The sequence below is a fragment of the Tenrec ecaudatus genome, chromosome 9, assembly GCF_050624435.1.
Source record: "Tenrec ecaudatus isolate mTenEca1 chromosome 9, mTenEca1.hap1, whole genome shotgun sequence".
Classification (NCBI taxonomy): Eukaryota; Metazoa; Chordata; class Mammalia; order Afrosoricida; family Tenrecidae; genus Tenrec; species Tenrec ecaudatus.
The window spans coordinates 100364857-100509035 of NC_134538.1; the positions used below are offsets into that span (position 1 = coordinate 100364857).

The 144179-nt window shown below is 39.0% G+C and overlaps 1 protein-coding gene, 1 non-coding gene and 1 pseudogene across 3 annotated transcripts; all 3 read right to left on the minus strand.

Moving 5' to 3' along the window:
- Positions 1-1068: 1068 nt before the first annotated feature.
- Positions 1069-108869, minus strand: GLCCI1 (glucocorticoid induced 1). Of its 2 annotated transcripts, none has more exons than XM_075558362.1 (8): positions 108289-108869; positions 75349-75500; positions 55205-55291; positions 29112-29228; positions 23251-23403; positions 16882-17092; positions 5068-5188; positions 1069-3912 (listed from the first exon to the last, which is right to left on the minus strand). In XM_075558362.1, the coding sequence occupies exons 1-8, from the start codon at positions 108752-108754 to the stop codon at positions 3567-3569; spliced, it is 1653 nt and encodes a 550-aa protein (XP_075414477.1). In that variant the 5' UTR covers positions 108755-108869; the 3' UTR covers positions 1069-3566. The 2 variants fall into 2 exon arrangements, with proteins under 2 accessions (XP_075414477.1, XP_075414478.1); XM_075558363.1 differs by having other exon boundaries at positions 29112-29225; positions 108289-108867.
- Positions 37757-37922, minus strand: LOC142457674 (U1 spliceosomal RNA). The gene has a single exon (XR_012786371.1). It is a non-coding gene; the product is annotated as a U1 spliceosomal RNA (small nuclear RNA).
- Positions 81836-82444, minus strand: LOC142457000 (histone RNA hairpin-binding protein pseudogene; annotated as a pseudogene).
- Positions 108870-144179: the final 35310 nt, after the last annotated feature.

Sequence of the window (144179 nt, forward strand, 5' to 3'; positions counted from 1 at the left end):
AGTTTCTTAAGGTTGCTTACATTGAATGACTCCAGCAGGGATTGGTGTGAGAATTCTACTTTTCCTTCACATTCACTTGCAGTGGGGTTTTTTAATTGTTTAGTGTACAGAAATTCCTATCTACACTTTTTATTACACTCAAGTAGATAGTGGGTAAATTTCACCTTTAAAGTTACATATGGCTTTTGAAAGACAAAACTACTAAACAGACACTTTCAAGTTCAATTTAAGGGTTAAGTCTCAGCAATCTCTTTGGCTGTGCTTTGGGCCTGAAGATCAATCTGCTAAGCAAACTATTTTTCAAAGTGGCTCTTGGTCCACCATTCAGTCTTCCATGGCCCGACTTAGCTTCTAAAGCTTTGCCACTGAGTCTACATCTGACTGTCAACATTCGAGTGGCAGGCTGGCCCTGTGCTCAGTGGGTAAGGGTAGTCGCTGGAGTTTGGTAGCTACTCTGAGGGGCTAAGAGGTGGTAGTCGGCTCCCACAAAGATTTACAACCTTGGAAATCCTTTGGGGGCAGTTCTGCTGTGTCCTATAAGGTCACTGAGTCTGAACTGACTTAAGAGCAGTGAGTATTTTTTTAGTTTGAACCTAAACATGAATGAAAGGGGTAAAGCAAGTTGTTACTTGTTTTCTTTACAAGAAAAATGAGGGGGTTTTCAAAACATTCGTGGAAATATTCCATTACCTCTAAATTTCATTTTTCCCAGTGAATTTAAACCCAAAACTGACTTATGTAAGCAATTCTTAGGTATATATATATTTTTAAATGGAGACGATGTGCTCTTAGGTACTCATAGCTGCGAGCACTACAAGGAGGTGAGCCTTTAGAAGTCCAGCTTCTTCACTGGTGAGGGAAAGTGTGTCAATTAAATGTCAAGAGGAAACCAGGTTGTAGCAATCTGATCCAGTTAGATGCCCTACAAACCCACAGATGTTGTCCAGGACCCCGATGAGCACTGAACAGCTGAATTCACCACTATCTGCCGCCGTGCTAAGCACCCCGTCTTCCCAAACATGTGAACTATTCCAGTTTTACTAATAACTTTATTTAAATAAGACACAGAAACTGCTACACTGAAAAAAATTACAAAACAAAAGCCACATATTTCCTTGTGTAAAGCCATATCGTATGGTAACTCCAATACTGTTCAGCAAAGTGGCTAGAATTAAACCGTACAACTATATACAAAATTTAAACAATTCTTTGACAAATTTCTACAGCTGCACGTAGGATACATTTGAGCTCAACAACTTCTGGGTAATTTACATGGCAAAGCATAAGCTTTAACACATTTGGTTCAAAACTTTAATATATGCTAAGAACAAATGTACAACACAATTAATATTTAGTTTCTCATGAGAAAATAAAAGTACATGTCACTATAAATATCGTACATCAGATTTCATCACCATAAAAGCATATTAAGTCATCTTTCTGAAACTGATAGTGATACTATTGCATCTTATTTGGACAAAAGCAGAGCATAAGATCAACACATTATATAATGCTAAACCAGAGATCAGAAGTTAAATGGAGCTCATATTTATCTTACAGAACTAGTATTTCTCTCCCTTTAACCATAATCTACAAAATATAGTATTTTCATCAAGGCCTGAGATTATTAGGGTTAAAGGTGTCTGCTGCTGTTAAGATTGTTTTCAAAGGTTCCCCTGTGAAAATGGCAAAAGTAAACTGAGTCCCTTTTTCCACGACAGTCTCCTACAATATAACACTGACTAACGTAAAGGAGCCAGGATGCACCTTCAGGAGAGAAGATTACTGCAAACTTTGGTGGAAAGAAGAGCGTTGGGATCATGGAAAAAAAATAATGGACAACAACACACGGACACAGTCACACACATACATCCATTTCTTCTTTTTTTTTTAAGCACTGTGTTGCTTTCTTATGACCTCAACCTCCAACCACTTTATAAAACCAAAAGCAAAGGGAGAGAGTGAAAAGAAAGAAGGAAGACTTAAGGAACGATTAAAGGGAACTGAAGCACTCCTGTTACTGTAGGCACCTTGTTCTCCCAATTCTTAAGAAAATCGTGCCATACACTTTAGATGCCGATGAAACAACTCTAGGAGTTATCGGACTGAAAGCAATGGAATAAAAATACAAAGGCATCTGTTTGGATACCCTCTTTGAGCTGCAGAAAACACTCACTGGAAATTGGGTTCTCCTAATGACTAAACAGGAATATCTAAGGCTCTTTTCATGCTTTGTTGAGAACTTATGTCAAGTCTGCAAGTTCAAAGCTATTTACTTGGGATTATGGTCTATTCACACATCAGAATCTTACCAAAAGTACTCATGATGGTATTATGAGAGGCTTATATGAGAGCTTCTAACAACTGCTTTTTCAAATCACCTGCTCAACTTATGGTGCATTAATTCTGAGACCCACGTGTCCTCTCAGCAAGTTAAATGCAGCTCCTACACACAAACTGCTTGAGGAAAACAAAAGCCCAGTGAAAGCAAACACTAATATGCCTTGATGAAACAGTAGCATTTCATGACTCCAGAGGCCAACATAAATCTTGATCCTCCCCCGGGAAGCTTCAATTATTTTAAAGGGAAACCTGGACATTCACAAATTTCATCAGCGCCACGTGGAATGTTATGTACAGCCTAGTACAGAACACTGTATTTGCAACATTGTAACAGTCATTTGCAAAGCAACATTGAACTTAAAAAAAAAAGCCACTTTTACAGATTACACGTGCTGAAACAGTGAATGCAACAGTAGTTTGACTTGTAACCACATGACAAAAGTGATCTCAAATAGACGGATTTGCTGGTTCTCCTCATGTTCACCCAGGTCCAGGATTATCGCTCTCCTAGGGTTGAATGTACTTCTTATTCCAAGAATGTGGAATGTAATGAGGACAGGGAAATGCATAAAATAAGGAAAGGCAAAAGAGTGATGTTCCCTCTTTAGCTTTTTAGCTGTGAAATATTTAATATCCCAATATAATATACATTCCAAGTTACCTGAGTTTAGACTTCAACTGAAGTACCTGAAGCTAGGCCATAGGGTGGGCACTGTGCAACTGTTGTGGCCATATATATATATATTCTTTTTTTTGCATTGCATGTATTACAGAAGTTAGAAACAAACACCTGGATCAATTGTAAACATAATCCTGAAGTACAGTATTTTCCATAGGACAAAACACAGCAAGACATTGTTTTGTTGACATTCTATTTAGACAAGCAACTTTTTGATATAGAGCTTATTTATACTGAAGATTCTGAAACAAAACACAAGACACAATACTAATCTGTCAGACATACTATGAAATGCATAGTCTCCACTGAAAATGCTGAACGACACACATATTTTGCAAGCATTACTGCTTTCCACAATAACTGCTAATAGGAGTTCCGTCCCTGCCAAGATCAATGTTACGAGATACTTTGTGATGCTGATAAGTATTTTGGTGGTGGTGGTGGTGGTCGGTAAGGTTTGTCACTCCGTGCGGATAGATGTATGAGAGATCGAGTAAGAGTTCCTAGTCCATGAACATAGGGCAGAGGCCGGCTCCCCCTTGCACTAGATGATCACATAGCTGTGAGTGGACACGAGCTCCTCACCCTGCAGTTCCTGCAGAAGCTGCTGCTGCGGAGATGGCTGCTGGGCTAAGACCTCTGTGGAGCCCATTGTGCTGGTGTCTTCAGAAAGAGACGCAAGGGACACTCGGGAGGAGAGCTGCTCAACGGTCAGAGTAGTCAGAGCTGGGCTCTGGCCAGAGTTAGGAGCGTTCTTGAGCATCAAGTCGGAGGCAGGTAAGAGAGGGCCTAGAAGTTTTACAGGACAGAAAGCTGATCCCGTTGGGATGAAATTAACCTTGTTTTTGTCAGGGCATGAAAAGAGAGGGGCTGAGAGAGGCTGACGAGACCTAAAACCATAAAACAAAATTAAGTTTAAAATTACCAAAAATTACTTTCTGAATTAATTAGAATTCTCAAAAACAGCTAGCATGTGAATGGCAGGGAATGGGGTTAAGTGTACACAGTGGAATAAACATCTTCCATAGCACAAGTCAGTTGGCTGACTAGTCACCTACACAGCACAGAAGTGATCATTGAAACAAAAGGATTTTCTAAAGGACCAGGCAGGTGATACACTTTTTAGAGGTCAGCTGTTTGCTTTCAATCACGCAGAAACATGGAAAAATAACCTATATTAGAGTTGCAGATTAGGCAAGGTCAGAATGACCTTCTCTGTTAAGATAAAGTATACTGTGGGGTAATTCACCCTCCTCTGGTTATAAGCATTTCCCCCCCTTTTCTGTAACTCTGTACATGCTTCTGTTAACACAGATGTAGAACGCTTTCCTTCCAGTCTTCTCTCGCACAGTATGTGTGCCCTACAGAGTTTGGCCCACAAGCCCTTCCTCACTTCCGATTCCTGGGACTGAGGCCATCAACTCCTGGACTCCCTGTCCCCAGATAGGCTGCCAGAGTGCAGAGGCCTCTACTAGGCACTAGGACAAAGGGACAAGTGAGTCAACAGCCAGAGGGTCCTTTTCTGAGCCATTCTGCCAATTATTTATAGCTTGGACCTCTTTTGACTTAATTTCTAATTTATACATACTCAAGTGCCCAAATAAAATCAAATCTGTGAACACAAAGTCTGATTGCCATGGAGAATACACAAGGCAGATGTGTTTGTACAGGAAGGAGCCCGACTTTGCTCTGGCTGTGGAATTACCATGATTAGGTGAACACCAACATGGATCCCATGTGTCTTTTTGTTAGCCATCTCCAATTTCAGAGTGTGAGGGGGAATTTTAATAATTCAAAGTAGATCCTTTAGGCCATGAAGGGTGAATTTCCAAGTTTCTTTGTATTGACATACACTTCCAGCACACCGACGCCAGCCAGCTTTCCTTCAGTAAGATCTCTTTTGCCTACTCGGTTCTTTTTTCAATAATACGCTTCTTAAAGACACCATCAGCTGGATGGAGTAGTTGATTATCTGTAATCAACCCATCTCAGTAGAAAGCTTTACAGCTTTGCAGATCCCAGCTGATAGAAAAGACATTACTTACGCCATTTCCTCAAAGACCTTCACCCGCTCACATCCCTCTGGGGGCTCCCGTTTGAACATGTAGCTGTTGTTTGGTTTGGGAGATGAAGCATACTTGGGTAACGGTGAGCTACTCCCACTGTCTGTAAATTTAAAGCAGTTACATTAACTAGTGATTGAAAGTTCCTTTAAATGAAATTTGATTTCCAAACAAGCAGCCTTTGCACAGTTTATCCACTCCTGCCCCTTTGCTCCCACACAGAGCTCCTTTATTGCAAAGCTATTTCTAACACCATGTGTAGAACTTTTCTTCTTCTTCTTTTTTGGTGGTGGTGGGGGGGAATTTCAATGTGTGAGTAATCTACCATACCAAATAACATAATAGGGTGATATTTTGGCCCCCAAATGACATTTTGAATAATGCAGTGCTGTAATGCTGAACACCAACACATTATTTATTATGCATTTCAAAAGTGTAAATGAGGTAATATGTATAACTCATGAAAAAAATGACAAGAGATTATAATAATACAAGGTCCTCCTGTTTTCTCATTGTCCAAATGAAGTAAAAATTTAAATAAGTGAAATAAGCATTACAAAAGTTCTTAGCAGAAATACTGATTTTGCTAAACAGCATGAATACAAGTAGAGGGGACAAAGGGCTTATAACACGTGTTTCTCTAAACATAATTTTCTCACAACTTGTCTTTAAAATAAGTGCTAAAGAGTGCGACTTTCCAGTTTGTATTTTTGCTAGAGTTATGAAAAAATCCCAAAGCGCCTTGCCCTAGTATGTTTTCCTCATCTCGCCCTAGCATGCTAGTATGTTTTTCTCCTATTTTTAATGAAAAAAAGTAAAGTCTTCCTAGGAAAGGTCATAAAAATCTATATGCAATGGCTTCCTGGTATACCTGGACAAATAGCCTGGTAATGCATTGGTTCTATGTTGCGCTGCTAAACACAAGGTCAGGAGTTCAAAACCAGCTGCTCCTTGAGAGAAAGATGGGGCTTTCTGCTCCTGCAATGAGTTACTGCCTCAGCAAACAAGGGCAGTTCTATGAGCTGGTGAGGTTTCTTTTTTATCTCCTACTTAGCACAGGATTTTAAAAATTCAACTCCACCAAAATATGTCATTATGTTTGTAAGATGCCAAGTAATAAAATCAGTAATGTATTTGAATAAATATAATAATCCTACCCATCCCACACCTCCTCAAATTTTCTTTCCCACTAGGCAAGCATTGAGCACCTGCCTCTGAGTTAGTGCGCCCAGTGGTGTCGCAGGGGAAGGTTCTCTCTGTTCCTAGTGAAACTTTTTGTAAAAGCAGTTTCACTCCAACCTTGTTTTTTTGTGATGACTGATTTACGAGAACAGTGTGCTGTTGGGAGCCATCCCAACCATGCTGTCCAGCAAAGTTCCAGCCTGGTGGAAGGAGCAGCTGCAGAGGAGACCACCAGAGCTTCTCTCGTGACTGTCTCTGGTTCGCCGACTCCACATTTGGAGTTGGCTCCACCACGTCAGACTGTTAATCAAGCTTTCTATTTAGATCAGTGGTTCTCAACCTTCCTAATGCTGTGACCCTTTAATACAGTTCCTCATGTTGTGATCACCCCCAACCATAAAATTATTTTTGTTACTACTTCATAACTGTAATTTTGCTAGTTATGAATCGTAATGTACACATCTGATATGCAGAATATATTTTCAGTGTTACAAATTGAACATAACTAAAGCATAGTGTTTAATCACAAAAATAATATGTAATTATAATTCATGAAATGTCATTTTACCTCCAATACGGCTACTTTCAACACAGTAGCTGCTCTCTACACGTGTGACTGGCCCACATAAGTATGTTATGCCACCAACCCCGTCACATACACCTGTATTTGTACAGGGTATATGTGACGGGGTCGGCATGATGATATAATCACACCAGGTATCTGCATGTGGGCGGACCCAGAAATGGATAGAAGAGTGGTGTTTCAGTTCCTAAGATCATCGGAAATATGTGTGTTCAGATGGTCTTAGGCGACCCCTGTGAAAGGATCATTTGCCATACCCCCTCAAAGGGGTCGTGACCCACAGGTTGAGAACCACTGATTTAAAGGTTCTGAAAAGATAGTTAACAATGTGCCCCCCCAAAAGGCCTGATTTGCGGCAGATGGGGAACTGGTTTTACCACCATGACAACGCACCTGCTCACTCAGCCACCTCAGTGCAAAAAGAGCATGCCTCACTTGCCCCATGCACCTGCCTCAACTGACCTCGCTCTATGTGACTTCTTTTTGGTTGAGTGCAGTAGGACATGAAAGGAAAGTGATTTGACGACATAGAAGAGGTGAAGGAAAAACCAGCGAGGTGCTGTCAGCCATCCAAATAGATCAGTGTGAAAAATGATTCCCAGATAGGTTCATAGATTTGACGAATGTATCAAGTGTAATGGAGAGTACTTTGAAGGTGATAAAGGTGGTTTTATTTTTTTTAATTAAATATATAGCTTTGCGGGAAAAAAAATTCTTGTTTTTCCGGGGTACCCCCTCACATTTAATCACAACCTGACTTGATGTAAACCAGGCTCCAGTGCTAAAATACGAAGCATGGGATCTACTGAGATTCACTGTTTTCATCTAGTTTGAAAGATGGCATTAGGACCATAATTAAAGCATGCTTGTTACAGTGTTGAGAGGCTACTTTAGGGCACAGCACTTAAAAAAATGGAACATGTTTATCATTGTCTAATGCATGCTTAGGAGAATGAATCCTCAATGCACCCTAAGAGTGCATGTTTGTGATTCACAGCACATTTTTGAGTCTCATGAATGGAGATCTGTACTTTTATGAGAATGAATATGATGTTATTTCTGGCTGGGAAATCGCAAATTAACAAGATCATGCTATTGGAAAAAGTTCAAAAACATGATTTTTCCATCACTATTGTTATACAGGTAGTGCCTACAGATTATGCATAGAATAGTCTATTGGAAGGAATATCATCTTGGAATTTTTTTCCTTCTAACATTCAGATTTAAGGATTTTCTTCCTAGATTCAACAGCTGATGTGAAACACCAGCTTAATTCAGGGTCTGAGAGCTTGCTGCTCCTCTTCACTTTAGCTAGGGTAAACTACAAAACTGTAGTCCACACTCAAAGACTGATGAGAATAAGGGTGATAGAACACCACCCCCAGACCTTTTTATCCCCCTTTATAAAATAGGTTTTAAACAGAACCCTTAGGATTGTAGCAATGCAACCCACTCTAGATTTCATGGATATATAAAAATTCACTTGTTCAATTAGAAATCTGTGTTGAATGCAACACACCACATTTCAGTAAGCGAACAGTATAAACATGACCTGCTCAGGAAAGTTAATTCCTCTTATTCACAAGCATGCTAAAGTTTCTCATGCTATCCTATTGGGGGGGTAGTAATATGACAATACATACAAACACAGTTGTTACTTTGTGTCCTTCTAACAACAAAAAATTCAAACCCATTGCCCTGGAGTAGATTGGCTCAAGGTGTCCTACAGGACAGAGTAGAGCTGCCTTTGTGGATTTCCAAGGCCAAATCTTTATAGAAGTAGATTTCCACATTGTTCTCCTGCAGAGCGGCTGGTGAGGACAAACCATCTAGCCTCTGATTAGCCTCTGACTACTGTGCCATCAGGTTTCCTTCATAACATTTTTCCAATGCCAATTATTAAAACCAAATGGAATATGAGTATTTACAATTCTTTGTTGTTGTTATGTGCCATATAGTTAAGAGTACAAACCATACCTCACCTACTGCCATCGAGTCAATCCTGACTCCTAGGGACAACCCTTGGGTTTCCAAGACTTACAATTTTTATGGGAGTAGAAAGCGCCATCTTTGTCCTGTGGAATGACTGATGGGGTTGAATTACTGACCCTGAGCTCAATACCTAATCCACTATGCTACCAGAGATCTTCTCCGATTTGGAATAGTTCTGTCTATATTTATAAAAAGAATTTGGATTCTTAAAAGCTTGAAGATAAACTATCTATCTGAGAATCAACAGAGCCCACAGGACGAAGCACACCAGCCTGTGTGATCATGAGGTGTCAATGGGATCAGGTATCAGGCATCAGAGACCCAGAACAAAAAATCATATTGATGCAAACAAGGGGGAGGGTGGAGTGGAGACCCAAAGCCCATCTGTAAACAACTGGACATCCCCTTACAGAAGGGGCATAAGGAAGAGACGAGCCAGTCAGGGTACAGTAGAGCATCAACAAAACATACAACTTTCCTCTAGTTCTCTAATGCTTCCTCCCCCCACTATCATGACCCCAATCCTACCTTACAAATCCGGCTAGACCAGAGCATGTACACAGGTACAGGGAATACAGGACAGATAAACCCCTCAGGACCAATAATGAGTAGCAATACCAGGAAGAATAGGGGAAGGTGAGTGGAGAAAGGGGGAACCAATCATAATGATCGACATATAACGCCCACCCCACCAGGGGGGATGAACAATGGGAAAGTGGGTGAAGGGACACAGCAGTTGATGGAAGACATGAAAACAATAATTTATAAATTATCAAGGGTTTATGAGGGAAGCAGGTGGGGGAGGGTGGAAAAAATGAGGAGCTGCTACCAAGGGCTCAAGTAGAAAGCAAATGTTTTGATGATGATGGCAACAAACGTACAAATGTGCTCAACAAATGTACAAATGTGCTTGACACAACGGATGGATGTATGGATGGTGCTAAGAGTTATATGAGCCCCCAGCAAAATTATTAAAAAAGAATATGATGATGCAACATATGTACAAATGTGCTTGACATAATGGATGTATGTATGGACCGTTATAAGGGCCCCCAGTAAACATTAAAAAAAAAAAGAATTATCCAACTCTGAAAATCAAGAGTAGGGAACTGTTATATTGGCTATGTAATTTTAATAGACCATGCTTAGAGGTGCATACCATATTTAGCATGAAATCAAATGTTGGTTGTTAAAACACTTTGAAATACGATAATGAATTACAAGAGAAAAAAATAGAAAAGCTATTAGAGATTTGGATCTTCATTTAGAGACAGAAGTCATTAACCATAAAGCTATGTATATGTTTCTAACTTGAGTTTCCTCAATTTCTCTTTTCACATAGTTGATATTATTTTTGGACATAAAGCTTTGTGGTCAATAATTCCAACTTAAGAAAATCTATATATTCTTATTCATTTATTGTAGGTATGTGAATTCTCTGCTATGGTTCTATTCTAGTCTAAGTCTCTGGGTGCATTTTGTCATACTATCAGATTAACAAACACTATTAAATCTAAAGTGAGCAATATAGCAGTGGACTTCACATTAGACTCATCAGATGATGTTTTTAAAAATGCCAATGTCTAGACTATTACTAGAATTCAGGTTCTTGTCTTACCATGACAAAGATTTACTTTTGGAAGATGTAGATCTCTCACGACGGTGTTATTTACAGACACCTAGGAGGAAGAAAACCTTTCTAGCCACCATGGCCACATGCATACCAAGCACTTTTTAAGGGCTCCTGCACATACAGGAGATAGGAATATCCATCAGGGTAGCAAGGGGTTCTGGGAAATGTAGTCCCAAGATGTTGCCATGGATATGCTCCCTCCAAATCACCTTTGCTCCCTTGTCCTTTCTAAAGGCCATCCCCGAGAGATTATGATTTATTAAGTCTGGAGAGAAGCACAGTCATTGCTTTCTATTTCTTTAAAACAAAACCAAAATACGCTCCAAGTATTTCTTTAGTGCAGCCAAATCTGAGAATCAATTATGCATAAATTAAGAACACTGGTACGAGCTAAAGCCACATTGGCCTAGCAGACTGACCTAAGGCAAGTACAACCACTTTGTTTTTTTCCCCGTAAAATGGAAGTTACTACTAACATGGCAGCTGTGGAAAATGTGCTTATAGATCAGAATAATACCTGTTGCACAGTAAGTTCATAACAGTCAGACCACTCACTGTGAATCCACTGTGACAGATAAAATGAAAGCAAGGCACTTTAGTAAAGACAGTCTCCAAATGTATCTACAGACTAACATCACACCTCTTACAAATTACAACAGCAAAGCTAAACAGCCAATTTCAAAGAATACTTTATATCCTGAAAAGAGTCTCAGGAAAATCAATGCCATGAAATCTTACGTTTTGAAATTTTCAAATGAATCTATCTATTTCTAATGGTATTAGCTTCCAAGGAATAAACATACTGTTTATGTTACATCACTTTTTCCCCGTTAGAGAAAAACATTTTAAGCACCAGTTTTATTTTCGGTGAGACTAAGAACATTCAGGGTTACAGCCACAGACAAGTTTTAGTGTAATTTTAAACACTAACTCAGAAAAATATTTACTGATCATTTGTGTGCCAGTAAGCTGATTTTGACTCATAGCAACCCTATAGAACAGACACCTGCTCCACAGGGGTTCCTAGGCTGTAATCTTTCTAGGAGTTCACCTTTTCTCCCTTGGTGAGTTCAAGGTGACCTGCCAGTTAGCAACACAAAACAACCTGCAGACATTTAGGAAAAAAATATTAGACTATCCATACTTTTTAAAAAAAAAACTTTTTATCTTTAAAAATAAAGTGAGCTTTACTAGTAAAATGTTCAGTTTGTGAACTAAACTATTCTACATATGCAAATTAGAAATACATAAATTTGTATTAGTAGTACATATTCAAAAGTGCTGGCAAGAGTGTGCAGAAGGTAAAGCTTGGGGATCATGGGTCTAGACTCTTACAACAGCATCTTATCCTGTCCTCCTGCTGTCTCCCTCTATAGACCCACAGAGACACCTAAGTAGGTTCCTTAAAAGAAAACTGGTTCACACCCTTTAACTGGTAGGGAATTTTTGCTTGGTTCTTCATTTCACTCTTGGTACAACGTGGCCCTTTATGAAATTCTGGTCTTTTACCCGAAGCCCACCCACCCACCCAAATCCTCACTGCTTTCTACTTCCTACCATTCACCCATAATCTCCAGCCACACAATTATGCACTGTTCTCCACATACCAGGCCCCTTCACGGGTGCATATTCCTCCTGCAAAGGTAGCAAGATGCAGTTTCTACAGAAGATCTTTGTTGCCATCTGAACTACAGAATTTAAGAAAATTACTCTTAGTCTGTCTCCCCATCCTTAAAATCATTCCAATATCACCTGCCTATGGGGGTGCAGCACTGTGGTACGATGACAGGAAGTGACACAGGTAACGCTGCTGCAGCACCTTCATTCCTCGTAACAGTCGTACGAGGCAGAGGGGCCATCACTACATTAGCGTCAGCTCACATCCTGTCGCCCTGTCCGTTCCAGGGAAGGCAAGGCAGGCAGGGGAAAGAGCCCGATTCTTCCTGAACATCCAAAATGTAACATAGAGTTTAACAACCTGACTGATGACACTGCTGTTGATATAACTGCAGAAAAATAGTCTTTCAGGACACACCAGTAAGGAAGGTCAAAGAAATCCTGTAAGGAATCTCCACTGAATAAAGCAATGATCGGCAGTTATCTGCCCTTGCTGAAGCTTACACTCTGAGTAAATTAACAGAAGAGCAAGTGAAATACATATGCAGGCATGCTAGCATTCTGGATTGTTGACATTCTAGGCCCTGGTCTGTAACTTCTGGAACGGAGTTGCTTATTTATCATTTTGAATTATGAACAAGAACTCATCTACAGAGAGCTAGCTGTCTGATCACCAGTGACGCAACGGTGGGCACTTTCTGGTAGAGGGGCAGAGTGTTTATTAAGTACTAGGAGAGACTGGGAACATATGTAACTTTAGATAATATCATCATAAAGAAAGTTATTAAGGAAGATGACTTTAGGATAATTCTAGAATGAGTCTATTTTAACTCGTGGAATAAAACCCTTGAGTGGAGCAACACTCTTACAAGTTTACTTTCAAGAGGTCTTAGGATTACAAACATCTTAGAATCAAATTAAGAGTCTTGATAAAACAATTTAAAAAAACAGAGCCAGGCTCTAGAACAGTGATTTTCAAGCTCTAGCAGCTAAAAAAGCATTTCCAGTCTATTAAAAACAAGAAGTGCCACAAAATCTTGGCTGATTAGGCTAGCTAAGCGATACAGGGCTTTTAAAAATACAATGAGGACAAAAGGTGGGTTTTTTTAATTTAGAAACAAAGCCTAGGGATAAATACAGACTGGATTAAGATGCATGCCAAAAGGAATAGGAAGATGCCAAAAAGAGTCTATGCCCAACGTCTGCCAATGGTCAGCCCCAGACTATGAAAAGATGAAAACCTTTCTTTTTTTCCCCTGGTCCCCAGGGCTGCTCAGTGTTAACATGCATAACTTAGAAATACTGATATTTACAGGTTAACCTGACTTACATACAGGGAGTTGGCCACTCCATTCACATGGCATATATATTTTCCTATAGCACTAAGTTCCAAGACACCAATTTATGGACTCTTGGAGCACCACCCTTGGCAGTTAACTGAGTACAGTGGTTCGCTGTACGTCATGATTACAACAATGTTTCCACAATATTCTGTAAAGTTAAAGAATTTTATAACAAGTACCTAAGCGAACTTGTGTCAAAGAGCAATGACAAGTGACCAAATTAGTCTAAATCTTGTGGCTTGCCGAGACCAGTTTAGCCACCGTTATGAAACACTGGCAAAGTCAGAAAAGAGCTACTACTCTGAGAAGGCCACCTTCAGTGGATAAGTGAATTCTTTTTCTTCTTGGATTCCGGACGTGATACTATGGAAGAACATTCAGGCTAGCTGTTCAGGGTGTGTTTGGGAGATGACAAGCGGAGAGCACTTGCCCTGGATCTGAGGCTTCACACAGATGGCAGCATGGGAACTAAGGATGTTCTTAGGTTAGTTAGCTGGGCAACTTTACCCTAGGCTGCCTTCTGTCTTTCTGCTTCCTCCTCACTGCCACTGAGTAGACTGCACTTCAGAATAACCCTGAGTGTGGGAACACACTGAAAAAAGATCTCTCAACTGTCATATGTTTTTCAACAGAGCATTTTACATTCTGGCATGCCAAAGTGGGGGAGGAGGTACCCAACATGTTAATCAATTAAAATGATTTTACAGGTGTCATGATTCATGAACAATTGTTAGAAAAAAGAAGAAATAATGTTAGTAAATCTAGGGAAAAGTACGTAATAGATGAATACCAGAAAAATAATCCATTCACCAGGACATCCTTCATTCATGCATACATGCTTGTCCCTTTCCCTTCCTGCACTTGCTCATCTCGGATGCAACAATGTTAACTAGGGACTCTGCCACAGACTGACTTTCTCTAGAGCACGTGCAGAACATCCTAAGTACTCGAAGTCTCTCTTAATTGACTAAAATTACACTACTCATTTCTTTTTTTCATAGTAAACTAAGTAAACCTATTAGAAACTTTTAGATATCACCCCCATACCCTTATTGGAAGTTATTATAAAGAAACAAAATGTTAATTTATGCTTCACTGTGGAAAAATGCACATTCCAAGAGGGAATTAGTATCTTAAAAAGGTATTTGGTCTTCACATAGAGAAGTAATGAGTCAGACTTTGAAAGTTTGGTTGGCATGACATATGAGTTATACTCAATTAATATAGCCCTTCCAGCCATAATCCTTTATATTATATATTATACTTCTGGATTTTCATCTGCCTGTGGCAATAGTCCCATTTGAGAGGGCATCATCTGCTGACAAAATGAGATTAAGTTCTGACTTTAGCAGAGGACCACACTCTTTGATTACTGTTTATCTTGATACTGTTACTTGCAATGAATATAAGGAATCATATGCTAAGCTGAGAGGAGAAAGAATACTGTTTGTGGAATAGCTTAGGAAAAACACCCTGGTTGATTAAGGTTAAGAGGAGGCTAATGTCCCCTGCAGCTCTCTTGCCAGAGGTCCTTGTCATATATGAATAAGTAAGAGAGGGTCCAGGAAGAAGGTGAAATCTGATTGCACTATGAAACCCAACAAGATTATCCTGCATAGGTCTCATAAGGTGGGGGAAGATACTGATAAGATTTGCCTATAAACAGTTGTGAACAGTATCCCCTATAATGCCATCCTGCTGTGCATAACTAAACCCACTGAGAAGCCTGGGGCTTGTCCTCTGAACCCAGTATCTGGCTTGCTCCTGACTGACCTGCAGACTTTGGACTGAATGGCAGCCCCACCACAGGAGACCTTTCCCTGAACTTTTCTGAGTTCTGCGGGACACTGCAGAAATTCCAGAACCCAGAGACATGAGGGAATATACTCAGGGCTGGGTAGGATTAGACCAGAGAGGAGGTTTCAGCAAAGTTATAAAGTAAATATATATTTTTCTTGAAGGCTCTGGAGAGCCAGCAGATGATAGTGATGAACACTTTTACCATTTATTGAATCATTGAGAGTTAATGTAGTTCTTAATACCCAAACCTCAAGGACTCGAGTTCATTCCTGTGTGGCCTCAAAGGTGGTGCTACTCTTAACTTCTGTGTTATAGCATCTCCTACAAACAAACTTGGCAGGATAGTGACATGAGAATACGCTCACATAATAAAATTCTTAGGAAAAAGAAATATTAAAGACTATAGGAAAAAGAAATATTAAAGACTATAAACTGTTTTAAGTTCATCACTTAAATGAGGACCTCTATTGAGCAGCAGTACCCACTACTGATCTACCTGATCCGCGTGCTCACTTGGAAGCCCTGCAGGTGATTTCACAATCAGCCAGCCAAAAGGAAACATCTTCCAAATACATTCCCTTTGTGTTTCTGCATTTCTTAATTATTGTTAGTTTTAAGCTTAAAAAAAAGAAGAAACTTAAAATCCAGAATCAATGGCATAGCCTCACTACTTTTTACTGTTCTTTGACTCGAGGTATGACTGCTAACATGCAGCCAAAATGGCCAACTTGCACGGTAGTTACTTTCTCCTGGCCTAACAAAGGTTGGAATAAATCAGACAGCTCTGTCTGACCACTGTTGTCTGGCCTAAGGCAAATTCACAAGGGTGCCGATCAGGACAAGAACCTTAAAAATCCTGCAAGATTTTATAAACTTTTATGTTTTGAAATTTTTGTCACCTATCATCTATCAATATGATTAAAATTGGGAAACTTGTTAAAATTAAGTACATGCTTCTTTTAACACAGTGAAAAAAGTGGAAGCTGGACAGGCTGTTGTTACCCTCTGCAGCTAAGTCTGAAGGATCCCAAACTCAAAGCCCAGTGAATGGAGTTAGTAAGCCTCACATCCAGGACAGGAAACTTGAAGGGCACAGTTGGGTCTGACAAGCAATAAGAAATCCTGGAAGGTGATGTCTCATATCGGTATCACTTAATAATTCACAACAAACTATAAGATAAACCTTGATTGCTTATAAAGATTAATTAAACTTTATCCATTTGGTTAAAAATGCACTCACTCTTTTAACAGAAGTTTTAGAAATTATTTCCTCCAAAATCAATCTGATTATAAAATCGTAGCTTTAGGTATGAAATTAAAAACTCCACTATAGCTCTGGACAGTATCAAGGAAAAGACAGGGGTTGAGATATATGAAGTTGTACACACTCCATTTTGCAGCTTCCGCTGACTGCTAGAATTATGCGCTGTGTTTCTCTGACACATTTATGGAAGATGTTTGTGAGAGTCACAAAGAAGAGGGTATGTGAAATCAATTAAGAAACAAACCTACATTAACCAATCATTTACAATTCCACCATTCAACAAAAGGATAAAAAAAATGATGTAATGGTCTGAGACAAAATAGGTAGAATGAGCAAGACCTGACAAGGCACCCTCTAAATAGGTGGATCATTTTGTTCTCACCTTTATCACGGTCATAGAGTAAATCTTCTGTTGAACAAGGGCTGCCATCCTGGGATTCCGGGGGACAGAACGGGGAGACACAGGGCGAGTGGCTGCTGCAGCTACTGCTGCGCTCCTGGACGGAGGGCGTCTGAGTGTCAATGCTGCGGGTGCTACTGCTCCGATAGTGAGCAGGGAGTGGAGCTCTCCGACCATCTGGAATGTCCAAAGGCTGCAAAAGAACACCATTAAACATGCAAATGATAGAGAAGCACAAGGCATTTCCCCGTTTCATAATCCACCATCATTGCTTCATAGGAGAACAGATAAAGACACCAAACTTCTTTTGGAACTTCATTTTTACACCTTACCTTTACTGAATCCTTTTGAATCCCAAAAGGAAGGTAGTATTTTAAAATCTGCAAGCTAAATTGTTTGCCTCAAAATTTTCACAGCATTTGTACATTAACACATCTCCTAATTCTCATTGAGGACAGGGGCTTCTTGTGTTTAACACTTATCCTTGGTAGCATAGTGGTTACACGTTGGACTGCAAAAACCTCAAGGTTGGCAGTTGGAAACCACCAGCCTCTCTGTGGCGAAAGACAGGACTTTCTACTCTCATGAACAATTACAATCTCAGAAACTCACAGGGAAATCCTGCCCTATCCTGTAGTGTTGCTCTGAGTCAGAACTGATTCAACAAGAGTGGTTTGAGTTCGGTTTGGTAACCCCAATGCCTAGTACTGTGCTTGGCATGTGGCAGATTTTCAATACACACTTGATGAATTAATAACCAAATTTCTCAGGAAATCATTCTGACCTGCTAGTAAGGAAAATGCCAAATCAAACTCACAAGAAGAGACTGTTCTATTGGATAAGCCTTCCCATTTTAATTCTTATGTGTTAAGAATCTGTTTTATTTCCAATGCAAACTATGTAAAATTTCTATTAAAGAGTTTTACTGTGTCAGTATTCAATGGAGAGTATTAAAACATAACTCAGAGCAATTCTATTCATCTGGTATCCAATTTAGGAATACTACTTTTTTTTCTTAGTCCTAAAGGCATTTTTCTGAGTGGTAAAGAGAATAAAAGGAAACTATAACCAGAGATGCATATATTTTAACTTTGCAGGGACCTTAGCAAACATGAGTCCAGTGTGTCACGGAAGGACCTGTCCTTAAGAGCGCCTGGTGACAATGGCGACTGAAGCAGCAGAGCGCTCCTGTTGCAGTGGGTTTTTCCTCATGTACTTACTGTTCCATACTGGTATAACAAAGTGCAGGCAGAAAATAAACTCCATATATTACATTCTTTCTTAAAGGACTTGAAATAATGTTGCTGCTTTACAGTCACTATTCTAATGATAGAGAAAGGAACTATCTATCATCTTAGACTATACGCAAGTTACTCTCCCTATTAGGTATAGCCTTTGCTCTTACTCTTAAGTTTTGTCATCCAAAATTCTCAGAAATATTGTGAAACATAAAATGAAGGAAGATAAAATTAAAGCACAATTCAAAATGTGCCAGTTGCTCCATATGGAACCAAACAAGTTAAGGCTGAAACTGTAACCACAGAGTCAGAGTTTTCATTTACATATGCAGTATTACTAACCTAAATAAAACCAATGTCACAACCGGACAAACACTACTCTGATACAAAGAAAATATTTGGTTATATAAATATCAACTCATTTTGTAGACAAATTTTAAGAAGAGAAATTTTTCCAACTTAGGAAAAAATATGAATTTACTTGGTCAAACTCAGAAAATATTATTTTTATAGTCAACCTTACTAATTAATAAGGAATAGTCTATCAATTTGTAGCTAAATAAGAATTTGAGTCATTCATATCCTATCTGATAAAATTAATATTGACATATTTTTATTTCTTAAGTAAAGCAGTATAGATATCAGGGTTCCATTTCATATATGCACACTTTTTTTTAACCAAAGAAAATGTTTAAACATGTTTATGCTATCAGTGGATGGCTACAGAAAAGTTCTCTCAGGAATACACTGTCTTAGTCTCATTAGTGTACCTTCAACAAAAAAAAAGACCAATCAAAACAGTAACTTCCAAGGGAATCTGCAAGGTCGATTCAATTTAAGGCAGAGAGGACAGCTAAGGTTCTGGCGACTTTTTATCCTCCATCACGACAATGTCAAGGGTAGCAAGGCTGTCCTATGAGAATTATACTGGGAAATCCTACTCTCTTCTCTATAGGCCTGATCATGCCCCTTTCAGATTTACATTTGTTCCTAAAACCCAACACATATTTAAAAGAAGTCTGATTTGCATCCCTCAAGGAGGCCAAAAGTGCCATTTTTACATGGTGCACACTGATGAGCACAGAAGGGTAAAGAGAAATGGAAATACCACTCTCAGGACTATATATAAACCTATATGGAGACGATGTCAAGGAAAAACCAGCCTGTGTTATCACAAGGTGTCCACGGGATCATCATGTATCAGAACACCCAAAACAAACCAAATCTATTGATACAAGCGATGGGGGGGAGGGGTCAGGATACAGACCCAGAGCCCATCTGTAGACAAATGGACATTCTCTCACAGAAGGATCACAAAGAAAGAACGAGTGAGCCAGGGTGGAGCACATGCACAAACGGAGCACACAACATTCCACTAGTTCTTTAATGCTTCCTCCCCGCTCCCCGCTTCCCTCTATCATGACCCCAGTTCTACCTTACAAATCCAGCTAAACCAGAACATGTACACCGCTAGAGATAAGCGCTCTCAACACATGAAATCCAGGACAAACAGACCCCTTGGGAACAGTAATGGGAACAGTGATACCCTGAGGGTAGAGGGAACATTGGGGGAAGAAGGGGAGAAATGGGGAACCAACTACAATGACCAAAGTCTAACATGCGCACCCCGCCTCCCAGGGGGATGAAGAACAAAAATGTGAGTGAAGGAAGATAGCGGACGGTGTAAAATATGAAAACAATAATAATTTATAATTTATCAAGGGTCCACGAGGGTGTGAGGGTGGGGGAGAGAGGGGAAAAGAGGAGCTGATACCAAGGGCTCAAGCAGAAAGAAAATGTTTTGAAAATGGTAGCAATATTATGTACAAATGTGTTTGTTACAATTGATGTATGGATTGTTATAAAAGCTGTAAGCAATAAAATGATTTATTTTTTTAATAAAGGGTTTCACATTTTGATATTTCTGTTTAATAAAAGTTTCCATGATTTTTCTAGCAATGTTTCTTGAAGCATCCTGCAATATAATCAAATTCCTTTCACCAGCTTTAGTTTTCATTGATGAGCAGCAAATTAGAAAAGCAAAACAGCCTTTAAAAATCTATATATTTACATAAAATACAAATGGGAAATATAAAGCCTTAGAAAGATGTTATCTACTATTACCAACATGGACATGCTAACAGGACAATTTTCCTCTTTTCAGCTACTGGAGGATTCACTAATGGTGATATAATGAGTATATCTCATTATAAATATCATGTTGCCATTAAATAACACTAAAACTAGAATATGCCTTATTTAAAAAGTAAAGCTGTTATCTGCACCTGTAAGAACTGTCTCAGAACCCCTATGTAAAATTGCTGACTTGGAATCAACTTGATGACAGTACTCTTTGTTTCTAAGAGTAAAACTATTAGCAATCTTTATATTTTAGTACAGTTTTTTTCTAGAAATCAGAGCATATGTGATTATCTCATGCTTCAAAAACTAGACCAATTTCACTTTCTCATAACGTCCTTAAATTCTACTCAATGTATAAAAGAAACAATTTAAGAGTAAATAGCTAAGAGAAGATGCACTTTCCCAAGCGTTCTCCTGTAGTACAATCTAGATAAAAATTAAAGTTTTATCACAAAATGTCCAGGTAGAGTAAAATGGCATAACTCTTTGGGAGGATACTTTTGGCCATCTACAATTATATTTAAAATGTACAAAGACTCTGACTCAGCAATTTCACCGCCAAAAATCTATTTTCAAGAGCACACGGTTTTTCTCAAGCACTGTTTACGATGGCAAAATAAATCTGAATATCCATCAAGCATAGAGGACTTGTTATTTTGGTATTTAATGCATTGATACAGTTGACTCAACTCTATCGGAATACATACTAGTATACATTGTAAAGCAAGGATGGTGAGGCTTGATCTTACATACTCTTGGACATGCTGTTAGGGGAGACCCGTCCTGGGAGAAGGACAACACACATAGTGAAGCAAAGGGGCAGCAAAAAGAGAGGAAGGATTGACACAATGGCCACACCAATGAGCTCAAGAACAGAAGCGATTGTGAGGATGGTGCAGACTGGGCATTGTACTGTTCTGTTGGGAAAAGAGTTGCTATGGGTCAGAACTGACTTGAAGGCACCTATTGAAAACAACAGTATACACAGTAAGTATTTGGAAAGATACCTTAGAAATTATGAATAATGTTTAGAAATCTTGAGTAATACCAAGCACTGAAAGGAAGTTATATGATTTTATTTTATAAATATAAAATAGATATGATTGGATTTTGAAACTAACTTCAAACCAGCTTTAAATGGTATGCAATGTTTAAATGAAGCAACAAGACATTTGCTGTAAGTTAAATCATATTTTCATTCTAAACAAGTATCAGAGGAACCACCGAGCCAAAGACTATCAATAGTGGTTTCTTTTGTTAAGTGCATCTTTTAAAATATGGCCAAATATATGGAATGGGGTCCAGATTTTTTCTCTTGAAACCTAAGTAATTTACAAATTACTTTTAATTCATTCAAAAATGGATCAAATATTTAAATGCAAAAGAATAAACTATAAAAACTTTTGGAAGAAACCATCCAAGTAAATCTGTGATTAAAGATTAGGCAATAATTTCTTAGATATAACACCAAAACATAAGTAGCTTTAAGAAAACAAATAGGATTTCATCAAAATTACAAATGTTGTACTTCAAAGGACACTTCCAAGATCAAAAAATAATTGACAGAATGGGAGAGAGATTTATTATCATATAAATAATCCATATCAAGAAAATAAAACTTTTACAAGTTAATTAAAAAACAAATAACCTAATTTTTAATGTGAGCAAAGGATCAGAATAGCTATTTCTGCAAGGAAAAGTCATATATACAAGTGACCAACAAGCCACTCATCAGGAATCACCATGGAAACATAAATTAACAGCATGAGACATGACTTGACATACATTAGATGGCTGGAATAAAAGCAAATATTTATAAATGTTGAAGAAGATGTCTCACTGAGAACGCACTGCCATCTAGTTGATTCCTACTCACAGCAACCTGCATGACAGGGTAGAACTGTCCCTGAGGGTTTCTGAGGAAGTAAATCTTTACAGGGGCAGAAAGCCTCATATTTTACCTACAATGGGTTTGAACTGCTGACCTTGCAGTTAGTTAGCAGCCCGACAGGTAACCCATATTCCACTGCAAACCCTCATACACTAGTGGTGAGAACATAACATGAGACAGCCACTTGGGTAGACAGTCTAGTAGTCCCTCAAACAATTACCAGAAGACTAAGCAATCCCACACCTAGACAAGCACTCAAGAGAAAGGTAAATGTGTCCACATACAATTTTACACCTATATGTTCACAACAGCATTACGCACAACAGCCAGAGTGGCAACAACCCAAATTCCAGCAATGGATAAATGGACAAATAAAATGTTGCATACTCATACAATGAGTATTGTTCAGCAATAGAAATGAATTAAATACTGATATATGAGACAGCTTCAAAACATACATGGGACATTTCCATGATCTTTTAATCTTATTCTCCACAAACTTTTTGAAGTTCCCTCAGATTAGTCTTAAAAACATTATGCGAAGTGAAAGAAGTCAGTCACAAAAGGCCAAATAATATGTGATTTCATTTATACAAAATATCCAGATCAGGAAATCAGTAGACAGAGTAGATGTGGATGTGTAGGAATAGGGGTTGGTGAGACTACTAATAGGTATTTGAATTTTCTTTTTGGAATGATGAAAGTGTCCTGTAATTTCCTGTGATGATGGTTGCACGATTCTAAGAAGATACTAAAAACTATTGAGTTGTACACTTTAGAGGGGTGAATTGTAAGCATTTTAATTATATTTTAATTAACCAACAAAACTCACTGTCATCAGGTTTACTCCAACATATAGCAACCCTGTGAGGCAGAGGAGAGCTTCACAGCTTTCATGGCTGACCTTTAGGGAAACAGACTGCTGCCTCTTCTCCCTCAGAGCAGCCAGTGTAGTCAAACTGCTGAGTGCTTACCTACTGTGCCTAATACTTCAATAAGGCTATTACCAAAAAAGTATTTTTCAGATAGCTCACAATATTAAAGGGAAAATAATGTTTTCAAACGTCCTTGTAACCTTACCTTAGATACTTCCTCCTTCCCATTACTTTCTTTAATGAATACCTTTTCTAATTCAGGGCTTATTCCTTCTACATTGCAGGGCACACGTGAAACAGATGATTTTGGCACTGATATATGTGACAGTGGCATAGGGACTGATCTTGACCCAGTAGCCTAGAAGACAGAAGATAAGATGATGTCTATCTGCAGTCAGAGAAATCAAGAACTAAAGAGCATGGTAAATCTTCAAACATAAACTTAGCCAACAGTTGTTTTTGATATTTCAAATACAATATAAATTCAGACACATAAAGATAGGTTCTAATGTAGGAAGGTAAAAATTCCAAACCAAGCAACAAAACAAAACCCAATGTCATGAACTTGGTTTTGAAAATATGAGATTATACCATGGATTAAATGATTGAAGCTACTGATTCATAATCATCTAGTTAATATGAGTCATATTTCCCATCCTATGCTCCTGTTATATGTAAAGTTCATGTCTTTGTCTCTTACTAATGCGTACCAGTTTTCATGTTACAGTTTGAGCATTATGTGTTTGCTGTTTCTTGCAGTGGTTCTCAGCTGGTGGGTGGCAACCCTTTTGGGAGTCAAACGGCCCTTTCACAAGGGTCACCTGACTCAACAGTAGCAACATGACAGTGATGAAGTAGGAACGAAAATAATTTTATGGATGGGGTTCACCACAACATGAGGAACTGTATTACAGGGTCGCGGCATGAGGAAGGTTGAGAACCACTGTAGTACTTTCATGCTTTTAAGTGCTTACCTTGGAATGACTTGGGAATGGGGCGGGGGCTATAATGAGGAAGGGCACACAGCAATACAACTGCCCCACCAATACTTCTTTATCATAAATTCTATCATTGATGTCCTTGAGCTGTTTCCCTGACAACCTCTAGGCCGGTTTTACACTGTAACTGCTATCATTAATGCTGGCCCTCTGCTTCACTAAAGATGATACCCTCCTCCTTAGGATTCATCCAAAGCAAACGCATTCAACAATGTGTTGTTGCAGTCCACACAAATAGCTACTGTTTGTTAATTTACCAAAGTTAGATCATCTGGCCCTTTTTTCCTGTCCTTGGTCCAGAAGCTCCTTGAAACCTACCCACTGTGGTGATCCCACTGGTCATTAAATTCCAGTGGCACAGCTTCCAGAGTCACAGTGCCACGCAACCCACCACAGTACAAACTGAGAGCTGTACATGCTTACCACCCACCTAACCGATGATTAATTTTGAGTACAATTACAATACCGAACATAATCTAAATTAAAAATAAGTATGTAATTTTTTAAATGTTGAGTCAACATAACATGGATCTATAAAAGTATACTGAACTCCTAAAGGAAACAAATGTTCTGGCAATAGATAAGAATATACTAACTCTATCAATTAAGATGAAAAGGAAAGACCATGAGTTTTTACTTGAAAGGTCTAATTTTTTTTGCCAGTTCCAGCTTCATTGAAGCCTCATTTGCATAGGATAAACTCTTCCTTTTAAAAGGCAGTTCATTGAGCTTTGTTAAACATACACACTCATGCAAGTATCAGTATGATCCTGTTTTAGAACCTTCTATTATCTCAAACTGCTTCCTGGGAGAAAAATAAGGGTGTCAGTCTCCTAAAGATTTACAGCATCAGAAACCTTAAGGGACAGTTCTGCTCTGTCCCATAGAGTCACAATGACTCCACACCAATTCAATAGCAGTGGCTAATTACCCCCCTCAAAATTTCCTAGGGCCCCTTTCCAGTTATATTGCTTCCACAAAATGCCATGTCTCTAAAATTTTGCCATTTAAAAAATTTAGTATTAACAACTCATGATCCATAAACTTTTTGCTCCTGGCTTTGTTCACTTAGTTTAGCATGATGCCATTGACATTCTGCTAAGTTATTGTATGTATTAGCAGTGTGTTCCCAGTTCAGATGCAATTTGGGGGTATTGTTATATATTAAACAGTAAGTACTTGTCAGTCATACACAGTATCACCACCCACCTGTCATTTTGCTGTTCTGTGGTGGCTTTTATGATGCTGTGATTTTGGATTCTGTGCCACCACTTTTTAAATACTGTCAGGGTCACCCATGATAAACAGGGAAATAGTATTCCATTATATAAATATATAAAATTATGTTTGGCATTCACTAATTGATAGCTATCTAATTGTGTCCATGATGATTCATGTACAAGTCTTTGTTTGAACATATGCTTTCCTTTTTCTTGGATAGTTAACGTAGACTGGAGACTTGAGTTGTGTGGTTAAGTGTTGGAGGCACTGAGTGGCACAAATGGGCAACACAATCAGCTACAAACAGAAAGGTTGGTGGAATGAACCCACCCAGAGATGCCTTGGAAGAAAGGCACAGCAATGTGTTTATAAAAGATTACTGTCACCAGTGGCCGGGACTTGGGCCTTGGGTCTCCACTCTGCACTTCCCCCTTCATTCAATATGGTATATATATATATACATACATACATACACACACACACATATATATACATATACATATATATATATCTGGTTTTTTTGCATGATGCCTTATACCTGGTCCCTTTGGCACCTCGTGATCGCACTGGCTGGTGTGCTTCTTCCATGTGGGCTTTTTTGCTTCTGAGCTAGATGACCGCTTGTTCACCTTCAAGCCTTTAAGACCCCAGACACTATCTCCCTTGATAGCCGGGCACCATCAGCTTTCTTCACCACATTTTCTTATGCACCCATTTGTCTTCAGCAATCCTATCATGGAGGTGTGCAGCCAATGATATGATTTTTTGTTCTTTGATGCCTGATAACTGATCCCTTCGGGACCACTTGATCACACAGGCTAGTGTGTTCTTCCATGTGGACTTTGTTGCTTCTGAGCTAGATGGCCGCTTGTTTATCTTCAAGCGTTTAAGACCCCAGACACTATCTCTTTTGATAGCCGGGTACCATCAGCTTTCTTCACCACATTTACTTCTTCACCCACTTTGGCTTCAGCAGTTGTGTCGGGAGAGTGAGCATCATAGAGTTTCAATTTAATAAAAGAAAGCATTCATGCATTGAGGGAGTGTCTGAGTAGAGGCCCAAGGTCCCTCCGCCACCTTAATACTTAACCTATAAATATAGACACATCGATCTATTTCCCCATCCTCCTATATATATTTGCATGTACATGTCTTTGTCTAGACCTCCATAAATGCCCTTTGACTCCTAGCTCTTTCCTCCATCTCCCTTGACTTTCCTCCTGCCCTACCACCATGCTTCGTCACCACCTGGGCTACAGCTATACCTCTTCTCTACGCAACCTTACCCTTGATCATTCCCCACCAGGCCTGCCACTCCCCGCTCTCTACCATTTTGGGTCCCATGTTGTTCCCTTGTCCCTGTGTTTGTTAACACCACTTCCTTATGCACCTACCCCCTCCCCCAACCTAAGTCCCCCCCCCCCCCCCCCGGAACTGTCGGTCCCTTTGTTTTTCCTCCAGATAGTTCGCCCAGCCTGTCCTATTCAGACAGACCTGTGGAGACACTAACATGCACGAAAACAAGACAGAGGAAAACAAAGCAACAGTATATAACCAGACAACAAAACAACAAAAACAAACCACTGACAAAGAACAGAACAAAACACTTCACAAAAGAAAAGCTTGTAATTAGTTCAGGGATCGTTTGCTGGCCCTTGGGAGCGTTTTCCTGTCCAGTCTGTTGGGGCACCACGCCCTGGCCCCAAAGTCCACTTTCAGCATTCCCTGGGGACCTTGCCACTCCTTAGGAGAGGAGATTGGGTCAGTCAGGGTGCGAGGTAGTACCGATGAAGAACACAGCTTTCTCCCAGATCCTGGATGCTTCCTCCCCCCAACTACCATGATCTGAATTCTACCTTGCAGGGCTGGATAGGGCAGAGGTTGTACACGGGTACATATGGGGGCTGGAGGCACAGGGAATCCAGGGTGGATGATACCTTCAGGACCAAGGGTATGAGGGGCGATGCTGGGAGAGTGGAGGGTGAGTGGGTTGGAAGGGGGGAACTGATTACAAGGATCCACATGTGACCTCCTCCCTGGGAGATGGACGGCAGAGAAGGGGGGGGAAGGGAGACTCGGGATAGGGAAGATACAACAAAATAACAATGTATAAATTACCAAGGGCACATGAGGGAGCGGGGAGCAGGGAGGGAGGGGAAAAAAAAAGAGGACCTGATGCAAAGGGCTTGAGTGGAGAGCAAATGCTTTGAGAATGATTGGGGCAGGGAATGTGCAGATGTGCTTTATACAATTGATGTACGTATATGTATGGATTGTGATAAGAGGTGTATGAGCCCCTAATAAAATGTAAAAAAAAAGAAAAGAGGAGAAATAAATAAAGAAAATGATTAGGGCAAAAAAAAAAGATTACTGTCATTGAAAATCCCAAGGAGTAATCTGACTCTTACATGCACATGACAGTTATTATTCAGAATAGGTTTGGTTTGTTTTATGACATTTTTAGTGGTTAAATGTAGGTCTCCCGTTTTAAGAAAATGCCACTGTTTTTCAAAGTGGCTGTATATTTTTGTGTTCCTATCAGCAATGTGTAGCTATTCCAGTTGTTCTAGATCATCAACATTTGGTATTGTTAGTATTTTTAATAATTTAGCTCATTCAGTTTGATTAATTCACTGGTATGTTTTCTAAGCAACAATATTGTCATTCAATCACTCATTTTGTTTTCTAAATATACAACATTGTATGTATATAGTGCTACCAATCACTTTATTTTACACTATCTAGTAATTCCAGCCATCTGTGACTTATTCTGTAACAGTAAAGCCTTTAATTTTCATAGGTAGGGTTTTAGTGCGTGATATTGAAAGTATCCTACTTTTAGTTTAATAAGCACATTTTTGTCTTATCTACAATATAAAATCGACAATAGAAGCTATTCTTATCTAATATGTTATTCCACATCTAGAAAAATCCAGTATTTTCCCTTTGAGTTTCAAAAGCAATGAACTAAATTAATATACTTGCTAACTAGATTATGAAAAAGGAAGACAGAAAAACTGAAGAATACTGAATATACTGTGAAATGCCAACAGAATGAACAAATTAGAGTAATTCAATCAGAATACCCCTTTCAACTGAGGATGATGAAACTTGGTTTGCTCTCTTTGGACACATAATCAGGAAAGACCAACTGATTGATAAGGGCAGAGGAAGAGGATCAACAAAACACAGGAAAACCCTCATGAAGGTGGCTGATAACGTCCACAATGAATTCATACACACCACATTATGAGGATGGCTACAAGACTAGGAGCTGTCCCTTTTGTTGTTGAAGAGCTGCCATTAGCCATAGCTGGCTCACTGCAACTAACAACATCCTGATCTGGTTTCACACATCGCTTGGATTTCTTTTGCTATACCACATTTTATTTGTTGAGATTTACATCAGCATGCATACAAAAATGAATTTGGTTTAGGAAGCATTTCTTAACTCTTATTTTACTGGTTAGTTAGTAAATGTTCCTGGGGGGAAATTTTCTCGAATCCTTACATTTATTCTTATGTAAAGTTTATAGATACGTAGAATATTTAGAGTGGTACAGAGATATGGCTTAAGGAACTAACTATTAAATGAGATAATATCTGTAGTTTGTTCACTAAGTGAATGAGCTAGAATTTCAGTCCAGGTCAGAGTCATCCTTGAGATCAATATACTCTTATCTATGTTATTAAATGAGATGGTTAAACATGTAGTTCAAAACAAAACAACAAAATCTCTTAGAACAATTTAAGAAATGGTCATCAGTTAGTGAAGTGTAGCATTTATATTATTACATTATCTGGACACATAAGCAGTTCTTCAAATCTGGACACAAAGTTAGCCTACCTGAGGGTGACTGATTGCTATGTGATTGCCGTGGAGAGGTGAGTGATGATCTTTCTCCTTACCGTGACGGCTACTCTGTTTACTGCGCTGTAGTTGCTGCCTCAGTTTGGCAATCTGCTTGGCAAGGTGAAAGGAAAACAAGAAAGAATGAAAGTAAACACACATTTTTACGTTTTGGGTATTAATAATGAATTAATGCTCTTCTCAAGGCTTTAAGAAGAGATAATATTTTACCACAATGATTAATTCTTCCAAGTTTTTAGATTAATATTATGAAAATGATAGATATTTCCAAATACATTGCTTATATAATTTGAAAATATTGGTAAACTATTATTTCTTCAAATTATTTCCTACTTTATTTTTGTAACATCAGAAATATCTTCCTATTTTAGAAAGTTGGCAGTTCAAACCTACCAGCTGTTCTGGGGAAGAAAGAGAAGGTTGCCTGCTATGGTGAAGATTTACGGTCTCAAAAAACGCTAAGGAGCAATTCGACACTGCCCTAAAAGGTTGCTACACGTCTGAATCAACTTGATGTCAGTAGATGCTGTTTGCTTATTTAGAAATTGATAAAAGTCAAACTAAGTTCTTTGTGTTACAAAATGAAATCAATTAATAAGCCCTTTAATATTCCATTAAGAGTGCTGGTGGCATGGTGATTACTTATTGGGCTGCTAACCGCAAGGTCAGCAGTACAAATCCTCCAGCTGCTCCGCAGGAGGAAGATACAGCTTTCTACTACAGACCTACAGTCTCAGACACTCACAGGGCAGTTCTACCCTGTTCTGTAGGTTAGCTACAAGTCAGCATCGACTTGATGACAGAGTTGGGTTCCCCCCCCCCAAAATACTTAGCAGTAGCACTGTACAAGCATTTAGTATCATAGTTAATTTCTAATCAGTCATGTAAAACTATATTTCTAATTAGTCATGTAACGTTTAAAATAAAAGGAAAGAGTTTGTGAGAAAATTCTATTATTTTTTACTTCAATTGTTCCACAAAACGTTTGGAAGCTTCTTTGTAAATTGCAGGTGATTTGTACAATACTTGAATCTACTTAATCTACTTTAATCTAACTAAAGTGTACTGAGGCTAGGAGTAATATATTCCTGAATCTTTTAGAATAATATTAGCAATTTGGGGGAAGTAATTTAATATTGGTATTATTTTTCTTTGTAAAAACATGGCATCAATCAGTAACCCATTGTTCCTTCAACAGCTATGGTGAACCCAGTTATATATTATCTAATTAGTAAAATGTAGATACAAAATAAATTAATATATTAATACATACATTAGTACAATGACAAAAATCTATAATATATTAAGCATACATATTAATTACAAAATATACATAGAATTGTTAAAATATGTGTTATTAAAATACAATGAAGTATGATAGCTAAATATTTACTTTGAATACTCAAGGGGAAAACGCATATTAAGTATTTACTACTAAAGCCTATAAATACTCAAGGGGAAAAACACCTAAGGCTGTTAAAAAACTTGCTTTATCCATAGCTAATAGCAAAAAAAAAATCATGTTAGAATATAAAATATTCAGAAATGACATAGTATTTTCTTTCTTTTATACTGACTTTTACATTCCTTTATTTTAACAAAGTTCTTTGTAATTTATGGTCCTTTGAAAACAATGTCATAGTCAAAAATATACATGTGTAATTACCTATGTTATTTGGGCTCCCTGCTCTCTGTTGAAATGACACCACTTTTTTTTTTCAGAAAACATTCATTTTTATGAGAAAAGGAATCAGAATTAGTAGATAATGATTACATTATTCCTATACTAAAAAAAATCAGTAAGATTTCAAATTGCTTAAGTAACTAAGCAAGTAATTAAGCAAGTAAATTAGTCAAGGCAAATTATAAAGATTTGCTTTAAAAATCTTAAACAAAACTAAAATGACCTATAAATTTTCTAATCTTAATCTGTTGTAAAGGCCTCTGAGACAATAAAGTATGCCAGAAAGCATTTTGTTCCAACCTGGTTTAAAAACAAGATTAAGTGTACACATGCTCCACATGCTATACTTTGTTTGGGATGTAATCAGATAGCTTTTACCAACTGCTCATCTTCAGAATACAGAATATAATACAGCAATGCTCATTTTACAATTCAGTAGTAAGGAAGGTATAAGGCAAATCTAGCTCCCTAACACTTTTAACCTTACCAATTTAAATAAGTATGTGAGATGGAAGCAAAATTATTACCCTATCAGTTCTCCTTTGCTTCAAAAGAGGTGGTTTCTGAATTAATTATATTTCACTAAGAAGAAAGGCAAGTCTACAAAACAACATGGCAACTTCAAGTAATTTTGCCTTCCCTCAGTTATAGCTTGGGATTTCTTTCTCTTTCTCCTTTGAAGCCAGAGAGTCCAGGCTATCGTAAAGTTACCTTTTTTCCTAACTTCAGTACCAGTTGAGAGTAAACACAAAGCTCTCTCTTAGGAGCAAAAGGAAGGGGGAGTTAAAATCTTTCTTTACACACACTCCTTGCACCCCATCTATAACTCTGAACCTCTCTCATTGTATCACATCATGCAGTTGGTCAACACTTCATTGGGCCTACACACCCTAATTACAAAGACGAAAGACCCAGCACACCCTTCCTTTACATAGAGACCAATGCTTATGGAACAGTGAGCTCTGGTGTTAGCAATAATTTAGGAACAGGTAAGGGCAATGGTTGAATAAAAAGATGAACATAAGTACACATGTGAGGACTGATGAAATGTCAAATGTCTTATTACATTTATCATATACCGTATACACTCGAATATAAGCTGACCCGAGTATAAGCCGAGGTACCTAATTATTACCTGGGACACCAGAAAAACGGATTGACTCGAGTATAAGCCTAGGGTGGAAAATGCAGAAGCTATTGGTGAGTTTCAATAATCAAAACAAATTAAAATAAAATGACTAAAAATGGAGACATCAGTGGGGTTATGTATTTAAATATTTATTTTAAATAAAAGACATAAATAAAAGGACAAGTCATTTAACATTAGTAAACCAGCACAGTAAGTGGAAAATAGGTTCAACAGAAACAAGAAGTTATCAACAATGATACCTTAAGAGTACTATTCCCTGAACTCAATCAGCAACCAAGCTAAAATGTAGAGTTAAAATCCTTCAAAACTGGATTCCTCATCATCATCTGTATCCCAATGCAGAGCTTCAGCTGGTGTGAGGTCATCATAGACGCTGTCCTCACTGAGATCGCTGTCATGACCATCACTGCTGTCATTTTCATACAAAGCGCAGTCTTCACTGCCATCCATAGCATTACTAATACTACGTTTCTGGAAGGCACGTCGCACCATGTCTTCTGGAATGTCTTCCCATGCATCCTGAACCCACTTTACTATTAACTCTATGTCAGCCTTCATGAGATTTCCTCCTTTTGTTAGTCGGGCTTGACCAGATGACATCCATTCATGCCACATCCTTCACACACGTCTTTAAAAGGCTTATTCAAAGACACGCGTCATAGGACGGCTCTGATTGGTTAGATGTGAGTAAACAAACATTCAAAGCCCTGCAGTCAGATGGGCTTTGAATGAACAGCAGAGAAATGGCAATCACCCGCGAGATAACGGGCGCTGAAAAACTCGGCTTATACACAAGTATATATGGTATACATTTTTTAAAAGCTAAAAAGAGGAGGGGGGACATTAAGTGATATTATAGATAGATTTTTAACAATGTTATTGTTAGGTGCCAGTGAATCAGTTCCAACTCATAGTGATCCTGTGTGCAACAGAACAAAGCACTGCCTAACCCTGTACCATTGTCAGAGTTGTTCTTCTGTTTCCACGATAGGTGATGCCTAACCTGATTTTCCCAACGTTCGCCAGATACTCTGTGGCATTATGGAAAAATAACAGCCTTCCTTAAACATGAAAGGAGGCCCAGCCCCATTAATTCCAATAGTTAACTTATTCTGTGTCATATAGGAGAAAAAATAATTATATAGAGAGAATTAGAAAAATATTTATGAAGTATAAAAAGTTTGTAGAATTAGGTTAAGAAAACCAAGGACTAGTTCCACTTAAAATCCAAAAACTAGAACAATTTTATTATCATTCTTTGGAAACTTGGTAGCATCCTCTTGTTTACTTGCTATTTTTGTAGAATTTCTTCCACGATTGTTGGCATTTCAAAACAAAATAATACTCTTATCCTCAAAAGATTGATTCCAGTTCTTGCTTCAGGGACGGAAGGGGACATATTTCTCAGAGTGCATTTCCCCAGTAGTGTACAGAAATGAGAGCTTTTAATTTAGAAGGACTAAGTGGTAGTCCTGGGGTGGGAGGCAAGATCCTAGGGTTTCAGGAAGAAAAGGAAAAAGAAGGAGAGCAAAAGGGGAGCTTAAAACCAGGAAAAATATTACAGGTAATATTAGCAGGAGATCTGGTTTCCTTAGTTAATCCTTCTTACCCACAGACTCCTTTGCACCAAGAGGCACGTAAAGACACCAGTTTTAGCTAGGAATTCCAGTAATTCTTACTTCATGTGTTGGGACAAGAGGGACGAGAAGCTCCTCAGGAAAGAAGCCTGGATAGTATTTCCCAGACAGACAGCTAGCTATATGCAGTGCTTTGAGTCTCTCTATTATAAGAAACTCAAATTACAACAACATTTCAGTGGAAAAATATATCCTGGCTTTTAGACATTTAATTCATAACCAAACTTTTAGGACACAACTTATTCAAAAGTTTGAGATTTGTTTTATGATCTTCTCTAACAGAAATATCTGTTTGAAAGACAAGTGCATAATGTGTAAGTGAAGTGTAAATAATTTTCTCTCAATAGTTAAAATGTTAAACATTTTAAAATAACCTACCATAAGCTTGGGGAAAGGAGATTTTCCACTCCTATTTTACACCCTTGGAAACCAACGAGGGCGGTACTGTAAGGTCACAATGAGTTGGAATCAACTTGATGGCAGAGTGAGTTGAGTGAGTATCCATAGACTGTCATTTTTGGTTGCACAGTTTTTACAGTATTATGCAAACATTAAGACACCAGGCTAAGGCGATAAATAAGGACTGACATCCAGGCTAGACCAAGCTCCACCCAGCAAGCAAGCGTCAAGTCTTGGCACAGCACTGAGGGTGTCTGGGAGTAGTTTTTCTCACTCAAAGGCACTATCCCTTTGTAAAAATCTTGTGAGTTCAGCTTTCCCCCAGATCCTGGATGCTTCCTCTCCCCAACTACCATGATCCGAATTCTACCTTGCAGGACTGGATAGGGCAGAGGCTGTACACTGGTACATATGAGGGCTGGAGGTACAGGGAATCCAGGGTGGATGATACCTTCAGGACCAAGGGTGTGAGGGACGATGCTGGGAGAGTGGAGGGTGAGTGGGTTGGAAGGGGGGAACTGATTACAAGGATCCACATGTGACCTCTTCCCTGGGAGAGGGACAGCAGAGAAGGGGGGAAGGGAGACTCCGGATAGGGCAAGATATGACAAAATAACGAGGTATAAATTTCCAAGGGCACATGAGGGAGGGGGGAAAGAGGAGGGAGGGGAAAAAAAAGAGGACCTGATGCAAGGGGCTTAAGTGGAGAGCAAATGCTTTGAGAATGACTGGGGCAGGGAATGTATGGATGTGCTTTATACAATTGATGTATGTATATGTATGGATGGTGATAAGAGTTGTATGGGTCCCTAATAAAATGTAAAAAAAAAAAGAAAAGAGGAGAAAAAAATGATTAGGGCAGGGACTGTACAGATGTGCTTTATACAATTGATGTATGTATATGTATGAACTGTGATAAGAATTGTATGAGCCCCTAATAAATTGTTAAAATTTAAAAAAAATTTTTTAAAAAAAGAAAAGAAAATGATTAGGGCAAAGAATGTACAGATGTGTTTTATACAATTGATGTATGTATATGTATGGATTGTGATAAGAGTTGTATGAGCCCCTAATAAAATGTTTTTTAATAAAAAAAAAAATCTTGTGAGTTTTTTTCCATTCAAAGATGCCTTATAGGTTACTATCCAACCACAATCTGGTAGATACAACAAAGAACCAAAATTAATAGCTTTTAAAAAACTAGTTTTACAAAATAAAGCCAAGATGTTATATGTAAGAGAAGAAAGGGTAGACCAAACTGTGGGGGAAAGATGAGCACAGCATGCATATCCAATAAAGAACCCATTCCAGGTAAGTTTTAAAAAGCAAAAATACCCCACCCCACAAATGAACCCTCATACAGTCCCGAGGGGAGCAAGGGAAGGACTCCACAATTTGCTTCCTAGCGTCTAAAGCCTCCCTGCCATGTGTTTTAGCTATGTGCAGAGGCAATTCGGACAGAGAGCAGCCCATAATAATAGGTCAGAGCACGACTGCTCCTGTAGGTTTCTGAGAGGATACATCTTTACTGGAGCAGAAAGCCCCATCGCTCTCTGGAAAAGCAGCTGACCTGGTGGGTAGAAGTCCAACTTACAACCCACTTTGCCACCAGGGCTCCTTTGTGGAGACGGTAGGTTTAAGGACACAGGGTGTGTGGTTGCTGTGGCCTGGCGAGGTTGGAAGCACAGCTCTGAGCCACTCTGAGCCAGGTCACTACTTTGTACTCCTTGCAAGATGCGATGAATGAGCTATTAGAAAATAGAACACTTTTACAAAGATGTAACATTTCGTAACACTTAGATTAAGTTAATGTAACTTAACAGTTAGATTAAGATCACAAAACAATTATTAACTATAGTATTCCAACTTATTTTTCTAAACACATCATTTGAGTAGTCATAAACCTCACATGACTCCTACCTTTTCTAGGAAAAAGGAAATATACAAAACTTGATAAACACAATTTTTATAAATATTAAGTGTTATACTATCAATTTGAAAGAAAATTTTACATTATTCTATTGCTTGATAGTATTCAAAAGAATTTTAAATGTTATAGTTACCTAATCTAACATTAAAAATAAAAATCTAGAAATTATCTTTGCCTTTCCATAAATATGAACAATCAGTATTGTTTTTCTGCCTTTTTCAAAAGTGCCAACAGGCAAAACCCAATGAACTAGTGTTTATTCAACGTTCTGTATTCCAACAAAAAAACACGGGCATATGCATACACAGATATATACAAACTAAGCACATATACACGTGGAGGAGGTATGCCCACGTGTGTAAGGGACACTTGTACACCGACAAACACACATGTCCGCCCACTTGCAGACTCAGGCAGATACTGACCCGGCAACTATTTGTTACCAGAGATGAAAACCCTGCGGCCCACAAATCCATCTCCATAGGTCTAGTGAGTTTTTTCATGGATAAACATGTTTAACACCTAAATGTACTTGAACTACCAACAAGACATAACTACCAATTTGCCAAAGGAGCCATTTTAACATTTTGAAATTTTAATATTTTTACAATACAAACATTTAAAACTCCATTTTCAAACCTGTTTGATCCTACACATTTATCACGTCATTTTTTAAATCAATATTTATTAGTTTAACAAGCTAGTGTGATGTTTGTTAAGTTCTTTTTTTAAATCACTTTATTGGGGGCTTATACAACTCTTACCACAATCCTTACATACATCAATTGTATAAAGCACATTTGTACATTCATTACCCTCATCATTCTCAAAACATTTGCTCTCCATGTAAGCTCCTGACATCAGCTCCTCATTTTTCTCCTTTCCTCTCCGCTCCCCCTTCCCTCATGAACCTTTGATAATTTATAAATAATTATTTTTGACATATCTTACTCTGTCCGACGTCTCCCTTCACCCACTTTTCTGTTGTCCGTCCCCCCAGGGAGGAGGTTATATGTAGATTCCTGTAATCGGTTTCCCCTTCCTACTCTACCTTCCTTCCACCCTCACCTCTAGTCCTGAAGGGATCATCTGTCCTGGTTTCCCTGTGTTTCCAGTGCCTATCTGTACCAGTGTACATCCTTTGGTCTAAACCAGATTTGTAAGGCAGAATTGGGATCGTGATCGTTTGGCAGGGGGTAGGGGAGGAAGCACTTAGGGACTAGAGGAAAGTTGTATCTTTCATCATTGCTACACTACACCATGACTGGCTCCTCTCCTCTCCACGACCCTTCGGTAAAGGGGTTGGTCCAGTTGCCTACAGAAGGGCATTGGGTCCCCACTCCGCACTCCCCTCATTCAGAATGATTTTTTTTGTTTTTTGATGCCTGATACCTCATCCCTTCGACACCTCATGATCACACAGCTAGTAGGCTTCTTCTATGTGTGCTTTGTTGCTTCTGAGCTAGATGGTCGCTTGTTTACTATCACATCATTTTATAGAAGAAAATTTCTCAAAAGTACTTTGCTCAATGTAAGACAGATGGCAGGTTGATTTTTAACTCAATCCTTTAGTCTTCAATTTGTAACCTCTTTTATTACTAATCAATGTCACTCAAAATAATATCATATTAATACTTAACTATAAATAACTACCAGTCACTAAGTATTGGCTCATAAGCTAAACCACTTTTACTAAATTAACTTCCTCACTTAATGTTGGAGATGTTGCAATTTGTGAAACCGAATAAAGATGGACAAAAATTTGATGAAGCAATTAACTGACTGAATAGCTAACCTGATAAATTTCCTTTTTTTTTCCCTAAGGGGAGAGCACGTGTGTAGTCCCCCCCACTACCACCAATTATGCGGTCGAGTTTCCCACATTTGGGGAAATCGCAGGGGTCAGCACATCCGGAGTGCAGTGGATAAGCCTGGCCCTGGGAAAACCACCTTCGTGATCATGGTATCTCCCCTGCCAGGTAAGTATAAATTTCCTCTTTTGATAAGTGGATTGCAGTACTTTGAAAACTGAAATTTGAAGGATTATAAAATATATTTATACCTCAAATGAATATAGATTGAGATACTTGATTAAAGAATGTATACAACTTAATGCTTTGCTTATCATATAACTCAATAAACAATTGATCACATTACTGATTACAAAAGGATAATCAACATTCTTCACATTATTCTGTCTTTAGTCCACAGGAAATATTATTGCAATTATTTTTCCTTACTACAATACAAGACTTAGGAAAGTATTTAAAATTAACAAATTATAAGGCTGAAAAAATATTCTTAGTACAATTGTGAAGAACGCTCTTCTTCAGCAAAGACTTATGAAAATAATTTAAATTAACAAACTATAAGGCTGAAAAATATTCTTGATACGATTGTGAAGAGCCTTCTTCTTCAACAAAGATGCCTTAGGAAAATATTTTAAATTAACAAACTATAAGGATGAAAAAATATTCTTGGTAAAATGGTCAAGAGCCTTATTCTTCTTTAACAAAGAATACCATATTAAAACCGCCAAACTCCTACACCATCAACTTGATTCTGATTCATAGTAACCCTATACGACAGAGTAGAGTTGACCCTTTGTACTACCAGCCTGTATGGGAGCAGACAGCTTTGGATCAATCAGCAGGTAGGTTCAAACTGCTGCCCTTGCATTTAGCAACCTAATGTGTAACTCAATATGGTACTACCAAAGCCCTTACCACACTCATCCTAGTTATTAATCACTCTTAGATTTTAAGTGACATACCGTATATACTCGTGTATAAGCCGTGTTTTTCAGCACAAAAACTGGGGTTCGGCTTATACATGGGTCACTGGTACCCCAGCAAGGTGCAACATCTCGCGGGTGATTGCCATTCCTCCGTTGTTCATTCAAAGTCCCGCTGACACTGCAAGGCTTTTAATGTTTATTTACTCACATCTAACCAATCAGAGCCGTCCTATGACGTGGATGGCTCCAATTCACAGAGGCACCCATAGTGATTCACTTACTGGCAGCTGAACTGGTAAGGATGTTTCTGTGGCTGCGCTCCGTCTCTCCCCTCTGCTCTCTGTGTCAATGTACATCCTGCATTTCCCACCCTAGGATTATACTTGAGTCAATCAGTTTTTCTGGTTTCCCAGGTAATAATTAGGTACCTCGGCTTATACGCGAGTCAGCTTATACTCGAGTATATATGGTATATCCCTAATCAATTTAATGACTATTTCAGATGGTTCCTGCAAGATATGTCTGTTTACTGGTAAGGTAACACAGCAACACATATTATTTTTCCTTCTTCCCAACTGAGGACTTTAGAATAGTGAATCCTTTTGTATTTACCTTTACCATCAACAGAAATAGTCAACATTAACAAATCAATACAATAAAGTAATACTTGCTTTCATGGTCACTAGGCTTATCATTTTGACACGTTTCAATTTCTACAATGAACATTATAGAAATCCTGTACATTTATCTCCTACCATTTATACAGATTTTTATCTAGTTAATGAGCCAAATATATATCCAAATTCATTTTCCTCTAAGCCTTCTCATCTTGAAATTTTCTGTGTGGTATGACCTACCTCTAAAGATAGGCATCAATTTGGTATTAACGTAAAATGTGTATTAATCACACTAAATCTGTTTCATTCACGAAGGTATTACTTCAGTAATAAATATAAACATAGTAAAAAGTTTCTTAGAAAGTAAACCTCAAATATAAAGACAAACAGTGCTGCGGAGCTTGTCATATTGACAGAACCAAGCGACCCTTACAATACGTTGAATCCAATATCCCAAATATTGTATAATGGTACTAAATTGTATATAAACATATAGTATCACAGTTTCATTTGTATGTTAATGTATACTTACATTGTTTTTAAATAAAGTAAGTTATCATTCACAGAAAATGTGCAGTTTCATTCATGTGTCATATGTGCCTGTAGCGACAGGTATATTGTTAAGAAATATCCATAAACCAAGTATTAAAAAGTACTCTAAAACCTCTGTACTTTAGTGTAATGTATCAGTTACTAATCACTGCTCACACTGTTACCTCAGATGTACTCATTTGCTCACTGGTCCAAATTAATCTCATCCTTTAATATGCAACTCAGTGCCACTTATTTTTTCATTGGGAATTGAGTGGAGTTTACATTTCAGATCAATTCTACATTCAAGTTCAAACCACTCTTCCCACCTCCTTAGTTTTTTCTTCTTCCTTCTTAGGGCTTTCCCTCTTTCCTCCCTTCCTTTAACTCAATTCAACACCTGTCAACTAGTCCATTGCTTCATCTTCTCACCCCTGCCTCCTACACTTGGTAACCTCCAAAATCTGTTTCTTCTGGTATGCAAGTCGTTGTCTTGGTTTTTATATTTATAGTAGTCTTCTCAAGCAGTATTTGTCCTTTTGTGACTAATAACTTCACTGAGCAAAGTGGTCTCCAGGTCCATCCATGCCAGGAAGTGCTCCCTGGGTCACCAATGCTACTCCTCTATTGATGGGCATTTGGATTGTTTCCAGCTTCTTGCTATTGTCAAGAGTGCAGCAATGAACATGGGAGTGTAAGTATGTATTAGTGCTATGTCTCTTACTTACGTAGTATATCCAACAGAGATATTGTTGGATTGAATGGAATTTCTATTCCCAGTTGTTTTCTGTTTTAATTGTCAGTGTGAGATCTCATCGCTGCCTTGATTTGCATCTCCCAGATAGCTACTGATCTTGAACATTTTTAATATTTGTTAGCCAATTGAAGGTAATTTTTAGTGAACTGCCAGTTCCTGTCCTTTGCTCATATTTTCAAGAGGGTTTTAGGTGGTGAGGTAGTTTATTGTTCCAACCTGGCCGATAAACACATGGGGGTTAATTGAAAGGCGGAGGGATAAATGGCTCAGTGAGCCTCGCCTTTCTAGTTCTCAGGTCTCTTGTTTTCTGATGATCAGACCAGGGTGCAGCTGCCTTAGCCAGTTCCCTGCTTTAGCTGGCAAGGCTCACTTCCTGCAAGACATCCCGGAGGAGAAGCCACATGGACCTACCCTGATGCATCCCTGGGTGCTGTAACAGCCGTGTGGAGACCCTTGCCAGCACTGAGATGCTTACACATTCACTGACTCAGCTTTCCTCCTGCAGTCGGCATCGTTGCGTCTGTTTTGTGAGCTGGAGGAGGACATTGTGGATTGGTGTTGGACATATGGGTTAATGTTGAACTTGTGGGCTTGGGCAGCACTGGGTTGGGATGTTTTCTTGATGCACACTTAACCTTTATATAAAACTCTCTCTTATCCATGAGTTTCAGTGAATTTGTTTCTCCAAAATACCCACATTAACACAGGTGATTTTTCCTTCTTATTGAGGTATTGCAGTTTTCTACAAATTTTAAAGATTAGTCCCTATATGTTGTGTCATTTCCCAAAACTTTTCCCAACTCAGTGGGTTCTCTTTTTACTCTTTTGATGCACATAAGTGTATGTTTTCCAGTAGGTCTCAGACATCACTGGTTCTCTATTCGGTTCACTGCTCTATGTACTATCATTGTACCAGTTTTAGGTTGTTTGGCTACTGTGGTTAAATACCACTTTTATACAGCACTTCCAGAGTCCCTGAAAAAAGGGACTTAATTCACGTGGGGATCCAGCAAATGAATTTTGGTTTCCATTTGCAGGGTCCCCACATGGATTAAGCCTCCAGGGAAATACTCTGACCATAGTTAAGAGATGTGAATAGCGTTGCTCTCAGACAACATTGTAAAGTTGATTATAGCAGATGCAGGCAGGTTAAAATTTTACAACTTATCATTTGTTGATCTCCCTTTTGACCTATTTTTAAAGTTGTTTCAGTTTTAATATTTTCTGCTTTCTTTTTGGTTGAGGTTTTCTTATGCTTTGTCTAGTCATTGTTGTTGTTTTTCTTCTTTGTTTGCTTCCTGTTTGTGTTTTGTATGATTTTCTGTGCATGAAAGCCAGGCTAGGTAGAGCTGTAAAGACAGTAACTGGATTGATAATTGCCTAGTGGCATGGCAGGGATAAATGGGGGATATGGGGAGCTAACAAGTACAAAAAGAAAATGTCCTGACATTGCTTGTGGTGACTGTTCAAATCTTAATATGACTGAGGCACTATTACTGTGAATTCTTATTACATGTTGTCTCTCATCCTATTTATTATACTCTCTCTGTTTTGTACATACAGGAATTGTCTTAACCATCCTCCTTAATACATTAGTTAAAGGCTTGTTTAATGCATTTATCTTGAATACTTATCTTCAAATTTCAGGTTCACTATAGATCCCTAACATATATTCTGAATGAATAAATACACAATTAAATAAAAACATAAATCTGGGAAAATAACAATACAAATGACAAATCTGGAACCATTAAAAATATGAATTCTGAAATGCTGTCTAATAACCTGTACAGAGGAGTGCTGGTAGCATAGTGGTTGCACACGGAATTGCTAATGACAAAGTTAGTAAACCCAGCAGACGCTCCTGGGAGAAAGATGAAGCAGTCTACTACAGGAAAAATATATAGCCTGCAAACTCTGGGATGCAGTTCTACTCTGTACTTATATGATTGCTAAGAGTCAGAATTGACTTGACAGTTGTAGGACCCTGTACTGGGTCATGGAATCTATATCCCGGTTCATAGCCAGGATTTTCTTTAAAATTGAATAGAAGAGAAAATATCCAAGTTCACCCTATGTATTAAACGTTAAGTACTGGTTTACAAACCTTCAGTTTTAGTATTACACATAAATGTGTTATGTAAAAATTTCATACACATAAGGTATATTAGGTTGCAGACCCTATGTAAAATATGCACACGTATACACACGCACATCCTTTCCTTACTAATCAACATAATTATTAATTAGGTTCCAAAGACCAAATCACTATGCAAAAATAGGTGATATAAAAAATGGAGGATGATCACACCAGATTACAAAACTGACTGCAAATTACACCATTACATAACTACCAAACCACTGAGAATCATGGTCTAGTGAAGTTGATAAAGCCTTAACCACTATGTTCAGTTACTTCATACCTCCTTACTGCCAGTCAATATGCAAAATACTATTTTACTATTGTCGCTAATGCAAAGTGTTCAATAATAAGGTAGTCAGTAAATTAGATGTATATATTTTTACTGTGGATTAAGGTACATTTAAATTATACTGTATTAGGAGCCCAGGTGGCATTGGGCTACACACTGGGCTGCTAACACAAAGTAAGCAGTTTGAAACCACCAGCCTCTCTATGGGAGAAAGACAAAGTTTTTCACTTCCTTAAAGAGTTACAGTCTTGGAAACCCACAGGGGCAGTTCTATCCTGTCCTACTGGGTTGTTGAGTTGGAATTGGCTTGAAGGCAGTGAGTGTGAGGGTTGTAGTTTGAGGTAGTTAATAAAGGAACTCTACTGCTACAGTGTGTAAGTGTTTGAGCAGTTTGAACCCACCATAAAAGAAAGATGTGACAGTCTGCTTTCATAGGATTTGTAGCACTGGGAACCCTACCAGGCAGTTCTACTCTGTCCCTTCACGTTGTTAGGAGTCTAACTGACTCAATGGCAGTAGGTTTTTTCAGTGGTTAATGTACCTTGGATTCTTGATACTTTTTCTTTCCCTCTTACTGTATCTTCTTTCCCTCCGATTTTCCCAATGAGTCCATGCACAGCACTATTTACACTGATTCCGTTTCCGTCCTCAATGCTACTCTTACTCCTATCTATGCTTCCAAGTGACTCTTCTAGCATCTCTCTCAACTTTCGACACTATTCCCTCTACTGCGGCCAATTCTGACATCCATAGTGTGAATCCCTTGCTTTTTCATCTTCTATAATGTAATCTGCATTTATATTGCCTTCCTTCCCTTAATGCATTCTACAACTATCTACTGAGTCCATTCTCTGTGCCAGGCACTGTGTTGGTGCCAGTAATGGCAAACAAAACAATCGAACTCTTTGCCTGGTAAGAGCTTTCTAGTGGGGAATGCAGACGTGGAAACAACCCCGTAAGTACTTTGAACTGTGGTAAACTCAACCAAACTCACTGCCATTGAGTTGACGTCAACTCATAAGAACCCTATAGTCAGGGTACAGAACTGCCCCGGTGAGTTACTGAGACTCGATTACTCTTTATGGGAATAGAACCCTGTCTTTCTCCTGCCGAGTAGCTAGCAGCCCCACTCATAACCAGTATGCTGTCAGGGCTCCTGTGAACTGTGATAAGTACACTAACATAGTACCACACACTACAACTTGGAGTAATGTAACCTAGTCTAAGATAATGCGTGTCAGAGGATCCTTAGCAATTAAATGTTGTGAGAAATAGGAAGAACATTTCAGGCAAAGAAGAAACTGCGTAAACAAAGCTAAGATTAAAAAGGGCTTCACATGAAAGGAAATTTGATAGAAAGCTAGCAGGGAAGACAAAGGAGAGGGGAAGCAGAGGTGATAACCTGGCAGGAGGTCATCAGAGACTGGCTTTATGGTAAGTGCAAGAAGAAACCAATATAATAGAAATTCTAAGCAAGGTAAATGGGAGAAAGGTGATCACATTTTAAGTGTCAACTAGCTTAGATATTTTCCACGAATTCCCTTCACTTAGTAAATACATCCCTGGTGGCACAGTGGTTGAGCTCTCTCGGCTGCTGGTTCAAACTAACACCCACTCTGCTGGAAAAAGATGTAACAGTCTGTTTCTGTAAAGATTTAAAAACTGAGAAGCTCTATGGGGCAGTTCCACTCTGTCCTCGAGGGTTCACTGAGAGTTGGAATTACCTCAATGGCAATGGATTGGTTTTAATACACTAGTTTAACAATACACTTCTGGGCTACCTGCCACCCCAAAATTATTGATTCTTATCCATCTGGCTTAAATTAAAGGGAGTTGCTTTGTACGTATTCCCACTTTATTGTTCCACATTTCCTCAAAAATTTTATACGTTAAAAATGATTATGGTATATTACAATTATTCATAAAATGGCTACTATTTTCGGTTTTCAGTTAACTTACATAGACAAATCCTCAGGTTTATGAACCTTTAACTTGTCATACAACCCTGAAGTACAGTGCATGAATGTGGTTCTTCTAGCCACAATCTCTTGAACTCCCACCAAATGACCTTTTCCTGATGGATCTGGGTAAGTGTATGTGGACGTAGACACTGATAGGATTCATTTGAGAATGCCTGTTACTAGCATGCTGCTGGGTAGCAAATGAACCATCAGAAACAGGAAGGGGGAATCCATTTCCAGTAGGAGAGAAGAGCCAGGCACGGGCCCTGTCCTCTGGGCCTGGAGACTTCTTCACAGTGAACCTCTGTGATGCAGGCGACAGCACTGACAAAGGAGCCAAAGAGAGGAGCAGCAGCAGAACAGGAGACAGAGCCATGGACTTCCCAGCCCACAGAGCAGGTGAAGCAGAGTGCCCTTGGGCAGGAAGCTAGCTTGTAGGGCATGGGGGTGCTTCTGGGCACTTAATTTGGGGAATTGGGCTCAGACCCAGCAGCTGAAGCTAATGGCCTTTTGGTTGAGCCTTATGATGGAGTAGCATGCCCTTTGGGCATTTATTAGCAACCCTAAAAGAACCTTATAACATGTCCTGACAGAACAACTGTATCCTGAGCATCTCCACCTGAATTGTAACCTATTAACGTCCATCAAGAATCCCATAATCATAAGCACTGTCTGTCAATTTTGAGCGGCCAATTAATTATAGAACCTAGCTGAAAAGTATAAAGTGCTGTGGGAGCAGAGCAAACCCAGAGTTACTAATCAATCCCCTGGTAAAAGGTATTATATTAAAAATCTGAGGTACATACAATGGTCCATAACAAATAGGTGCTACTTTGCAATGCCCATGAAAACTTATTGTTGTATTAAGAGTCTTTGATTTTTTTTTTATGCACAGAAAGGTAAACTACATGTTAAGATAAAGATTTGGCTGATACTAGATATCAATTATAACTGTTAGGCTTTGTGTACACAGTTGGCTTAGACTAGGAATGGAATTCATTTACTATCTGCATAATGTAATGTTAAATAGACCACTTGATAAGGCAAAAAGGTAACAGATGCTAAATTTAAAAATGTTAACATGGAACACTTTAAAAGTAAGTGGAAGATAATCATTACATGACTCTTAAACCCCTTTCATCTCCTGTATAAATAAAGATTGTGGGAGGACTAGGAACAGGCTATGGCTGGTGAGGGAAGAAGTAGAGTGTGTTGTGCGACATTGGCCTATGGATCTCTCCTGCTCCTTAACATCTTGCTGGGTGAGGCAAGAGTGCAAGGCGTTGGACATTCTCTTTAATTTGGCCATTTTTCAGGTGCAAGCAAACTTGAGGATAAGGTTATGTCTCCCTATGAGGCAAAGATCAGGCTTTCTTACCACTTACTGTAGAGCACTATATTTTCCAAGCTCAGTGTTTCTCTCCAGTCACTTGATCTACTATCAGTGCAGGTGTTCATCTGGGCTTTGCACATGACTCTTGGGAGTGTTGGGGTCAAAGAGAACTGATACAAATAGGAATCCCTTGAGACTTGCTGTGAATAATACAGACTTTTATCTCTCAACCAGGAGTCCCATGTCTGCTGTCAGTGTCCAAATAACATTAACAGTCTAACTTAGTATGTTTAAAATAGGATAAAATCAAATCTAAGACTTGAAAAGGTACACATCTTCCTTTATCTTAAATCAAGAAAGAGTTTTAAAGGAACAATCTGGAAAGATTGGTTATCTCTTCCTTGAAGTTAAGGAGCATGGAATACTGGCATCTGACTCCACGGTGAATAATGAGAAGGGTCAGCGAAGATGACAGTTTTGTTGTTACATTGGAGTCAGCCTAGTCTTCCAGTGATGAACCAAACTACAATATGTAAGATTTTCCTATCAATAATTTGGGAAACTTGAACATGAAAGCTATCACGGAGGACTGTCTTAAGAAGGCAGCCTAGAAAGATGAATAAAGCTCAACTGCTGGAATGCTAAAGGTTATTTCTAGAACCCTAGAAGTTAAGGAGAGAATATAGGATTCATAGACCCAGGCAGACATAATTTTGAGTAAGAGAAACATAGAACAATGAACTCTCAAACTCATAAAAATATTCTATAACCAAAGCATTAAAAATTTGTCAAGCCCAGAGAATATAAAGGTCTCTTTCTTATAAGACTACCTGTTATGTAGGAATTGCTGCTCTTTCATTTCTCCTACTCATCCAAGCTCCAACTACACAATTGTCAAAGAGCTCCCATGGAGGTATGCATAAAAATGAAAAGGAGCTTCCACCATCTCTAGAACTATGACAAGTCATCCTGCTGCAACAGGCCCCTGCTAAGAAAAGGGGTGTGGCTATAAACATGAAAAAAGATGAAAACTTTTACTGGAAAAGACCAGACAGAATTTGATGATTTATAAGGGCTTATAACCCCATATACCTAAAGTGATAAAAAATATATTGCAACTATTCTAATTTTCCATCATAGTTAAGAGAACTCTATATTTTGAAAAGACATTAGGTGTCAACATAAGGTCTTTTTGCAATTATCTCTTAAAAGCCTTAGCTATTTTTTCTAATATGCAATTACACTCTATTGTCTTTTTATTTTCAAATTCTAGAGTACTATATATAATACTGAGCATGCATACTTACTCATGTGTGGTGATTCCACAAATAAATGGCAGAAATGTAGTGACACGACAGGATTACATCCCCTTGGGCTGAGCCTGGAGTGGCTCTACTAGTTATAGCCTCGTAATTCTCACCACATGATTGAATGGGGCCATAACAAACAGGGTGTGTAAAACTCTAATAAGGGGGATTGGTCAGTTTTGCTAGTTCTCCAAGTACAACATGAGTCATTTCAGAAGCAGGAACAAGAAGCCTTCAACCAAGTAGAACCACAGGCAATGGCAGAGGCAGCAGAAGCTGCAATGCTGAGACCATGATACAGAACAGTGGGCTTCCAAATTCACAAAACAAGTAAAACGGAGTGTATCCAGCAAGAAGACTGGCTTGAAAAATGATATGCCCTTTGGATATTTATCAATGCTAAATTAACTCTGTAATATTTGCTGGAGTGCAGAACGCTTAGGTTGCAAGATCTCAGGGCTGAGAGGCTGAGGCCCAGAGAGACACATATGTATCCTCGCATGGCTGGGAAGAGGCACTGCTTCAGATAAAGCACTGTATCCTTAATGCTTTCTCCCCTGCTAATGTTAACTGATAAACCTCCATAATTGTGAGTACTGTCTGTAAGTTCTATATGGACATTGCAAGAGATCATCAAAGACAGTGTGTCATAAGACAAATGGCTGGTGACAGAAGAGAGTATACAAGGTTGGAGGGTAAAGACATGTCTTGACTTCTGCTTCAGAAGAATCTTTCTTGGCCAGAGAGGGGGTTGTGTAGCCAGAGAGAGGGGGTTGTGTAGCCAGAGAAGGTTAAACGTGGTCCCCATGCCATTTTCTTAAGCTCAGTATAGTCTAACATAAATAATGGCTCATAGGTGCTTGAAATGCATATGTATTCTGTGGCCACAACAGCTGCAACAATGAAATTAAATATAGTAATTGTGAGGATGGCACAGGACTATACAGTGCTTTCTTGTGTCATGTACAGGATCACTAAGTGGCAGAACAAGCTTGATGACATTAACAACAATGACAAAAGTCACTAAAGTGAGTTTCCTATATATGTTAGGCTAAGTGGAATAATAATGTTGCTAAAACCTATCTCCTTGCTTATTTGTGATCTAGTTAGTTTTGCTATGAGGTATTGAGGGTAGAATACTCAAATTTCCAACGACTGTTGAACTGGCAGTTTGTCCTTTTTTGTTGTTCCATGCATTTTGAGGCTCTTTTAAAATTCATAACCACTTCTAATTGTTTTATCTTCCTGATAAACTAAACTTAGTATCATTATGAAATTTCCCTGTTTGTCTTTAGTACAATCTACTTTGACTAATATTAATACAGCTACTACAGCTTTATTATAACTACTGTTTTTATTTTTTTTTATCTATATTACTTTCAACCTATATGTGTCATTTAAGGTGCATCTCTTATGGACAGCATACAAGGGGGTATCCAAATGGAAAAAAAGCTCAGCTAGGCAGATCTTTCTTAGTCTATATTTTTCCCACCAGGCTAGCTCTGAGTTATTGCACCCAGTGGCATCACCTTGGAAGGTTCTCTGCTCACGGTTAATTCTTTCCTAAAAGCAGTTTCACTCAAACTTTGACTTCTGTGATGGAAGATATAAAACAGTGGTGTGCGGCTGTGAAATTTTGTTTCCTGCTCAGGAAAAAGGCTGCAGAAACTGTTGTGATGTCAACACAGCTTACAAGGACAGAAGAATGGCAAAACTCAAGTGTATGAGTGGTTTTCTGATTTCAAAAAGGGTGAAATGTCGATTGATGACAAACCTCGTTCTGGACATCCATCAACTTCCTGAAAGGACAAAAATGTTGACTTGTTCTGCATTTCAAGTTTGTACTAGAAGGTCAGACTGTTAGTCAAGCTTTCTATTTAGAGGCTATGAAAACATAGTGTAACAGTGTGCAACCAAAAAAAGGCTGATTTGCAACAGACAGGGGACTAGTTTTGCCACCACAACAATGCACCTGCTCACAGAGCCATTTCAGTGAGCCAGTTTGGGGCAAAAGGCACCATGCCTCTCTTGCCCCATGCACCTTACTCACCTGACCTCGCTCCGTGTGACTTCTTTTTGCTTCCTCAAATGAAGAGGGGACTTGAAAGGACAGATTTGATGATGTAGAAGAGGTGAAGTAAAAAACGAGAGAGGTGCTGTCAGCCATCCAAACAGATAAACTTTGAAAAATGTTTCCACGAATGAAATTGCAGATTTGAAAAATGTATTAAGTATAATGGAGAGTACTTTGAAAAATAAAATTCCTTTTTTTGGGGGGGGTGCCCCCTCATATAATTGAGTGATACTTTTACATGCAGTCTGACAATCTCTGCCTTTCAGCTGAGTATATTTACTCCATTAATATTTAATGCGATCACTGATACAGTTGAATTTATATGTGATTTTGTCAATTGTTCTCAATTTGTGTTTTATCTGTTTTGTGGTTCCTGTTCCGCTGCTCCTTTAGTATCTTCTTTTCGGCCTGAAGATTGAAACTCTTATCTTTATCTGGGAATATCTTATTTCACATTCACTTTCAGAAAATCACGTTTTTAGATACAGTTCTGTTGGTTGACATTTTGTTTGAGAACTCTGTTGATGGCTACCACTGTTTCTGATGAAAGGTGAACCAGCAGTTAAAGACATTATTGCTACTGGTTCTCAATGTGCCTTAAGTCTTTTTCCTTTGTCTGCCTACGAGATTTTTCCCTTCACTTTTGGCCTATTTGCATAATCTTCTGACATTATTTCTTGAAATTAAACATTGCTTCTTCTGCTCATCTCTTAATTTTTCTCTCATTATATGTATGTGTAGGCAATTTATGTTCTCTAATCGGTCTTTTCATTTTGCATTAACGTTTTTTCTGATTCTCAGATTTTATGAGGCCTATTGGCCTAATTTCAAGTTCACTGATCCTTTTGCCACTTTAAATCGGCAATATAGTATATTTTTCATATAGTACTGTGCTTTTTAACTGTACAAGTTGTATTAGGTTATTTTTTGTAATTACTGTCTTTTGAGGAATTTATTTATTGAGTCTCTCTTGCTCTACTTGCCTTTAATTCTTTAAAATGGTTTCTTTTAGTTCGTTAGTTGTATATATAATCGCTGCTTTGAAGTCTTGGTCTGTTGAATCCAACATATGAAAATTACTAAATAGTTTCTATTGGTTGTCTTTTAACATATTTTAAGAATGGGTAATGCCTTATTTCTTTTCACACCTCAACTTTTGTTGTTGAATATTGGCATGTTAGAAAAATATTGCAACCATTTCAGATTCTTATTCCCCCTAGGTATTATTGCTGTCTTGATCATTTGTTTTCTTAATAACATAATATTAAAACCTATAAAGTCTTTTTATCACACACTGTTTTGGCTAACCGATACCTACTCTCAATTATTATTTTCATTTGTCTTTTTATGCTTGGTTTCCCCTAAGGGGTTGACTGTGTCTCCATAACTCAGCATTCAGCCAAATTTTTATCAGAGGTTTTATTCAACCATCCCTGGCCAGTAAAGAATCCACTCGCTGATGATGAATAGCTGGTTAGAATGAAGATCATCTTCAAAATCAAGGACTTTTACAAGTATATGCCAGATTTTCTTTCCCACAAGTCCTCTAAAATCTCCTTCTGCAATTATTCTTAGGCTTCAGTGGCCAGGGATGTGTCGCTGCTGTTGGTAGGCATCACAGGATTGGTACAGATTCATGGCGACCCCTGTGTAACACACAAAACAGCTCTGTGCCATCCTCACAGTTGTTCCTATTGTTGAGGCCCTCGTTGCACCCACCGTACCAATCCAAGGTACAAGGGTCTTCTGAAGGGTCACCCTCTTTTTTATTGCCCCTCTACTAACAGTCATGGTGTCTACCTCCAGGGACTGGTTTCTCATTATAGCATGTCCAAAGCACATGACAGCGTCTCACCAACCTCGCTTCTAAACAGCATTCTGGCTATACTTCATCCAAGACAAGTCTGCTTGTTCTTTTGGGCAATCTTTCAACAGCCTTTGCTAGAACCATAATTTAAACACATGAATTCTTCTCTAGTCTTCCTCATTCAGCGTCCAACTTTCACATACATATGAGGGAAATGAAAATACTATGACTTGGATCTTGTATAACAGAGCAAAACAGTGCTCAGTCCTGTGCAATCCTCACAATTATGCTATGTTTGAGGCCATTATTAAAGTCACTGTATCTATCTATCTCAGTGAGGTCCTTCCTCTTTTTCCCGAGAGCTGTTGGTACTCTGCCATTTTTCCACCGACCTTGTATCCACACAACTCTGTACCCACTTTCTGCTGATTTCCCTGCTTCCGCTTCACCTTTCTGTGGTCAGAGTGCCAGTTAGCATGGGACTCAGGGACTTTAGTTAGACTGGGCTGGAATGCCTTCTGCATATGAAACTATGTCTTGATATAAAGTTCCTTCTTGTACATAGATGGTCACTGCTTTGTTTGTCTACTCAAGGTCATATTTTGGCTCTTGTGAACTTGTTTTAATTTTATTCAACTTCAACCTGAACTTACACATGAGCCATTGATAGTCTGTTCCTGTTTGCCCCTGGCCTCATATTAGCTGTTGATATTCTCTTCCCACAGAAGTAGTCAATTTGATTTCTGTGTATTTCATCCGGAGAAGTCCATGTATATAATCACCTTCTGCGTTGTTGAAAAAGGCATTTACTATAAACAAATTGTTGGTCTTACAAAATTCTATCATCTGATCTCCAGCTTCATTTCGATCACAGCCAAGACTGTATTTTCCAAATACTGTTCCAACTTTTACAATCCAATGACCAATAATTATCAATGCATCTTGATTTCATGTTTTTTCAATTCCAGACTGAAGATATTGGTTGAATTTCTTCAGTTTCTGCATCACTAGCTTGTGTTTGGTGAATAAATTTGAATAATAGTTGTACTGCATTGGTTTCCTTATATTCAGAGAGACAATTGTCAAGTCACATACAACATTGTACTTCAAGAAAAATCTCTTGAAACGTTGCTTTTGAAAGTCAATATAATCTCCCATTCCGCTGGATCATGCCATTCCCAACACAGTAAATCATGAATAATTTCATGACTCAAAATGGCTAATATCAGTCTATTACTGCTCACTAATGCCTACACTGTCCATCTTTACACATTACATTTCATTTCAGATGGATTCGAATTTTCTTAAATTCACACGGTATACCTTCCAAGTTCTGACTATTAACTGAAGGTTGCAGTGGCTTCTTCTCAGTTTGAGTCATGCCCCATCAGCAAATGAAGGCCTCGAAGGCTTTTCACTGCAGGCCTTACTCCATCTGTGTCGCTTTGACAAGGCAGCTCTTCTCTCAGTCGTACTTGGAGCGTGTTCTGAACTTGGCTCATCTTCTGGCACAATCTCTGACTGATTTCTGCTCATGTTCATTAGGTTTTCAGTAACTGACAATATTTCCATGCCATCCAAAGAGTGGCTAATTCCTCTGAAGTGGACAGGCTAGTCCTTCTTTATAGCTCTGCTGAAATCTGTTTACTTCAGGTAACTGTGCTGTTATTTGAAATACCCGCGACATAGCTTCCAACATTGCAGCAACACACAAACCACTACAGTACAACACACTGGCAGACATGGGGTGGATGAGTATTTAGGTCCACTTTACCTTCTGCTGTGCAGGTGTACAACCTCTACTCAACACATGACATGTATCAAACTTATAATTAAGTCCATAGTTGTGTTTCCTCCTAGAACGTTGTTAAATCCCAACGGATCTACCAATCTATTCATTGCTACAAATAACACCAACACTTCAGACCAGAAAAGTTACTGACCCTTCTGTTCACCTGGTACCAAGCTTGTCACTTTAACCTACAATTCTCCAAATCAAATGAGCTCTCTCCTTAGCAAGGGCAGCAAAGTTGCTGGATTTGAAGACTGTCTCACTTTCCTGGATGAACTACAATGACAAAAAAGTTATATACAATGGAAGGGGGAAGAGCTGTAGTCCAGATTAGAGCACAGCGATATATGTTATTCTTAAATTCAGTAGTTTTTCTGAATGAAATTTCTCAATGTTAATTTTGTTGATTTTAATTTCTAGCACACTGAAATGGTTGATTTGACAGTTTTTTTATCTGCAATGTATGACTGCTTTCTGGCAAGGAGCAATAAAACCTTCTCACTCAGTCTTGTCAGTCATTCTTCATTAAATAATTCATATTATATGCTGCGGTCCAAAGTTCAACTCTACTAAATGCTGAAACTTCTGAGATTCTACCTACCTCAGATAACTGCAAGTGCACTCTTTCATTATTCATATTATATACACAGCTATAATATGTTAGCTATTTTTGACTAGATAGGTAGACTTAGTTTCCTTTCTATTTTGCTGCTGCCAGGGAGGAAATGACTATACATGTGCATTGTGTGCAGGGTAAAAGTAAGATCTGGAGGATTTCTCTTTATCATTAACAAAAAGCTTCTAAATATGCAAAATAATGCTAATAAATGATATCTGTTTAGTTCAGGCACCACAACATATGAGAATTAATAATCTATAGCATTTGAAATGATATTAAAATATCACAAACATATGGTAAAAGAAAACCATTTGAGAGAAATGTTAACAATTACCCTGGAGAAAAACCTACTTATTGATAGGCCTTCAAAAATTTAGAGCAAACTTACTCGATACTGATCCGTTAAACAATGGATCAAAACTGTGGAGCAGAGGTCCTCAAACTGCGGCCCGCCGAGGACATTTACCTGGTCCACTGGGTGTTTTTACCCCGTTTTATATTTTACTTCAAAATAAGATATGTGCAGTGTGCATAGGAATTTGTACATAGTTTTTTTTTAAACTATAGTCTGGCCCTCCAACAGGTTTGAGGGATAGTGAACTGGCCCCTTTAACAAGTTTGAGGACCTCTTGCCATGGAGTATAACATCGAGTTTAATATAAAGCAACTATTTTGACAATTTAGGCTCAAGCAATTTAACTGATTCTCTTGTAGAATGCAAAGTTCCTTATAACACTTGGAATTGTTATAGAAAATATCAACTAGGTGACCTTTCATAAAATTAAATGGAGAAGAATTAGAAGAATAAAAGATAAAAATGGCAGAAAATACAATCCAAATTAGTATCATGCTGTAGGGTATCCAAAATCAACAGTGAAATGGGTCATAAAACTGTTCCTAAAAGACACCTGTTTCAATGTTACTACTGGGTTCAAAGGGAAACAATATGCTGCTGAATATCATAAATAAGGCATAAAAGCACAACACACAACTGAATCACGATATAATTCTATGATGTGTAGTATTGTTCTTCTTTAAACACTAGAAAGCTGAAGTGGAACATAAGCTTTTACTGAAAAAAAGAGACGGGGTCATACACAAAAGCAAAGTTCATTATGGACAGACTGAAAAGGGGAGGGTTCAGAACACAAAGGGCAAAAAACTCAAGACTTCTTCACCAACTACGAAGAGATAAGATTAAACTGAACTTCTGAAAGAGTTATGGTTTCTCTACCATATGTTCTCTGATTTAGAAATTTTCTAGAACCAAACAGTTCTAGACTGAAAATCAAAGTAACTTACCTCTTTAAGTTGATCAGCACTTCCCCATGATGCAGACCGCTGATGTGACCTCTTTTCTGCTCCCTCTTCTGCCCAACAGCTAGGTGTCTTAAAAATATATAAAAATAAGAATAAATTTTCCCTATATTCATTAATCTCATAGCAACGAAAACATATCTCAAAATCTAAGCACATCCACTTCAGGAATTATAGCAAAACCTTCAGAATGCTAAGCGTTTTAGAAGCAAGTGAAATATTTTGAGAAATACTGTCATATTCTGAATGAGCAATGTTCAATCTGTCTACAAATCACTTTTCTCAAAACATTTGATATCTTTTTATCAACATTACTTATTGAATTGAGAGACTGACATATTGCTTTTTGCTTTTAAAGAGAATAACCACACTAAATGTAAAATATTTCTATTGAATGACATAGACAGCAGGTATCATTAATAGAACTAGCTCGGAAGCAGTAAGATTTATAGAATGATTAACATGTTCAATACATAAAGAGGCTGATTGTAATTAATATTTTTGCTGTATTTGGTGAACAATGTATTAACACATTATTTTCTTTAAAAATATAAGACATTTATATGAAAAATATAAACCCACTTAAAAATATAAATTTTTATAAAAGAGGTCAAAACCAATAAATAAGAGCTAAATAAACTGACTCATAATTATCTAGCTACTTAGAATTTTTTAATTTAAATTTCATTTTAGGTTATTTAGCCATTAACAGACATTATACACAAATGAACATAAAACAGCAAATACCAAATAAAGCCACAGATGGTATGATCATTTAGAAATTAGGTAAAATAAAAATACTCTTCTTAATTTTGAGAAAAATCTTTGCACAAAGCAAATTAAAAAACACACACTAAAGCCAAGTGAAAGGAAATTATTACTAAGATAGATATATGCAGCTTAATTTTTTTCATTACATACAGAAAGGGCTACCTTATACAGAAACTGCACTTGTGAATCTGTATAATATTACATGAACTTTTATGAAGAGGCTACTGGCTCTACTATATAAAAGATGGTATGCGCATTTTTAAACTGTTGCCACAGCTTACAAGTAATGTTACTTCAAGAAAACAATAATATAATCAGAAAGCTAGTTGAATAAAGATAGAAACAATCCTACCTAAACAGTTGATTACTAACGTGAAGCTGTGTAGTCATAATTAATAGCAAAAATAACATTTTATCAAACTGGTAAGTGCAAAGATAAGAGGTTACCAATGTACTTCATAAACTGATTTTAAGTAATTAAAATTTCCCAAGTTTAGTCCCAGATAAGACAAACGAGTCTGCAAAGAATTTAGGCCCTACATGTTAGGCTGTTCATCTGCAAGTTCAGCAGTTCAAAACCCCCAACCTCTCTGAAAGTGTTCAACACTCTTGGAAACCCACAGAGGCAGTTCTGCTATGCTGCACAGGGTCACCCTGAGTTGAAACTCACTCAATGGCAGGGGTGAGCTAGTGAGTGAACCTAACAGAATCGTGGTAACAAAATGAAATAGTCAATATTTAACTATTTCAACTAGCAGCATATGATCAAGAACCAATGACACTGAAGGAAGAAGTACCAGCTGCGCTGAAAGAATTAGCTAGAAAACACAGCCCAGGAATTCATGGAATACAAACTGAAAAGTTTCAAGAAGCTGTACAGCACTGGGAGCACTCACTCACCAATGCCAAGACATCTACCTGGTCAACTGACTGGAAGAGTTCTCCATTTGTACACGTTCCGAAGATAGATGACCCAACAGATTGTGCCAATTATAGAACAATCTTATCGATACCACATGCAAGTAATATTTTGGTAATGATCATTCAGCTACAGTTGTAGCAGTATGTTGACAGAGAGTTACCAGAAATACTGGCTAGATTCAAAGAGGACGAAGAACAAGGGCTATCCTGAGGCCAGCTGCTCCTTTGCTGAAAGCAGAGAACACTAGAAAGCTGCTTACTTGTGCTTTATTGACTATGCAAAGGTATTCGACTATGTAGATCATAACAAGCTATGGAGAACCTTAAGAAAAATTAGAATTCCAGAACACTTCCTTGTGCTCATACAGAACCTGTACATGGATCAAGAGGCAGTTTGAGCGAACAGAAGCAAGGAATAGGGGGTGGTTTAAAATTTACAAAGGTGTGTGTCAGGGCTGCATCCTCTCCTCGCACCATATTCACGCAATCTGTATGCAGGGAAAATAAAGGAGCTGGGTTATAGGAAGAAGAATGTGGCATCAGGACTGGAGGAAGGTTTATTAACAACCTGCAAATGAGAACTTGTAGCCCTTGCTGACACAAACCAAGGACTGCAGCCTTCAATATGGGTTAAAATTTAATGCAAATCATCACAACTGAATCAATAGATAATATCATGATAACTGGGGAAAAGATTGAAATTGTCAAGGATTTCTCTTGGATCCACAGTTAATGTTCAAGGAAGTAGCAGTGAGATGGAATGATGTACTGCACTAGGTAAATTTGCTGTACAAGACCTCTGAGTATCATGATGCAAAGCAAGGTTGTCACTTTGAGGGCTAAGGTGCGCCTGGACCAAGTCATAGTATTTTCAATTGCCTCATATGCATATGAAAGCTGGCAAAGAATCAATTAATAAAAGTACCATGGACTATCAAAAGAACAAACAAAATTGTCTTGGAAGAAGTACAGCTCGAAAGCTCCGACACAGTGGCTGAAACAACGGGCTCAAACAACAATTGCGAGTATGGGCAGGACCGGGCAATGTTTCATTCTGTTGTATTTAACGTCACTATTGAGTTGGGGCCAACGCAGTGGCACCTAGCACCTAACAACACCAACAACTACATCGTGGGTTGGAAGTGACTCAATGGAAATGGGTTTTTGGGGTATTTCATAGAATACATGAGTGGTAAATACTCAACTGCTAACTAGGTCCCCGGGTAATGCAGATGGTATGCATTCAGCTACTAATTGAAGAAAGATTGGTATTTGAATCTCCTCAGAGGTGCCCTAGTAAGAAAGATCCACTACCGATTTCCAAAATTATTACAGCCATTGAAAAATCTAGAATGCGTATTTCTACTATACAACACAAGGGGTTAACCATGAATTGAAATCTACTGAACAGCAACAGGTTTGTGTTCTTAAATATTGTATATGCTCATATATAAGCTGAGTTTTTCAGCACATTTTTAATGCAGTTTTTGTGGTAAAATTAGGTACCTTGGCTGATATTCAGGTCAGCTTATACTCAAGTATATATGGTACACATGCCTTTAATACCCAAATTAGTCTAAAATTATTCAATACTTCCAAGCTAATTTTATTCAAGTTTTTATGTTAAAAATGCATTCAACATCATATTTTCTTTCCACCAAAGGAAATTATTACTAATTACTACTCATCAAAAAACCAAGTGACTTATGAGTTGGCCATAAATCAAAATAGACTTGCTGGGAATTTGTAGTTTGCACCATTGCCATTTCTCTTTTGCAGTAGATCCCAATGGAAACTTGCTTTGCAAAAAAAAAAAAAAATCATGTGATTAAGGATCATGATCTCTAAACCTCAAAACTATGTCCACAGAAACTGCTCCATAATTGTTTAACAGTAACCCTATTATAAAGGTAATAATTTTCATTTTGTATGTCCAACTTTTTCAAATATTTATATATACTAAAACCCAAATCCATTTTTGTATGGCTCATCCATGGCCTATAGAGTATAATTTATTATGGAAATATGATTACTGACTATTAATTATCTTATAGGATTTAGAAGTTATTCTTAGCATTAAAGTTCTAATATCCCTGGCAAGCAATGAGATGAAATCTGTCGAAAATCAAATACTTTTAAGAATTAATGATAGTTATGGATTATATTAAGTTTATAAAAATGTTTTTAAGAAACATTTTTAAGATCAGTGTTCTTTACAAGTACATACTACATATATCTTATTTTCTTTTGATTAACAACACTCTAAAAACTTTTTCAATATAAAAGAGCATTTTTAAACCTCAAGATCATTTTGAAACGCTTATGTTCATGCAGCAATACAAAGGAGGATGGAAAGATTATGTTTCTTGTCAAATTATCACTCTGCCTTTCTGGGAACCATCTGCTTCAATTATAAGCACAGAATGTTAGAAAAGGCAATAAAAGGACATAGAAGTTGTTAGGACTTCATTTACAATCATGTAAAGTTGGGTTTTTTTTAAAAAAGCTTTAGAATTCAGTGATAACAGTTACGTGCACAAAGTTTTTATTAGGCCCCAATTACATGTGTTGCTCTACTCTCATCAGGTTAGGTCCATCTCAAGATGTGTTTTTCAGATAAACAGCAACACATTGGAGTTTGTGAGAAACATAAATTCTCGGGCTCAACCTCGATTTTCTAAATTCCATTATTGTAAGTAAGGCCTAGCAATATGTTTTAACAAGATAATTCTGATTCAAACTCATGTTTGAAAACCATAATTAGAAGATGGGAAAAATGATTAAAATAAAATTCTGTACAGGAGGTATAACCCTGATTATTATTTACTCATTTATCTTATGGGCTAATATCCATTAACAAGTCTAATATAAAGTTAATTGTATATAACTATACTTTTAAAAATTAATATATTATTCATCAATTTCAAAATTTCTATCTAACGTTATCAGAAATTCAACAATTTGCGTAGTACATAATTTTAATAAGGTAACATGTTCATTTGGTTTAAATACATATAAAAGGCATTTAGTGAAGGGCCTTCTCCTTATTTTCAAACCTTTCTAAAAAGCTTACTGAGTTTTTCCTCCTCTTACCAAAAATGTTCAGTAAGTATAAAAGTTAACCATGTTCAGTCATTTCTTCTGAGACCATTGCCACGATCTAGTTCTAGGTGGAATTATGTAATAAGTATCATCTATTTGGAATAATCTTCCTATCCTAGCACTCTGACCTTTGTTACCTGGTGTATTGATTCTCAGCCTATTATATTTCATGGCCTATTAATTACTGTTTCAAAAATTCTAAGATAATAATAATGGCAGTTACATAATCTGTCAGTTTGAGAACGGGGTGGAGTCTGGCCTGTCAATCAAGTCATAGTTTGATTACCTCATTTGGAGGCAGGCACAATGGAGATAAATAGCTCACTGGCGGCAGGGCACACTCACTCCCTATGTGACATTCCTGTTGATAAGACACTAGGAGCTATGCTAGAGCCCTGGAGCTGAAGGAGCCAAGTGGAGACCCCTGCCAGTGTGCCAATGCTCAGATACTTCCACCACCACTGGATCTACAAGACTTGCCACCCACTGGCCTGTGGTCTTCCTGTTCTCGGCATCATTGTATATGTTGCATGAATCTGAAGAGGCATTTATTGATTGGTATTGGGCATATGGGCTTATATCGGGCTTATGGACTTCAACTGGACTGGACTGTATTGGGATGTTTTCTTAATGTACAATTGCTCTTTGATATAAAGTTCTCTTACACACAGTGTCTATAAATTTTTTTCTCTAGTCAACCCAGATTAACGCAATAATAAACTTTATTTACTGAGAAAGACCTCTGTATATTTATTATGGGCATTAAACCTAAAAAAAATTAATTGTATTTTAGGACATATTATGAAAATGCAGAATGTCCCCTAAGGTATTATTAACTATTCTGTATAATTGAACGAACAGAATAGGAGTAACCATGCTAGTGGGAAGCATTAGTACAAACCATACAAAGACAGTTTTCTATGTTGTTGAAATTCTTACAGTTTTTACTACACTAGTACCTATTACAAGCCAAACCAAACGCATTGCTATTTATTGAAAAAGCCTTGTCATACTTCCAGAGTGGCTGATGGTTTTGAACTGGTGACCTTGAAGATATCAGCCCAACACATAACCACTATGCTGGAATTCTATAATCATCTGTCCACTAACTGGATGACAACTGAAAGAAATAGTAAAGGTGACCCAGTAAAGAAATTAATATGCATTTACCCTATAGTTGTACTAGAAACTGGATCCATAAAAATTATCATAGGTCTCTGAAGAGCTAGAGCCAGAGAAGGAAATCTAAGAGGCAACAGCCAAATCTTCAGTTTTGCTTCCATCTGATGAGAACCTTTTCTCACAATGCTCCAGTGACTGCTGTTTCTCAAACTAACCACATCTCCAAGCTCTTCAACACGGGGCACCGGAAGCCCAGAGATCTGTATCCAGTATAATTTTTAGACGAGAAATAAGTTTTAGAACACAAAGGGTAAAACTGTAATTTTCCTTCACATACTAGTATAACGACTATTTGAGATACCCGATTAAAGTGCTTCCAACTCTTTTCAAGAATGAAGGGAAAAAGTTAATTAATTTAATTATAATTTCAACATCAAGAAAAGTATATGTTTATTAATCCAGAGTTATTTGACATTATCCAACATTAGCTAAAGTCAAACGCTAAGTACCTATTTCAGATGTTTAAAATAAAAACTTAAAAAGTGTAAACACATAAAAACTTAAGATTCGAGGGAAAAAATGTTGGTTTGGCAAAGAGGTAGTAACTGAAAACTCCCTAGAATTAAACCTAGTATAACTGAAAATAAAGTATAATGCTATTTTATGTACTTTTGATATGTTTGAAATGTTGCCATACTTTAATTTTTTAAACTCATTTAAAATTATACAAAGAGAATGATCTGTATCAAAGGAGGCAGAAGAACACCAAGTTACACTTAAGATCTAACCCTTCCTTCTAAGACAACAAGAAGTCATATATGGAAGGTTCTGAAATCTTTCGGATACCAATGTAGAGATGAATAAGGAGACTGGACAGGCAAATGGAAAGGATTCTTAAGAGTGATAGCTACTCCCACACCTCAATTGTCCATCAGACATTTTAAGAACAGCCACAGCTGACTATACTGTTTTTCAATAGTATAGAATCTATCACAGAAGACCCAAGGACGATGGCACAAAAAATAATTAATTCCAACAAAGCAGGATTTACAGAACAAAACAAATAACAAGTATTAAATAAAATCCATGGGAGAAATGAACCTTGAAAAATTAAGTGAGCTAAGTCAAGACAAAAAGGACAATTATTATATAATCCCATTGAGATGAAATATTTAGAACAGGCAATTACAGAGAGACAAAGGGCTATTAGTGCTTACCAAGGAAAGAGAGGAATTACTGCTGAACGAGTATTGAAGTTTTGTACAGAGTGATGAAAAACTTTGACAAATAAATCGTGATGGTGATAGCACAATGTGGTGAATATAATTAATTGTTGGAATGACATCTTTGGACCCGCTTTGCCCTCCATGCCTACTGACTCCCCACCCCAACCCCTGCCTTGATCCAGGAGATTGCTGACATCAGGAGAGCTGCAGCAACAGAACCAAGGAGTCAGAGCAGGAGGCGTGGGCAGTGCACTCCCAGCCCACAGAGCAAGTAAAAGCTGAGAATCTGCAGGTAGGAGGCTGGCTCCTAGCACAAGTGGGGTGCCTCCAGGCATGTCCGTTGGAAAGCTAGGTTTGCTGAGCCACAGAACCGGAGCAGACCATCTTCAGGTGGACTGGTGTGCCCTTCAGGCATTTATTAGCAGCCCTAAAAGAGCTTTGCTACCTTACACATGCTAGGCAGAGGCCAGTGGGTCACAGGTGTGGTTGAGAGGCCAAAGGTCGGAGAAAGGTCTGCCTGCCAGCAGGGCCAAAGAGGCTATCCTGTCTGACTAATTTTATCTTAATAAATTCCATAATTATGAGTATTATCTGTGCCTCCAGTAGGGCTACTGCAATGATTTACTGAATCCAGATAATCACAGAATCACTCCTTTGGGAGAGATGGCTGGCGAGTGGATGCATGTCATTGGTATCAGCCCTCTGTGTAGCTAGTACTCATGTCATTTCTTTTTCCAAAACCCTGTAAAGAATCTCTATGGAACAGAATCAAGTCAATGGCAGTTTGTTGGGGCTGGTCAGCAAAGTCAAACTCACTCTGCCTCAGGGCAAAGTATTTTCATACTGTTGGCCAATGGTCAGAAAGAATTCAATGGTGGCTGTATCTATATGGAGACTCAAAATAGATTTAGAATTCTCACTACAAACCATACCCTTCTACAAACCTGGTACTCAGAATTTAAACTCCAAATACAAACATCAATATCATTACCAAGCTATATAAGGCAATGAAAGAAGGAAACAGATACCAACAAAATTTTAACACAAAACTACCAGTCCGTGCCAGAGTAAGCAAAAATAAATGACGCTCAGAGAAACTGTATAAAAGATGGATTGATGAATATCTAAAGGCAACGTTTCTACCTTATTTTCAAACAGCCAGGAAGTATTAACAAAGTATGTATTATATGTCATTGTTATAAGCGGATTCTGATTCACTGTAATCCCGTGTGCAAGGAGCAGACACATTCCATAGAGTTAATGGTTCTGTGGTCAGCAAACCTAGCTCTCCAGAGGACATGCCTAGAGGCACCCCATTTCACAAGCCAGCCTCCTACCCAAAGGCACTCAGCTTTTACTTGCTCCGTGGGATGGGGAGTCCACTGCTGTGACTGTTCTGAAAAAGATTGCCAGGCCTGTATTCCAAGATACTTCTGATTGGCTTAAAAGCAACAATATTTTACTAGTAGTCAAGTGTTTAACTATCTGATCTAACCCTGAATGGGTTATATATTAAGCCTCAAATAAAACTTGAAAAAAAATCTTCTAAGGACAACAATATACTTAAATACAAACATATGTCAATTTAATTTTAACCAAGAAAAGACATTTCAACCACTTTGAAATTATAAATCAAAATAATGAAGTTCCCACACACTAAAAATAATACCTAAGCTCAAATTTCATAGTATCTTAAATATAAATGATGGAATCCTTATTTATTGATTTTGACAAAAGTAGATTACCAAGAAATATTACAAACAAGAATATACATTTATACAAGGGGGCTTCAAAACACCTGTGGAAAAATGGAATCCAAAATATATGTTATAGGTTTGACAGAGGGTATTTGAACACAGATAGGTATTTTACCTTTGCTACAAAAATATGGTGAAGGAGGCAAAATTATTGAAATGTTTTAGACAAAATAAAACACCTCAATGGAATGAATCACAGGACCTGAAACTCAGAATCATAGACTTGGGGATAAGGTCAATTAAAAAAAAAACAGAGTCCACAAGAATATAGTCTACATTCTATTTTGGTGAGTAGCCAATGGGATCATAAAATTTTCTAAGTGGCCTTCTAAGGTGCATCTACTCGCTTCTCCCCGGCCAGAGAAGAAGAGTGCTGAAAATCAACAACACATGGAAACCATTAGTCCAAGTGATCCCATAAACATTAGTCTCCAAGGTCCTGAGACCAAAACAACCTGATAGTACCCTGCTATCAATATCAACTGTTCTGAAAAGGTTCTCATTAGAAGGGCCTGGACAAAATGGGAAAATGTGGAACAAAAATCAAAATCCTAAGAGACCAGGTTTACTCGTTAGATAGAAACCTGTGGAACCAAGTCTATTGAAATGAACCCAACCCCATAGCTCAATTTTCAGACAAACAATAAACTCCAAACCAAATTCACTACCATCGACTCACAGCAACCCTATAGGGCAGGGCAGAACTGACCCTGTGGTTTTCGAAAACTGTAACTCTCACAGGAGTAAAAAGCCTCCTCTTTACCCCACAGAGTGCTCACACCTTAGAACAATCAACTATTTGAGATCAAAAGGGCAGTATTATTATGTAAAGACAAAATTCAAAAGGAAAGAAAAAAAGGAGTCAAGAGATACAGGGAAGAAGTGGGTTAAGTGATGTTACACTGGGAGGACAGCAGCACATCACAATTGCTAATTTACAATGATTCCACATGTAAAGATGCACTCCCGATTAGAGCAGGAAGAACAGTGAGTGCAATAAGCATGTGTGTTTGATGTAAGCAAAAGACATGGGCATCATAGTGCAAGTCAGTATATAATGTCCAGTGAGGAAACTTAGGTATATTGGCCTTAGAATGTAGCCGGTGGGTTCGAACTGCCACCTTTTTCAGGTGGTAGCCAAGCAATTTTACTTCTATATCATCAGGGATTGCCCTGAAAGATAAATACTTTTAAGTGTAAATTTGATTTAAAAATGTCAATCCTAAATGAAGAAAAATTTAAAATATACCTGAAGAGCAAAATAAAAACTTTTTGTATAATTAACACTATATACCTTTCTTGGATCAGTCTCAATATGATAAAGTTCAGAACTGTACATGTTAGTATCTAATTACAATCTAAAACATTGCAAGAGGCATTTGACAAAATGCTTCTAAAATTATCAAATGTAAACATGTAAGATTATGTAGGAGCATTCTAAAACAAATGTAATGTGTAGAAGTAGACATACCCAGCAATAACAATTAAAAAAAATAGAATTTTCCCACAAACTTTGAAAAGCTCTCTTGTATTTAACATTTTCTATACTTGCTTTATCACTCTATTCACTCATTCATTGATCCATTTATTTCGGATACATTTCAAAGTTAAGTTGCATACAGCACTATACTTTACCCCTTGTTATTAAATGTCATTCAACATAACAGTTGAATAATTTATGTTCTGTATTTGTACAATGAAAGGCACGACTGAGATATGTACACTTAGATAAAAGTTCTGGAAAACACAATCACCTATGTAACTCAAGCTCTATCAAGACACACATTACCTTTATCCTAGAAAGTTTCCTCAATGGTGGGCTTTGGTTTGAACACAAGATCTGTTTCCAGAGTCCACAGGCCTTTTATAATACCATACACCTAGGTTTCAAAGGTTCAAAGTGTAACTATATTAACTACATACATGTAACTTGAATTTCATCTTGAATTCCTCCATAATAAAGGTGGCTGTAATGTGGAAAACATGAAAAGAAGACATGGGTGCGGTCTCAGCCAAACTAGACAGCCTAGGATTTTAGTATCTGTCGCAAGCTGAACCACCACCCAGTTTGTTGTACTTTTGTGGCTTGTGTGTTGTTGTGATACTGGAACTTACGTCACTGATATTTCAAATAGCAGTCGGGTCACCCAAAGTGAACAGATTTCAGCAGAGCTTTCAGACTAAAAACGGTCTACAAAGAAGGAATAAGCAGTCCACTTCAGAGGCATTAGTCACTGAAAACCCTATGAATAATACAGAAACACTGCCAGTTGCTGAAAACCTAATGAACAGAAGCAGAGCGCTGTCTGAGAGAGTGCTAGGAGATGAGTCCCTCGGGCTGGAAGCCAGAGTATGACTGAGGAGAGCTACCTTGTCAAAGTATAGTTGACCATAATGACGGGGATGGAGTAAGGCCTGCAGGTGAATAGTCTCAGGACCTTCACTTATTGATAGAACACAATTCAAATAGAGAAGAAACAGCTGCAAACATCAAGTAATAATTGAAATTTTGAATGTGTTAATCTAGGAAAATTAGAAGTTGTTATAAATAAAATAGAACTGATCAAGATTCTAAGCTTCAGTGAGGTGAAATGGACTGGCTTTGCCATTTTGAATCAGAAAATCATACAGTTTACCATGCTGGGAATGCAGAAGCAAGAGCAATAGTGTTGAATTCATTGTCAAAAAGAACACTTCAAGATTTTTCTTGAAGCACAATGCTGTCTGTGACAGGATTCAATCTTTTCATCTTCAAAGAAATCCAATCAGTACAACTATTATTCAAATTTTTGCAGGAGCCATTAAAGTTAATTATGAAGAAATTGAAGCATTGCACCAATGTCTTCAGTCTGAAACTAAGTGAACATGCAATCAAGATGCATTGATCATTATTGGGCACAGGAATTCAAAGGTTGGGGAAAAAAAGTAGAAGGAACCGTAATTGAAAAATATATACTTGGTGATAAAATATGATGCTGGAGATCACATAATAGAATTTTTCAAGACCAACGACTCATTGAAAGCAAATACCTATATTTTCAACAACACAAAAGGCGACTTCTTCACATGGAAGAGACAGAAATCAAGTAATAATAGTCTTACTCAACCCCTACTCTAGAGGGGACAGGTGTGCCTTACACAATAACACCCCCGGAACCAGCGATACAAGTATATCCTACATAAACCTACCCTCTGTTCCAGAGGAACACACGTCCCAATTACCAAATTTCACAATTTCAGAAATCCTCCTTGGTTGAGTATGCCTTCTATCAAGGAAAACATGTGCTTATCAACAAATAATTCTGAGTGAAAAATACCTGAGTCATGAAAGGGCTAAGATCGAATGCCCAGTGGCTGCTATAAAGCATCAGAAGAGCAGGAAAGTCCAAAGCTAAGGCACATTTCATCAACTGTAAAATTGAGACCAATATTTTGCCTTCTTTTCAACTCTAAATTTCTCAAATAATCCAAACCCAGACTAAACATGAGTGGCCCCTATCCTAGACCTCAAACTTTGGGAGGCACTGCTCTGGTCCTCTCTAGCCACACCCTTTTTAGCCTGTGTGGTAGTTACATAATCTGGTATCCATTTGAGGATTCAGAGGGAAGGGGTGAAGTCTAGCCTGCCACTCAGGGTGTAGCTTCATGACCTTCATTTGGAGGTACTAAGGAGATAAACAGCTCGCTGGAGGTGGGGCACACACTCTCTCTGGGAGACATTGCAGCTGACAAGCCACATGGAGCAACGTTAGTGCCCTGAGCTGGAGGAGCCACGTAAAGACTCCTGCCGGTGCCGAGATGCTTACAATGTCACTAGGTCCACAAGACTTCCTACCCACTGGCCTGTGATCTTCCTGCATTTGGCATCATTGCATGTGTTTCGTGAGTATGAAGAGGAATTTATAGATTGGTATTGGACACATGGGCTAACATCGAACTTATGGACTTGATCTGGACTGGGCTATTTTCTCAACATTCAATTGCTCTTGTATATGAAGCTTTTTCTTACACATGTTTATGAATTTATTTCTCTAGTCTACCCAGACTAACACAGGCTGGGTGTCAAAAAAGTCATGCATGAGTCCCCACTATAAACTATGGTCGGCATAAATTATCCATTGCTATCAAATTGATTCCAACTCACAGTGGCCCCAAACCTAAGAATTTCCTACCCAAATTGCACCAAGCTTGGATTACAAGCATCTATCTATCCTTGGGTCCCATTCCTGAAAAGATAAAGATAGAGCTTGAATGTGAAAATGTATGTGTAGAGTTGTCCTTCAAAGTAAAGGGTGAGGTGTAGATAGTAAAGGATGAGAGGCCTACGTGGACACTTTCTGGCATGAATCCGAGAATGCTTGCCTGGCTTTACAGTTCCATAGAAGGCCTATTTTCCAAAGTGGAAGGATAATATCTGCTTGTATGACTTACACATGTGTGAAATGTCAGTCTTCATGTATCCTTACCCTACACGCCCCCGCCCCACAAAAATCTGAACTCATTTCTGTCGAGTCAATGTCAACTCACAGTGATCCTACAGAACAGGGTAGAACTTCCTGCCCATATGGGAAATAATTCTTTCTGGGAGTAGAAAGTCATAATCTTTCTTGCACAGAACAGTGTTGTTTTCAAATTCTTGACTTTGTGGTTAGCTGCCCAACATTTAACCACTATGCCACCAGGGCCCCTGCAAATGTTAGAAGTGGGACTGTCTACATTTACTACTAATAATAAACGTGTACATTCCACTTGACACAGTTACCTCAAATATTTTTGTATTAAATTATACATCAAAACAGAGTTCAATATCATGAACCCCACTATATAGAGATGCAGACAGCCATGTTTAAGAAGCCTACCTAGTACCCTTTTCTTCTATGCCCACATCTCTCTCAGGTCTCAAGCATCAGGGTTTTACTGCCCACTGTAAGACAAGGAAAGGTTCCTAATATCTAAATTCAGTTCTTATTTTCCATGCCCTCTCTTCAGTATCTTAAACTGTGAACCATTGCCCCTTCTGATCAGAGCACATAGGAGCAGATGAAGGGGGAGGAGGAGAGAGTGGAGCATACCCTGGCCTACCAGGTCTTGAGAATGATGTTCCCACTTCAGAGCTAGTCCACAGAGAAGATCGCATGGCAGGCGCCACTATGAGACACAACATCCCTCGATGACCCATAGCCCTACAGGGGACAACACCGGAGACACAGTGTGGGAATTGCGCCCAATGTGATCCCGCCACGCCGAGGCAAAACACTAAGGGAACGGAGCAGCGTGGTCCCCAGGGAATGCTGAAGGTGGACTTTGGGGCCAGGGCTTGGTGCCTCAACAGACTGTACTGGAAAACACTCCTAGAAGTCAAGAAACAGTCCCTGAACTAACTACAAGCGTTTCTTTCTTATTGAGTTTTGTTTTGTAATTGGTTTATTGTTGTTGTTTTGTTGTATATGGTTGCTTGGTTTTGCTCCGTCTTGTTTTTGTGCATGCTATTATCTCCGCAGGTCTGTCTAAATAAGATAGGCTGGATGAATAATCTTGAGGAGAAAACAGCAGGACCGAAAGTTCCGGGGAGACATGGGAGATGGGGAGGTGGGGAGTAAAGGTAGTGGTGCTAACACACCCAGGGACAAGGAAACAACAAGTGATTCGAATCGGTGGTGAGGAAGGTTTAGGAGGCCTGGTAGGACGTGATCAAGGGTGATGCAACCAAGAGGAATTACTGAAGACTGAGCATGATAGTGGGACAAGAGGAAAGTCAAAGGAAATAGAAGAGCTAGGAGGCAAAGGACATTTATAAAGGTCTAAATAAAGACATGCACACATGTAAATATATTATATATGAGAATGGGGAAATAGATCTATATGCCTATATTTATAGGTTTAGTATTAAGGTAGCAGAAGAACATTGGGCCTCCACTCAAGTACTCCCTCAATGCAAGAATACTTTCTTCTGTTAAATTGGTATTCTATGATACTCTCCTTCCCGACACAACCACTGAAGACAAAGCAGGTGAATAAGCAAATGTGGTGAAGAAAGCTGATGGTGCCCGGCTATGAAAAGATATAGCATCTGGGGTATTAAAGGCTTGAAGGTAAACAAGCAGCCATCTAGCTCTGAATTAACAAAGCCCACATGGAAGAAGCACTCTAGCCTGTGCAATCACGAGGTATCAAAGGGATCAGGTGTCAGGCATCATCAGAACAAAACATCATATCACTGTGAATGGGGTGGGTGGGTGGAGTGCAGAGTGGAGACCCAAAGCCCATTTGTAGGCCACTAGACATCCCCTTACAGAAGGGTCTGAGAGAGCAGGCGAGCCAGTCAGGGTGTGATGTAGCAACGATGAAACATACAATGTTCCTCTACTTCCTAAATGCTTCCTTTCCCCCCACTATAATGATCCCAATTCTACCTTACAAATATGGCTAGACCAGATGATGCACACTGGTACAGACAGGAACTGGAAACACAGGGAATCCAGGGCGGATGATCCCTTCAGGACCAGTGGTGTGAGTGGCGATACTGAGAGGGTGGAGTGATGGAAAGGGGAACGGATTACAAGGATCTACATATAATCTCCTCCCTGGAAGACGGACAACAGAAAAGTGGGCGAAGGGAGACGTCGGACAGTGCAAGATATGAAAAAATAATAATTTGTAATTTATCAAGGGTTCATGAGGGAGGGGGGAGTGAGGGGAAAAATGAGCTGATGCCAAGGGCTTGGGTTGAGAGTGGATGTTTTGAGAATGATGAGGGCAATGAATGTATAAATGTGCTTGACACAACTGATGAATGGATTGTGGAAAGAGTTGTTTGCGCCCAAAAATAAAACGATTAAAAAAAAAGAAAAGAAAAGATACCACTTTCAGAACTAAGGTATGCCCAACACAAACCACGGTATTTTCAATCTTCCATATGCTTGTGAAAGGTGGACAGTGAATAAGGGTGATCTAAGAATTAATGTGTTTTAATTATGGTGTTGGTGAAGAATACTGATAATGATGTATCTAAGATGAACCAGAGACGGAGATAAAACATATGAATGGATTTGGGGCTCACACTTCATTCTAACCCTAATCTAAGAACAATTAGACCTTTGCCCTACTGGATACTTGCCCTCATGAAGAGATCACTGAAGACAAAGTGTGTTGTTAAAACTAGATGGTACCTGGCTATACCAAAAAAAAAAAAATAGCATCTGAACTTTTTTTTTTCAAAACCATTTTATCGGGAGCTAATACAGATATCATAGCATTGCATAGTTCAATCACATCAAGCAGTACTATTCAGTTGTTATCACAGTTTCAAAACATTCTCTTCCTTCTTGAACTCCTTGATATCAGCTCCCTTTACCCCTCTCTCCCCCACTGTACACCCTGGAGGCCTTATTCTACTTTTTGTTTGTATGGGTTCGTCAATTCTGGATTTCATATACCGAAAACATATAACAAAAATTCAAGAGGGTTACTCCAATGACAAAATACATCTAAGATAAACCCCAAATATGAAATCAAAACAAAACAATACACAGAAAAGACTGAAAACCAGATCAGGCCCAACATGTATCAGAGGGGGGGATCAATTAACATCATCTGAATTTTTAAAGACTTATCTTCAACTAAGCAGCTAACTAAGTGAGGTTTCTACGAAGTCCATGTGGAAGGAGCACATCAGCCTGTTTGACCCAAGGATTGTCAAAAATAAAATCCAAATCCAATGGAGGGAATAGTATCAGAGCTTAAATTGTGAACACTCTGTTTGCAGAAGGCTATGGATGGCAGTGGAAGCCCAAATGCATTTGCAGGTCCACATGTAAATTAAGTTGCTGGTGAATCCCCTCTAAAGACAGTCCAGGTATGTGAACTGACTTGCTATCAGACAGAAAGCATTGTGAAGGCAGACATACCATAGATAAGGCCAGGGGCCCTCAAACTTTTTAAACAGGGAGCCAGTTCACTGTTTCTCAGACCGTTGGAGGGCCGGACTATAGTTTAAAAAATAACTATGAAAAAATTCCTATGCACACTGCACATATCTTATTTTGAAGTAAAAGAACAAAATGGGGCAAAAACACTGGGAGGGCCGGATAAGTGTCCTTGGTGGGCCACATGTGGCCCATGGGCCGTAGTTTGAGGAACCCTGGTTTAAGGCTATCATGTAATTCCTTATCATTTGATCTCCCTTTAATACACTTTAAAGTTGTTTCCATTTTTAATATTTTATTTTCTATTTATGTCTTTCTATGATTTGTCTAGTCATTGTTGTTGTATTTCTTTGTTTGCTTCCTAATGTTGGTTTATGTGATTTTCTTTATGTGAAACCCAGGCTAGGTAATTCCATAGAGACGGTAACTGGATTAATAATTACCCAGAGTCATGGCAGGGGAGCTTGAGGGGAAGTGGGAAGCTAATAACAATGCTTATGAGAAGAAAGTGTTCTGAAATTGATTGTGGTGATGATTGTACAACTCTTCTCAATATGAATCATTAAATTATATGATGTGACGTAAAAAAATAGAGTTCCTATAAAATATTAAAAAAATAAAAGAACAGTTTTCCCCTTCGGCTTTGAAGGTTATACCACTCTAGTTTTTACTCCTAGGTGTTTTGCTCTTTATCTGGCTGATTCTTTCAGACAGTTTTTGTGAAAAATGAATACGATCATCTTTGTGAATGAAGAGTATATGTTCTTTAAATATTAGGGTGTTTTAAATATAAAAATCAGCATAAGAGGAATCAACTGCCATTTTTAGTACATTGGTACAATGTCACCCATATAATATATACTACACCAAATGATATAAAATGCACTTACTAATATGTGTGTATGTGCATAATTCTATTTATCCTAACAACCCCATTTTAGTATAATAAAATTGAAGCTCATGTTAGCTAATGGACTGACCTGTGGTACAAACCTAGTTTCAGTATTTACTAGTTCTATGGCCCTGGATAATTTACTTAATTTTCCTAAGCTTTTCTCTCCCCATCTGTGTAAATTTATAATATTCTTGTGAGAAGAGAATAAAACATAGAATATGAAACACACATATTCAACACACATCATCTCCCTCTTCCTCCTGTTGCTTCCAGATGCATTTCCCCAAAACTTTCCGTGGCTTTCTTATTTTATATTAACTATACTTCATCATAATTTTAAAAATAACTCCTCTAGAAAGACAGCTCTAAATTTTTGAAATCATTTTATTGGGGGCTCATACAACTTTTATCACAATCCATACAAACATCAATTGTGTAAAGCACATCTGTACATTCCTTGCCCTCATCATTCTCAAAACATTGGCTTTCCACTTTAGCATCAGCTCCTCATCCCCCCCCCCATGAACCCTTGATAATTTACAAGTGATTATTTTATCATATCTTACACTGTCTGATATCTCCCTTCACCCACTTTTCTGTTGTCTGTCCCCCAGGGAGAAGGTTATATTTAATTCCTGTAATTGGTTCCCCCTTTCTACCCCACCCTCCTGGTATTGCCACTCTCACAACTGGTCCTGAAGGGATCATCCGTCCTGAATTTCCTGTGTTTCTAATTCCAAGATAGCTCTAAATTATGAGCATCCAAATCTCCCTCAAATGTCCAGCTCCACCTTTTATTTTAAAATCAATTTTACTGGGGCTCTTACAACTCTTTTAATAATCCATACATCAATTGCATCAATCACATTTGTGTATACGTTGCCATCAACATTTTCAAGGCATTTTCTTCCTACTTGAACTCCTTTTTTTCCCTCTCTCCCCTACTCTCCCACCTTCATTAACCCTTGATAAATTATAAATTGTTATTTTCATATCTTACACCATCTGCTGTCTCTTGTCACCCACATTTGTGTTGTTCATCCCCCTCGAGTGTTATATGTTGGTCGTTACAATCAGTTCTCTCTTTCTCTGCCTACCCTCATGGTATGGCTACTCCCAATACTGTTCCTGAGGGGTTTATCTGTCCTGAATTCCATGTGCAAGGGCTCTTATCTGTATCAATGTATATATTGTGGTCTACCTGGATTTGTCAGATACAAATGGGTCGTGATAGTGGGAGGGGAGGAAGCATTAAAGAATTAAGAGGAATGTTGTGTGTTTCACTGGTGCTATAGTGCACCCTGGCTGACTCATTCCTTCCTGTGAACCTTCTGTGAGGGAATGTGCAATTGTCCAGGCCGTATCCTTGAGCTTTGCTACTTCAGAAGCCCACTGCGTGACATGTTAAACTCATCCCTCTTCCTTACAAACCTAAAAAGGCACGGCAAAAGGCTAGGGCATAAAATATTTGTAAAGGCAGAATAAGTAGATGAGTAACACAGAAGAGAATCAACTTTCAGTTTCCAGCTTATGTGGGATGTAACAAAAATTGTGAACATCATATCGAAAATTTCCTCTCCTTTTTCTCGTTTCCCTTTCGTCAGACATAAAACTCTAATCTATCCATTTCCCTCCCCAGGCCCCACATGGTTTCTCCCATTTCTTTTATTTCCTCACATTTAAATGTTCTATTCATCTAATATCTAATTATATATTATCTCCCATTACCAAATTCTTTAAATTTACATCTTACCTTCCTAACTATATTGTAAGTTCTTTAAGGTCAACATCATCTCTTTTATTTTTAGAATTCTTAATAGTGCTAATAAATGTTAACTGTTTTCTGTTGAAAGATATGGTCAAGAAGTCAGATAATCATGAATAAAGAACTTTTTGACAGGGAGAAAAAGATTTTCAAAGAAAAAGCTTGAGAATCATGCCACAAGTAGAGAAGGTATGACAAACAGAAAAAAAATTTTTTTTCAAACAGAAAATTTTTCCCTCAAAAGTTTTAGTCTTGGCTTTAAACAGAAAAAAGAACACAGGCCTTTAACACAAACTTCCTTACTTATATGTTAATACTTTGTAAATCATCCTCAAGAACTGTACACTTTGCTTTAAAATACTTATTTTGTAATATGACTACTGGTCATTATACTTACATCAAAAACAATCGTGAAGTGAAAACTGTCTCTAAAACTATGTACTATTAACTAATGTGCTATTTACTGTATCTTAAATAGTTAAGGCCTTAAAAAGTCAGATAGTATAAAAAGACTGTCTCCTTGGTTAGGTGAATGACTACTTCCAATATGTGAGAGATACTTTTTTCTTTAAATTATGCTCTATTACTGTGATCAAAACAAAAAAACTACAGTCATTAACACTGACTTTTATATGCTTCGTTTACCTGAGTAGCTTTATCTTTCATGCATGAAGGGTAGTGAACATGCGGATCTCGTGGCCACTGTCCTGTGAGGTAAGGTCCTGTTATTGTATCCAAAGATGAGGTTCGCCTTATTGTACTAGAGGCTCGAACTTGCTGAGATTTTGGCCTGTCCACTATAAAAGGTAAGAAAAGAAATAATTTAGATTAGTCTCATATGAGTAAAGTAAATGTTAATATAAACTTCAGTTGGAGAATGCCATCGAGCAGTTTCCCTATAAAATACATTTATTCCAAGAGCCCTTTTGTATAATCACATGACATTTACAGACCTGCTCCCAAGCAAAATATAGACACAGTACATCTTGCATATACTTTCACAGAGTTCAACGCTCCTATGAAACCTACCCAATTTGAGAGCCGCTCTAAGATGTACTTACATACTATCACCACCGCCATTACTTTAAAGACTTTCTTCACCTGTTGAACTTGGATTGAATCCACATCAACTAAATCTTAAAATGCTAACCCCTTGCTAAAAACATTTCACTGGTTATTCAATATCTTTAGCTTAAATCCCTTATTATTTAGTATGACGTAAAAAGCATTTCCAATTTGGCTCTTATGTACTTTAACTCTTAATTTATTGCTACTGGCTGCCTTTGAGTCAGTTCAGACTAATGGGATCCCATGTGTCTCAGAGTGAAACTGCTCCAGTAGTGTTCAATGGCTAATTTTTCAAAAGCAGATCGCCAAACCTTTCTCCTGAGACATCCCTGAATGGACTTGAACCTCCACGCACATTAACTGTTTTGCATCATTAGGGACTCCTTAATCTCTTGGTTTCTGTCATTCTCACTGCCCTGGAGTCAATTCCGACTCATAGCGACCCTGTAGAACTGAGCAGAACTGCCTTCATGGGTTTCCAAGGCTCTAAATCTTTATGGGGGCAGAAAGCCTCATCTACCTCTCTTGGAGCATCTGGTGGGTTTGAACTACTCACCTTGCCTTAACCCCAACGTGTTAACCATCTATGCCACCACTCTTAGTATTAGCCTATAAAGCCATGCTAACTACAAAGAGACCATATAAACTACTTGGAGCTTCCCAAATGTTGAATGTACCCTCTCTGCCTTGGAATATTGCATGATTTACAGAGTCTAGAACTCTTTCCTCCCTTGGCAAACTTATTTAACTTCAAGACCAACTAAGATGTCATACTGCCTCTGTGGAACCTTCCCCAAATGCCTTCATCTTTTCCTTTACATTCTCTACTTGTGAAGATAAAGAACACTTCTGTACTCTCATGGCTTCTCTCTCTCTCCCACCTCAGTACAAGTTCCAAGAGTATAAACTCTTCTTACAAAACTGAAAAAAAGAGGTAATGCTTAATATAAAAATCATACCCAATGTGAATGGCAATGAATTTATTCAAGACTACAAAGTAATATATGTAATGAAACTTACATGAGTGGGTTTCAAAGTTCATGGAAAAACTTCCAATTTCTTTTAATTCCTTATTGCCATGAACTTTTTGAGGCCCTCTCTGATATCCTAAGTAATTTATTTCTACTGTGAATTCTGTGACAGAATCTAATGGATTAGAAACTCCTAAGGCTCAGTCTAATTCAGAGTTGTACGCTTCAGAGCAAAATGTGTTGCACGCACCAGCCTGTGATCACAAGGTGTTGATGGAATCAGGTATCAGGCATCTAAGACCCAGAACAAAACCATACCCAAGGTGAATTGGGGGAGCAGGGGGGGCGGGAGAACATGGAGTGGTGACCCAATGAATGGCCATCTGTAGACAATTGGACATTCCCTCACAGAGAGGTCACAGGGAAGAGATGAGCCAGTCAGGGTGAAGTATAGCATCGATGGAACACACAACTTTCCTCTATTTCTTTGGTCCTTCCTTCACCCCCCTATCATGACCTCAATTCTGCCTTACAAATCGGATTAGACCAGAGTGTGCACATTGCTACAGGTAAGAGCCCACACACAGGGAATTCAGGATAGATAAACCCCTCAGGGCCAACAATGAGAGTACAGATACCAGTAGGATTAGGGGGGGATGGGGGCAGAAAGAGGGAATCAATCACAAGGATCAACTAGAACCCCCACCCAGGGGGACAAATAATGGGAAAGTGAGTGAGGGATGATGGAGGACAATGTAAAATATGGAAAAAATAATCTATAACTTATCAAGGGTTCATGAGGGAGGAAGGAGCAGCAGATATCAGGCAGCAGATCTCAGGGGTTCACGTGGGAAGAGAATGCTTTGAAAATGATGATGGTATGCAAATGTACTTGACACACTAGATGAATGTGTGGTTTGTGATAAGAGATGTAAGAGCCCCCAATAAAAGTATTTTTTAAAATGTGTTGGACATTTATTATTGAATAATGTCTTTCAAAAAACCTAGAATAACATACAATCATTTCTCACTTATGTGTGTAGTTAGATTCCAAATATCAAAATCATTATGTGAAAATCTGCATTATGCTAAAATGAAGGATAACCACATTAGATCACAAAACAGAAGATAACTGCATGCTTATGTAACTACCGGATCACTGAGAATCATGGCCCAGCCAAGGTGACACATACCCATAATCACCACAGTTAGCTTTACTCTTGCCTTGTACCTTGGTATGTTAACACCAAATGTATGTCATTAGCATGAAACAGTCACACAGCCAATTTTTAACAATTGTCATAAATGCAAAGTGTTGGACAGCAAGATAGTCAATAAGTGAGGCATAGATGGTCACAGTTGTTTACTAGAAAAACAAAAGAAAATGCTATATACTCTGATGCTATGCTACCCATGAATCTTACCATTAAAATTTTTATTTCTTAAAAATTATTAAAGATGATTTGAAAATTACCAAATCCCCACCTTACCTAGTTATAATTTTGGGGAGAAAGGTGAGCTTTTCTATTTGTACTACTGAAACATCACGGTCTTGGAAACCTTTTTCTATAGGGTCGCTGTGAGTTAAATCTACTTGATAGCAATAAGTTTAGTTCCAATTTTATTGCACTGTAGGCAAACAATCTACAGTAATTTATTTTTATTCTTTGGGGTTACCTGAAGTTCTATTACGATCAAAGATGTTATTTGCGCTTAATTCCTTATACAATTTACCTATATATCTACCCTTTCATTTTCACATTTATAATTACTTTGGGTTTTGTAATTTATTATTAATTAGGAATACATATATATCATAACATAGTTCAATTACATCAAGCAGTATTGTATATTTGCTACCATGTGTAGCAGTTATATAGTATTTAATAGGCTTAAAAAGAAGTCTTTAACATTAACAACTTTGTCATAATCTTGTTAAAGAATTTACCCCACTTACATTTGTTATAACAAAGTTTATTTAATCATTTATTCTCCTGTTTTATAATGCTTCCATACTACCTAATTTCTGTTTTATTGTCTTTTCCCTTCCCTTGTCAAGACTTCATTATGTAATTTGAAAGATAGATTATTTTTAACTCTATTTCTGTAAGTTAGTTCTATTAATTCTTTTAAATGTTTTTCAGATTATAGAAGTAATGATTTTATCAACCACAGAATATATAGAAACTTAGCATTTTCCCATAATCTCATATATGATATGCTTAAATTTAAACTTACTTTACATTTCATTAGAAAGAACCAATACAATTATTTCTTGAAAGACAAAGACAATATTTACAGCAATTGAATGATAAATGAAGACGACCTATGTAAAAGTCAGCAATAACCGAAAAAGGAAAAGTCACTGTAAGTGAAGTCTGTACCTAGAACACAACCTGCTCAAAACTATTTCAGAAGTCGTGCAGAGTCTACCAAAACACTCCAAGCCATGCACTGCCACCGAGTCGACTGCAACTCACACAGACCTGACAGCGGAGAGGGTCTGAGAGGTGACTCTTCACAGCAGCAGACAGCCTCAGTCTTTTCCCAGGGATGGTGGTGGGTTTGATCCACCAACTTTGCTACTGACAGTTCGATGTTTATGGCACAACATCAACATGTAATCAGCTTACTTAGTCATTTAAGTTCTTTTCAACTTGGTAAGTAACCAATAAAGGCCATTTTATGTTTTAAAATAAGTAAATGATGCCCCCCATTGGCCTGTACATTTGACCAAGTATTCATATAGGCACAAATATAAGCATGCTGTGACATGCACTTATTTAATTATAAATCGGATAATGTACTCTTTTTTTGTTTGTTTCTTTACAAACCCTTGTGTTGAGGGCTGTCTTTCGATAAGATTATGTACTCTTATTACTGTCATATGCATTATAAAAGACAAAACAAAAACGTTCACATATAATTTTGTTTTAAAAAAGGTTTATTTTTCCTGTACTTCACTGGAGTGGCCTTACTACCTTCAATTAGTGCATCATTGGATCAAGATTCCAGAAATTAAGTGCTGAATTCAACCTAAAGATTGGCTAGTTTCCTCTAATTCTAAGACTATAATCCCAAATCTTTACTGTATAAATAAGTTTCCATACAGATCAGCATACATAACCAACAGGATGTATCTATCTATCTATATATGTAAATATATACTTTCTTATACAAATATATTTGCCTTTTTAAGAAAGACTAAGTAAAGCCAGCGGTAGTCCATCCACTTGTTATAAAATTCACTCCATCCGCTGTGATTTTTTAAATTGTTTAAATAAAGCAAATGTTCAATCATATGAGCTTCAAACAGTTCATGGAAAACTTCCAGTATCTTTCAGTTCCATTTTCTCATTAAAATTTTCAAGCTCCTGTGTATATTTATCTAAAGGTATGAAAAAAATCAAAATGAATTTTTTACTATAATTTCTAAGAAATCTATTTAACAATATACAAATACTGGAGCTATTGGGTTTGGATTATCACAGTAAGGGTCACTTGGGTCGGTCACTGCCTCACTGTTTTTGTCTTTACACTTGAGGTTTACTTTCTAAGATTTTTTTGACTATATTTATATTTATTACTGAAATTATGCTTTCAATGAAAAAAAAACAATTTACTGGACTTAACATTCAACTTATGCTAGTGTCAAGTTGACACAAATACCAGAGAATTTCGAGCTTAGAAGAAAACAAATTTGGACAGATATTTCCTTTGCAAAATGGATAAACATCAGCATAAACATGTCCAAATGAATTACCCTTTTTCGTGGTAAGGTAGCCTGCTGTCACCGTCTCACACTGTCTCCTGTCAGGTCTCTTACAGCTGTACAGGCTTTCCTCTCTGACAAACCTGACAGTGCTGTTGTCAATACAGTGCTCTCAAAAGCCAGGTGTCTCCTATAAGTCTTATTTGGGCTCAGTTCCTCAGTTCACTGGGCAAGAGTCACACCCACATATTCCTTTCAAAAAATCCCTTCTGCTAAAGAACAAGCTCTTAAGCTTCAACTCTTCATATTGGGATGCTGTTTTCCTGATTGGACGGAAGTCATTTCTTTTTTGGGTGAAGTCATTTCTTACTTTCGGCATCATTTGTCATTAAGGGGAGGGGGGGAGACAACACTCATTACTGTCAAGTCAGTTCCAATGACGGTGACCACCAACACTCGGAGGGGAGCAGCTCCGTAAGGCATTCCTGGCCGTCATCTTTGTGGATGTGGGTCGCCAGGCCTTTCTTCCGTGGCGCTGCAGCATGGGTTTTAGCTAGTAGCTGGGTGAAGGCCGTGTGTGCCATCAAGAGGCTTAGAATCAAACAAAACCACATCAGGCAGCTTCTTCGGGCCTTTTACTGTCCTTGCTTCAGCTTCCCTGTCAACACACATTTTAGGGCGAGCCAAGGGAGCGAAAAGGTGCCTTCAGTTTGTCTAGTGAGATCCCCCAAGGCACCCTGCAGGACATTCACAATTGTACCTCATACTGAGCTGAAGAGAAGGTTGCAAAGGCTGCCTCCACAAGACAAAAATATTATAGCAAAAAGTGCAAAGATTTGAAGTCAGAAAACCAAAACATGCACCTTATTTCCCATGCTGAAAGGACTGGATGGGGGAAAAAAGTATCTATCAAACCTCAAGTTGTATCACTGAGGTATTTTATGGGCAACACATCTAAATAAGCAAGACTTATCAAAAAGAGATGGAAGCAATATACGCAGTCACTGTACTAAGAAGTGGTCAAGGTTCAACCTCTTCACAAACTAGCATGGGATTAAGAACCAATGGTACTGAACACTGAAGGCACTGGGGAAAACAAGGCTCTAGGAATTGATGGAGTATCAACTGAGATGTTTCACAAAACAGGCGCAATGATGGATGTGCTCACTCATCTGAGCCAAGAGCTTTGGAAGACAGGTAGCTAGCCAGCCAACCGTAAGAGATCCATATTTGTGGAAATTACCGAACAATACTACTTGTATCACATACAAGATTTTTGCTGCGAACAATTCGAAAATAGTAGCAGCGGCGCATCCACAGGAAACTGCAGGGAGTTCAACAGGGGCTTAGAAGAGATGTGGCAAGAGGGATAGCACTGCTGTCAGGTGGATCTTGGACAGATGTCCTGCGGGCTTGTCTGTGACTCTGAGCTGCTCTCTGCTGACTTGGTCTCCATCTCACTCAGGTCCACAGGGTGTATGACCTGCAGGTCACAGCTCTCCTCGGTCGGGGGGTCCAGTAAGTGCAGTGCCTCCTTCCAGAGTCGGATCAGCAGGTCCTATGACCACCAACTGTACTTCTTAAACTTGTTGGGGGGTTGGGGGTGAACATCAGGCTGCCGAAGGTGTCTTGGTACTTCCTTAATGTAGCAATCAAAGGCAATGGGTGATCTGCTTCTGTCTCCTCATCAGCACGCTCTCGTCTGTCTCTGGGTGGGCTGGCACTGTGGACATGGACTCTTTAGAGTCTGAACTGCCTGAGGATGATCCCCCATTCTCTCCCAAAGTCATTGATGAGAAGTTTCCTTTTTGTGTCTTGTAAATTCTTTATTAACTCTGGTTCTCATTTCATCTTCTTTAACTGCACTGCCCAAGTCTACACATCTAGACTGGGGCGTTGAAGCTCTGGGGTGGGGGGTCCGGACACCTGTGCTCATGGTAGGGGTCGGTCGTGGTCGAGGCAGCAGCGGGCATGTCTTCCAGCTTCCCATGCTTCAGCCCCAGGACCACCTGCTGGGACCCGCGAGCTGGCCAGGAAGGGCTGTGTGGCCGCTGGCCGAGCGGGAGATACATGATCAGCGAAGAGGACCATGGCGGGGGAGAACCCAAAGAACTACGTCCTCTCCCGCGCTAGCACTGACAGACTTAGCGCCCAAAATGAATTTATCTCACTACCTTTTTAATAAATCATTTTATTGGGGCTCATACAACTCTTTATCATTACTACTTAACCTGAATAAGCATCAGGAAAATAGCTTCTTAAGTGGAGAAACCACATCTACCAAGAAATTTGTGAACTCATAATCATTATTACTAATCAAAACATGTTTGTTGTATCTCTAGTATGTGGAAAGTACTGTTTCAAATACCAAAAATAAATTACAAAAGAATTTTTAGACACTTGCCCTACAGAGCTTCTATTCCGGATGGTAGAAACGTGATACACATAATTACACTATTGTAGCATAGTGGTTACACGTTGGGCTGTGATGGGTAATGTCAGCAGTTTGAAACCACCAGCAGCTCCTCTGCAGAAAGATGGGGCTTTCTATTGCTGTTAACAGTTACAGTGTCAGATACTCACAGGGGCAGTTCTACCATGAACTACAGGGTCCCTATGAATCAATATCAACTTGATGCCATACACACACACACACACACACACACACACACACATATATATAAATGGCATGTGTGTGGCAATGAATGTAGGAGAAAAATGAAGGCATGATAAAAACCAGACAACAGAGAGCAAGAATGATGCTCTACAACAATACTGAGACACACCTTCAAAAAGGAGTTAAACGTCTTGCCATGTCACTTAGTCTCATTGCTATTATCTCTTTCACGTATTTCAAGTAGAATCCCTAATCTACTAACACTAACAAACAATGTGAAGGCTCAACTCCATGAAAGAGAGGTGTGCTAACTCAGCCAATAAAAACCCCATGGAACACAGTTCTACTTTGACAGAGGTGCGATGAGTCACAAGCAATTCAAAAGCTAGTGGTTTCACATAAACTAATGAGTAAATGCTGTTCCAAATGTAATAGTCTCCTCACTGTCAGAACCAAGAAATGATCATTCTCAGTGGTAGTTTGTGAAAAAGCATTCCCATTACACTAATATACAGACTGTGTTTTTCCCTCCACTGAATAGACAGCCACATGGCAACAGCAGCTGGCAGGCCCGGGACTCTTCTGGGGCACCTTATTGAGGATTCCACACAATAACTTGCTCTCTAGCACCCAAATGGAATTCTACTTTGAAGTACTAACAGTAGATTTGAACATAAGCTGCTATATTAGGTAATTGAATCGGAAGAGAATACTAAACAAGGGATTGTTCTGAACAGAAAAACTAAAAAGATAAAATCTAACTACCATATGGCAATATAATATATTAAGTGAATTTGTTCTCCACAACTTTTAATCTAGTAGCAATGTTTGCAGACTGGTTCATTAGCAAAATTTTGAAAACATGACATCTTAAAAAGCTAATCAAGATTAGAAAGTAGAATTTCTACTAATTTAGGGGGGAAGGACAAAGACACTTACAGGATACAGCTATAGTGGATATGAAACAAACCAGCACACCTTTCAAACTACCCTGTTATTAAAAGGTGCCACTGAATCAGTTTCGATTCATGGCAATACTGTGTACCACAGAACAAAACATTGCCTAGTCTTGTGCCATCCTCACAACTGTTGATATGCTTGAGCTCATTGCTGCAGTCACCATGTCAATCCTTGTCCACTGTCTTCCTCTTTTTACACTGCCCTTCTACTTTGCTATTCATGTTGTCCTTTTCCAGGGACTGGTCACTGGTAATGAACTTGTCCAAAGTACATGAGACACTGTCTCCATCCTCACTTCTAAGGAGTATTTTCTGGCTGTACTTCTTCCAAGATAAATTATTTGTGCTTTTGGCAGTCCTTGATACTTTCAATATTCTTCACTGGCATCATAATTCAAATGAATAGATCTTTCTTCAGCATTCCTTATTGAAAATATCATGGCTTGTTTCATGCATAGCTTAATCCTCAAAGTGACATCCTTACACGTCAACATTTTAAAGAGGTCTTGTGCAGCAGAATTACCCACTTTGGCCTTTGGGTGGTGTCTTGGCTACACTGATTGTAGATAGAAGCAAGAAAACAGTCTCGAGAGCTTGAATCTTTTCTCCATCGGCCATGATGTTGCCCATGCCGGTGTGAGGTGAGAACGGTGTCTTCTTTACATTGGGCTGTCATCCACATAGAAGGCTGCAGTGTTTGCTTCAAGTCCTCACTTTCCGCGAGCAAGGTTCTATCACCTGTATACCTGGTTGTTAATAAGCCATCCACAATCCTGATACATTTTTCTTCATATAGTTCAGCTTCTCCAATTATGTGCTTAGCACACATATTGAGTAAGTATGGTAAAAACATATAGCCCTGATGTACACCTTTCCAGATTTTAAACCATGAAGTATTCCCATTTCTGTTCCAACGACTACCTCTTTATCCATGTTTAGGGTCCACATGAGTAAATGAAGTGTTCCATAGTTGAAAACCTTTGCATAATCAATAAAAGATACAAACAAGAAGATTTTTGGCATTCTCTGCTTTCAGCCAAGATCCATCTGGCATCAGTAGTGATCTCCCTTGTTCCTCATCAACTGAATCTGGTTTGAGTTTCCGGCAAGTCCGTTGATGTACTGCTGCAGCCATTGCCAAATGATCTTCTGCAACATTTTACTTGCATCTGATATTGATATTGTTCAATATCTTTCACATTATATTGGGTTGTGTTTCTTTAGAAATGATAAATAGGGATATATCTTCCAATTAGCTGTCTCCCACATTTTTTGGCATAGACCAGTGAGTGTTTCCAATGCTTCACCAGCTTGTTGAAACATTTAAAAAGGCACCCCATTAATTCGTAGAGGCTTGTTTGTCACGAAGCCGTCAATAGAGCCTGGGTTCCTTCTTTCGCACCATGGTTCTTTATCACGCGCTAACTCTTGAAATAGTGAACTATGTACGGTATTTTTTATGATACAGTGACTGTGTATGGTCTTTCCATCTTCTTTTGATGCTTCCTGCATCATTCAACTTTTTGCCCATTGAATCTTTTCATCTTACAATTCAAGGCTTGACTTTTTTCTTCAGTTCTTTAACTTTTATCCTTTTTGACTTTCTTACTCAAGTCTTTGCACAGTTCACTATAATACCTAACTTTGTCGTCCTGAGCTGCCCTTTTCAGCTCCTTTACATAATGTTCTACTCAACTCTTTTACTTAATCTTTTCTTCCATTTGCTTTAGCTACTCTATATTCAAGAGAAAGTTTTAAGAGTCTCTTCTGACATCCAGTTCGATCTTTTGTCTTTTGTAATGACCCTTTGTTTTCTTCATGTATAAAGTTCTTGATGCTATCCTACAGCTCATCAGGTCATGTGTCATTTAAATGTTCAATGAGTCAAATCTTTTCTTGTGATGTTCTCTGAATTCAAATGGTATGTGCTGAATTTAGAACAAGGTTATGTTTTGGCTATCATAACTGTTTTAATTTTCTAAGCTTCACCTTGAATTTACATAGGCGTACATGATCTATTCCACAGTCAGCATTCTTTGGAACTGCCAACCTTTCAGCCAGTGGCCCAGTGTTTAATCATTTGCACCACCCAGATTAAACCAACAAGCAAAAGCATATCCCAAGTCCATTGCTGTCAAGTCAATTCTAACTAACAGTGGCCCTATAGGAGAGAATAGAACTACCTTTAGGATTTCCAAGACTAATCTTTACTGAAAAAGACTGCCACACCGTTCTCCCACGGAGCAGCTGGGAGTTCCTTCAGCTACTGTGTAAACACTGTAACTCCAAGAAGCAAAGCTGTCACCATGAAGGATCACCTGCTTCTTACTCTACTCAAAACACATTGGTTTAAACGGTAAAGAATCTTCCCTAGTGGTAAAAGCCATGTAGTTCAGCAAAATGAATAAAATCACAAAGTGTGTTCTAATTCTTTTATTACAAACATGTCATATCAATAGGGGCAAAAATATATTAACAATGCTAATAGCTCAAAGCACACACACACAAATAATTCAGTCTGAATTTAAGCTCTTCGAGTAAATACCTTTCTATCTTATAACAATAGTAAAAGAAAAGCTGGCGAGCTAATTGAATATCCAAAATAAAGTCATCAAGACCTACAGGACATGCATAGCACATATACGGGCGCACACATATCTGTGTGCATAGGACTGCATTGCGTAACATACCACTGATGTCACAGGGAAAACTGCTCATTCCTTGAGCCCATTAACGTCATGTGGGATTAACTATGAAGAAGCAGCTTTCTAATATGAGAGTAAGCCAAAACATACTGTGTCACCAGGATTCCAGCTCATACATACATGGTTTACTCCATGAAAAATGCGTTTAAACATGTCTCTAACATTAGGGGTGGCTACAGACAAAATCTCTCAATTATAAATATGTTCTCAGTCTCATTATTCTTTATGTAAAATGAAAATTGGGCTGACTCTCTACCTAATCTAATATATATTCATCTTCACCATAGCGTAAAATAGTCACTAGTCTAAATTTTCCAAAGTCGGCATTGTCTGGGGCACCTTCACCAATGGCCTTTCAGAGCCACATAAAATTATACTTCCAAAACTCAAATAAACATCAGATAACAGGTTAGACATTAAATCTGAATAGGCTATTACAAAATGAAACCAAAGGTAAAAACTGAAGTGCTCTCAAAATTCTGAAACACGAATTCAACTAACCCTGGAATTCTGCCACTGTAGACATCTAGAAAGCCAGCAGAAATGGCCATATGGCTGCCCTGTAGAAATTGGGAAAGGAACCAATCAAGACGCTGACAAGAGAAAGAAACATGCTTCTGACTAAATGAGGCCCGAAGTGGCCGTGTAATCGGAGGCCCATCAAGAAAAACAGTTTTAAAATGCAGCCAGGCATCCTTGTAGGGATAGTTCTCCAGATTACAGCTCTCCCATTAAATTTATGTCAAAGGAAACACACGTTGAGTTCAGATATTTGGAGGTGGATGTCAATGTTTTCAAAGAAAACTCAAGGAAGTATCTGTTTCTAATATCAAAGTTGAAAGAAATCTACAGCAATATGGTTATGAAGCCTGGTGGCAAGCAGTGGAACACATACAAAAAATTAAGGTACAGCTCTCAGCTATGAGGCTATTTCAAGGAAGCTACATATACTGCAAATGAGACACTGAAGGTTTTCTATATTATTGTTTCTAGAGCAATATTCTTGAAAGAAACTTTGGCAAAGTAGTAATTAGAAGAATTTCAAATAGATTCTATTAATGGAGATTCCAAATATTTAAGTTCAATTATGAATAAATGGCTCAAATGTTAAAGGGAAATAATGAGAGTATTAATAAAAATGGAAAACAATATTCTAAATTAAAGGAGCACACGTACTCCTTCAGCAGAACACTGAACATGACATTTCAACCATTTAATTCCCATTTAATGCACTGGTAGAGCTTGGAAATTTCTTTAAGTTAAAGAATTTTTATATCCAAGTTTTGTAACACAGATATAAAAGGATACAGACAGAATGTGCCAATCTTGACCACTGTGTGTCATCAATGTTATTGATTAAGCCATTTCCCACCTCATCCCACCCCACCTTGATATCTAAAGCAAGAATCTCCCAGTTTGTGATGTGTAAAAAAGGCATTTCCTCCTGTTTACCTTTTATTAAGTGAAGAAAACAGAATAAACATAAAAATATCACCTGTCTTAGTCTGGGTACTTTAGAGATACAAATCCACAGATACTCAAGTATAAGAGAGAGTTTTATATAAAGGTTAAGTGCACATCAAGAAAACATCCCAACCCAGTGCTGCCCAAGCCCACAATCCAATATTAACCCATTAACCCATATGTCCAACACCAATCCACAAAGTCCTCCTCCATCTCACAAAACACACGCAATGATGCCGACTACAGGAGGAAAGCCGAGTCAGTGAATGTGCTCAGCATGACAGGGGTCTCCACATGGGTGCTCCAGCACCCAGGGCTTCATCGGGTAGGTCCATGTGGCTTCTCCTTAGGGATGTCTTACAGGAGGTGAGCCTTGCCGGCTGAAGCAGGGAACTGCTAAGGCAGCTGCACCCTGGTCCGACCATCAGAAGGCAAGAGACCCGAGAACTAGAAAGGTGAGGCTCACTGAGCCATTTATCCCTCCACCCTTCAATTAACCCCACACGTTTATCAGTCAGGTTTGCACATTTAACTACCGCCTCATCACCCTTATAATAAAGATGACCACTAAAATTTTTCAATTGTCATTATATTGGAGTTTATGCTCATACATACAGAATACACACATAGACACACACCCTTCTCCAAGATTGTCCAGGTATTAACTCTAATTTATAAATTTAGGACTTGTGGGTTGTTTATTTTTGCGATGTGGCAGGTGTCTATAATATGTGGCAATTTCTATCCAAGAAGCAGAGCAATGAGTCAATATTCAAGACAGCTCATTATACAAATATTTTGTCAAAATACTCTAATAAGAAAAATGGTGCAGAATAGATTTCAAATTTCCTCATAAACAGGCACAACAACGAGGATTGCAAAACCAAAGATTCTCGGACAACATCTATCACGTAAATATGTCCCAACGTAGTCCCACATAAAATACATTTGTATATAAGCATAAGACCATCATGTTATCAGCATCTACATATAAGTAACAGAAGGAAGGCACTTAGGCTAATGTGATTCTGAGGACAAGAGAACATCAAAATCACTCACAGGTTAATATCAAAGGCTAATCTGCGAGCCCCGCTGGCAGAGTGTGTTACACATTGGGTTGCTAACAGCAAAGTCGGCAGTTTAAACACACTAGCGACATGATGGGAGAAAGATGAGGCTCTCGGCTCCTGTGAAAACATACAGCGTTGGAAATCCTATGTGACACTTAAATTCTGTCCTTTAGGGCTGGCTATGAGTCAGAACTGACTCAATGGCAGTCAGTTTGAGTGAGTAATCTGAGAGCAGACACCAAAACTGAGAGAAGGCTCTGCAGGATATCATTTCTAAGTGACTACAAGAAGGCCCCAATACAATAAAGTCCTAGGGTACTGGAGAAATATGACTAGTTTCAAACTTAACAAACAAAACTTCTTACAACATGGAATCCAACACTGAGAGAAAATACTGAGGAGTCTAAATTAAGGGGCAAAGAACCGTGAAGAGCAAAGAAAAGTGAGGTTGAGATGAAGTTGGGGAAGGGAGTCAAGGAGGCTAATTGCAGAGGCAAGAGATTTTTTAAAATGTGTTTATCATTTTAGAAAAATAGCACAAGTGGAAGCACTAGCAGTCTGAGGATATAGAAACTATTCCCAATGATTCCACTCTTCTAAATAGACTGAAAACACAATCTGCTTAAAAATAAGCAACACAACACTGTGAACATAATTAATACCACTGAATAGCGGCAAGTTTTATGTTCTATATATATCAGGTCTTCAAAAATTATTTGTTGGAAAGTTCAATATCTTCTAATTCTACTTTTCCAAGAGTTTTGGAAGCCCCCTTTTACCTTACTACAATTAAAAAGAGCAACAAAATAATATGCTCAACACATAGAAAATTTTTGTAACACTAGGGAGAAAAGGGCACTCAACCAAAGCCAAACCCTGTTCTATCAAGTTGATTCCAACTCAAAGAGAAAAGTTAACCCTGCAGATAATTGGGAGAGGGAGCCAGAAAGAGGTGCCCATAAAAGATAGGCACATTTAAACAAATATTTCAAAATGAAATTTTTTTAAAAGAATTAAAAATCCATGAAAACCCTCAGAACTACAAAAACTTAGCAATGATGGGTTTGGAGACAAGAAACATTAAGAGAGAAGTGACAGGAAAAATTAGAAATGATAACTTATTTCAAAAATGAAGATTATAAGAAATACAAGAATAAATATTATGAATGTCATACCAGAAAGAGAAAATATAAAAGGAAAAATATCTAAAACAAAAAACAAATTGAAAGAAAGCTATAAAAAGATTTCAAAAGAAAATGATTACTATGTAAAATAGACCATGAAGGTCCACCATATTTGTAATAGTAGTCCATGAAGAAGTAAACCAAAGCAAAAGGGCTGATATCCAAAACATTAAAAACTGTTTTAAGAAAAACGTTCTTACAAAGTATCTTAAAACTACATATTAAAAGAGTGTATGTATACCTGAGGAAACTGACATAAAAGAACTACATCAAACACATTCTAATACAGGCAATGGGATCTTCAAGTATAAAATCCAAAGATAAAAACTGTATATGTGTTCTTGCTATATAAATCAGCAAGAGCTCAAGGAATATATTTTCCTATTTTTATTGAGGTATCCAGCAAAGAAAAATTTCATACAATCAAAATCTCAGAAAGGGATTACTGTACATAAGTGTATAAGCCGAGTTGTTCAGCATTTTTTATGCAGTTTTTGTGGTTGAATTAGGTCCCTCGGCTGATATTCGGGTCAGCTTATACTCAAGTATATATGGTAACATTAAGATTGGTAGATGTTGTGTACTACTCGGGCAATAACTTTGAAAGGTGACGGGTGCAAAAAAATTCTCAGGATCTCTAATTAAAGTTTTTCATCACCAAATGAAAGAAATTATTTATTTATTTATTTTAGCAATTTATTGGGGCTGAAAGAAATTATTTTAAAATAACTATAAAATCATATGGTTTTTCCTTTTCATAAATTTGCATTTAATACTATAACTTTCTAGAATATCTGATATAACTAAATGCAAATTATTAGCTAATAAATATATTCCTACATTTTCCCCAATTTTCAGTTGTGTTGACTTCTGAAGAAAAGCAGAACTCACCTCAGAGATAAATATCTCCTTGCAAGGTAACCTAGTAAAGAGATCAGCTCCCGTCCCATCTAGAGGTAACAGTAACTGGACTTAGAACATCCATATTCACTCAGTCAACATAATTTTTTGCCCATTCTCTTCCTCCAAAGCTGGCAATCACAGTCCATTTCAAAGCACACCTAGGGAAGCCTGCAGCAAGATTTAAAAAGATGTCAAAGAACAGAAATTCACCTTATAGAAACAGGTGTTTACAATGAGAAAATAAAGGAGAATGGACTGCAGAGTTTGAAAGGGCCACGTGGACATGAGAAGGTGGAAAGGGTCTCAGAGGAGGACCTTCCCTTTTCAGTGGCCTAGTTCTAGAAAGGATTCTTGTGTACAGACAAATACTAATCTCCTTCCTTACCATGTAACCACCTAGTAAATATTAATAATGAACAAAGGCTCACTAAAATTATTCTCAAGGACAACAAAAACTGATTAGGCCTCTTAAACAAGCAAATATTTCTTCTTATGCAATTGTAATCAAAAATTTGAAGAATTCTAAACCCAAATATATTTTGATGTATAATTTATAAATGAAACTAATATTCAAATGTTTCAATTTACACTGCAAACATTTTACTAATATAATAAGAAAACTCTAAGACAAATGTAATAGAAATGAAAAGATTAGCTTGAAAAAGACATATTATAGGGTGATCAGTTAAACTCATAGGTTAAATGCTGAAGATATTAATAGTTAGGAAATGAGTAATTGCTTAACCTTAATATGACTGCCAATCAGGCTAATCTAATGGTGTTAGATAAATGATAAACAAAAGTCTGTACTGGAGTAGATATGTGCATCCTTGCTTTGCTTAAAACAAAAGAATATAGTAATTCAATCTAATCTACAAGGTATATTTCCCCCATATTGTACCCTCAAACCAAGCAATAGTGAACATGTTGCTGACAGGGGTAAACACACAGCTAACTCCCCTTCTCTATAGTAAACCCAAAATAAATAGGCTCAACAAAATGAAAGCTTCAAAAATAAGGAAACACAGCTGTTTATTCTAGCGTTTTCTTTCATAAATATTGACACCAGAGAATCAAATATGTTACTGTGAAACAGTAGTTGATCCAAAATGGAATGCTTCATTAAAACTGGAAATGGCCAAGAGGTGCAGGAAACGTCCTGAAGGAAAATGTTTTCTACAAATGACACCTTTGTAGATGCCATGGCGTAAAACAGAACATGGTAGAAACCAGTTCTCTGTTTGCATACACAGAACACCTTCCACCTCAACAATTCCATAAATATTGTGTTGAAATACTGCCAGGAAAGGTTGCCAAGGACTGAGAGCAACTTAAGAAAAAGGTAAAATAAAATAAAACTACTCATGGCATGACTAAGTGAAAGGAAAAAGAACCATAAAACATTTTAGAAGAGCACCATGCTCTATTCCTTGTAACAGTCATAAAATTGTTTACAATCTTAGTCAAAAACAGTCTGCTATTACTATTGGCTGAAGTACACGTCAATCAAAAATAGTGCTTCCCAGGAGGTACACCTTGGCCAAGTCACAAAGTTCTAGAGTTTATCATTATCACTTAATTTGCTTTGTTTTTCCCTTTCTAAAACAATGAATGAGCTTTGTGCACATCAAAAACCCAAGAAATGAGTGAACTAGCCTCTAACTGTATTTCTGGAAACAGCTTTACAACAGTGCCAAGTGTACTAGAGAAAATTCTCAATAAAGGAAAGCATAACTACACCAAAACAAATACACCCCAAAACAGGTCCTTTCTCTTCTTTACTCTAGGTAGTAATGAGATGGGCCAATAATGAAACTGAATCAAATTAAGAGAGAGCTTCAAAAAGTTAGGAGGAAGTTCCATTACCTAAAATTCCATTATCTTTCTATTCCATTTTTCCACCAACTCCTTTAAATCCATTTGCAAATGTATGGCGAATACAGTCAACTAACTTTCTATGACTTTCTTTACGCCTACACTTGCACCATTTTGTTTTCAATTAAGAGCCAGAGAGGAAAGAAACGACAATGCCACATAAAAACCTTATCACTTTGTACTTAAGTGATTTAATCCAAGATTCAGGATTCATTTACAAAAAGGCAGGCTCCTCCTTGGCCAGGGGGTGGGGGGGGCATCTCCTGTTTTATTTTTGTTTAACAATTAGCACCTATACTCAGGAAACATCCAATCATTGATTCATCCTCAATTACTGACCCTGAAGAAATACTTAAAAATTAGAAATCAACTGGTATGGTTTCTTTACAGAAGGAAATTTTTTGAAGAGTTTCAATTATAAGAGCTTCCTGATTCCTATTTCTTTGTAATATTCTGAGTATGGGGCTCAAATGAAATCACTAAGCACACTCAGTAGTAACTTAAATTCTGGTTTGATTATCATCCTGTTTCTCATTCAGACAAGGCAGTGATTTCTATGCTTAGATGTCTCAAAAGCTAATCAGGATAGGTTCATATGATTTGGAACTCTCTATACATTGCAAGCTTAATACACAAAAATACATTCCAATAAAATAACAAGATCACTTAAATAAATGCACCAAACTTCTTATCCTTCATGCTAGAAATGTTGTAAGACCACGGGTTCACGAGACCGCCATTGCATACAATATCTTTCCATTTTTTCATGATGACTTAAAATTTTTTTAATCAAAGATCTTTGGTGAAACTATCAAATCACAGGTAATTCTCATTACTCATCCATATTTACAAATCAGTCTACTTTCTAAAAATACTTGCACAGTGCTTTCTCAGACACCTGCAGGAAAAAATTGCCAATGGATACAAAAATGTGTCTGGTAGGTAGTCACTAATATTATAGTCACCAATTTTATAGAACATAACTACTAAATGAACAAGAATTGATTGTATGTCAAAATAAATACATACTACCACAATATACATTTGTTGATGTGGGTGTCATTTGGATACTGACAAAAGCACTGACAGGACACAGTGGACCACACTAGCCAATGTGATAGATCAGACAGTGTAAAGCAGGACTTGAAGGTGAATTTTCCAAGTTGTTCTAAGGGCAGCAGCTGGTGAACCACCTTTCTTTAAACTCAGAAGTGATTGCTGGTAATGCTAATATATCACAATGAAAGTCCTAGGTGGGTCTTCCAGGCTAATGGGTGACATTGCACCTGATAATTCAAGGACCCTGACTTCCCTCATTGTAGGTGTCACCATTCTCCTACCATCGCTGCTAGACTTCTCTGCTAGACACTCTGCATCCAGCTGGCAGATGAGAGAGCACACACACACCTCCCTCTACTGAGCAGACCTTTAGCAAAAAACATATTGGCCCATTTTTCTTTGGTCCTTAAGTATATACAAAAGATTTAACAACAACAACAACAAAATTAGCCTGTTAAAACACAGAATTTCATGCAAACAGAATCGTAATCACTAATCACTTTTTCTCTTCCACTTATTCTCACTTACTGCTTTGTACTCTTAAAATTAAGTATAGGTCTCAAACATTTTTCATATGCCTGCAAGAAATATTTCCTCCACTGACCTAAATATTAGGTACAATTTCAGGAAATTATAACTGAAAATAACCGCAGTCTTATAATAAGGACAAAATATTCTTTAAAAAAGGTCTTGTATCACATTTAAAAGTACTTTTCCACAAAGTCCTATAAGAAACAAAATCATTAGTACTTGAGTTCTTTCCATTTTAAGGTTACTTAAATACCAAATTTCTTAGAATTTTAAAACTGAAGACAAGAAAGGGAATAGGAAAGACCTATTAACGTTCAATTACAGCAGCTTTTTAGGATATTTGTTAATTCTGTGAACTCGCAGTAGAACAGTTTATGCAGCAATGAGAAATTACACTATTCAGTAATGTTTTTACAACCTCAGATAAACCTCAAATCTTGGGTAACTGACTTCCTAAAAAGTTTGTGTAAATAACATTTTGGTAAATTGAATCATTTTACTTGCAAATGTTAGACATTCTGTAAAGCAAATAACCACCCCAAAACCTGACTTACAGTTAATTTTTTTGTATTACATTGAAGCATCTACTGATAGATGATTTATACTCCCTCTTGTCGATAAGAATCATCTTGTTTTTTAGGAGACTATAAAAACATTTAAATATGGATTTTTTTTTAAATCCACAATTTGGGCATGATAGTTATAAACTTTCTATCTTACGTGATGATATAAACCAGTGTTTTCCACATGTAATTACTATCATTGAATGGCAGGCCTAAATAAAGTATAACAGCCCCAAAAATGGGCAACACAAAAGTGTGATATTTACTCTATATTTCTGTTATAAGGCTTAGTATAAAAGGGAAACAAAGCAATTGACCTAAAGATTAATTAGAATAACTGAACAACATTTAAAGGTTATAATGCTAATTATTTCCTTAAAATACAAATGGATAAAAATTGAGCTAGGTAATTCTAAATATAACAAACATCCATAAGTCATGGTATAGTGAACCTGAATATAATAAGGATATGTAAGTCACTTTACAGTTTAGCTTAATAAGAGTAGATATTCACTCAAAGTTAAGTTCTACTCATCTCAATATCTTAAGAGAATCACTCAATGTCTAGGTATTACTACTCACCATTATATATAGCTACATAATACACAAGAAGGCACATCCAACAATAGAGTTCAGAATTCTGAGATGTCTATGTACTTTAAACCAATGGTAACTTCAAAAGAAAGGACCAGAAGGCTCAACCTAACTTAGAAAGGTAAGCAAAGGAACATAACCACTGGTGTATGAAGGCCAAAGCTCAGATCAAATTAGGGAGAGGACAATGGGTCAAATTCTTGGTAGATGGTAACTGTTTTAAGCTTGTTGAGATAAACAAATGTGAGCACATCCATTGCACACAGTTCCTCACACAGGACTCATTATCTGTTGACTTAAAATGAGAGAAGCTCCTTTTGTTTTACTCACCACTGCACTACCCATAGAGGGCCTAGTGGTAGCATAGTGGATAAGCACTGAGCTGTTAACCACAAGGCTAGTGTTCAAACCCACCAGATACTTCTTGGAAGAGGAGGCTGTCTACTCCTGTAAAGATTTAAAGTCTCAGAAACCAAAAAGGACAGCTCTATTTTATCATATAGGCTTGCAACAAGGAGGAAATGACTCAGTGGTAGTAAAAATTTTTGGTACTACCAATAAAGATCTCTGATGGCACACTTGGTTAAGTGTTGGGCTGTTAACCAAAAGTGTGGTGGTTCAAGCCCACCAGACATTCCAAGAGGCAGACTAATTTTGAAACATGTATAGTCCTGAAACCCTGTGGAGGTCTTCTCTGTCCTTTAGGGGTGCTATGACTTGACAACATAGGGTATAGCTTTGGTTTTATTATTACCAATAACTTGTATAGTACCTGAAACAAATATTTTAAGGAAGAAATACTTATCACTGAAAATATATTAAACCTATACTCATTTTTGGTCATAGGGGGCCCTGGTGACATACATAGATACAAGGTGGGCTACTAACCACAAGGTCAGTGGTCCAAACGTACCCCCTAAGAGAGAAAAACGAGGCTATCCACTCCTGCAAAGATTTACCGCCTAGGAAACCCTAAACAGCGGTTTTCCTCCATTCTCTAGTTTTACTCCATTCTACCAGGAGCCCTGGAGGCACAGAGGGCTATGAGTTGGGCTGCTAACTATAAGGTCACCATTTCAAACCACCAGTCACTCCACAGGAGACAGATGAGGCTTTCCACTCCTATGAAGAGTTACAGTGTCACAAATACACAAGGCAATTCTATACTGCACTGTAGGGTTCCTACGAGTCAGAATTAACTCAATGGCAGTGAGTGAGTGAGTGAGTGAGTGAGTGAGTGAGTGAGTGAGTGAGTGAGTGAGTGAGTGAGTAGGCCACTATGCATTAGAATGGATTCAACAGCAGTGAGTAATAATCTTTGGCCATATTTAGTCTAAAAAGACAAAGAGTAAATAAATTCAGTGATTTGGGTTTGTTAATAATGGATCACTTTGTCATACAAAAAACTAAAAGAATGCAAAAATAAGTCACTTTATCAAAATACCCCAGGATTTTGTAGATTTCTCAAAAAAAAAAAAATAACACAGAAAAGAAAGTCATTCCTAAGCATAGTTTAAATCCTTTAAAGAAAATATTTTTAGCAATGTTTGCTAATCCATTTAATAAATAAGACACATTTCAAGAATGTGACACTGGGATTGAAGGAAGATTCATCAACAACCTGCAATACACAGATAATGCAACTGTGCATAGTGAAAGTGAAGAGGTCTTGAAGCACTTCCTAATGAAGAACCAAGACTACAGTTTTCAATACGGGTTATATCTCAACATAAAGAAAACAACAATCCTCACAACTGGGCCAATAAGCAGACTCACAATAAACAGAAATAAGATTGAACTTGTGGTTGGATTCCCAAAGAGTACCCATGGACAGTTAAGAAATCAATCTGTTGTATTGGGCAAATTTGCTGCAAAATACCTTTTTAAATTGTTAAAAAAAATAAAGATGTCACTTTGAAAACTATAAGATGCACATGACCAAAGCCAGGTTAATCTCAATGGCTTCATCTACATGCAATATTTGGACAACGAATAAGGAAGGCTCAAGAAGAATTGTTACGTTTGAATCACTGTGTTGGTAGAGAATATTAAATATACCATGGACTGTCATAAGAACAAACAGGTCTGTCTAGGGAAAAGTACAGCCAGAATGCTCCTTAGAAAAATAGGGCGAGACTTGGGCTCAAGTACTTCAACTATATTACGAGGAGAGACCGGTCTCCTGGAAAAGGACATCATAGGAAAGAGAAGAATTCTCTCCATGCGATGGAGTAACATAGTGCCTAGAACAATGGGGCTTAAACACAGAAACAACAGTGACGATAGCAAAGGATCTGGCATTGCTTCATTCTGTGTACACAGCGTCACTATGAGTTGGAACCAACTAGAGGGCACCTAAAAAAAGACATTTAAATGACCTGATTTCAACAGAAAGAAGGACAGCGAACTTCCCCAAAAAATACACTGGAAAGACAAAAGCAAGTGTCAAAAACATTTCAAATGTCATGAAGAGATTTTGTTGCAAGACAACCAACTAATATGTGAGCAGACTTCTATTTTACGATGATTCTTTTTGTACTCTTATAGAAACATCACTTGACAGCTTTACATGGGAATAGCAGTTTTTGTAAGCTAGACCTGTTCTGAAGAGGCTATAAAACTTCATGAAAAACTCCATTAACTTTAAATTCCATTTTTCCACGAACGTTTTGAGACCCTCGCATAGATTGCTGTTGAGTGCCTTCAATCTGATTCTGACTCGTGACAACACCCTGTGGCAAAGTTTTCTTGGATACGGTTTTTACAGAAGTAGATTGCCAGGTGTTTTTCCGTGAAGTAGCTATGTGGGTTCAAAACCTGCCGACCTTTGATTAGCAATTGAATGATTAACTGTTTGTGCCACCAGGGCTCCTTAGACCTGATTTAACCCCAAGGAACTAGATACTACCAGTTTTCACTACTAATATGTTTCACCAATTCATCTCAAATAACAACCAAACCACTCTTGGAAACAACACAACCAGAAGTAAGGGTGATGAGACGGACTTGCTTTTTGGACACATCAACAGGAAGAACCAATCCCAGAAGAGGGCATCAGGTTTGGTAAAGTGGAAGGCCAACAAAAATAAGGGAAACGTTTAATGAGATGGACTGACCCAAGTGCCACAATATACTCAAGCATCTCAACACAGACGAACTAGGAATGGAGATTTCATTTTGCTATGCGTACGGTCACCATGAGTTGGAACTCACTCACAGACAACTAACAATTGAACTTATATAGTAATGTGGGTTTTTTTTGCTTGTTTTTTAAGGGGAGAGCGCGAATGAATTTGTATATATAAAAAAAACATCATGAGAAGCTTTATCTATCACGTAAAACATCACACAGCCAGTTACCAGTTAGTCAATTCCAACTCATGAAAACGCCAGGTTTCTCAACAGTAGTTCATCAAGTCTTTCTTCCAAGCACTATTGGATGGCTTCAAACCACTGACATTTTGATTGGAAGTTGAATGCTTAACGGATGTCACCTACAAACTCTACTTAAAGACTTTAAATACTTAAATAAAATCACAATCTAATATTACTTAAGAAAGGAGTCATGACTATTAAGGAGTGCTTATAAGCACATGTGAGACTAAATTTTTTTATGCCAAATCACTCTAAAAGAAATTGTTAAAGCCGAAATGTCTTTTCCATGCCCCATCATCAAATCTAGAAAAAATGAGGCAGCCAGGTGGACATTAACTGAGAAGGTTAGTACACCTTGCTGTTTATGACAATGATACATACTATTTTGGATGCTACTAAAATACCAAAGGATTTACCATATATAATCAAGTATAAGCTGACCCAAATATCAACCGAGGCACCTACAAAAAAAATTGTATTAAAAATATGCTGAAAAACTCGATTTATACATGAGTATATACAGTAAGTCAAGAATCATGTTAAGGTTGAACGGAGTCTTGTGATGCATGATCGGAAATGGACAGCTTTTTAAGCACAAGCATCACCAAATGTGAAAATATGAAACATTATTTTACTAAGATTTTAACATTTTAGGCTAAAGCAGTTTTTAAAAATTAAATGCTAACTGTCTTAAAGTGGTAAGCCCTTAAGGAATAAGAGGAAGGCCAACTAATAGGATAATAAAGTTTCAAAGTGCTTATTACATTTTTATATGCACACTCAGGGCCTGAATAATTGGGGATACTCGTAGCTCTTTTTTGGTTCTGTGGACCCTAGAGCCTAGTCCCATTTAGCTTTCTCTTCACTGAACTACTCAAAGATAATTTTAGCCTTTCTATGACTTAACTGTATAAGCAGTGAGATTATTCATTGTGCATGCTTCCCTGCCTCATAATTAATTGGGTTCCAAAAGAAATCTTCTGCAAACTTCAAGTTGGCAGCTTAGTGAGCTGCAAAAGCACTCTGGGCCTTCTGCACATGCTATGTATGGACAAGGTTTCAAGACCTCGTTTCCTCATTCGTGAGAGAGGAACAATAATAGCATCCTATATTGCATTAAGAATCAACTACAGGAAATAATTTTTTGTTTTCTATTTACATTGAGCTGTGGGGATAATTAGTACCATATACATAAAAATTCAGTAAATGACTAAATTGTTTAAGGATCATGTAATCCAATATTTTTTCCCCTTCAAGAGCCGATTTTCCCCCACCTAACCAAAATCTGAAAGTTCTCAACTTCCTCATTTTAGTCAGAATAAAATACAAAGGATTAGTGACTTGTTTTAAATCAAATGTTAACAAGGGAGATATCCCAAGTCTCTTGACTCCAAATCTACTATTTTTCATTAAACCTTTAGTCTTTATTTATAGAGCCACTTAATAAAATGACTAGTTGATGCCTTGAAATGATAACTAAACTTACAGAAAAGAGATTATTCTGCAAGGAATAATATAGCCACATACTTCATTGCATTTTCATCAGAAGACAACAAGTAATCTCAAAAGGAAATTTATAGGGTTGGTTATATGGCAATTTTAGTTGACATTTAATATGGTATTCAGTATTGTTAATGAAATCACAAAAAGTCATTTTATGCCAGATAAACTCTGCTTTAGACAACAAAGTGTATAATAATTATAGAAAATGTTTCCTCAAAAAATGTTGAATCATGTAAAAACTAAAACTATATGGACTACTCATAAAATTTTCCCCATGTGCAAACCGTATAAATAAGGTTCTACTACTGTCATAGATAGATAGGTATTCAACTTATATAATAAGAGGGAGCAAGTTGTGGCAGTTGTTCACATTTTTGTTATGACATACATTCTGATACTTAGTGGATTTTTTAACTGCCTATTACTCTGACAAGACAATTTTGGACAATGACCTCACTTTACTACAGTAATGGGTTTCACTAGTCCCTGCAACTCATTCTTACTTTTGGTGAGCCATCATGAAGGTGTACCATGGGGACACTGCAATAAGCTACTTACACACACACTACAAATCTACATAAGAGAGAGATAACCTGGATTTTGAGGAGTTGAATCAACCTAGTACTGGTTGCTGAGATAAAAACTTGAGACCGGTGTCTCTGCTCAGTGATTTCTAAGTCATTCATCATTTAACCGTCATATATTAACTTTATACAATTTTTAGAACATTAATAAAGGCAGGGAGGGCAAGAAAAGCACTTCCAGTCACTAAAATGTAATTCAAGAACGGCACAGATTCTGGATGTAAGGAGGGTCAGATACAAGTTGAATAATCAAGCTGATATTTCTGATCCTCCCTCAACAGCTATCTATATCCCTATATAGCAAAATAGAGACACAGCAGAAAACAAATTCCTTTGCCATTCTTTCAGCTCAGAAGCCACAGCTGAACACCAACATGAAAGTTCTTTTTAGTTAAAAGGTTGGCTTGTGGAATGAAGAATGGCTCAGAAGATCTGCATTCCAAACTCACTCACCTCACGTTCACAGTGTCTGAGATACTATAATCACTCAATGTGTGTATTTTCTCCCTTCTGACTACAACAGTTAGATACAGCGCATAATATAAAGGAAGTCCTAGAGGTATTCATGAACTTGTCACCTCTTAGCATTCACTTGATGTAAGCAACATGGATTAAAAATATCTACCATAGTTGTTCCTAAAGTAAAAATACTGGGAATATATTTTTCTATCATTTGTTCTTACTATAAATAAAATGTTTGGATATTTTAGCATTACTGCTAATCTTTTGTACTTTGTCCTATAAATAAGCATTTTTTCATTTTTAGAATAAGTTGGATATTGGGTAAAGTCATGGTCACATCCAGACTTTCAGGTAAAAAGAACATGAGAAGTGGCTCCTGGACCATCTAGGAGGTTTCTCTAGGTTTCCCAGATTAATAGATGAATAGTAGTGTTCTGCTATAGGTTTTGGCAAAATCCAGTTACAAACTAATTAGATAAAAGCTTAACCTCGTGTTAAAATAATTAAGAATTGTATAGCACAGAGACAGATTTTGTTTCTTTGGCATTTAATAAACAAAAGATGATATTAAATACAAAAGATGACAGTGTCAGGCACAGACCTAGAACAGGTGCTTTGAATAAGCCTATCTTGATGGAGATTGGGAATTTTAAATTATGGCAAAAGGACAACTAAAAATAACAACAAGGTCTCAAGCACATAAGCTACATAGGAAACTTTGTATGTGCATTTAGAAAGTTTCAAAATCTTTCTCTTCCAATCATTTTGAACACTGTCATTTATATACATTGCTATTCATTGAATTATCACAAATAAATCACCAAGTTGTCATTACCTACAAACATGTCCCCAATATATAGATTCTAATTTGCATTCAGTTCAGGCAGAAAAGTACTCTGCAGTGAATATAATGCAAAAAGTACTATAATTAGTAAAATGGTTATTAGTTTAACACATGTACACAAAACTTGAAAGTTAAACAGGCTTAGAATGCAAAGCATGTGTGACCAAGTTTCACCATCTTTAACTCCTAGGGAGCATTCTGGCTATATGCTTATTTCATGTCCATTGTCTTTGTTAACACCATAATTCAAAGGTAGCAACTTATCTTTGGTCTTTCTTACTCATTGTCCAGTTTTCACATGCACATGAAGCTAGAAAATGCCAGGGCTTATATCAGGAACACCATAGTCCTCAAAGTGACATCTTTGCGTGTTAACATTTTAAAGAATTCTCTTGGGGAAGAGAGAAAAATGAGCTGATACCAAGGGATCAAGTAGAAAGAAAATGTTTTGAAGCGGATGAAGGCAACATATATACAAATGTGCTTGACGCAATGGATATATGTAAGAATTGTGATAAGAGCTGGATGCGCCCCAAATAAAATGATTTTTAAAAAAGAAGAAAAAGGGCTTAGAGGTTTTTACATAGCTTACTAAAAAATTGGTGTCAGTCAATTCTGACTCAAGGAGATATGCTGGGTGTTGGAAACCTGGCTCCGTAAGACTTTCAAAGGCTGACGTTTAAGGTCACCAGGTCTTTCACCTACGGCACCTGTAGGTAGACTCATCAGGTAGCAGCTGAGCTGTTGTTTACACCACTCAGGACCGCCTTAAACACATTAGGTATCTAATGTTCTATAGGTTTACAGTAATAATTATTTGGAAGGAATATAATCTTTTAACAAAAGATAGCAGTTTAAGATTAAATAATTTTCACAGTCATGTATTTTGATATTTGCTTACTGATCTAAAACTGTATTACTATAATTGGTGGGGGATATTAGATACATTAAAAATGAAAATAACATTTAGTATACTCATAAATGTTTAATAAAGGCTTAACACCTTTATTAGAAAAAAGTATTTGGAACCCGTCACTTAAAAAATTTCACTCTAGGGTAGTAAAACTTTAAATTCCTCATAATTACTGTAAGGAGGTCCCCTGGAGGGGGCAGTTCAAACCTACCAGCAACACCACAGAAGAAAGATGAGGCTCCTGTAAAGACGTAAAAAGCCTCAGTACCCGGATATAGCGTAGCCTGAGTCAGAAAGGACTTGATGGCAGTGGCTGGTAAATACTATAAGAAAATAAACTTAAAGGGTGGACTTTACAAGAATGTGATTCTGAGATTTAAATTTACCAGAAAAGCAAATATCTGAGTATCTTTAAAATTAAAAAACAATTATTAATGATTACTAATAAGGATTAACAAAAATTAAATATTGTTGCATTCCACAAACTGAGCACAGCATAAAAATGACTTAAAAGGAGAACGTTTAATTAATGAAAAGATAAATCCAACTAAAAACTGAAGGCAATTGTGCTGATATGTTCTCTAGCTCTTTCACACACTTGCGCGTGCACGCACACACACGCACACACACAATACAGTCATTCAATATTACATGCTGGTTAGCTCTGTATTTTATTCTAGAATACAAATGTAACATTTCTATGTATAAAATAATAAAGCCCTGAAAATACTCATGAAAAAAACAATCAAATTTTACTGCAGTTAGAAAACAGTTAAAGTATTAGATCTAAATAAACCTGTTACGTGCAATCAGAAGCCAGTGTATGCTATTTTCAAAAGCAAAAGCTATATAAATTACATGCTCTTCATTTTGTTGTACATTAAAAATTATGACTATTTTCTGAGTTTTACATAGTTTAGAACTTGCTCAATTTTTATAAAAAGCCCCACAAGGACCTGCATTTGTTATTTACTATCTAGCAAACAAAATGTGTTATTTACTCCAATTTTTAAATCCATAAGCTTTGATCTGTGAGGTTTCAGAAGATAGCAAAGCTATGTTCTTTTGGTTGTTACTAATTATAATTGTTACCTTAAAGATTATTGTTCTAAAAATAATAATCCCCTGTATTCTCCTGAATTGTTCTATTTATCCCAAAGGTAGACTTTATGTATTACCATCACAAAAATAACTATTTGCATAATACTTTATGATTTTACATCTATTACAAACACATCACAGGGAGCCCGATGATGCATTCAGCTGCTTGTCATTCACCACTTCAAGACCCTTCAGAATCAAACAAGGGGGAGGGGCACATTGCTAATGACAGAAGTATAGAAATGAATATAAATAACAAACTTGGAGTTTTAAACATACAAAATACAAAAGATGAAAAGATGATGGTGATCCCTGCACATAATTAAAACAGTTGCATTTGGTAAATTCCATATGTCCTACATTGAGAGGGCAAGGTATTTGGAGATTCATGCCTCTTCTATTGTAGTACCCATTTAAGTAATTTAAAACTAGTTTGCTACAAAAATAAATAATCATCTTCTTTCTAAGGTTTATAAACTATCAGCATGTTAATATTAAAACCTAACACCCGTGTTTACAGAATTCAGCTTTTAGTATGCACTATCACAAATAAAAATAAAAACCACAAAGTTGTCATTTTCATCCTGTGATCTAATAATCCCAGTACCACTTTTCTATTACTCCACCCTAAAACTAAAGCTTATAAATATCCGCATTCGAATGTTTAGAAAGGAGCTAAAAATGGTCTAATACATTTTCAAATTAGACCATTTCATAATTTCTTCTTTAAAAAAATGAAAAAGAAAACCATTTAAAGCATCTATATTTTCCTCCATCCTTACCCCTTCAGATAACATACATAAAATATTGACTGCTCAGTTATGTCACTTCTAGCCCAAATGTCCATAACACTTGAAGCTTTTTGTAAACAATATGCCTTTTTAAAATACATATCCCTTGAGCCACCATTTACTTAATTTTGCATTCTTTATAATGCACTTTCAAGAATAGTATAACACCGTCATCTTAAACATACATACACGTGTTCATGTGCCCATATGCCCGAGTGCGCGTGCACACACACAACACACCATTCTGGATGTGCAGAAAAGGAAGGCAGAGGAAGAAATGGGGCACGTTGTTGTTTTTCATTCATGCAGCACAGTGATGTCAGTGTCTGCTGCAGCAGCCCAGGCGGCAGGAGCCTTGACCTATGGAGGCTAAAATCCCTGAAGTCGGAACCTTGCAGATTCAAAAGAAATTGAGTTAGGTAATCGCTTTAAAAAACTAAAATCAGCTTTTCACACTAAGAATTGTAAATGGTTAAGCAGACAGGATGTACTTATTGGTTTTACAGTTTTAATTTTGTTGGGGGGGTGTCAAGATGGGATGGGGAGAAGTAGGATGGGACAATAGACATAAGGAACTGGGGGCACAAGAGCCTGCGTTCAAAAATCGCCTCAGTGTAAGAATCTGACAAAACCACCTGGTGTTACAAAGGCAGAAAGACATCTCTAGCAACCTCTAGCAGAGAAGGCCCTTCCATTTCCAATATAAGCTCCCTGGTGATGCAAATCTGTCTGCTGGACAACCAGACTCCTAAAGTGTTTTCATCATGATTGCATTAAAACTGCATTAAACTCGGATGTGCCAAGCTACAACAAAGAGGACAGCTCACAAATTTCCTTAGAACTACTTAATGACGGCACATGCAATTCCTAAGCAATTAAGGCTTTCGGAGGATACAGAAAAACAAGTTGTACTATATAATGTGTTGATGTCAGTGTCAACAAAAAGGGTGAGGAGGTACTTAGGAGAAAGCCATTGCAGTGGCAGAAAAAGCCAAAACTACTCGTGTGCTGCCCCACAAACCCCCTTGTACACGATCGGCAATGCTCACTTTAACATCTTTACATGAGCCCCCAAATTATAATCCTGAAACTCAATGTATGCCTTGCTGACGCGAAATCACTCAGAAATTCACGTAACTGCTGCCTTCTTTGTAACTTCCACAAATGAGCTGATAAACACAGCTATAGAACTTGTGCAAGGGACATGCATATGGCATTAATCTGTTAGAAAATGGTGGCCTTTTCTATAAGATACAGCCAAAGACGTGTGTGCAGTTGTGGTCATTATTAGGGCGATCACGTTGTTTTCATTCATTCATTCAGGATTTGCGGGAGGATGTCAGTTTCTGCAGCAGCTGGCTTGACCTGGGGGAGGAGTGGGGGAGCAAATTCCTCCTGGTGCATACAGATTACAGGATGGATTTCTTGGAACTCGTGTACACATCCCCCTGCACGACATTCTACTCTGGTTCCCCATCAAGTGGTCTGAAAACAATTGCCTTAGCGACATGTTAATTACAGGGCTGAAATATTAAAACAAAAACATCAAAACGGCAATCTGCCCCAACACAATCACTTTCTCCCAGGCTACATAAAGACCTTCACCAAGAAAACTCCATTCAAAACAAAACAAAAATCCACATACCACATAAACAGTGTGCAGAGCTCCAGGGTTGCTTTTCCACTCAGTATGAAGTGCTCCCTGCACAATGCAGCAGCAGCAGCAGCAGCATCTGTAGGCTGCTGTCTATCTACTCAGACGAACTACTCCACTCTCCCTCAGGAGCTCTACGTCTGTTTTGGCGAACCTTCCTGTTCTCCCCCAGGACTCAACTACATCATTCGCGGTGTCCCTAGACAGACACCAAACCAAACCAAAACAGCAAACAGTCCCGGGAGGTTACCGGCGTCCACGCGCTTACCATTACCTTTGACATCTAATGGGGGAAAAAAGAAACTTGAGAGTCTTGAACAGTTGGAGCGAACTCTTTAGGTGTGCTTACAAGTGGGAAAGAAATGCGAGCACATTACACAAAGAGGTCTCTGAAATGTTCCCATTCAAATCGTGAGCCGGGCATAAACCATTTCCAGTGCAGCGCTGTTTTGATGCACATGACCATTTATAGAGAGGAGGACTTAAATAGCCCCCCCCGCGACACACACCCCCCCCAAAAAAGAGGAGGAGGCAAACAGCAAACCCCAACACACTTCAATTGCACATTCAAAACTGTCCCCTGGAGACATCCAGCAGATAGCTTTCCAGCGTACCTAGCCCAGCAGCCCTCCCCCCCCCAAAGAGGGAAGGAAAGCCTTCTCCTGGTGGTTACAGGCGCTAGGAACTTTGCAGGAAGCACAAAGAGGCTGCAGAGATTACGACCACCTCCTCCTGGGCTGCTGGAGTTCCTGAGCACGGTTAAGGGCTTGGACTAGCTCCTTCTCCTGTCTGTCACACACAGCCAACACTCAGCCATGAAACTGGAAAACCCTTTCGACGCAGGCGAGTGATGGGAGAGAAACTAGGAGGAGCGGCACGAGGGCCAGCCAGAAGAACTTGCAGTTTTCCGTTCGCTCGGCCAAGCACGCCCCGCAGCGACCGTAGCGGGGTGGGATTCCCAGGGCCACTTTCACACCTTCCAGAAATGCACTGGCAAAGAGCAGCCCGCAGAGGCTGAAGTTTCCACGGAGGGCACCGTCGGGGAGACGCAGCCCGAGAGAACGCAAGGGTTGGGCTCGCTACCTCTGCACACGGGCGAACCGGGGCTCCGTCGCTCAGGTGAGCTGCTCCTCCGGCGGCTCTCAGGGGACCGTCTCGGGAGGCCCTTGGCCCGCGGCGCCGGCTCGGTCGGGGCCGCGGCCGGTGGCGGCGGCGTCGGGCTAGGCGGGCTGGGGCCGCGGGCCGCGCCGGGCCCCGGGAGACTGCCCAGCGCGGCGGCGGGGGCGGCGGCGGCGGCGGCGGGCGGGCGCGTGGGACTGTGCTGGCTGCTCCGCAGGAGCTGGTAGGGCACCGTGGCGCGGATGGGCTGCAGCAGCCGCCCGGCGCCCGCAGCCGGGGCGCAGCCCACGCCGCCGCCGCCGCCCGCACTGCTCCCGCTCCCGGCGACGGCGGCGGCGGGCGGAGAGCTCGCGGCGTTGCGCCGCATCCTCTGCGGCGGGGGGTGAGGGGTCTGAGACGAACTGGAGGAGGAGGAGGCGGCAGTGGACATGGTGGCTCCGCGAGCCCTGGACGACGCCGGCCAACACGGAGGCGCGGAGCGTGTGGGAGCCGGCGCGACAGTGCGTGCGAGTGTGTAAGGGGGAGGGGCGGGGGTGTAGGGGAGGGGAGGAGTCTTGTAACTCCCCCTTCCCAACGCGCACCCCCGTCGCCTAGGCAAGGGGCGGGGGAGGGGAAAGCTGCGAAAACAAACGTCCAACGGCACCAACCGCCCGGTCGGGCGAGCTGTGGTGGTCAGGCCCGGAGCCGCAACGACCCCCGGGCCGCCACCGCCGCCGCCGCCGCCGCCCCGGGCATCGCACTGACAGGGAAGCGGGACAACCGTGCGGAGCTCGCAGCCCCCTCAGCCCTCGTGGGGCTGCGCGCGCTGAAGGACCCGGCACCCGGACGGAGGGCTGGGAGCCCGGCTTCTGGGGACTAAGGGGGGGCCTCGAGGTGCCGAGCGCTCCACTGAAGCCCCAGCCGCAGCCAGCGCCGCCGAGTGTTCTGCCGGCTCCTCAGTCCAAGCGGCAATTGATCCCGCCCCCACCCTTCGGCACCGCCTCCCGGCGTTTCGGACCCGGCAGCTGCCGAAACGAGTTTTCCCATTGGCTACGCTGGTCTCCACCAGCACCGGAGTGATTGGCTGCCGCGCAGGAGTGAGCGATGCATTCGCCAGTGAAACGGGTGCGTCTTACCTTTAGGGCGGAGCGTGAGGGAGTGGAAGCGAGAGGAGGGGGCTGGGCTCCCCAGGAGGGGCGTGAGAGTTGACAGCCTTAGAGGTGAGAGAGAGACTTTGATTGGGCCGCCCTAGGAAAGTGGGTCCGTGTATGTGTGTGTCCCGTGCGTGCCCAGACACCCACAGACACGCGCACGCCCCTTTAAGCAGGTTGCAAGTGCTCCTCCTCCTTGGGCAGGCGCTACTTGCAGAAAACACTAAGGCAAGTATGCAAGTTGGGGTGTTTTAAAGTTAAGAGCCCTGAAGATCCATTCTGTTCCCTGTAGTTTTCATCATCTGAGGTTTCATGGCTAGTGCACTAGTCAAAACAACTTAAGATGCTTAGCATCATTAACAGAGTGATCAGGAGCAATGTCTGGAAGCTAGGTGCCCAAAAGAACTGTCATGTTATAGCCCATCCTAACATTTGTAGTTAGCAGTGAAAGGAAATAATGAAATCTTCTACTCTAGTGTTGCATGGGTCAACAGGGAATTTTACATCATATGCCTTTTGTTGAGTGTATTCACGGGGGACACGTCGTTGATTCTTCTCAGAGCAGCCTCTTGGGAAGAATAAATACCAGATGTATGTGGAAATCCACTGGAGTCAATTCTTTTTTTGTTCTGTAATGCAACTGAAGTGGTACAAAGGTTTTGAATGGCTATTAAAATCTTAAGCCTGTCTCACAATGAAGCATGATTTTAGATCTGGTTGTTGCTCGGTGTCTCTCTGACTCATAGCAACCCTGTTTGCCACAAAGGAAACCCTGCCTGTCCCTGCACCATCCTCACAATTGTTGCTATGCCTAAGCCCATTGTTGCAGCCACCTTGCAGATCTTCCTCTTTTTCTGTGCTCTTCTATTAAGCATGATGTCTTTCTCCAAAAAACGGTCTCTCTTGAAAACATGTCCAAAGTATGTAAGACAAAGTCTCACCACTCTTGCCTCTAAAAAACATTCTGGCTGAACTTCTTCCAAGACAGGCTTGTCTGTTCTTCTGGCAACCCGTGGTATTTTCAATATTCTTCTCCAGCATAATTCAAATACATGAATTCGCCTTTGGTCTTGCCTTAATCAGTGTCCAACTTTCACATGCATTTTTAAACTTTAGATTGGGTCTACACCAGTTACCTTCCATTAATTTTCACAAGGTAAAAATAGAAAAGTGAGATCCCAGAATAATCTACTGCTGATTTCTCCTCAGCTGACACGCTACCTCTGATGTCGGGCGGTATCTGCAGCAGGAGTCAGTTTCACTGAAAGGAGGCCTCTCTGTCTGCATCCTTGTGTTCTAAGACCAGAAGGTAGACTTAGGCTGTTAAAAAAAAAAGAAAGAAAGAAAAAGAAAAGTAATGCAACCCAATGATAATGCAAAAATTGCATCCAGTATTTCAGCCCATTAAAATTACTGGAAGTTTCTTACTTTGCCACTCTAGAATAATAGCTAACATGTATTCACCAAGCACCTAAAACTGCTCCAAGAACGTTCCCTGTGTAAACTCATTTAATCCTCTCAATAATCCACAGAGTAGATTTCATCCTTATCCCTACTGTGTTCTCAGCTGAAGCACAAAGAGGTTAAATCGCTTGCTCAAGATCACTCAGCTGAGAAGTGGAGAGCTAGAAGTCTCACCAAGGCAGTTTGGCTCAAGAATCTGTGAGTAGCCCTCTGCTCTACTCTCTCATCCCTTCAAGTTGTGATTGGTAGGGTATTTACAAAACTTCACAGATCTCACTTGTGGGAGATGTTCTCTTAGAGTGCAAAATATTTTCCCAGTGAAAACAACCCTCTGTGCTTTTGATTTCTAAAGTAACACATTTTAAAGAAAAACAGGGTAAGTATTTCATTCAGGTTTGGTATAATCTATCTGATCTCTTGTGTTCCTTTTTTATTATAAAAACTAAGATTGCTAGTTAGGAAATTCCATTCTTTCACAAGTAATAGCAATGAAAAAGATGGTGGTGCCTTCAGAAGAGTAAAAATTGGCATAGTATGAACAAGCAAAAATATGTAAAGCTGTGAAAAATGCTGGTAAGTTTCTAAATTGTCGATTAGATTACATGGCCGTGGAACAAGAGCTATCGCTGCTAATTTCAAATGGATCATAGCCGAAAACAGAAAATACCAGAAAGATGTCTGTTTCATAGACTATGCAAAGGATACATAGACAGTGTGGATCATAGCAAACTATTGGTAGCCGTAAGAATTCCAGACCCCTTCATTTTTCTCATGCAGAAACTGCACACATCAAAAGGTAGTTGTGTGACAGCTGTGTGGCTTAAAATCAGGAAAAGTGTAGGTCAAGTTTGCATTTTCTCACCATAGTTTTTCAATCTATATGAACAAAGTGGATGACCTCTATCCCTTGATCAACCCAGGAAGTGGCTAGCTCCCTTACCTGGTGTGTCCTTGAGAGAGATCAAGGTCCTGGGGGTTGCATAGTCTTAAGTCATGTTCTAACTGCCCACCGGAAGCCCCTGAACCAAATGATTAGGGTCTCTGTCTAACATAATATATATGTTCCAAACATGGCGCCCCAATACTACTTCAGGGGCTTACTGGTAACAATGCTGTACTGATCCACCAACCATCTTTTTGTGATATTTTCCTTGATTTCCCATATCCTTGGTCCCCATTTTGACCTAGTGCTAATGGTCTCCCTCATCAGGATGATATATCTGTAGTTGCCTTTGTCTCATCTAAGACTTAAGAAATGTCCTCTTTAAAAAGTGTTTATAAAGATAATTTATTTTTTCCAGGAACTTAAAAATGATCAGCAGATTCTTCTACATTAACAGAGAACTCGGAAAAGGAAATCAGGAAAACAATACAATTTATAATAGCCACCTAAAAGATGAAATACTTAAGAATAAATCTTAGCAGAGATGCAAAATGCCTATACAAAGAAAGCTATAAAACCCCACTACAAGAAACCAGAATAGACTGATATAAACAAAAACAAATGAATAAGAAGTTGTGTTGTGGATAGGAAGACTTAGCATTATGAAAATGTTGATACTATGCAAAGCCATCTACAAAAATAATGCAATCCAGACCCAGATTCCTTCATCCTTTAAAGACAAGGTAAAACTAATCAGCAGCCTCTTATAGAAAAGAAGAGGTCTCTATAAGGCAAAAGCCAAGTACGAATAAAGAAGAATAAAACAGGAGGCCTCACACTTCTTGACCTCGAAGCCCAGCCATGGACATCAGACTAGCCTAGCACAGAGACGTCGACAAATGGAAGAGACTTGAGAGCCCCACAGTAAATCCATCCACCTATGGACAGCTGATCTTTGACAACTGGCTAAAATCCACTAAATAAGGAAGCGACAGTTGTCGCGCGCTCAGTCTCGCCAGCAAGAAGGACGCGCCACAACAGGATTCTTCCACAGGCGTTTAATGCGGGTTCGATTTGCAGATGCGGAAAAAGACCCCGAAGCCCCAAACTACTGCTGCTTATATGTGCTCTATGGGGACGTGCTGTGCATTGATTGGTGCGTTTGCCAGAACCCTTATTAGCATACTCCAGGGTGGAGTTATGACTACGTCATCTAAGCAGTGCGCATGCTCTAAGTGGTTGTTTACCACTTAACTGGGCCACTGCCCTGACTGCCTGGCGCCATCTTGTAATGGCGGCGAGAGCTGCGGCTTCCCATAGACAGTCTCTTTAACAAAGGGGGTGCCAGCAAAATTGGATACTTATTTACAATAAATGAAACAGGATTCTTACCTCAAAATATATCTTTAAAAATGAACTCAGAGTGGATCCAAAAAACAAGGGCAAATCTAAGAATTTTAATACATGGCAAAGTCTTATCAAGCATAACTAAAAATGTACAAACAGCAGAAAATAAGTTAGGTAACTGAGATCTCCTAAAAAAAACAACAACAGGTATTTGCATCAAAAAACTTCTCTAAATGAGTAATAAGAGCACCTAGAAACTGGGGGAAATTTTTTGCAATGCTCATAAAACTGCTGGTGAGCTTTTTAAATGGTGCAACCATTGTAGATAGTGGAATGTACTTCCTTAAAAAGTTGTACAGAGTAATGCCAAGTGATCCAACTATCAGTATATCAGGATATATCCTAGGTAAATTAGAATTGTGACATGGGTAGATACATGCACATTCATGTTTCTCGCAGAATTTTTCGTAGAAGCAAGAAGATGGAAACAACCTAAGTGCTCATCACTGGATGAATGAGTAAACAGACTATGGTACATACACACAATAGAATAATTTGTAATGTTAATGACTGAAGAAGAATCCACAAAACACTTCATTATATGAATGAACCTGGAGGTAATGTTATATGGAATTAGTTCACACAAAAGGGCATCTAATGTATGAGACCTCTGTTATCCAAAAAGCAAGACAAGATTTACACAGAGAAACTTTGCTGGTGGTTGCCAGGAACAGCATGTGAAGGGAAGGAAAATCCTCCCTAGAAGGGAAACACATATTAACTTGGGGGGAACGGAAAAGTACTATATTACCTAAGAGAGTGGTCAGTCAGCACAATCAAGGCAAAAGAAGACATTGAAAGTTGCATTGTGGTAAAGACAACAAAGGTGAATATGAAATACACATACACAATAGCTGGGACAACAATAAACTGAGAAGGTTCCTAGGTAGACAAACAAGCTGAACATATGTGGAAAGATGAATGGTAATATACTCACGCTATATGTATGGGAGAGAATATATACCTACATATGTATTTTGTAGGTTTTGCAAATAGATTCATGGACAGAGTAGCACATACAAGGGAAAAGTTCTAAAGCCATCTTAAGCCATGACCAAACACTTGAGGGAATGAGGCATTGGGCTATTTTGGTGAACAGCAGCGAGGATATTAAGGAGTAACTATTGGTCTCTATCTGGAACAGAAATGCTTAAAAACTCAGGGGAATAATTGGTACAAAGGAATGATGTAATATTTGAACCACAGCCTCTACTGTGAGACCAAAACAACTAGATGATGCCCTGCTACCACTACTGACCGCTCTGATTCAGATAACAATAGATGGCCCTGGATAGAGTGGGAGGGAAAAAGGTAAAACAAGCTCAAAACCATACAAGACAGGATTTACTAATCTGATAGAGATTAGTGGAACACCCAGGCCTATGGCCCGTAGGCACCCTTCAAACCAGGAACTAATCCCAAGCCTGGGGATGAACTTTCAGTCAAATAACAGACAGGCCTATAAAAGTGAGTAATAACACCAGGGAGGAGTGTATTCCTGAGAGCAATCAACCACACACACAGCCCAGAAGGCAGGAAGGGGCAGAAAAGAAGGACGAAGGCAAGGACGAAGGCAAGCGGGAGGAAGTGGACAGCGTGTTGTTAAGTGGGGAACATAGGGAGCCAGTGGAGAGTGCTGTTACATTGTGGAGGTTGCAACCAGTGTCACAAAATGTGTATAAATTGTTCAATGGGAAACTAGCATGCTCTTCACACCGTCTCCAAAGCCACAATTAACAAGCTCAAAAAGAGAGAGAAGACAACAATATTATGGTCTGTATACAAGCAAAATGAAAAACACTACTCCATATGCCTTCTGGAGGCTCATCAGAAACTGAAAATGGAAAGAAGAAGAAAAGAATTGGTGGTGGAGAAAAGAGCTGAACTTTACAATAAAAAAGGACAACTGAAAGAAATAGTGACGGTTGAGGAGGATCAGTTAGGGAGTGACATCTACCCATTGGTAGTTAGTTCTGTGTTACTGCTATAAGCAGCTATTCTCAAGAGGCCGTGTAAAGGAACTGAAAAAGGATATTTCATTAAGTAGAAAAAGACATGATAGGTAAATGATGACAAACGTTTTTGATTTATTTCTGAAATCTCATAAGCTATAGAAAGTTTTTAACTGACAAGGACATCAAAAGAACATAGATGCAATTCTCCCTTCAAGGATAGAATGTGGTGATAAATATCACAAATTTCTCAGGCTCATGCCTTCACAGAAATTTCACTGTAAACGGTGATGGTCGTGAGGTATCCCCTAAGCTGGGACATACGGAGGTTTGCACTATTTAACCCCAAGACTACAAGACAACGGAGAGAGTATTCTCAGTCATGCCAGGCTCTGATGTTCCAGTTGTTTTCTTCCACACAATGTGCTAACAATACGTGCAAACGGTAGATATTTGATGGAGGTAGTATACTTGACTCTCATGGTGTTATATTTTTAAAATGAGAGTTTATAAATAATGAAAGGTCATTGATTGATTTCCTATGTGGCCCCCATTTTACCACAGGAGTTAAGCATTTTGAGGGTCAGTTAAGGCTTAAGCCATTTATCAGCACTGCTTCACTAGAGAAATGTCTTTTTTGTTTTAAACTTGTTTTGAAGCACACAATTTTCCGACTGTCCTACCTACCATCTAATTGGAAAATCCCTTATTGATACAATGGCATGCAAACTAAACAAGGAAATCATGGGTTTACTGGTGCTAATTGACTAATCTGCAGTGAACAAGTTCATATGAGTTTCACTAAAACTGTGATGGAAGAAAAGATGAAACTGTTCACTATATGTGGGAAGTGAGCACAGTAAGCCAAGGCTTACCTTGGTTACTGGGCTCTGTGCCCCTGTCAGGGATTGCATATTTGGAAAGAGGCTTTGATTCTATAGGAAGGTGCTGTGAGGTTGGGAACGAGACAGATAGCAGCCATACCTAGCAGCAGTATCTGCTGTGGCGAAAAACAGGTGACATTGTTCACTGCAGTTTCATAAACTAGCATCAGTTAACCTATGTTTACCTTGCTTCTTGAGTACTGGGACCCTGGTGGACCTAATAAATCTACAGGAGAGTTTAGAAGCAGCAGTCCTAGCATCAAGGCTTAAGAACTCCTCATCAACTTATTCAATGATTCTTCGGTGTCAGAACCTACACTCTGTAGAGCACACCTGTTCTCACATTTTAGTAAACGGTAGTGTACTAAGGGTAATACTTATGCCTACAGATAAAGTTTATAAAGTGCCTAAAGAATAACTCTTCCACAAAAGAAGGCTCTCCAAAACTGGTGGGCAACAGACCAGGACTTCATGAGTAGACAGTGAAGAGCCGACTGAAGATTCTTTAGCAAGTGGGGAGAACATGAATGGAACTGATCTTTATGAAGAGCTTACAGATTGGATTGGAGAGAGAGGGCCCGAAGATAACTTAGGAAGCTTTGAGAATAGTCCAGCCGAGACTAGGGAATAAAAGCTAGGGGAATGTCAAAGGCAGTGGAGAGGAGAAAAAGATGCAAATGAGGGTCCTTCTCGGCTGCTGTGTACTTGGACTTTGAAAGGAGAGGTTAGACAGCTCTGAAGCTTCAGACTTGGAGATCTGAGGGGAATAGTGGTGGTGGTAGCAGCAACAGGGCAGCCAAGAGAAAAAGTAGGTTTGGGAGGAGGATAATGAGTTTAGCTATCAATAAAAAGAACCAGAGGTGATTCAAATAGAAGCAAGTTATCAATGAAAGTGAAATAAACAAGAACAAGTTTATGGATGGAGGGGTTATCCATGTGCATACAAATGGTCACTGAGACTAGGGGCACCCATGAAGTCAGCAAGGGAGAATATAATAAATACAAAAGGACCAGGACAAAATTTAGAATAATTAATACTTTAGTGCATGAGGAAGGGGCCTAAAACAACCAGCCAAAAGTTAGAAAAGGGGACAGAAAGGGAACACTTTTCAAATGAGCACTGAAAGAGTTCAGTGTTTCAGAAGATAAGGGCCCATTTGGTAGATGCCTTTTTAGAATATCTAGCAAGTTCACACCTGCCTTCTCTGGGAACCAACCCTCCACCTAATGCGCACACAGGGGATGGGCCAGAGAGCTGTGTTTATACAAAATGACCGTACTCCTTTGACTTAGTTGATTGGAACCCCGTTGGTCAATTTAACTATATAGTTAAGTCAATTGTTTTCTCCCCAGGAATATGGTTAGAAAATTTATATTCTCTGAAGGATATGACGGAACATGTCATGGGTACAGAAAAGTAAAGAAACCCAGTATTGTGAGGAGAATAATAATAACATAAAATAATCTAAGTAACTTACAGAGAAGAGGAATGAGACCATGTGGATTGAAAGCGGAGGAGACCCTGAGAATAAGTTCACTTTCCCTCGAGGTCATATCTTTTTTTCTTCAGTTCTTCAAAGCAAACCCCTCTCCTGCCCTAGCCCTGCTGACACAACTTCACTATATTCCCACCTCTAGCCTACAAATCTATTGGCATTTGGATCTGTTTCTTCTTATTTTATGTAACATGTAATCAATTTTCTCCTATCAAGAGTCAACTTCTGTACTTGAGATTTCAATGTCCTTCCCTTTACCCTTCTCAAGTACTCCATTTCATCATTTATACTCTCCTTCATTATCAAAGTCTTGATTATTCTCAATAATGTGTGAACACGCTCTCATCCTAACATTAAAAAGAAACAAACAATATTCTCACCCCATCCCTTTCCATCTGTATTTCTCACTCGCTGGTTCCTTCATGGCTATACTTCTTGAAAGAGATGTCTGCAGATTACCTCTGTTTTCCTGACTGATGTTCTAATCGAGCTTCTATCCCTATTCTACCGCCCAAAAATGTTAGTCCGGGGTACCGAGAGCTTCCGTAGTACTCGCAGAATCAATGGGTGTTCCTTGAACTTCAACCTGTTCTAAAACTTAGCAAGCAGTTTTCAACTTCCTGAGTCTGGTCAACAGCTTCCTGAGACAATCTCGGCTCTTGGAATGGAAGGCTCTGCACTTGCCTTTATCCGTCTCCTGTTTCTACAAGCACTGCTGCTCAGCCTTTTAGCCAGGTCTTCGCCACTCTTAAAAAATAAACCGCGAACTCTCCGTGCCAGTTGCTGCTGAGTTGCCCACATGTGCTTTCAAGTAGCTGAGCCCATGAGGTTTTCAAGGGCTGTGATTTGGGGGAATAGATGAAGATGCCTCTGGGTGCATGCACACCTCTGGTCTTCAGGTTCATTGGCACTCATACCACTCAGACTTTTCATACCTTTCTTTAGTTCACCCTGAAGATTAGGCCTATCTTCCTCTTTCGTGAGTTATTGCTGCCCGATTTGTCTCCTGGTTTCTAGTTTTGCTTTCTTACTCTATTTTCATACACCAGTCAGGGCAAACTTGGAAATATATTGGACTAGGTTGTTTCTCTACTCCAAAACAGTCCATGCCATTACAATGAAAGATAACCCTTAAAACAGCTTACAGGGCCTGACTTGCACTGGCTCCTGCCTTCAACTCCACTTAGTCTAACTCTGCTCTCCTTTATGTTCCAGCCACAAAAGCCTCTTTTTCTTCCCTTGAAACATCATCTCATGCCAGCCGTCACATAGGTGTAGTCTCAGCCTAAAAGACTCCTTCCAGACCTTCATTCCTGAATTCCCCTGACTCCCTCACATTCAGATCTCAGCTTAAATGTCGTCTCTTTCAAGAGTTCTTTCTGAGAGCTCACCCATCTACTAATAATCTGTAATAATCAAGCACTAGACCAGTATATTTCAACCACAGTGCTTATTACAAGCTCTACATACACATTTGTGTATCTTTTTATTGTGAGCCTTCCTTACTAATTGTAAAGTCTCGAAGGACAGGACCTTGTTTCTTGTTCAGTACTTGATCACTTAATACGTAGCCATTGCTTGGAACACAGTAGCCATAACCAGTTACCATCAAAGTGATGCCTACGGAGTTGAGCTATGCTCCCTAGGGCTTTGAATATCAGATTTTTTTCGAGTAGAAAGCAAAGCCTTTCTTTACAAGGTACCTCTGAATAGACTCGAATCTCCAACCTTTTGGTCAGCAGCTGAGGAGTTAGCTATTTATACCACCTAGAAACTCCTTAGTTTACAGATGTTCAACGATTATGGGTTGTAATTTTATTGGTTGTTTTTGGTCCCACTATATTTTCTGCAAGCGTTTCTTCTGGTCTTATGTTAAAATTCCTCCTGTTGTTTCAACTATTTGCATGCATTTTTGCAACCAAATGCTTGGTAACAGAGATGTGTGACCAATGAAGTGGCTGTCTCAAAAGAGAGCAATGTCATTTACAAGGTGGTTGCCAAGGGGAGCATCAGAATATCCTGAGAGACTCTTTGAAACCATGTCACTGTGGTTGATGGGAATATGCCTTATTTCTTAGGTGACATTGAGCAGGAAAAAAGACTACAATCACTGAAGAGAGTGGTCAGAGGGGGTCTGGGGGCTCAAAGAGCTCTGCCATCACAAGGAGTATGACAAGGAGACAAAGCTGTGTTCCCCAAAGAGGAGTGGGGGGCTTGCTGAAAATACCAATGATCAGGTCCCTTCCCTGGAAAGTCTAACTCAGCAGATATGGACTAAGGGAGGGGCAGGAGAGAAAGAGAGAGAGAGAGAGAGAGAGAGAGAGAGAGATTTTTATGATAAAGCAAGTCTGGGACATACACTGGGTTAGAAATAAATTCAAATTTACCCAATATAGGTTCAGGTTCCAGATATTTCTTCAATTTTCCACCAAATTCAGAGAAAGGTTGATAACTTATATTATGTAATTCATGGAAATTAAAGCAAGCAACTTGAATAATTCTACCTGCATAAGAGGTCTATTCCTTTTACTGAATTGGTGTCTAATTCTATAGTTCCAAATGGCCTGCCAAACCCAACTCCATTGGTGCTCCGTCGACTCACAGCTGTCCTGTAGGACACGGCAGAGCTGCCCATCAAGTTTCCAAGTCTGTCATCTTTACAGAGGCAGACTGCCACGGCCGTGTCCTCCTAAGTTCAAATCCCTAACCTTCCATTCGGCGACTGAGCATTTTAGCTGCTGCACTATCAGGGTTCTTTAAAGAGCCCATGGTGGTGTTTAAATGATAAGACTACTATATTGATATCTATTAGAGATAATTTAATTGAGAAATGGGTAAGTGGATCTGATTGGCTAGCAATTAGTTATATTTATAATATAATAATGAGCCAGATATTTCAAAGCCAGTTTCACTTCTCCTTTGCTTAGCTCCCAGATTAATAAGCCAAATATATTACATTTAAGACTGTAACTCAATCTTATCCATTCCAAGCATTCTTAAAAGAGATGTTTAGCACAGTAGCAGGAGAGCTGCTGCAAGTGGATCCAGGTTCCTGACAAATATCTTTTTCTGTCCCCCCAGAAAGGGTGATTTGTATTCTTATACAACACAGTTAGACTTCAGACCCCTTTCTGGGACTACAGGGCCCCATTAATTTGTACCAGTTTTCCTCCATTCTAGTTGGCCCTGACCATCAGGTATAAATTAGTGCTAAATCAATATTAGCTGATACTTCCCCAGGTGTGGGAAGTTCAGAAATCTGATCACATGAGCAAACACAGCCCTTCCGGGCTACATTTAAAATAAGAGAGTCATTATGATACTACATGGGGGGAAAGGCTTCGTTTTGGTTTTTAACAAAATCTAATGCCCCTTCAGTTAAAATTGATTTTCAGCTATGTTACTGCTGCTGCCACCCTTCAGCCTTCTTCATTCTTCCAGGAAGCTGCTCCTACCCATCTTGTTTCTTCTCATTTCCATCTGTGCCAAACACCGCACATGTTCTCTCACTTCTAATTCTACTTATTTATGAGATGGTGTGCACCAGCCCAGGGGACTGAATTTACATACCTGCCCTAATTGCTCACCTTGGGCGAGGTAGTGTCCTAAATAAACTCCAGTTTTGTCATAGCAGTGTTACTCAACAAGGTATTTAGCCAAGTGTCGCTTCACACAAAATAAACAAGGCACTTAAACTTATTATTGAAGAAAGAAATTTAGCCTCCTTGAATAAATTTTCCTTACTCATGGGTCAAAACTCAATGTTCTTAGAACATTCTGCCAGAATTTTTATTTGAAAACAAACAAAAACTCTAAGAAAATGAGGGGAAGTCCAAGTGCTGTGAACCAGATGTAAGCCACCTTTGTCCTTGAAAGTATTAGTTCTTTGTCAATTATCAGTGGCGAGGAGTCTTGCCAATCCTCTCAACACTTCTAAGACATCACTATTCATAGTATGGATGTTCTTTAAGTGCTCTTATAAAACTCTGAAACATATATGAGCATGTTCAGGACTTAGCCACAGATGGAAACAGAAACAGATGTTCGAAATTCCAACCAAATGGCATATAACTCTATAGGATTCTTTTTTTGCTTCTACCTGGTTCAATAGAATCCTCATAGTATTTTCAAACCTCTTCTATATTCATGACCCTTGGGGATCAGAATTCTATGAAGTAGTCCAGACAGGTACACTAACATCATTTTATAGAGAGGGAAACTGAGACCCACAGCTTTGGCTGGGCTCACTGTTGGCACACAATAGATTCAGAATAGGAATGCAGGTCTCCTGACTCCTCGCCTCATGTTCTTCCTATACTAGAAAACGTGCCGTTAGAGCAAGAGGGTAAGGGATATGATAGCTTTGTAGTAAAGATAAATGGATTTCCCCTTCACCCCTTTAGTTCTTGAAGAGCCTCTGAGCTAACAGTGTATGCTAGAGAGGACACTTAGCTGCCTGAGAGGGTCATTACATATATTCAGGGTGATCTGATGGGACACCCGGATAGGAGAGGGCCTGTCTAAAGATCCTAATTTGCTTTAGACATCTGGAGTTCCTGATAGGCAGACAGGGTATGGTAATTACATATCTTGCTTTTGACTTATCTCCTCCGTATCCTCACCCTCACAGATGTCTCTCAAACATTGGTAATTACAGCTTCCAGAGCCAAAGCCTACAAACTCATAATCCACACAGATGCCATACTAAAATCTATGTAAACATATAAAGCTGAAGAAAATGCCAGTGCTGCTGGACTCCCATGAGAAGAAAATGACTTTAAAAAGAGGAAGGTCTATATCTTTGTCACTGCTGTAGTGCACTACATAGATGTGTCATGATTTAATGGCGATCTGAGGAAGTACGCATGAACTCCTTTGCCTCCGAAGTTAATCAATAACGTAAAACTGAAGTATGCATAGACATGGCAAGATCACGGAATTAAAATCAATTGGCTTGACATTGCAAAACGGATCCAAATTAATTGCACCAACTTAAAACAATGAGTGAACTGCTTCTAAGCAAGTAATGGGATGTAAACACAGCATAGAAAAGCAGCCACCCATGTTATGATGGCCAGTTTTTAGATTAACCTTTGCAAAAAGCACACTAATTTCTTGTAAAGTATTCGGAAAATCCTTGCTACAGTAGCAGCAGCATGACAAATACAGTGTGGTGGAATTTCTCATCCACATCATGGGCCAGAATAGTAATATTTTCATTCTACTTGAGAGAATAACGTTTAGGAAGGTCTGACTTTTTAAGAAAGAATTATGAAGGTAGACTCTGGGCAAAAAACAACATGAATTAGATTTACCTAGTTGGGAGAAACAGTTCAAAGTCCTTAGTAACAGCCTTCAGGTATATTTCGTGCCATAGAAGTAGCTCTGTATTGTTTTTGTGCATGTTATTATCTCTGCAGGTCTGTCTAAATAAAATAAGATAGATGAACAATCTGGAGGAGAAAACAATGGGACTGACACTTCAGGGGAACATGGGAGAGGTGGGCGGTGGGGGAAAGGAAGTGGTGTTAACAAACCCAGGGACAAGGGAACAAGAAGTGATCCAACTTGGTGGAGAGGAGGGGGTAGGAGGCCTGTTAGGTCATGACCAAGAGTAATGTAAACAAGAGGAATTACTGAAACCCAAATGAAGACTGAGCATGATAGTGGGACAAGAAGAAAGTCAAAGGAAATAGAGGAAAGAGCTAGGAGGCAAAGGGCGTTTATAGAGATCTAAATACAGGTTTGTACATATGTAAATATATTTTTATATGAGGATGGGGAAATAGATCTATGTACATATATTTATAGGTTTAGTATTAAGGTAGCAGAAGGACATTGGGCCTCCACTTTCTTCTATTAAATTGGCATTCTATGATGCTCACCTTCCCAATACCACCGCTGAAGACGAAGCAGGTGAAAGCGGCATCAAAGAAAGAAAAATCATATCATTGTGTGCTCACCTCCCTGATACGATCGCTGAAGACAAATGGGTGCATAAGCAAATGTGGCAAAGAAAGCTGATGGTGCCCAGCTATCAAAAGATATAGCATCTGGGGTCTTAAAGGCTTAAAGTTAAACAAGCGGCCATCTAGCTCAGAAGCGACAAAGCCCACATGGTGTGCAATCATGAGGTGTCGAAGGGATCAGGATCAGGCGTCAAAGAACAAAAAATGATATCATTGTGAATGAGGGGGGGTTTGTGAAGTGGAGATCCACGGCCCATTTGTAGGCCACTGGACATCCCCTTTCAGAAGGATCTCAAGGAGGAGACGAGCCAGTCGGGGTGCAGTGTAGCAAAAATGAAACACACAACTTTCCTCTAGTTCCTAAATGCTGCCTCCCCCACATTATCATGATCCCAATTCTACCTTGCAAGTCTGGCTAGACCAGAGGATGTACACTGGTACAGACAGGAACTGGAAACACAGGGAATCCAGGGCGAATGATCCCTTCAGGACCAGTGGTGTGAGTGGCGATACTGGGAGGGTGGAGGGAGGGTGGGGTGGAAAGGGGGAACCAATTACACAGATTTACATATAACCTCCTCCCTGGGGGACGGACAACAGAAACGTGGGTGAAGGGAGACGTCGGACGGTGCAAGATATGACTAAATAATAATTTATAAATTATCAAGGATTCATGAGGGAGAGGAGGAGGGGAGAGGGGGGGAATGAGGAGCTGATGCTAGGGGCTTAGGTGGAGAGCAAATGTTTTGAGAATGATGAGGGCAATGAATGTACACATGTGCTTTACACAATTGATGTATGCATGGATTGTGATAAGAGTTGTATGAACTCCTAATAAAATGATATAAAAATAAGTAGCTGTTGGATTATTTCTCATTGTAGTAAAAATACAAGAAAGAGTTATGGATTCCAGAGGACAAGGGTGAGGCAACTTATGCAGGTCATACCGTGGAACCCTCAAAGACATCTGCAGAAGAGGTAGAACCCGAGAATGAGAGGAAATGGCAAAGGCCAGGACAAAGCGACTTCCCTGGTATTTGGATCTAGAGTCTGTTGACCTTCAAAAGCTAAGCTCCCAACATCAAATCTCTGTACTAGTACATTGTACTGGTGGTATGATGGAATCCTTTCCTAATAGTAAATTCAAGAATAATGTCCAGAGACATATATCTGGGATAACTGACAGTTAATCTTATATAGAAAGAAAAAAATTCATTTAATTCCTCTGAGGTTGCCTTCCATGGTAAATAATTTGAGGTTAAGATTCAGATCAATAGATATTTAGTCCAAAGTTTTTACTAGGCCTGCTATTTTCTTTTAACCATCAAAAATTGAAGGTCAAAAGTACAAGTAATAATTTAGATGCTGTGTTTAAAGTAGGTAGAAAACACCTATATAAATTCCTAACAATAAGGAATTGGTCCATTATATTAGCATATTCTCTTGGTAGAATCATGTGGAAAATATCGGAATGGCTGGCGGACTTGAGCCATGACTTTTGGGTTAGTAGTAAGCGCTCAACCACTGTACTACTACCAGGGTTCCTTAAATCGTTTAGCAGTGGGTGCGATTACAGGAGAGTAAGACGGAAATGTATGAAACAATATAGAATCCACTGACGGCTGCAAACTGGCACTGTTTCCAACACTGGCCCCTTCATGTGATTTCTTGTTATGCTAAAATGATCAAATATAAAGAACCAGAATTCTTTTACCCCTAACTAAAACCTACCTAAAAAAAACATACAAAAATGTGCCTTTAGTTACATCGTACTGGGCATATAAAATGGAGATAATAATCATCCCAAATTCATGATATTCTTAGAAAATTTAAATAAAGAATACATCAGACACTCCTAGCACAGGAGCTGGCAGAGAGTGAACTCTCAATACGTGTTCGCTAGCTTGGTGGTTAATAATATTACCGAGAAGCTAAAGAATAGAGGGACTCTATAGTGGAAGATGAGTGTGCATCTAAGAAAACTTCCTCTCGGCCACTGGAGCACCTACTGAATTTTAAAATAGCCTTACACATTGAATGTAGGTAGTGCCCAAAGGAATCTCTGACACATCGTAATTATATAGCATACTTCATTCGCTGTGTTTATCAAGGTTTCATGAGTAATGAAAACAGGAAATGAAGCCATATTATACCACAACTTTTCTTTAATCATTCTGCTTATGTTTATATTATTAAAAATAATTGAAATGTAAAGAAAATGTTAAGATTTTATAACTGTACTGTTATGTGAGCTTGTACTTTTAAAACTTTTATGTGGGATTAAGAACCACTAAGGAATGCATGGGTGGTGCAGGAACAGAATTCTATTTTAACTGTTTTATCGTGAATTAGGTGAGGGTTTACAGAGCAGATCATGTTTTACCTTCGACAACTCATATACATTTTGTCTCAGTTCATCTGTTGCATTCCCTCCAATGTACCATCACTGATGTACTTCCTCCCTGTGTTTCCTGTCCCTCTCCAGCTCCCTCGTCTTTCCTAACAGTGCCTCTCCAGCCCCACCCCACCACCCCACCTTTGTACTTGGGTAAATGCTGCCCCCTTTATTTTAAGTGGTTGATTATTCTAACAATTCTAGACCTGAAAGTTGACTAAAGACTATAATCTTGGGCGGTCTGCCAGTCTATGCAAACAGAAAGCCTGATTTCATTTATGATTTGGGGTTCAGTTGCAGTGGTAGTAATCTTGCCTTGCATGTGAATGACCTGCATTCGATTCCAGCTCAATGCACCTCAAGCATTGTGACTGTCCATCTGTCAGTGGAAATTTTTTTTTATTAAACATTTTATTCGGTGCTCATACAACTCTTATCACAATCCATGCATATACATACATCAATTGCATAAAGCACATCCGTACATTCTTTGCCCTAATCACTCTCAAAGCATTTGCTCTCCACTTAAGCCCTCTGCATCAGGTCCTCTTTTTTTCCCCTCCCTCCCCACTTCCCCCACCCTCATGAGCCCTTGAGAATCCACAGATTGTTATTTTGTCATATCTTGCCCTATCTGGAGTCTGCCTTTCCCCCCTTCTCTGCCGTCCATCTCCCAGGGAGGAGGTCACATGTTAGATGTCATAGTTCTAGATAGGGACACATTAACACATTGACTTCAAAGAATAGAGCTTGGGTCTGACATCACAGATAAAGAACAAGAAGAACCATCTCGTTGCCTAAAAAAGATGCCATGGTTGTAACTGATTTTTTTAAACTGTGTTCAAATTATGAATGTGATTTTAAACATATAAATTTAGATGTGTGGGGTAGTTACATAATCTATTGTCAATTTGAGACAAGAGTAAAGGGGTGGAAATTAGCCTGTCAATCAGGTCACAGCTTGATGACCTAATTTGGAGGCACTAGGGAGATAAATAGCTCACTGGAGGCAGGACATGCAGACACTCCCTGAGAGACATTCCTGTTGAGAAGATGCATGGAGCTACACTAGAGCCCTGAAACTGAAGGAGCCACGTGGAGACCCCTGCCAGTGCTGAAGTGCTTCCACTGCCACTGGATCCACAAGACTTTCCACCCACCGGTCTGTGATCTTCCTGTATTCAGCTCATTGCACGAGTTGCGTGAGTCTGAACAGGAATTTATAGATTGGTATTGGATATATGGGCTAATATCAGACTTATGAACTTGATATAGACTGGGCTGGGGTGTTTTCTCAATATTCAATTGCTCTTGTATATAAATCTCTTTCTTATACACATATGAGTATCTGTGAATTTGTTTCTCGAATCTACCCAGACTGACACAATGTGTGTATCTCCCGTCCTGATTGAGAGCTAACTCTAACTATTTCCAAAGTGCAAGTAGAGGGCGTATAAGTCACATTGCAATCCTGCCTCTTTCTAGCTCGGCCCTTATTGACTTATTGTTTCTCAAAAGACCTTGATGTCTTCCACCAGGACCATTGCCAACTTTACCTTCGCGAGTCCACTGTCACTACTTTCGTGAGTTCCTTATCAGTACTGAGACTTTTTCTTCAGACCCTCATGGTCGAGGGAAAAGTTTTTGTCAAGATGATGTATGAGGGTAGATTTCAAAAAAGTAATACTATAAAATCATAGAAACATTTATTAAATAAACGTATCCAAATGTCAAGCTGTTATTTCTCAGCATATCTTCCAATTAGGATTATACACTTCGAAGGTGGGTTTCCGTCTCTTTAACTCTCCATGAAGAATTCTGTCTTCTTCAGTTTATACCACATCAAAAGGGCAATTTTCGTTTCCTCACAGGACTCAAATCATGCTCCTTTGACATATTCTCTGAGTTTAAAAGCAAAAAGATGTCTGAAGGAGATATATCAGCACTGCAGGATGGATTGGGTAAGGTTTGCAAATAAAAATTCTAATAGGACAGACCTTATTACCACCAAAGAATGAACAAGTGCATTGTCTCAATGGACATAAATTCCCTGGTTCAATTTTTCCCGTTTTATTTTTTTTCCCTCACCAATACAGTTTTCCATTTTCTTAAAACTTTTTCAGAATAAGGACCTATGATCGCCCTATGTCCTTTGAGAAACCCTGTCAAGTTTACGCCCTTCAGAATCCCACCAAACCATAACCTTCTGAACTGACTTTTCTGCTTTCAGTTGAACTGGCCCAGCAGATTCCCTCAGAAGCCATGGTTTTGATTGGGCCTTATATTTGCAGGCACTCTAGTGAGAAGAAAACAAATGTATTATTGAGAGACCTTGTCTGTAGCCATCCACTGATCACAGAAACATGCTTAAACATATGTTGTTTGGACTAAACCTCTGCATGTATGAACTGGAACCCTAGTAGAAATACACGCACACACATATAAGTAAAATATACATATTTTACTTATCTACACATGACAGTAGTGGTCTAAGGTATTGAAATTTGCCATCACCATTCAGTACAACACACACGCGCGCGCGTGCACACACACACACACACACACTGCCATAGAGCCAATTCTGACTCATAGTGACCCGACACCCTCCTCCGCTCCCCAGGACAGAATAGAACTGCCCCTGTGGGCTTCTGAGACTGTAACTCTTTATGGAAGAAAAAGCCTTCTTTCTCGAGTTCACTACAACAGGTTCTTGCAGTTCCTTGTATATGCATGGTGTGACTTTTTAAAACGTCAAGTACACATTTAATTTTTTCCTGATTTTATTGTAAAAAAATTATACAACACGTTATTTACCGATTTGACTTTTTTGCATTTGTTTTTTGTTGTTGTTTCTTTCTCTCTCTCTCCTGTATATCTCAAAGATAATAAACGTGAAAAAAGCAATCAAGTGAGATAATCCCAGAGAGAATTGAAAGAAAAAGGGTTGGATGCACAGGGAAAGTTGTTCCCTCCCCTGTCTCCAAGGAGGCCTGGTGGTGCTGTCTGGTAAGTATCGCATTTCTAACCAAAATGCCAGCAGTTCAAACACACCAGACACTCTCCGGGAGAAAGACAAGGCGATCGATCGGCTCCCACAAAGATTTACAACCTCAGAAACGGAACGGTCATGATGAGTTGGAACAGAGGCTATGGCCAGCGGGGTGGTTTGTTACTGGGACCTCTGTCTCACTCCCACTGATTTTTAATTGGCAGAGAAGTGGTGCTATGTTTCTAGGTGGCAGAGGGGCCTCTCCCTCCACCCCAGCCTTCTCTCCTTCTATCTTGCCCTCAAGTGACTCTACTGGCTCTGGATTGACAAAACACAGCTTCTGTTAGCATGGGGCAGAATAGTTTTAAAAAACTTTAAAAAAGAAGGTGGTTTTAATTTCAGAAACTTTGGGACAGAATAGATTTCTCAGGCAACTGAAAGAAGATATTTGGATGTGCAAAATTAAAAGAGGTTTGGAGAATACTTGCCAGATGACCCTAGAGAGGTGAAGAAACCACCCAGAAGTACGTGAGACAAATCACCTAACTCGCTGGGGTTTCACTTTCTTCATCTAGTGATTCAACTGGTCCACCGAAAGAATTAATAAATAAGCCTAGATTGAAATGAATCTGCATTGTCCAGGTCTGGTGGATTTTTAAGAACTTAATTAGGTGACAATTTCCATATAGAATATGAAAGGAAATACTGCAGTCATGCTTCTTGACCTGAAAAGGTGGTCTAATTTAGAATTCTGCAGTCCCTGAAGATAAATTACAAGGAGACCCGAGATCTCATGGAGATGGCCCGTGCTCCCTTTCTGAGCTTATCATGTAAGCTCTAGAAAAAGACATCATATTCAAGTACAAATATTTGTCTTTATTGTAAGCCAGATACAAATAAGTGAATTGAAAGCCAAAGATTTTCACTCTGATTTGAACTTCTCTATGCATGATCTAATATATTGTTGTTGTTATGTGTGACAGAGTCAATTATAACTTGTACTGACCCTACAGGACTGAATAGAACTGCCCCTTAGGGTTTTCTAGGCTGTAATCTTTGTGGGAAGAAACCCGTAGAAGAACTCAAGAAAGTGATACAAGAACAGAATAACAAAATTAATTAACAATTAGGAACCAAACAAAAACAACTACTAGAAATCCACAAGATTAACAATGAAACACAAGAAATAGAGAACTCAGTGGAATTACCTAGAAATAGAATTAAGTCAATGGAAGGAAAAATCAGCCAAACAGAGAACAAATCCCTTGATGGTAGTTTGTTCCGGAACAACGAGGGAAAAAAGGATGAAGACAAATTTAGAAAGTCTACAGGTGTGTGAGATGTTATCTAGAGAAAAACTTCACACACAATAGGAGCTCCAGAAAGTGGGGGTGGGGGGAGGAAAGGACATAGAGAAATTTTGAAGATTTTTTTTTTAGCAGAAAACTTCCTTGGTGTCGTGGATTTCTATCCGGGAAGCTCAATGAACCCACCACAGGATAGACCCCAAAAGAGAGTCACCAAAACGTGTCATAATCAAACTTCCCTAAACCAGGGACCAAAAGAATTCTAGCATCAGCTTGTGAAAAACAAAATGCTACCTAAAAAGGGGACACGAATGCAACATAGTGCTGATTTCTCAATAGAAACCACGCAGACAAAAATAACGGGGTGACATACATGAAAGGGCTTGCAAACGTTTGTGGATTAAAAAAGTTTTAAACAGTTTTTCTATGAACTTTTCAAAGCCTCTTCATATAAATCCTGAAAGAAAATAATTGCCAGTCAAAAATCATATATCCAGAAAATATGATGCTGAAAATAGGACATTCCCAGAAAATAAGGGAATTTGTAAAAAATCAGACTAGCCTTACAAAAAATATTAGTCCTTTCTACTAAGAACCAACCACAACTCACAACCATCTGAGATTAAGACACACACTTTAAAATATTTACCATCATTAATCACTGGAGAGATGTAAATCAGAACTACAATGAAGACAAGGGATGTGACTAGTCTTATTACCATGCCAAGTGCATTGGAAGATGGATTACTGCAGAGAGTTAGGTGAAATTTTATCTCTCTATCATCTGATCTCCTTTTTGCCCCACTTTAACTTTGATCTAGTTGTTAATATTTTCTGCTTTCTTTTCTATTGAGGTTTTTCTTAGTTTTACTTTGTTGTTGATAGTTTATTTGCTGTTGTTTGCTTTTCAAAATGGTTTTCTGTATATGAAACCCAAGATGGGTAAATCTATAGAGACAGTACTGGATCAATGGTTCCTAGTGGGCACAGCAGGGGACGTTGCCAAGAAATAGAAAAGAAGCAAAGAAGAATGAGTACAAGAATGAAGAAAATTTTCTAAAACAGATTGTGTTGATACTGAATTGTATAGTTTGTGAATTAGATGCCAATAAAGCTGTTAGGGAAAATCCTGTAATGAGATGGTAATCACACCCCTGAACAAATGGCAGTGATCAATAACAACAGAGAAGGCTGTGGGTAGGACTGCAAGTCATGCATTGCCGTTGGCTTTGTAAAATGAACAACCACAGTACGAAAGAAGTCAGTATTTTTAAAGATGAAAGCTAACACTTCTTTAATTCTTTCCATTTTATAAACATACACAGATATATGAAGATATGTAGGTAAGGTGATGGAACCCAACCACTAATATTTATAGAAACCCTCTATAAGGTTTCCCAAACTTTCCGTTTTTATGGGAGCAGGTTATTTCTTCTTTCTCCTGCACAGTGGCTGGTGGGTTTGAGTCCCTGACCTTGCGGCTAGTGGCCCAACACTTAAACCACAGTGCCACGAGGGCGACTGCCAGACACAAAAGGGTACTTGAGAAAACCTCCAACCTCCCTCAGCTTCAGTAGGGAAAAGGAGAATCCATCTCTATATGAGCCCAAGGCCCGTTGCCACCAGGGAGAAGTCAGACATGCCTCCACCCTCCCTCGTCTTTGCCCTAATCTGACACCAACCATCCCTCCCATGACACTCTACTCCCCTGCGGCAGTGGCCACACAGGACTCACAGACAGCACTCACAATTATGGAGGTTTATTAGGGAAGTTGACAGGTTGTCAGAAGTCAAGATCAGTGAACAGTAAGGATACACACACTGGTCCAGGGCGACATCTCTCCTCCGCCAGCAGCCAAATCCCTCTCTGCTTCTCAGTGTGTCTCAGCCACATGGTCCCTTAACTTCTGCCTCTTTGAGTCAGGAAGCCAACCCGCCACTCTCCCCCATAGTCTTATCATCTCAGTACAGTTCTGCTCTGTCTGGTCCTCTCGAGTGGGCCACCAGGCTCCGCACGGCATGGCCTCCACGACTTCGGGCAAGGACTTCAAATGTGCCTTTCGGGTGCTTCTTCTGCCTTGTTCACCTCGGGCATTCTCTCTGTGCTTCTGAGGTGGCTTTCTTATACACATAGGAATGGTAACCCAAACTAACCAACCCTCTCTGCTAAGGTTTCATACACCCCATTTGCATAGTTCTGCCCAACCATTTAGTGAGAGTGATAGAAGAGCCATCTTCAGATTTCACTTCAATGGAGGGTGTCATTCAGAAGGCCTTCGGAATGACATCCATCTTCTCATTTAAGTTTAAGCATTGCCACAGGAGACATGTACTGCATTTTCAGTCATAAAAAAAACAGTAAGGGGTTTTCTTTTTGCAACTAAATAAGAATCTTCAAGTATGTCTCTACAAGGATTTATGTGCCTAACATCCAGTCCAGCCAAAACATTTCATGTAAACTATACCATAAGTGAGATGGAGGGGTCTACAAGTTGGGTAGAAGGAATACTTCTGTCCTCCTCTTTGTAGAAAGAGGGATTTTGCATGTTCCTGTGTGTTGACTGTATATGTGCACACATGTGATTTGTTCTCTCTGGCCAGATCGGAATGGAGCAGTACACTTAAAACCATACTTTTCTTGATCTTGATTGTGCTCAAAATGCCCGAGCTGAAGACTTTTATTTGGATGCTACTTTAGTACCTTAAAGAATAAAACCCCTTCAGTAAAGGTCTTTTTCCTACTGTTCACCAATCTGTGCCAGACTGAAAATATTAATAATCAGTACATGAAAATAAGTGATGAATAAATGGCATGTCCTGTGTTGCTTGTCAGTGTTCACAATTTTAGGAAGCTGCTCCGTCCCTTGCCGTGTTTCTCGTACAAAATTGTATGCCTGCATTTATATTAATTATAAATAAAAGTCTAAATTATTCAGGTTCTTTGTTTCCACAAAGCATGCTATCAACATGTACAGACATATAGCTTTTCCTCCTTTCCTTTTAGGTATATACAATCTCATCAGCCTTTGAAGGACAGCAGATACCTTTAGGATCTCTACTGGTATTTGAGTAGATAAGCTCACTTTTAGTTGATGCTAATGACATTGTGTAGAAAGAGACAGCAAAAAGAAAGAGAGAGATAGCAGACAATGTTTTATAAATTTTAATACACTCACTCTGTCATTGAAATAACAACTGACTTGTCCTATGGACGAACAATAGGACTCAGGTCAATTTGGATGATGTCTGGTTCTAATTAAGTGCACACACACAAAAAGCATTGTTTCATGGCCAGCAGTTTGGTGACTGTATGGACATTAGATACATGCAGCTCGTGCCTCTTCACACATAGCTCAGAAAGTATTCTTTGACAACAATTTCTGAGGGAGAACCAGAGAGAATCTAAAGAATTTAGTGGGTATCTCTGACATTGGGCAAGGAATCCTCTCTGAGCCTGCATTTGCGCCTTGGTAAAATAAGGGTGATAAGTCTTTCGTTACAAGGTGGTTGTGACAATTTAGTGGATTTGGAGCAATTTAGGAAGACTATCTGGAAAGCATTATGTTAATTATAAGGAGTCGTTATGGTGCTGCTGAATACGTGTTGGATGATGGCTAACCACATGGTCAGTGATTCAAACCCACCAGCCACTCTAAGAGAGATAGAGGCCATCTGCTCCCGTAAAGATGTATTTGTTGTTGTTGTTAGTTGCCATCGAGTCGGTTGTGACTTCTAGCTGCCCGATATACAACAGAACAAATCCCTGCCCAGCCCTGCACAATCCTCACAATTATTCTTATGTCTGAGCCCAGTGTTGTAGCCACTGTGCCCGTGCATCTCCTCAGGGCCTTCCTCTTTGACGCTGCCTCTCCCCTTTATCAAACAGGATGTCCTTCTCCAGGGTTGGAAACATGACTTCTCTGACATTAGGTCCGAAGTACCTGAGATGAAGCCTCACCATCCCTGCCTCTGAGGATCAGCCTAGTGGTACTTTTAGAGAGAGAGAGATGGTTTGTTCTTTCAGCACTCCACGGTACTTTCAATCTTCTGTGCCAGGACCATAATTCAAATAGATGACTTCTTCTTTGGTCCTCCATGTTTAATGTCCAACTTTCACAGGCATATGAGGCAAATGAAAATTCCATGGCTTGGGTCAGGCCCACCTTAGTCCTTGATTCTCAAGAATTTAAAGAACTCTGTGCAACATATTTATCCAATGTGCTGCATCATGCGATCTCTCGATTGCCACTGGTGTGAGTGCTGATTGTAAATCCAAGCAAGACAAACTCCTTGACAACTTTCTCCGCTTCTCACAATGTAACCTATTGGTCCAATTGTGAGAATTTGGGCTTTCTTTGCATTGAGTTGTGATCCAGATTGAAGGCTGCAATCCATATTTTCATTAGCAAGTGCTTTAAGACATTGTAAAGATCTACAGTCTGGGAAACGGTATACAAGGTCATTATGAGTCAGAATTGACTCATTGGCAGTGGGCAATGGTGGACCTTTTTGCTTTATCTTGTTTTTGTTTTATGTTAGTTATAAGAAGCCCTAGTGAGTGGTGTACATAGTTAAGCACTAGGCTAACCAACAGGTTGGCAATTCAAACCCAACCATTGGCTCCATAAGAGAGGCTACAACCAAGACAACTTTATGGCGCAGCTTGACTCCACGCACAGTGTCCCTGGGAATCAGAATGGACTCCACAGTGCCCCCAAATATCATACTGGTTATTACTGGTACTGCATGGATGTAGCCTGTGAGCACATTGGGCAGGACTTTATTTCACTCGGTGTTTCAGCGGGCGCTTCAGTCCTCAGGGTTGCCATGGACCGGCAGTCTGTGGGCGCGGGAGGGAGGGCAGAGGACATAAACTGAGCACCGCTGGAGCTGGCATCACAAAGCTCTCCCCAAATGTCCTGGTTTGCAGTGTCACTTAAACATTCTTGCACAGCAAACGGGGTGACCAGCCTCTCTGGTGGCCGTGGAACGCCCCTTCCAGCAACTCTGTGTGATATTGCTGATATCATCTGGTTTCTTGTCAGAAAATGTGGGATATTAAGGGAAAGTGAAGGGGTTAGTATTCGCCTGAGTGAACTCAGGAAAGCTTCTCCAACTGGGAATGGACATGAATGGGGAGATAAGTTTTTAACCGGTAAAGGGCATTAACTAAATAAGCCACAACAAAGACTGGTCAGATGAAATATAGACCAACTATTCCCGCCCCCACATACACACCTAATTCCTCCTACAAACAGCAGTATGTACTTCCCCACCCCAAGGGAGAGGCGAGAAGATAACTGAATTGGTGACTCCAGTGTCCTGGGGTAGGAAGGTGCCTGGTGGCGTCAAGGATGGGCTCTGTTTTCTGTAAGCAGAGACTCTTGTGCCGTCACCCCCTTCTTACTTGGCAGCAATACAGACACTCAAACGGGCTTTTCCTGCATAGAGTGAGTGACAAAGAAATGAAGCAAATTATTGAGAAATTGATGGGCATGCATTGAAGAGCAACAAATATGATTTATAAGCCTGAAGGGACCGTCTTCACAGGAAAGATCAAAGAGAAAAGTCTCTCAGCATGACCCAGCTCTAACAGATTGGCTTATCAGCCACAAGGACTTGAAGGGTGTAGCTAGCAGGAACGGAGAGAAATTACTTAGTGTGGTCCAAGGGGACAGGAAGAGGGGTCATAGAAAAGAAAATCAAAATGGAGATGATTTAGGCAGCGGAGCGAGTCACATGCCCTAATGGAGAGCTCGATTGTAGACCCTGCAGTCCCACCCCCGGGGAGAGGTGGGAGCCCCATCACTGGCACCGTTTACAATTGGAAAGGGCACTAAGAAGTAGCTCAGCACACTGGAGAGGGAAGAAAAGCCCCACATGCCCTCAGAGAATCGGCAGGATGACTTAATAGGTCTTTTCCATCTCAAATTACTGTGATGTGGCTTGTGTTCGTGGGGCCTCGAGTTGTTAGAAGAGATTTCCCATCATCTGAGCTCCTTTGCTGTTACTGCAAGGCCTCACTGGAGAAATGGAGCAGGGAATGGAACACAGCTTCTACGTTGCCAATGGAGGCCTACAGCCTGTGCACCGAAGCTGGAGCTGGAAGGTGAAGGCCAAACGGATTATTTCAAGGTTCACATTGTAAATGGAAACCTACACACAGCCACCGATGCAAAGCACCAGGCACACTGCGCCCCACGGCCAAGGGAGCTCTGTGACGTGTGGAATGGGATTGTATAAATGAAAGTTCAAATCGTTTATTCTCTAATCCTGGACAAATGTCCCAAAACTTAAAGGCTATTGTTTTTTTTGTTTGCTTGCTTTTTTTAAAAAAGATTATTTTGGTTTTTAAAACCATCTAGAAACATATACGGTGTAGAAACGTAAGAACCATAGCATAATCCTGGACGTTTGTACTTTCTGTCCACAGTTGGAGTTGTGGTAGCAACTGACACATTCCGAAACTCACGATAACCCAGAAGGGCATGTGTGGATGTGAGGGGAGTAGGGCACGCCGGGGGTAACAACTGCAACCGCAAGGAACGTGTCCAACTTGCTCAGGTGGAACCTGTGTGGGCAGGGAGGGTCTGATGCCACTTCTTGCTAGAAGGAGCCCAGCTGTGACCACCACAGCTCCTCCCCGCCAGAGGATGACCCAGAAGCCAGGGGACACAAATGGTAAGAGTGACAGAGGAAGAGGCAGCAAGACTGAAAGTAGACCAACAGGCCTGGGGGTGGGGAGAACTCACAGATGTAAGTGCTTTGCAGGTGGAGGATCTCAAGGTTCCGGATAAAAATATTGCCTGTGGTTGCGTCAAGTCAAGTTTGGTGTTCTGAAAGACTGAAGCTGGCTGCAAACAAATTCAGGGTTTGACCTACACCCGCCAGATATAGGTCAACCCTCATCCTGCTGCTGCTCTCAGCAGCTGTGGCCAATAGGCGCGGCGCTGCCCCAGCATGCCAGTTGAAGCTGCTACTAATAGATGGAAATCAACCTAACCCCATTTCCTGCCTCGCTGCTGTCTCTCCCTCTAGCACTCAGGGCCAACTCAGGGCCAGCCAAGCTGCTGGGTTGCTGTACCTGCTGGAAGATGGATGAGTGGAATCTATTGCTGGCTTTCTGTCTCTTCTAAGTGAGAGGTCTGTTTATAAGCCTTTAAAGGAGGACAGTATCAAACGCACTATGATTTCATTAGCCTACGCCCTGTACTAGGTATATAGAACCAGAAGAGACCGTACTGATCCTTTATTTCAACAAAACTGTAGGGATGTTTGGAGAAGGGGAAATTCACCAGAGGTCTGAGTGTGGTTAAATGACCCTGCCCAAGGTCACCCAGAGAGCTGGCAGCAGGGGCAGAAGCAGAACGAGAACAGGGGAAAGAGTCTGAAAATAAATGGAGAAAATATCAGTTTAAGTCTGGTGACAGAATATCATCACTAAAGTACTATTAATTAAGAATTAATTAAATACCTTATGACCCAGCAACTTCGATCCTAGGGATCCACGCTAGAGATTGAGTAGCAGTGATATAAATAGACATGTGCACACTGATAGTCCCTACGGCATTATTCACAATAGCAAAAGATGGAAGCACCCTAAGTTCCCATCAGTCGATGATGGGTAAACAAAACAAGGGGACACTGCACAGCTATAAGGAATAATGAGTCCATGAACCATAACACCGATGAATCTGAAAGCCACGTGGAATGAACGAAGTCAAGCACAAAAGGCCAAGCATTGTATGATCTCATTTTTATAAACAGACAAGTAAAAGAACGCATATAGAAATCAGTGTGCTTTGGTGGTTACCAAGGAGGGGAAGGGGGAATCAATTTCTAGATAGTCGCTACTCTTGTTAGGTTCAAGTTGGGTCTGGTTCGTGGGACGCTGAATGCACAGAACAAGATCCTAGCTGATCCTGCGCCGTGCGCACACTCGCTCTCCTTGAGCCTGCTGTCACAGCCGTCATATCAGTCCATCTTGCTGAAGGCCTTCCTCTTTTTCAGTGACCTCTGACTTACCAAGCATGATGTTCTTCTCTAGGGACTGGTTCCTCCTGATAACGTGCCCAAAGAGCATGAGACATTTGCTATTTTGGTGATGGAAAAGGCAATATTGAATGAAAATAACGTCTGCACAACTTAGCTGAGATGACGCCTTTAAGAAGAATAGGGGATATTTTTAGTAAATGATGTAATAAACACCGTTCTGCAAAAAATAGCAAAAACAACCAACTATATGTGTTTGGTTCTATACATAGACGTGTACAAGAATACAAATAGAACTGTACGTGGATGCATTTCTAGGAGGGTCGGCAACAGGGAGGAAGACCCCCAACATGGATCGGCACACCGGCGGGTAACCATGGGCTCAACAAAACGATGGTGAGGATGGACAGGGCCAGGCAGGGTTTGTTCAGTTCTATTTAAGGTTGCTATGAGTTGGAACCTACTGGACAGCACCTAACAACATAGGTGTGTCCATAGGCATCAAATCTATACATGTTTGTGTGCACTGCATATATATTCACATGAGAAGAAAGTATAATTAAAAGTTCATGGAAGTTATTTTTCTGAAGCTGCAAACTTAAAAAAAATTTTCATTTCCTTTTCTTGCCTTATAGCACTCCCTACGTTTTCTGCCTCTCACTCACAAGCAGCGTGCTTTCAGTTTCTCTCCATTGAGCCTGAAGCCGGCCACTGGTTTTGTATATATATGCTTTAATTATGGTACATAATTTTGTTGAGTGTGCTTATCAGGAATTGGTGTTGGATTTTGTCAAATGCCTTCTCTGTGTCAATTGATATGATCATGTAGTTCTTTTCCTCTGCTTTATTTTTATGGTTTATTACTTTAACCATCCTGTGCAGCTCGTCTGAATCCCACTTAGTCATCATTTATTATAAATTTTCAAATATTATTTTATTTTATTGGCTACAACTCTGTTGGGAATTTTTGCATCTATGTTCAAGAGGGATATTTGTAAATTTCTTTTTTAGTGTTATCTTTGCTTTTGTTATCAGTGTTATGTTTACTTCATAAAATGAATTCGGAGGTGTGGCAGTTACCTAATCTCCTGTCAACTTGTGAAGGAGTGGAGTCTAGCCTGATAATCAGGTCACAGTTTGATGAACTCATTTGGAGTCTTAAGGAGATAAATAGCTCACTGGAAGCCAGAAACACTCTCTGATAGACTCTCTGCTTCACCTTCCTGCTGACAAGACACATGGAGCTTTGCTGACGAAGCTAGAGCCCTGGAGCTTAAGGAGCCCCACATGGAGACCCTGCCAGCGCTGAGATGCATCCACTGCCTCTGGATCCCCAAGACTTTCCACCCACTGGCCTGTAATCTTCCTGCATTCAGTGTCATTGCATGTGTTGCATGAGTCTGAAGAGGAGTTTATAAATTGGCATCGGACATATGGGCTAATATCGGACTTATGGACTTGATCTGGACTGGGCTGGGATAGTTTCTTAATACACAATTACTCTGACATAAAGTTCTCTCTTATACACATGAGTGGCTCTTACTTTGTTTTTCTAGTCAACTGACTAACACAAGGGGTTTTCTATCCTTTTATATAGTCTAGAAAAGTTGGAGAAGAATTGGTGTCAGTTCTGCCTTTAGTGTTTGGTAGAATATACACCAGTGAGGTTGGGCTGTATTCAGACTGTTGAGAATTTTAGATGACCTAGTCAATTTCTTCATTGTTATGAGTCTCCTCAAACGTTCTACTTTACTCTATGTTAGTTTAGGTAAGTAGTATGTTTCTAGAAATTTGACCATTTCTTTTAAGTTTTCAAATTTGTTGGAGTGTAATACTGCATAATATTATTATCTTTTTATTTCAGTTGTTTTTTTGTGACACCTATTTTTCTCATATTCTTGATATTTGCATCTTCTCCTTTTCTTTTTGTAGCTTTGTCCATGGTTTGTCAATTTTATTATGCCTTTCAGAAGAATGATTGCTTTTCTTGTTGATTCTTTCTATTGTTTTTAGGTTTTTGGTTTCATTTATTTCTGCTCCATTATCTATTATTTCTTTTCTTCTGGTAACTATGGGCCTATTTTCCTAATATTTCAAGATTTGGGATGAAGGTGTTAATTTGGGGTCTTTATTTTTTTACTGTGTTTAGTGCTATAAATTGCCCTCTAAGCACCACTTTTGCTGTGCCCCAAATATTTTGGCACATGGTTCTTTCATTCATCTTTCTTTATGGTAAATATTGATTGTCCCAATATATATGAAAATATGCCAATTCATGGCATTAACTGTCATTCAGTAGGTCCAGTAAGCCTATTTCCAAGACAGAAGTAGCAGAAAAAGTAAATATAAGTCAAGTTGAAATGAAATGCACTTAGGAATAGTGCTTTTTGATGTCTTACATTTTTAGTTTTAAAACTTTTGTGAAAGGTTGTTAGTAACATGTATATATGTATTCAATTATATTTGTAAGTTTATAGGTAACATTTCCAACACCCAAAGACAAAAAAGATAAAGTTGATAAAGATACTGATAATAAAAGGCAATAATAACAAAAACTTATGGGAAAAAACCAATAGCAATGAACCATTAGACAGATCAGAACCAAAGTCTGTAGAATGGAACCTAGTCATTAGCTGGGGGCTGCCTGTAGTAAAATGCTAAATATTATGGGGGTGAGATTTTACTTTTTGTAACTTTCCCCCACTTAATTCCAACTCGATGGGGTAAGCTGAGCCCCAGAAGCAGAGAATTCTCTTGTTCAGAAGCTTTGATTAGATATGTAGCTCTTTTCCTTTCGTTGCCTTAAGGGAAGAAGTAAACCCCCAAAACCATTTATCCTGCGATTTGAACTTCCAGAGGATAGTTCTGAATGGAAGTTGCCTATGCTTCAAAATAACAAGTTACTTTGTGTTTGTTAGTTTAAAAAAACATAATTAGGCTTATTAAAGAAAATTTGGAAAATACTGAAAAAATCCATAATCTACTGACAACCACATGAATATTTTTGCTTCCTTCTCCATAAACAGACACTTTCCAGAATTTGTTATAAACATTTAGAAGGCTTTTCATATATTGCCAAATTTCCCTCCAGAAAAGTAAAATCAATGTATAATTCTATATTCAGAGAGTAATATGATTGAAAATAAGCAAATGAACTTTAAATTTTATAGTTGCTTTCTTCATTTTCCTGAATATTCATGGACCATAGCCTCCCCACCCCCATGGCTGACTAGCGTGGACATTGCATTTGACTCCCTAGCAACCAGGTGGTTTCTGGAATTGACCCTAGCTCCCTGAGTGGGTCCTGATTGGCATAGACCAAGCATGGTGATCGAATCTGTCTTGTCAGTGAATGGTTCAAGCTTAGAACATGCCATTGCTTTTACAGCAGATTGGATCCAGGTTGGCCCTATATTGACTCAATAAGGCTGAAGAGAAAAACTGGGATTTCATTACCAGGAAACACTGTGTCTGATGCACATGAACGAGAAACCATATTGCCCACAGTTGCTGCTGGGACCATCTTGTGATCCTGAGAGGAGTCAGCCTGGCCTTCTGCCTGTGTGATAGCGTCCATTTCCTTATTGGTTTGGCTTTGGTGTTCCAGTCTTCCAATGAAAAGCTGTCACGGCCATTTCTGTTCTATGGGGCTTGGGGTTTGCTTTTCTTTTATTCATTCCAAATGGGTCTTCTTAGTATTTTCATTGTCGACGTGGCAAGACCTCTACTGAAGTTATAACCTTTGAATTATGAAGTTCTCCAAGTCTATCACTAGTTAACATTTGTCCTTTTGTCTTATTTAATGTGGAAACAATTGTCACTTTAATCAATAAATTAGATTTTATGATATATTCTATTGTATTTTATTTTTATTTCTTTATTCGATCTTGTGTGTGTGTGTGTGTGTGTGTGTGTGTGTGTGTGTAGACAGTAGTCCTCACTCTTAGCCACGTCTCCCTTTCCATGATTTCAATGTCCTCTGGTCAACTATACTCTGAAAATATTAAATGGAAATTTTCAGATATAAACAATTCATAAGTTTTAAATTGTGCACTGGGTACTGCAATGAAATCATGAGCTTTGTGACTCTTTCCCATCAGGGACATGAATCATCCCTTAGTCCAGTGTATCCAAGCTGTATATCAACCCCATTAATTACTTATGGTAATAGCTGTCTCAGTTAACAGATTAATTGTCACTTCATCTCAGTATGTATTCTCATAACCCTTATTTCACTTAATAACTGTGCTTTTGTGATTATTTATTATATTGTGCCTAATTTATAAACTAAACATTGTATCTATAGGGGGAAATGAAATATACAGGTAGGGTTTGGTATTCTTCATGATATCAGGCAATCACTGGGGGGCGGCTGGGAGGGGGGCAGGTCTTAGAACATATTCCCTGTGGGTACAGGGGGATTACTGTGTGTGTGTGTGTGTGTGTGTGTGTGTGTGAAATACAGAATGACAGGCACTAAGCATACGTAAGTGTGCCAATAACGACTCAGTGCCTGCACTCATGGAATGCGTCTCCTGGGGGAGGGAATACTGCGCCAGCAGCAGAACACTGACTGAGACTACACAAAGACGTGTAAATTACTAGTGGTCAGAGTACACAAAGGGAAGGTACAAAATCAGTGGGAGTTTTAATAAAAGCAGGATTAGATCTACTTTGGGAAGTTCAGGGAAGCATCTCTGGGAAAGTGGTAACTAAGCTATGAGTGCTAAAAGCGGAGTTAGATAATAGCTGGAAAAGAGCATTATAGACGGTGGAAAAGGCAGGTACAAAAGTCCTACTCAAGAGTAAAGCCCCGCAATGTGAAGACTGAAAGAATGTGACAGCAGTCTAGACCCGAAAAGGTTAAAGCAGAACTCAGAGTAGAGGTGGTGGTGGGCCAGCTGACTGTGCAGAGTCAAGGAAACCATGCGAAGGAATAGTGCTTACTTCCTACAATCTACGGGGAGCTATTGAAAGTGTCATCGTCAACACTAGAGTTCCTATCCTCAGCAACCAATCCAATGTCAAGTTCAACCCATTTTTCCTTTCTATTTATCTCTTCCACCTGGCGACTTCCTTCCATCTTTAGCATCACTACCTTAGTTCATTCTATCTGATAATAATTTTTCCCTAGACGAATAGAACAGCCTCCTTAACTATCAATTGACATTCACTCTTGCCCCACACAGATCCATTTCTATGTGTGAACACAGATGATATTTGCAGATACAGAGAGCCCTGAAAGAGTCACTGCAAAGTGTTTTTAGATAGAAGATTGTGTGGCGTGGGCAGTTCACCAGTTCAATTTCGAACCTGCTGAGTTTGAAATACACTAGAATGTTCTAGAGAAGAAGTCAAGTTGGAGGCAATACTGGGTTGATATCTTCTGCTTTTCTGTCTAACACAATCCTCCATTCTGCCCTGTTTCCAGAAAGACCAACCCTTTGGGACTGCATCAGCAGTCCATGTGTCTCCTTGCAATTGGCTCCTGTCTCCTCTAGTTTCTAGTCTGGTCCAGCCAAGGGGAGAGATAGGCAGATAGGAGGAAGTGAATGAAGATGGAGTATTTATTCCAAATTATTCACATTGCCTTTTCTCTTCCCTTTCTTTCTCCTCTTTCTCATCTATTCCTCTCCCCCACCCTTTCTGTAATCCAGCCTTCTTTCCTTCTGTCATCCAGTAAACATTTCCACCTTCTTGACCTTTACACCCAAGGCAGCAAGATGTCACAAGGAGATACTATATCATTATTCAATGTTGATTTTCCTAATTCATTTGTAAACCATCTCTTTACTAAAAGCTCCTTAATTACCCATTTTGATTGTGCCACTGGCTTCCAGCAGGGACCTTAGTACTTGTCATTATTGTTAGTTGTTGCTGCGGAGTTCCCCTTCGTGGCAACTCCATAGACACTGGGTGAGCTGCTCTGTAGGATTTTCAAGGCTGTGACATTTTCGAAGAAGATAGCCAGGCTTGTCTTCTGAGGC

Excerpts from the sequence above, each read along its gene's own strand:
- GLCCI1 (XM_075558362.1), bottom strand. The coding sequence starts at position 108,754 with ATGTCCACTGCCGCCTCCTCCTCCTCCAGTTCGTCTCAGACCCCTCAC. Across the intron at positions 75,501-108,288 it reads CGGTTCGCCCGTGTGCAGAG|TGGACAGGCCAAAATCTCAG; the intron begins GTAGCGAGCCCA and ends TACCTTTTATAG. Across the intron at positions 55,292-75,348 it reads TGAAAGATAAAGCTACTCAG|ACACCTAGCTGTTGGGCAGA; the intron begins GTAAACGAAGCA and ends TATATTTTTAAG.